Source organism: Canis lupus, chromosome 22 (genome assembly GCF_011100685.1).
Source record: "Canis lupus familiaris isolate Mischka breed German Shepherd chromosome 22, alternate assembly UU_Cfam_GSD_1.0, whole genome shotgun sequence".
Lineage (NCBI taxonomy): Eukaryota > Metazoa > Chordata > Mammalia > Carnivora > Canidae > Canis > Canis lupus.
Window position 1 is genome coordinate 37,694,456 of NC_049243.1, and position 144,179 is coordinate 37,838,634.

Genomic DNA, 144,179 nt, shown 5'->3' on the forward strand with positions numbered 1-144,179 from the left:
TTTTCTTTGTGTAAATTTGGCAAATTCCCTTAACCTCTAGAAGCCATCTATAAAATGGGTGGAATTTTTTGTACCTATCTTTAGAACACTGTTTTTAATTATTAAATGGGATACAGTAAATAATGGACTCGCTACAGTATTATGCATATAGTATTATTTTATTAATCGATAGTAAAAGTGAGCACAGTTAGTACTATAGCACCTAGTAATATAAATTTATCCTATGGACTATATTTAATTAGCTATTTTAAATTGATTTTTATAATTGTTTTTCTCTTGGGGAAAGAAGAATGAGTAAGTTGGGATGAAATGGCTGGAGATGGGAAATTAGAGCCTCAGTGGAAAATGCTCTTTTAAAGCTTGGGGAAAAGAGCTAATGAAAATAATGACTTGACGGGATGAGCACTGGGTGTTATTCTGTATGTTGGTAAATTGAACACCAATAAAAATTATTTTATTAAAAAAAAAGGAAATAATGTCTACAGTTGATACATAATCATGTCATTTAGAAAACCAAAAATCTTCACATACAGTTTGAAGATTCCTCATGAAGTGGTTTTCTTATTTAAAATTACACAGTTTTTGATATTTCAGCTTCATTAGTTTTGTGTTACTAGTACAGCTTATAAACTTGAATTTCATAACCACTGAAAGAATAATCTACATGGAAAGAACAACATAACTACTTTCAGTTCATGTACATGCATAAACTCAGAGTATAATTTCTCTGTGCTATAATCTAAAATGATTTTTTATAGGGGCAACTGGGTGGCTCAGTGGTTGAATGCCTGCCTTTGGCTCAGGTCATGATCCTGGGGTCCTAGGACTGAGTTCCACATCAGGATCCTTGCAAGGAGCCTGCTTCTCCCTCTGCCTATGTCTCTGCCTCTCTCTCTCTCTGTCTTTCATGACAAAATAAATAAAATCTTTAAAAAAATAATTAAAATGATGTTTTCTAGTTCAAAATATGTTTTCTAGTTCAAAAGAAGCGCTTTACTTTTTCCTAATGATTTCTAAGCCATTAGTTTGGGAATCTTTCCTTGGACTCATTTTTGTCTTTTCCACATGAATCTCAGATACAACCCATTCATCCAGGATCTATTTTACCATGTAAAAGTTTGCCTTGTGCTGAATGGTGGTGAGAGATTGTGAGTTATCAAGTAAACTATATATTCCCTAACAATGGCTAATGACTAATGCTGTGTCTTTGAAACAACACAAAATGTTTTCTAGTCATGCCCAGCTAATTAAAAGTTTTGTTAGTGGGATGCCTGGGTGGCTCAGCAGTTGACCGTCTGCCTTCGGTTAAGGGTGTGATCCTGGAATACAGGGATTGAGTCCACATCGGGCTCCCTCCATGGAGCCTGCTTCTCCTTCTGCCTGTGTCTCTGCCTCTCTCTCTCTGTGTCTCTCATGAATAAATAAATAAATCTTTAAAAAAATAAAACTGTTCTTAGAATGAGCTTGCCCGGTAACTTTGTTGGGGATGAGTGAGGTGGTTCTTATGCAGCTACTGCTTCTTCACATGCCTTGTCTACTACACTTAACTGTCATAGGGCCCACCTACTCCATGTTTGCACCTGGCTGATGCCCAGCCCTATATGTATCTAACTGGGGAGAGCGTTCTCTCCTCTCCATTATTGCCCAGATACACGGTTCTCAATGCTTCCTTTGCCTGCAAGCCCTTTGTACACAGTTCACTTCCATCAGCAACATTTCACCTTTCATTGATGGCATTACTGTTCCCCCTGGGGGGGGCGGGAAGGAGAAAGGAGAAGGGAACACATGTGTAATTTGAAACAGACCTTCTAGAGATTCTTAAGATCTGGATGGCAAGTCAGGCCCTCATGAGAATTAGTGCTACTATTTCTAACGTAACAACCATTGACATTTTGGCACAAGAAAACCTTCAAAATATTTACTCTGAAAAGAAACTTTTCAGAGAAATGGAAATAATAAATGGTGTGAAATGTTTAGAAATATGACCATTAATGGTATTAAAGAAATTGTGAAATAAACCTACCTAAAAAGAAGAACACTGGGAAAATAAGACTCTTTGACTTCCTCCCCTTTCCCCCTTATTTCATGTTTAAATTAAGGAGACTAACATTTCTAAATCATATACTCCCAGAGGATGGATGATGGAGCCTGACAGAGTTTAGGAAATCATCTCTATAGCACCCTGCCTTTACGCAGCTCATGGCTACTATCTGGCATAGCTCAGTGTAAGTGCTTCTCTGAGTATCTCAGCATGCAGACACTAGAACCAACACAAAACTTTCACACCCTAACTACCCAGGCCTTTCAGTCACCCTACAGAAGTCTGTTATGCATTAACAGAATTTTCATTCTTTTTTTTTTTTCTGTCTTGATTATTTAGGGCTGCAAAAGAACACATCCATACACACAATTAGTTGTTCAGTGTGATTCATTAGAAAATATTAAACATTTCCCAAAGAGAATTAATTATTCAATTAACTAGGATACTTCTAGACAACTGAATGCTCAAATTTGGGGTTTTTATCTATATGCTTAATATGTCTTAAAATCACCTTGCTTGAATAATTTACTGTATTTGAATAGTATAGTCTTAAAATATCTTTAATAATTTCAATTTTTCTTTAGCATCTTATTAGAAACAAAACATCTTTGAACACTGTTGAGAAAATAGAATGGCAATCCTATAGAAGAATATAATTTTTTGCATATATACTATTCTTTCATAAAGTTCCATGAGATTAGTTGGAATCCTTTGGTTTTTCTATCAATTTACTGAACCAAAACAATAGCTTCTGTCTCTGAAATAAGCAATATATTCTCAGTAAGGTTATTTTTATGATGAAAATGCAATGGTAAACAAGAGATCCACTGTTCAGCTGTTACCTTGCTTTGGCAATCTGGGTACTTTGTTTCTAATCTGTGAAAGTGTTTTGAATTGTTCATCCCACAGCATAGTTGCTATGCTAAAATGGGATAATAGTAGCCTGAAATATATTTTTTGTTTTCCACTCTGCTGTTTACTTTCCACTTTTTAGAGATCAGCCACTGCTATGATAATCATGTATGGCTGGAACTAAAGGCAACTGTTATAACAGCAGCTGTTGTTTAGATAAATTGATTTCAGAGAATGACAATAGCTTTGTATCAGCCTTGCAAATAACTACCAAAAATTTACCAGTTTCCTAAAGGTTCTCTCTAATAGAGAGAAAGAAGTTGTAAAATAAAAAGCATGTACATTTTCAAACTAATAAGTCAGTATCAATTCTTTTGTGGATAGAGTTCCAAGAAAATGTCAAAATGAATTTGATTACAGAATTCTTAAAAAAATTGGAAATTAATAATCTGAGTAACAATATAATAAAGGCTTTTTTGAAGTGAGTGTTTTGTACACACCCACAGTGAACAGCAGGCTTCTATCTTCTATGGTTATAAAATCAGAGAAAAAAAAAATCAGTTTCAATGTGATAAGTTTAGGTTAAAAATGAGGTTAAATTTCCTGACATCAGTTGTTAAAATAATATGGTCCTCAGGACATCTGTTAAATTGCTTTTGAAGGTATTTTAAGCTAAGATTTCTGGTGCATGTGATTTTGCACATGTGTTCCTCTATTCTATGAAAGTTCTCCTACTTTTTTTTTCTTTCTGTAATAAATGCTTAAGGCCTATTAACAAAACTACATTTTCATAAGCTCTTTCCATCTTTGTTACTGTTTGGGGGCTAAATAGAGATATACAAAGTAAAACAGTGTAGTACTGCTTTCTGCATAGTGCAATTTTCTAGAACAACAACAAACACAATAGCAACAAAGACAAGCTACAGAAATGTTTATCCTGTTACGGAGCAAGCACCCTAAACTTTTAATTCTCTCAATGCCATACAACGTTGTGTATGTTTCTTTCTTTCTTTCTTTCTTTCTTTCTTTCTTTCTTTCTTTCTTTCTTTCTTTTTTTTTTTTATGTACTTTCATATGTACTTGGTGTTTAGTTTGCCTATGTAGGCTACCAAGGCATCGGAGACACCCCAGTTTAAAGGCCTCCTCATTTAATTATTTTAACAGACAATAGACTTGGAAACTTATTTGAGTATAGCTGTGGTAGTTCAAGTGAGAGATGATGAGATCACAGGCTGAAAGGATAGAAATTAAAGAATGGGATTTAAACATAGGAAAGTCATATAACACTGGAACTTTAGAATTACCAGAATGTGGGCAGCCCGGATGGCTCAGTGGTTTAGCGCCGCTTTCAGCCCAGGTGTGATCCTGGAGACCCGGGCTTCTCTCTCTCATGAATAAATAAATAAACTCTAAAAAAAAAAAAAAAAAAAATTACCAGAATGTGTAGGATGAAGGGAAGGCAGAAATTTGGTATAGCTTACGAGTTGAAACATACATCAACCAATTGATAATATGGTATGTTTAATTTCCATCTCTGCCATGGATACTGGTCTATTATTCTTAGAACAAATAATTACAAATCTCTGCATTTTATTATTAGGAAATTACCTCCAAAAACACATATGTGTACATAACAAATTATAGGAAACTGTTCAGATCCCAAAATATATAACATTAATACTATTTGTTTTTCTTCTCTTTTCTCTGGAACAGTGTAAAGGGCACTTTAAAAGACTAGGACCAATGGAATGGGAATTACCGTGCAAACTTCTAGCTGTAGTCTTCAACTTCTCTCACATCAAGGATGACCAGAATTTCAAATGCCTTCAGGGTGCATGCTTCACAACACAGATGAAAGCTATAAGACCATGAATATCATCATCCTTGCTAGAGTTAATGATCTCTCAACCATTTTGGTAATGTGTCTTAGAAAAATCTGTAATGAGAGAATATTGGCTTGCAAAATATTTCTTTGTATTAAAAATAAAACTTGTGAAATTCTCAGGGAAATTTTTATGTGATTATTTCAAAATATTACACTTCCTATGAGTGTGAAGATACAAGATTTGATCACTAGGGAATTCTGTAGATATTTTGAATTGTGAATATTCATATAGCACATGGAATTTTATAAATGAATACATATATTAACCATAGAAGTTTTAAGTGGCAATGATTTTAATAAAATCATAGATGGCTCACTGATATATTCACAGCAATAAAAATGTTGCCACACTACCAAAAATACGTTAATGATTGAAAAAATTAATCTATAATCCCCTTTGTCTGCAATTTTATATTCCTCAGGCAGTAACTCAAGAGTGAAGATAGATCTATACTTGCTGCACTCAGAAGTTTCTAGTCGGGTAGTGCAGCCAGAGAAGAACTGTTCAGACCACTTTTCAAAAAATAAGTAGTGAATCAGCTGTAAGGAGTGTAGCTGTCATCCCCCATCTGTTAGTATCATTAGCATCCATCTCAGATTTTGCTCTGAATCACATTCTTTCTGCTGTTTCCAGGCAGGCCCTAATCAATGAGTGAGCACTCTTTGGCCAATAGTAGGCAGAGAAAAACATTCCCACAAGGAAACTGATGGTGAGCCAAAATTTAATAGAATAAACAGGAGATATTAATATTAAAATGTGTCTATAATTTACTAAATATATTTTGGGCTTATTCTGTAAAAGCTTCGTATGTAGTATCTGGAAATGAGGGATCAAATTGCTTTGATTGAAAATCAACACTCCAGGTGATCAGCTAGCAATATATCATAAAGTCCAAGAGCTCTATTAGCAACATTGTAAGCCATGTATTTATTTATATCTCAATCAAAACATAAGATCTTATTATTTAGCATATAAAGTGGAAAAAATCTACAGTTTCATTGGTAAATTAGAAATTTATTTAGTAAGATAAATAGGCTTTTCTTTGGAATGATTAATTCTATCAAGAATATAGAGTGGATAAAATAGAGACACTGCCCACTATACCACTATATATATATATATATATATATATATATATATATATATATATATATATATAGACAGTGAGGCCCAAAGAGCCCTATTTTTTAAAGGTTGGGTCTAAAATCATGATTCCTATGATGACTATTATAGGAATTACTATAATATAAATTGGCTTATAATGACCTATTTTTTGTAGCATTTCTGATTGCTGATGCTTAATAAAGAGGGCTAGACTTTTGACTCTAGATTATGGTTTCTGCCAAATGTGGAATTTTCATGAAATATGATGAGTGCCTCTAAAGAACAGAGTTGGTACTTCATGGTAACTACAGAATAGATTATTTGAGTGTTTTCATGCTTTCTGCTAGAAAACATCTGACTAATAAGTGCCTGTGTGTATGGAAGAATTTGCTCCAAGATTTAGTATGATATGCCTTTGAGAAAGAAAAAAAAATAGCCCTGATCAAAGGAATAGCCTGGAATGTACTGTTTGTATCCTTCCAAATTTCATATGTTGAAATATTAATCCACAATACCATGATAATATAAGATGGAACCTTTGGGTCCCATCTTTGGGATGGGATTAGAACATGGATGTGGAGCCCTCATGAATAGCAGTATTGCTCCTATAAAAGGGACCTCATAAAGTTCTTTTGCCGTTCTGCCTTATAAGGATAGGGTGAAAAAAGAGCCATCTGCTATCCAGAAGAGGGTTCTTTCTGGACTCTGACCATGCTGACACCTAATTCTTAGACTTCCAGCCTCCAGAGTTGTGAGAAATAAATTTCTGTTGTTTATAACCACTCAGTTTATAAAAGTTTGTTATAGCAGCTCAAACAGACTGAGCATCCAATCCAGATAACACCCCACATTCTTACACAGTCTCCAAAATCTTCTTACACAAGTCCAAATCTCATAACATGTTCTGTTTATCTTCATACTGAGACATCTTGGTTACATATGATATGTGTCCTCCTTCCTTACAACGTTTTTTTTTAATTTTTCAAAAAGATTTATTTGAGAGAGAGAGAAAGAGTGTGGGAAAGGAGCAGAGAGGGAAGAAGATAGAAAACCTCAAGCCGACTTCCCGCTGAGTGTAGAGCCCAATGCAGGGCTTAATCTCACAACCCAGAGATCATGACCTGAGCTGAAACCAAGAGTTGGACACTCAACCGATTAAGCCACCCAGATACTCCTGAAAGTTTGTTCTTGATGGTCTTTTCCATAGACCAATCAATGTAAGACAGAATCTTCTAGTAAAGAAAGTTAAAAATGCACATAAAACATATTATGACTTCAGAAAGTTATTGTGTAACGAAGAATACTGAGTCCAATAGAGTAAGAGCTTAGAAGTAATGGTGTTGTGAGCAAGAGGACATTTTCTATTTATTAGTCCAGTAAGGTTTCTCTGAGAGGATGGCACTTGTGGAAAGACCTGAATGAAATGAGAAACATTTATAGACTTAACCAAGATAATTTCTGACAAAAAATGATCTGTAAGGGACCCTATATAGGAAAATTGTGGTATGGTAGTAGAGTCCCCAAAAGAAAGGTGTAAATGGAATAAACCTATGGCATCTATTAAGACATATTTAAAGATAATCCGGGGACAACTGGGTGGTGCAGTGGTTAAGCCTCTGCCTTCAGCCCAGGGAGTGATCCTGGGGTCCTGGGAACGAGTCCCACATTGGGCTCCCTACAAGGAGCCTGCTTCTCCCTCTGCCTCTCTAGCAATTAGATTTTGTTGGGGTTTGGAGAGTAAATATCAACACTCACTCCCCAATTCCCTTTCTACCCTCGATCTGGATTTGGAAACGATGAATAAAGAAAGAGTGAAACAGACCTAAGAATGCCAACTTAATTATTCACAAAGCTTTGAGCTGGAGATTATAACTCACCTTTGGACAAGTGAGTCTTATGACACCTGTGAAATAGGCAATTTCTCCATGTATTCATCAGCAAAGACAAAAAAAAATTCAAGTAGCTTATATTAAGGTGCAGAGGGCAGGCCAATTTATAAATGCTCTCTACAGATTTGCCTATAAGCAAATTAGGACTAGGAAGAGTTTTACCTCCAGAAAAATCTCACTCACATTCATTTCCCTTCCACTGAAAACCAAGACTGTTATCTAGGAAAGTCCTCCAAAAAGAAAACATGATGAGTGGAATAAAGTGAAAGTGACTTTATATCTTAGCTGGCTGAAAATACAGCCAGTTAGCAGTGTCTGTTCCAGCAAAATTATTAATAGTGTTCACTTCCACTATATAAAATTCCCTGGTGACCATGGGAACATGTGTCACCTCTTAATACATTAATTCCTTTTCTCTTTGCCTTTGGGAAGATTTTTCTCACATATATAAAAAAATAGAAAATTGCGTATTTTCAGCATACACTTGATTCTTATGCAGGAGGCGGATTTCAGTGTCAGTTTAAAATATGAGTAGTGTGATCTTTTAAAAACATTTTCAATTACAGTATTGTAAAAGAATATAGACCAATTAAAATTCTGGAGTAAAAATCCCTAATACAGAGGAAAATTTGTAAGAGGCTAGGCAGTATTGACAGTCCCATTATTCACTGTTATTTTAATTAGGTGGTTTCCCCTCTTGTCCATATTTTTCACTGCCTGCTCAGCTCTACTCTCTAAATTCTCTTTTCTGATCTCATTTATATCATGAGATATTATCCTTAATAGCTTGTGTTCTAGATTTTGTAAAACCGCCTGACTCCCACAAATCAGCGTTATATTTTATCCACTTTAATGATGTATATTAAAGAAGTTTAGTACGGTAAAACTCAAATTGTGAGAAATTATAATGTTGTTCATAAAATTGGTTGCATTAAATTCAAATTGACTATTTGATTTCCTCACTTCAGCAGAATGTTATTAGGTATTTTGTGTGAGTTATTTGGGTTGATTCATTTAAATTTAATAGAGTCAGTTGTTAAATCATTTATGTAGAAATATGTTTTTATTTTTTATAATTGAAAAAAATATGCTTTTTTAACACAAGAAAATGTTGTTTCCAGTGCATGCATAATTATAAGCTCCTACAAAGAACATGTTTTTCTACATTGCAGAAAAGCTTTGAATTACAGGCCTTAATTTTCTTTCAGACTAACTTTAGTTTTTACATATTGTCATGAATACTTCATTCTTTAATGATACATTTTATATTCACTGTTTCCCCCTTTTAATCATTTATATTGCATGCGATTTGCTCAGGTTCCCTCGAACTGTGGATTATATGAGATGTTTCTTTGAGGAAAAAAAAAAAACACAATAAGCTTAAGGTTTTTAGTGTTTAAAAGATATTCATCATCTAAAAACACACATTTTCAAGAATATAAATTTTCTGCAGACACAATACGATGATCAAAGAAAGACATAATTATTCTTTAGTGTTCAAAATAATACATTGTATTTCCTAGAAAAAATATTACATCTCTGAATTATAACAAAAAGAAACTGAAAAATAACTAGTCATTATAATTACATTTACTTAATTGAATATTTTACCATTAAGTATAAATGATGTTTTTTTAAACACATAACACATAAAATAATCATGCCAAGGTCTATTAGTGACAATGCCATAAGAAATATAGTATTAATATTTGGTTTTATAGCTCAGTTTTGAAGTGCAAAATCATTGTGGCATGGATTGTTAACTGTTTTCCCATACTGATTTTTATTTTCTCCAAAATTCTTAAAATTTTAGCTGATATCAGTCTCCAGAATAAATAATACACTTTACTTCACACTCTCCCAGAAGAATAACAATGTGACCAAGCTCTGACCAATGAGAGTAGCTGAAGAGATATTGTGCTTCCAGAGTCTTGTCTTTGAAGGGAATAGACTCTCTATTTTCCGTTACTTTGAACATAGATGTCATGGGGGAGCTAAACAGGTATCTTAAATCAAAATGTAGAGCCAGTCTTTAAGATATTCATATTCAGTGTCAATTATGTGTCAAACACTGTTCTAGGTAGAGGTGATAGAGTTGTGAACAAAGCAAACATTTCAGGACCTACATAGCTTTCATTCAAGTGGATATATTCAAAAAAAAAAAAAAACTACTATAGGAAACATCAATTTTCACATTCTCATTCATCTCTCTTAAAAAGTGTACTGTTTATCAAAGGGAAAGAACTCTTCACCATGAGGGCCAACCTTGGATAGTCACATCTCAATTCCCTTTTTTCTCCTTCTTCTCTAGAGTCAAGTTTCTTCCTTCTCAGCTTGTGGACTAAACTAGGGAGAACAGTTATGTGGATGATAACTAACTCTCACTATAAAGTTCAAGTCATATATCTGCATTGCCATCTTCCCAGGACACAGGCATATCCTCTGACGATCCAGATACCAATTACTACATGCAAACTGAGAATTGATGAATAATGTTTGGAGTCTAAGAAATCAACAACAGAATCAAAGAGTTCTGCTCTGATACCTATCTAGCTTCTACCGTAACAGAATGGCACTGTGAATGCTGACAGCATTATGAGAGATAGAAATGAACTTGTTCAACTCATTGTTTTGGCCTGTATTATAGTAGCCAAATAACAACAAAGCAATACAGTAAGTGTAAATATCAAATACATTTGCAGTCTTGCAATTATTATTCATGACAATATTATACATTCACTTATATCTAAACACTTTATTTACATATGTGTTTATCCTTATATTTCAATGTTACAGAATCATAATTTCCCTATTGGAAGTTGTTTTACATAAAAACTAGCAATAAAAATAATTTGAATATGCACGTTCTGAGGTAAATTTCTGGTTTACAGCATAGTTGCAACATAGTTCTCTATGAATATGTCATTCATCTTAAATGAAACCTTCACTAATGAATACATACCATTTGTTATAACTAAGTACTATTGTGGATGTTGTGTTGTATTTATCCAGCATGGGATATGTAAATATTTCCCCAAATTATGAAAACTGAGAGTTTATGGTGGATACCTGCTGTTATTAGTCTAATTCTATATTATGTGTATATATTTTTAAAGTAAAAAATTACATTAAATATGTAAAACATGAGATCATGGTTTAGTCTGAATAACATTTTATTTATCTTTTTTCATTCACTTTGAACATCCTATGTTTCACATTTGTGAAAGCCACAAATAAGAAAAACATGGCCAAAACTAAGAGAATGAGGCGAATAGGCAAAGAAAAAATGTTCCATGTCTCTTTTCAAGTACTACCTTGTTTTCTTAGTTCTCCTTCGAACTTTATGCTGGATAAAACATACAGGCCTTTGAGATATAGAACTCTGTATATTCCCTGCAGAAAAAGCAATTCTTAAACATTCAAAATGTTGGGGAATGGAAGTGATAAACTGGAAACTATCTGCTTGAAGTCTACTTTGAAGTACAACATATCTATTCTTCAATTAAATAATAAACACAATAACAATAATATTTATTATCTAAGTGCTTTCCTTGGAATACCTCATTTAATTTAGCTACCAACACCATGAAAGAAGAGCTGTCATTATTTCTCTGGTTTTCACAAATATTTACATAATTTTCCCAAAGCCATTCATGATTTCAAACCTCAAGCAGTAAGACCCTAGGAACATCATTTTAAAATAATAAATTGTACTAACATCTAAAACGAGCATTTGGTTTTGCAAAATAAGTAAACTAAGGAGTTGTTATTTACATAATGATTACTTTGTATTTTTTTTAAAACCATGGCATCAAATTTCAATTAAATAAAGTTGTATTTAAGCTAATGAAATGTTGAAACACTTTCCAAAATAACTCTGCTGTCTTTCAGCCTTCGAACAATAACATACATTGTCACTGATTTCATGTCAACAGTATATGGCTAATCTTGCTATTCTCTTCATATTAAAATATATTTAGTCTTACTGATCACACTGTATTCTACTCTGCTTCTCTAAATAAATTATATACCAGAGGATGACAAACTCTTTTCTATAAAGGACCATGTATCAAATATCTGTGGCTTTGTAGGTCAAATGGGTGGTGCTAAAGTAGCCATAGGCAATAAGTAAACAAAAAGCAAATGAATAGGTGTGGCTGTGTTCCCATACACCTGTATCTCCATATACCTGTATACAAAAACAAACAGCAATCAGATTTGGTCATCAGGCCAGTGTTTGTCTATTTCTGTTTATATATTTTGTGGCATAAATGCCATTCACATTCAAATATTCTTACCAGGAAGCCCTGGTTATTTTTAACTTCCAAAATGAATGCATTTCTGCATGCGGCCTCCTCAGCAGCCCTTCATGTCTATAGTGCCATATCAATCCCTCTCCTATGTGGTTGTCTTAGGTAAATGTGTTTTTTTTTAGTATTATAAATCATAGTAGGCCAATAACTTTAGTTACTTTGTGCATGTGTGTGATTACTTTTTGTTTTCAACTATGGTTATATAGCATGATATCCTCCACAATACTAAATATAGTGCATTTGTCAAGTGAAGAGTTTAATACACACACATATATGTTAGATTTAAGTGAATTATTTTTTAAAAAGTTTATTTATCATTGTGCAGATCTAGGAATTTTGCACGGGAAGTGAAGTTACACGCTGAGGTTGTATCTACACAATGCCAAAACATCTAGATTAAAAGCAAAACATTCAGTCAACCATGACATTATTTCCAAGTCTCTACATGCTTGGCATTGGGAAAGGAAAATGTTTAGATGATGGATGTTACTTCTCATTTTCCATCTGGTTGTTTTGGCCTCATGTAGACAGAACCTCTGACAGTCTACATTGATGACAAAACAATTTCAGGTTTTAGATTTGGTTCTAAGCCCACCCACATGGAGGTAAACAGATTAGTTTGAAGAAGAGAAACTGTTGAATATCTAATCACATCTAAGCTTTCAGCCAAGAGAAATCTCAGAAGAATGATAATCTGCATTTACATCTCCCCAGACTGTAATTCAACCCTGTTTCATAGAAGAGAGTTTGCCTGGAAAAATTTCCAGCTCAATTGCCCAGACATATCAGGAATCTCCAATAAGTCTCATGTCAGTCTGGGGCCCCACATCCAGTGGACAGGAAAAAAATAATTCTCCCTGCTATGATCAAACTGAGAAGTAACTGGATGGAATTCTTAGCGATTTTTTTTTTTTTTTAATGAAGGATTCAGGATTTAATTGGGAGGAACATGGTAGTGATTGAATATAAAGAGATATGTTTTCTGGATCATTTTAAAAGGGCTTTGAATTTTGTTTTGTGTAGAAGCCAATAGAGATAAGAAGTAGAATATCAGGGGTACTACATACTAATTATAAAAACATCGGCTTAAAATATCTATAAAACTTTGGAAAAAATTGAATTGGCTTCAGAGTGATTCTCTGGAGCAGAGAATTACCAAAATGCACATCACTGTGAACTGTCACTCAACTATAGGGCATTTTTTAAAAGTTTAATGAAGTACTCAATGAAACAATTAATGAAATACCCCTGCCTCACTCACCATGAATGTACACACAAACACACACACACACAGAGGGTAAAAGTCACATATATTAGAATATTTGTATATACACACACTAAATGTTTATACACGTATAGATCTAATAAAATAATTGGGTTATCCTAAATGAGAAAAAGTTTAATCCTCTCTGCTAATATTTATTTGTATATAGTCTTTTATCAAATAGCAGAAACATCTTTGATACTAATCATGATGCTAATATTTTTTAAAAGATTTTATTTATTCATGAGAGACAGAGAGACAGAGACATAGGCAAAGAGAGAAGCAGACTCCCTGTGGGGAGCCCAATGCAGGACCCTGGAATCAGGACCTGAGCTCAACCACTGAGCCACCCAGGTGCCCATGATGCTAATCTTAAAACCATATATTTTAACTGATAGTTTAACAGTAAAATACTTTGAATTAGTGATTTGCTAATCTGTTTAGGATATTAAAAATATACAATTTTTATTCTGCTAATAGAATACAGGACTTAGCTATTTTCATTTTTATTTTTATTTTTTTCCTTTTTTTTAAATAATAAATTTATTTTTTATTGGTGTTCAATTTGCCAACATACAGAATAACACCCAGTGCTCATCCCGTCAAGTGCCCCCCAAGTGCCCGCCACCCAGTCACCCCCACCCCCCGCCCTCCTCCCCTTCCACCACCCCTAGTTCGTTTCCCAGAGTTAGGAGTCTCTCATGTTCTGTCTCCCTTTCTGATATTTCCTACCCATTTCTTCTCCCTTCCCCTCTATTCCCTTTCACTATTATTTATATTCCCCAAATGAATGAGACCGTATAATGTTTGTCCTTCTCTGATTTAGCCTTCTTAACCAGTCTTACCTCCAGAGAGTCTTAAACAAGAAGCTCCTATCTTGATTTATATAGTCAAGCGTATTATCTTATGAAAGAATGGATGTAGTCGAACTGATATTTTAACAGTGCCAATAATATCTCACAAGTTAGTAAGTGTAATTGAAACTAAGAATAATAATAAATTTGTTCATTCTTTAGTAAGCAGTTGTGGAATTTGGAGTATTCAAAGACCCGTGAATGCTATATAAAGTCATTTTTTTTATGAAACTTAGCTAATATACTATCCTATTTGCAACATGTTATTTCAGATAGATAGATATGAGATTATGCTTCATATTTGTATATTACAAATAATAAGGCTACTCAAAAATAACATGAATGCTTGGAACAATTTTAAAAATCGGGGTTTGTTCTAAATTCTATTGTAGTTCTGATGCATATATTTAGGATAATATTAAACTGCTTGGTTTTGAAATTAACTTATAATTCAGAAGTTTTACTGTTCTTAATTCATGCAATAGTATAAATATACTCAGTTATCAGTTTTTGCATGAGATAACACTGTATGTCATATTTTTCTTCATGTTAGTGTACTTGGGGTAGCAAATAACATACAACACAACTATTAGTGACTTAAGTTCTATAGAGATTTATTATATCATATAACAAATATATTGAGATAAGGCAATGGGTCAATCCAGCTGCTTGAAGATACATTCAGAGACCTAAGTTTTTTATAGACTACTCCTATCTTTCTGGTACCCATTCTCTCAGTTTCCTAGCTCCTTTCATGAGCTACAGACTCTAGATATCACTTCCTCACATATTAATACCCAGAGATTATGAAGATTATGCAGTGTTAGACAGCAACATGCCCTCCTATGTTGGACTGTGATCTGTGAAGCATAATTACCTCATCTACTGTGCTTATATCCCTGTCTGTGGAGGCAATGTACCATGAAAGATGATGATGAGATCATGGGATCCTTGAAACTTCTAGTAGGTGACTTGAAAAGATGAGTCTCTCTACAGTTCAGTCCCTTTGTCTGAAAAAGAAACAAAATAAATGTCTACTTCATCGAGTTCTCTTGTCCTGATTTGTTCAGTAGGTAGATATTGGGACATGAAGGAGATTCTAAAAATACTGACAGGAAGAACCTAAGTACCACAATTCAAAATTGGGAGAAAAATCTGGGACCATCAAGTCAAATGTTAGATTATTTTCATGTACTGACATAAAATTTTTTAGTACTCCTAAAATCCATTACTCCATATTTTTTGAGGTTTGGATTTCATAGCCTTGGATCCCAAAGAGCTTTTTCCCTTTATTTTACCTTACAAATATAACTTTACAAAGTATGCTTGAAATATCTTCAAAGTTAATCTCATTTATTAGTTTTAATAAGAAACATAACATGTTTAAGGGACAAAGAAGATATTTATGCTTACATACGTTACTGCAATGTTTATCCTACCCTGAGATAGTGCTTGGTTCAGTTTTGTTTTATTTTAGTCTTTATCAGATTACTCTGAAAAATGTGTAATAGGAAAGTGTAATACAAAGCATGCATACATTAAAGCATTCAAATTATGCTGACATATAATCTGTCTGAATTGATAAAAAGGTACTTTCTGGAAAAAGATTATACAGTTGGTAACCTTTAAATCTTTCTTCCTATTAGCAGGCGATTTACATTTCTCCTAAAGAAATCCCTGTAGGATCCTCTGTTCTCTTTCTGAGGAGTGAAATGTACATACAATAATCACAAAGCACGTATCTAAAATTGAATATCTACCAGTACATTCAACTAACCCTAATGAGTTAAATATATCAAGTGAGGATTGTGTGAATCAGAAACAAAACAAAAAAAACACATGCTTTCACTAAAAGAGGGATATAGTATTGGTTCCAGGTGAGTTTTGGCTTTTTATTTTTTTAAGATTTTATTTATTTATTTGAGAGACCAAGTGAGCGAGAGAGAGAAAGTACACAAAGAGGGGCAAGGCACACAGGGCTCCATGCCCGGGGCCCTGGGATCATGACTTGAACTGAAGGTAGACACTTAACTTACAGAGCCATCCAGGTGCCCCCAGAGTTTTTGGCTTTTTAAATGCAAAGAGGATAAGATAAAGAATACCAAAAATGTCAGTGTTTTCCAAGAGAAGCCAGAAATCTATCATGACCTTCAAGTTCGATTAAACTGCTTCAAATTGACCAAGGAACTCACATGAAAAAAAAAAAAAAAAAAAAGTGTCTGTGGCACTCCTTTCTCTCTAGAGTTTACATGCTTTATATTTAATATAAATAAATAGCGTTAAAGAGTCACATGTTCCAAGACAGTACAGAGAGCACTCTTACCTATTCCACTTAGTTTCTGTGGAGCCTGACTACAAATCTCATGAATATAATATCTTTATAAACTGAGGTGTACTCAAAGACACATGCCATATGCAATGTATACACTTCATTCTGATGTTCTCCAAATATGTTTGATCATGACAATCTACCTGTGTTGCTTATTAAAAATTTTATTCAGGGACACCTGGGTGGCTCAGCGGTTGGGCAGCTGCCTTGGCTCAGGTTGTGATCCCTGAAGGTCATGCATGGAGCCTGCTTCTCTCTCTCTACCCCTCTGTGTGACTCTCATAAATGAATAAATAAATTTATTTTTAAAAATAAATAAAATATTCTGGAATCCCTAAATTTACTCATATCATTCATTTTATCTAGTTGTTATTCATTTTCTATTAATATCCAGTTTCTATTGTATGAAGGACAATAGTGGAACAAGAGCAATTACCCCATGCACCTAAATGCAAAAAAAAAAGCACAATAGAAAATTTACATACATAGCTCAAAGTTTCAATTATAGGCTTTAAAATCACTTGTCTTTAACCAATCTTACATTAAACTTTTTAAAACATTTTATTTATTTATTCATGAGAGACTGAGAGAGAGGTAGAGACATAGGCAGTGAGAGAAGCAGGCTCCCTGTAGGGAGCCTGATGAGGGACTTGAATACAGGACCCAAGGATCACTACCTGAGCTGAAGGCAGATGCTCAACCACTAAGCCACCCTGGTACCCCTACATTTAATGTTTAAGAGTATTTTCCTTTTTCATAAGTAAAGTTTCAATTCCTTATATACTTCTATGTGCTTATTTTTAATTCTCCTATGAGGCACTAGTATTCTAATTACAGCGTTATCAAATTAAACTCCTAAGCCCATCCTGAACAAATAGATTGAAAGGAATAACTGAGATCAATCAGTATAATAATTTCACCTGAACATTACTTTGGTAGAGATTCTTTCATCATGACTCATGTCAATCAGTTTGAAAACCAGTGAAGAGCTTACTTGGCAAGTAACAATTTGAGAATTATTTATGAACCATCAGTACTATTATATGAAATAGTAAACCCTAAAAAGTTAATGAAAATGCAGGAAAACTTACCACCCACAGCCTTGGTGGAAATTTCCTTTACTTCTCTCAGACCCACCAGAGAATGGGACCAATTGTACATATCTTTGAAGTATAATCTATGCAGTGATCACACTTTTATATCAATATATGTACCATAGAAGATTCAGCTATAATGAAATTAAACATCTTTGAACCGTATATTCACTTAATATCTGCAGTTTTTTCTTTAATTCTGACATTCAAAAACAATTTAATATATTTTCCTCACAAATTTTAATGCATAAATCCATGAGTTTTATCATCATTCAAATAGTCTGAATCATTATTCAGTAATTATTTCTAATGAGTCAATTAAAAAATCAATGCTACGAATCAACAAATAAAAAATCAATTGTACAAAAGGTGCTAATAATATTAAATGTCTCCATATTTCTATTGACATCTGTTAGCTCACCTACTCAAAATTGTGTGCATGTCTCTGTTAAAAACAATATGCTCAAAGGGTACCTAGGTGGCTCAGTTAAACATCTGACTTTATTTCGGTTCAGGTCATGATCTCAAAATTGTGAGGTAGAGCCCTTCCTCGGACTCTGAGCTGGGCATGGATCCTTCTCCTGCTTAAAATTCTCTCTCCCTCTCCCTCTCTTCTTACATCATATTTCAGAGATTAAATACACCTCTACATAAAATGGTGCTCCTGTACATACTCCTTCCTCTGTTACTTTACTTTATGCTTCAGCCAACTACTAAAAACATATATATCCACTTTTGTTTATTATCTGTTTCATCATGTTACTCACTTGAATAGAAGTACCAAGAAAGATAGGATGTGACTTGCTATCCTCTCCTAAATGCTTAACCAAGAGGAGAAACTTGAGACATATTAAGCATTTTTAAATAATATTGCATGAATAAATTAACATTTCTTTGAGGTGATCTTGGTTGTGTAGCCATTGTACAGATTAGGGAATTGTTCTGTAGAAAAAAGTTTATTTTTTTCACATTCATGTAGTGAGTAAGTGGAAGAACTAAGAAATTAGAGCCCAGGTATGACATCAACTTTGCTATTATAATTACTCCTTATTCTTGGATGTAGGTTAACCTATTATCTAAGGCAATCACCAGAGATTGAATAGGCCAGGAAGATGTTTTTTATAGTTACATAGTAAGGTGTGAGTGAAGGACAGTACTTACTCTGAAGCTATCATCATATTTTACCTAGGATCACAATTTATTCAATTCTGTCTTTAATATATCTTCCCCAGATCTCAGAATATTAATTTACTTTAAAATATTTCAGAATGTTTAATGTTCAATTCTGTGTGTGAAATATTAGGTTAAACTATAACCTAGGTGCTGATGTCAGTCTAATCAAGGGTGTAGTAATTGTGGACTTTAGTTCACATTGTGTTAGAATGTTCACACTCCAGGGGCAGTCACTCTAAGAAGCTCTCCTACTATCATTTCGTTCAATCTCTATTTACTAAGTTTCTTAATAAATGTCAAAAATATTTTTATAAAGTAAAATAGTAGTCTGTATCTAGTATGATGAATACTAGTTGTTGATATTATTAGGAACTTTCTCTGATAAAAAATAGTGCCATTGTTTTCTCAAAAGCAAAATGCATGAAGAATTTTGGAAATTGAACACATTTGATGCCAGATTAATTTAATTTGGGACTTTATTCTTTATTTTTGAAAAATTAATCTTTTGCTTATTGAAACTTATTGCAAAATTTGTATGTGACTATATAGGCCCATATATCTGACTACTTGGGTTTATTTCTTTCCTTCCTTCTTCCTTTCTTTTTTTCTCTTTCTCTCTTTTTTTTTGACAAATTCCAAAATGTCAGGATCTCCTGACCACATGGTTGAGATAATGTAGCCAAAACTGTTTTGTAAATTTTAAAATGTAGGCAACATTCATATACTATGTATCGAGTACAAAGCTCTTTCTTTTTTCAGTCCCAAAATAAACAGTGTCAGACAAGACATTAAGAATACAAAAACTAATACAGCTGGATTCCTCTTCTCAAGAACTAAAAATAAACGGCATATTATACCACCATACAATGATTCCTATCATAGAGTTAAGCCCAAGATAGAATAGAAACACATACAAAGGCTCTTGTAGTCTAAACTTTGATTGGAAAACTTTTAAAAAGAGAAAAAAAAAAAAACTAACAACAAATCTCACAAACCTTTTAAAATAGAACACAGACAAACCTAAATTTACTTGCCAAACATCATTTATAAATTGTGTATTTATATGCAAAATTATCTTCTTGATTCCTACAAATTTTTTTTAAAGAGAATAAAGATGATAGGAGTGGTAACACATTAAAAGTTTATTTTATTTCTGTCTTTTCCAACTTAACTATTCAGCAAAAGATTTTACTCAGGACATCCAGGGATATTACCTAGGGAAATCAATTTCTCAAATGTGTTTGCTTAGTCTCTTTAGGGTATGCCAGTTAATAAAAGTTGTGATTGCCAGAGCTCAGTGTTTTATTATATAAAAGCCTTTTTACCCATTCCTTTGGGTCAGCTTTATAATCATGAACTGAGCTTTTTCTGAGAAGCTTGACTGTCAAGTGGAGTTGGGTTAATTTAGGTTGTATGAAAAGAAGAAGGTACTAGTAAATGGGATATAAAATGTTTAATGGATTCCAGAAATGGAATCAGGCTCTAGAAGGAGAAGAAATGAAATTGAGAAGAACAAGAATTAAAGTAGACTGACAGGTAATGTATCCTGCGTTTTGGGGCAAGGTGTCCTGCATTCAGGTAAATTACTCCGATGCATAGCATAAGATGTTCCTTTGATATGTGTTTCTTTTTAATACATTCATACCATAAAGATTATTTTAGATTATACTTTAAGGATGACCCAAAGAAAACCACAAACATGACATTCTTAAATTATTGTTAAATCTTAAATATTATTAAATAGCAATTTGGCTATATTTCAAAATATACTGGGTCATTTGTGCTCAAGTAGTTATTTTTTCTTCATTCCTTTCTTTTTCTCAGAAATAATGAATTTGAAGGTGACACTAACATTTGCACACCTTTGATAGAATTAGACTCCACTTAATTTGAGCCTGAATTAAAAGATATGCCCATTTATACATTCAAGTCAAGAGATAAAGTAAAGCAACATTTAGACTGTCAGAGACAGAAGTTTAAATTATGCAAATGACCACAAAAGCATACTGGCAGTTGACAGTAAAGCGGAGATAGTGAAACGTCTGGACACAAACTTGCCGCTGAGAATAAACCTATGCAGTTGATGTTAATGGACTCCAGGATCTGCATCCACATGTTTCTTGCCAGCTCTTGAGCACTCCTGCAGTGTTGATGTAAATATGAAGAGCCATAAAGAAAACAATAGTTCTTCTGCTTAGAAAATATAAAAGTGCAGGATCGGTTGAATTATTTACAATCTTTAAACTATCCTAGGGACCATCTGATTCTAAGTCCTTCTTTTAGAAAAAAAGTTGGCAAGACTAAATGCCCTAACTAAAGTTATAATCTAGTTGATTGCTGAGTATGAATAAGAAGAGTGTCCTCATTCTTTTCTCTTTGTCATGATGCCAATAGGTATTGTGAGCATATATGCCATATTTATTATCAACTGAAAGATGTAGCCATAATTTAGCCATCCATAAACTGACAGAGAAAAGAGGGGCATAATGCAATGTATATGTCTTTTTCTGCAACACAGACATTGAAAAACTGAAATAATGCTGATTCTATGTATATATTAATTTGTTTACAGATTCTAAGCACACTCTCTATCACCTTTCCTTCTCTAATTTTTTCTTTCTCCCCTCACAGATACATTCTAAGTATATATTGTAGGGTTCAGGGAACATTTATAAACAAAAAAGATAATTAAGTTTGCCCATAAATAAAGTTAAGATTGCAAAAATATATTTTATAAATGGGAAATTAATTCATGGAATTGATGAGATTACTCAATAAAGAAAGGTATGTAAAAAGTATCCAAGATGAACATGAATTTTAAAATAAATGAGGAAATATAACAAAAGTGAAATAAATTATGCATGTGGACAGAAAGGCAGGAAATTAAAGAGGAGTGCAAAGGAATGGAAGCTAAAATGATGGTATTTCAAGGTGGAGAGAGTAGTCAATACTTTCAGATGAGGTACAGAAGTGCAATGAAAATCAAAAAGTGTACTTTGCAAATAGTAGCAAAACAGTAGTGCTGTTATTTTTTCTCATGGTGTTGGAGAAGTTTTAGTGAAGTTTTCTGAAGATTACTGAAGAAATAAAGGTGATTGAAACCATATTTGATATGTTGAGGAATGCAGTGGGCATAGGAATTATTGATAGCAGAGTAAACCTATTTTCAAGAGAGTCTCTTATGACATGGAGGGGGAGGGGTGATGAGCAGCATAGCTGAAGAAGAGCGTGGATCTGAACAGATGCATGGTTTCTGAATGGTTTTTTCTTATTTAATTCCAAAATGGGTAAACTTAAACATAGTTAAATACTGCAGGAAAGAACACAGTAGAAAGAGAGTGGTTAGAGATATTATATTGTACAGGTAATTGATAAATCATTTCTGGGGAGGAAAAAACTCAATATTTTTGAGAAAATGATACCTGTCTATGTCAGGAATTGGTCTGGACATACAAAAATTAACTCCCATGTGTAGTGGGTACAATTAAGGAAATTATTTGTGTATACTGAGAAAGATACAGTGATATAAAGGGGGGGAATGCCAAGCAATTAAGGTCTATTAGTTTCTATTTTTGTCTGTGGAGTGGAGTAGAAAAGTATGATTGAGAGTGGTGGGATGATCCCCAAGGAAGTTTAAAAATAAAGTGGAAGGGCTTTAAATATCCACTGCAAAGGAAGCAGAACCATTGACTATTGATATATTGAAGGACTGACCAAAGGCTGAGTAACGAGAATTAATGGTGTTACTGAGGGGCAGAGCTAGAGTGTTCTTAGAGTAACTGGATGAATGAGTTAAAGAGGCAAATATTTCAACTAATTCTAGGTGTGTTTTTCCCCTGTGTATGTCCAACAGAAGAAAAATGGCACCAAGCATTGAAAATCTTGATAAGAAATTAGATAAATATTGTGGCTCACAAAATATAAACTGGATAGATAAATAAATGAGAATGGACCAGGATACCTAATATACTTTAATGCTCTCATAATGAGATAATTAAATATATAAATGCCAATCACAATGACAGTAGCACTCCCTCAGAAAAACTGGTTTGCTCTGTATGGGTTCACTTCATTAGTGTTGGCTTAATTTGAGCCGCAAGCACTTCCACTTTTAGCCTTTCGATATTTAGTTCTGAAAGCTCTTATATCTGTATTAACCTAGCTAAATTTTACTCCTTCATATAATTCACACCTTTAATAATTACTCAGGGACAGTTTCCACCACCAGACTAACCAGATAGAAACCCTTTTGTTATGGTACACTCTATTTCCTTTGTTCAAACTTTATTCTTTAAATGTTTTTAGGAATATTGGAATCCTTTTATCAACCCTTTGATATTTTACCTTATTGGTAAATCAATAAATGTCTTGTTGCTCACTAAAGCCTTGTAGATCTGAGTAAGATTTATATGTTGTAGTAGTTCATTTTTACTGGAAAGTTTTTCAGTTGATAGTAGAAAGCTTAACTCAATTAAAGAAAATCACTAACAATGTTTTCTAATATTTACTTCAATAGCTATAGTATAATTTATTGACCCTCATTATATTTATAATATTTTTCAACATTTTTATATAAATTATAATTCTGTGAAGACAGAGATCTCATCTATCTTATATACAATCTCTCTGGCATGTAATATAGTGCCTATAAGCTGGTCAGCATTTGATACTTATTGAAAATTAAACCTTTTCACAAGTATCTGGATTCCCATTATATTCAGCCTTTGCCAATACCCTAATGATTTCAACTTACTACAAAATTTTAATTCCTTGAGCCAGAGACAAATTCTCAAATGTGATTTTTCCCTAAATTACCAAGTTAAAGGCACAGACTATAACAACACTGAAAAATTTCTTAGTGAAAAACTTCACAACAGAAAGTGTCAAACAAGAGTGCTATGCAGGCAGGCAGATAGCTGAAGACATATCAAGATTGTCTGTAGAATAGGCAAGAAAGATGAGAACATTCATTAGTATGGTTCAGAAAAGAAAAGTTACAAAATACTCTAGCAACTCAAAAAAGTAAAACAAATATGTACTAAATCATAATCTCATTATTTATTTCTAAGGTGGGGACAGCCATATCTTACCTTTGTTTCAGAAATGAGTAACATAAAATCTATATTCAAATAGAAATACTCTTTACTTATGAATTACTGCAGTAGTAAAGATTTTGTCAGTTAATCAATTAAATCACATATTATAACTGCCTAATATAGGACCTGGAGATGGTGGAAGATGATCTCCAAGCCACAGTCCTTTTTGTCTCTGAAGAATTGCTTTCTCAGAGAAAAGGAGGTGGGAGTGTGTGAACTGATTGCCAGTTGTGAATTTTGCCAAATAAAGTAGAAACTCAGAAGAAGCAGAAAACAAAACACATTATTTTTATGTTACCAAAGGACATTATTCATTTTTTATTCTCTGACTTTGAAGCAGATACATTTATTGCAGAGTATCATGTGGAACAGGGAGTTTAAAAGTTTATTATCGTTTGTCTCATTTCTGCTGTGCTGTCACAATTAAGCATATCTAGAACATTTTTATGTCATTTCTGATCTCAGACAATGTAATTCATGATTTGTACCATTTCTAGTCCAGATTTAATAACAAAAATAAGTTATAACCATAAATAAGAATTATAACTTTTAGAAATGTGATGGAAGAGAACCACACTATTTTTTAATATCTTTTTCATTTTTTTTGGCTCCAGGGTCAAAATATTTCTTACTGAACTTTTAGATCTACTGAAAAAGCTTTTTTGCCAACCCATTATACATTTATGAAAAATAAAATTTAAACAGATTTATCCAAGACTTGGAGTTACAACATTTGCAATTTTAGTAAATATGTAAATTTATCGACTCTGATAAATACTATTTTTAATTAGCACAGATATGGCCCCAAATTTGCCCCTAGATAATTTTTTCTTATTACTAAGCCAGTAACTACCATCTTTCCAGGCTAGTGTTATTATCAATTTCAATATCAGAATGAGATTTATGTATCATGATAGCTCATTTTAACCTGACAAAGTTCTTTGATTAAGAGTAGAGAGCTTAAATCAGTTTAATAAAATCACTTATTAGCATCACGTATTCTTATATTTGAAAGAGAAAAATAGTGCTGAAATAAAGCATTATATAAAACATAAAACCTGGGGCACCTAGGTGACTCAGTGGTTGAGTGTCTGCCTTTGGCTCAGGTTGTGATCCTGGAGTCTGGGTATTGAGTCCTGCATCAGGCTCCCCACAGGGAGCCTGCTTCTCTGCCTATGTCTCTGCCTCTCTCTGTATGTCTCTCATGTAAATAAATAATTAAAAAAAAAACACACATAAAACCTGATGACTAGAAAAAAATAGCTTAAAATAAATTTCAGCAATTGCAAATGTATACACTTTTTGATAGAGATCTGATATGAAGTCTATGGGATATAAATGTTTCTAAGCTCCATCATCCTTAGTAGTTTCTCCCAAGCTTTTAGTAGTACTTACTATTATTAAAATTATCGCTCTGACTGGCATACAGCTTTTTCCAGGGAAGATATGACTTACTGGAAACTAATTTTCCTACCTAACTTTCTAGTAGATACTAATAAGCTTTTAGCTCTCATTAAACTGTTACTATAGCTTCCGATGAGAGCTAAAGATTAATGGTTTTTATTTTGGGGGAAAAAGGAGACCAGTTTTGCATTTACAACATCAAAAATTCAGTCCATCAGTCTATTTGTGTCCTGTGGTCTGGCTTTAGCCACTCTGAATTTTCTTTTTCCCTCTGAGTTGTCAAGACCTTGGAAGTTTCCGTAGAATCACTCCTAACTTCTGTCTTGCCTGAGATCTACTTCACTTCCAACCTTCTTTGAATTAAAGCAGCCTTACAACATATGTTAGTGGTTTTAACTCCATCTGTGTATTATTTCCCACTCACTGCTCTTGTCAGGCTTCACTGGGCCCATCTCTAATCTTATTTACTTTGTCACCGACAGCATATCTGTAGGCCACCCTCTTCCTCCTCATATCAATCTCTTAGAATCATCTCTAAGAATCATCCTAAAGAGATTTCCTCTAATAAATCCTCCTCAGATAACAACAACAACAATAGTATATACTCTGATTCTGAGGAGCTGAAAAATGAAACGGGAATACTCAAAATTACTAAACTTCCATTTAATAATGATTTCTAGAAATAATGTGGCATATAATTCTAATTAGATAGTCATATAAAACTCATTGAAACTAGAAATAGAAAAAATAATGTGTGCAATGACTAATTAGCTAAAAATATCACTTTTTTCCCTTTGGAAAATGTCATTTGTTTCCCTTTGGAAATGTTAGTAATGATCTTTCTTATCCGATAACATATGTTTGAAACAAAGACAATATTAAGTGAATAATAATTCATTTTAATACGGGAAAGTTTTGAACTTTCATTTGGGATATGGCTTTTCTATAATTAGGCACCTTCCCAAACAACAGTGTTCAGTTCTGGTTTACCCAGGAGAGATTCTTGATGGTTGTGAAATGTAACCACCTTCCCAAAAAAATTGCCTGATATTTTGCCTGCAGAGCACTGAAGAATGTAATTACTAATGAAGTCTCTCTCTTTCTTTCACTTGTCATCTCATTCATCATCCAACTGCCCATCTCCATTCATGAGGAACTAATCATATACATCCATACATGTATAGCACTATATTTATATATCACTGAAAACATATTTTATTTATATATATATATATATAAATATTAGCTTTCTCCCATGAGATAAAATGTTAGCTTTCTCCCATGAGAAAATATTTAAAATCAAATTCAAAATCTTCTTTGTTTTGAGAAAATTAATAACTAAATTTATATCATTGCATTAAAGAATATGTTTTCTTAGAGCCTGGGTCACATAATGGTACATTGGAGATTTTAAAAGTTTTGTTTTTAAGATAGATTACAGCATTTTTTTTCTGTGGGACTAAACCAGCTTTTGTTTTTTCAAAAACAAAAGCTAAATTGCAACTCAGGACTAACAAATCTAAATATATTTAATACCTACTGTGGGTTCAGCACTTTATTAACACCATTGGTATTTCTGAAGAACTGAAATTTTCCTTAGAAAAGATTGACATGTATAAAATTAGGAAACAGAGTAAATGGGGGAGGGGGAAGCAAACTAAATGTGATGTCTTGTTGTGACTTTGTCACATCAACTCGTTGCCAATTACCCATGTGATTCTGTGCAAGATGATTTACATGCCTGAGACTCAATTTCCCCAATTCCAACACTGAAGATATCATTTATGCTAAAATACATTTAATGCTAAGATTCTGATTCTGAAGAAAGGACAGTACAATACAGTGTAAAATCAACAATTGGGTCAAATGGGCATGACTTATAAGATCTTTTAAAATTTAGAGAAGATAAAGTTTGACATGAATTGCAGAGATGGATTCAGTAGCAGATATGAAAACAGAAAAGGAATAATTTACTTAAGAGTTCTAATATCTCCTAAAACCTAGACAATAAATATAATAGGTGCACAAATTATTATAGAATCTATTTCAGCCAGAGAAGTTTTCTTCTCTTTTTAATCTAATAAGAAATAATATTTTTAATCACAAGAACAGAAGCAATTGACACAGACAGGCTTCTCAGTATATGTTCTACTTGTGACATATTTAAACAATTCTATATAAAAATTGTTTTAAATAATTTAAGAAAAGATATTTATATTTAACACTTAGATTCATGTATATGGATATATATTTATATATAAATGGATATTATAAGTAATATATGGATATATGTGTATGCATATATACATATATGTGTATATATACATGTGCAAGAGAAAAAATAATCTCTATTGACAATAAAATCAGAATATAAACATTATTTTAATGGTCATTTCACCTGATTGGTAAAAATTCACAGAGCTCATTGCATTTTTAAATACTTGGACAGAATTTTTTTAATTGATATCATTTCCTTTTTAATCCTTAATTCTTTTGGCATTTCTTCCTATTGTGAATTTCCTGCATTCATTATTCAGGTCAAATGCCTTTGAATGTTTTGCAGTTAACCAATAGCCCTCTTGCATAGAATGTCCATAATTAACCACAGTATTATTTCTCAATCTGTTTTTATTGAAACATGATGTAAAATTATATTCAGTTTATACAATATTCCATCTACCTGGATTTATAATGATGTTTTGGCCAACCAAAAGAAGTATACATTTAGTATGTGAACTATTGGATGGCCTCATTTCCAATAACCTGCTTCTGTTTGATTGAAATTTTGAATTTAGAACTTAGAAACAATATTTTATATACATTTACTGTTATAGAAGTTTACTGTTTTTTTCAGACTTCTAGCCTATTGTGATTACATTGAATTAAAAAAAAATAAGATTTATTGCTTCATGTTTTGTGCTTGCTCTATTATACTTGTGTCTTCAAATATATTATTTAGATCCTTATTTAATCATTCATTTAAAATAACATGACTGGTAATAGGGAAAGTCTCAGAGAAAGTCCAGACTGACTCAGACCATCAAACTTATTTGCATTTACTGGCCAGATAACTGTCAATCCATTTTTTAAAATATTTTATTTATTTATTCATGAGAGACACAGGGAGAGAGAGGCAGAGACATAGTCAAGGGAGAGGAAGAATCAGGCTTCCCCGAGGAGCTTGATGTGGGACTCGATCCCTAAACTCCAGGATCACACTCTGAGCTGAAAGCAGAGCTTAACCGCTGAGTCATCCAGGTGTCCCTCAATCCATTTTGTAACCCTGCCACTGAGTCCCCACTTAAAAATTGCTGTTATTTATCAAATGTTTTATAGAAATAAAACTAAATTATGTCTACAGCATGACCTTTATTTTGAACTTAGCAACTCAAAGAAAAAAAAATTCAAGGTGAATAAAAGAAAGAAACTAATAACATTTGGCACGACTTGAATTATTTTGGCTTTGAATCATTACTCTAATTACCGATGCAATATTTATTCTGAATACTGCTAAAAATTATGTCTAAGGTTACTTGTAACAGAACATAAAATCAACCTTTTTCAACTTTTGAAAAAGAAATTAGTCTGTTATTTGTGTTTTCGACTCTCTTTTAGTCCTCTGCTTCTCATTAATGAAAAACAGGCTCCACAATCATTTAGGGATGTATTTCATCTGGGCCTTGATATTAAACTTGTGTTAAATGCCTAGAAAAGTTTGAATTATAGTACTAATTCTTCCATTACTGGCATCCACCCTTGTTAGCTTACTCTTCCAACCTCAGTTAAAATTCTACTTCATAATTTAAGTGTTTTTGAATCTGAACCTCATCTTAAAGTGATCATCTAATCCTTTGCCTACTTCACCTAAAATAGTTTTATAGCATTCCTCTATGAAAATTTATTTTTATTTATTGCATACATATTTTCTATGTTGAATATTTTTAAAATGTTTTTTCTTTAGTCTTTTCAGCCACTTCCAATCCCTCCTATTGTTATCAATCTGTTTCTATTGTCTATTTTTCTCTTGCTTTTTGAAACTTTGGTCCTTTCTGCTGTATGCCAAATAATTTGTATGATATTCTTGAAGTGTGTGCCAATCAGGAATTGTGCTGAGCCAAGGCTGGTTTGCAAACCTCATAATGTTAGGGCACTCTCCCTTTCATGCCTCTCACCTCAGGACTTTCCACAGAAAAAGAGAAGTCCTGAAATCCTGAAATATTCATTGCATCAGAACGTCCAGACCTTCTAACCTTTGTCTCTTCTCAAGACTCCCAAATGTTCCTGAGTTTCTCTCTTCAGATTCTTAGTTCTCATTGTCTCAACACTCTCTGATGTCTTCAAGCATATGGTTCCTGTATTTTATGCATTTTTAAATGGGATTTTTAGTGTGGTAAAAGCTAAACTACCCTATCCAACTCAGAAGCAGAAGTTTCTGAAGTAATTAACATTTTTATGTATTTCTTTCCGCCATATTTATATTATCTCTCTCCCTCTATCTCTGTGAATGTCTATTTATCTAGATCTATATACATGACATATATGCTCTGTCAGATATTGACATTTGAGATACATATATCTAATTAAGGGCAGAGAGTTATACTGGTTAGATATCAGCAAAGTTTTCTACTCATTTGATGCTCAAAAATGAATAAATTAGAGGCATAGGGTAATTTTTTTTTTTTTTTTTTGGTGAGATATCTGAAAATGCCTTCCATAAATTAATTTCTTTCAGTTGGGCTAACCGGTGTGATATCTTCTTTTCATCACTTATCATGTTCTTCCACTTATTCATATTTTTAGAATCTTATAATTCTTTTAATTTACTCATGTATTCTGAATTATTTCTTCCAACTCTGATCTGCCAACTCTTTCTATTTTTTAAAGATTTTATTTATTTGTGAAAGTGAGCAAGAAAGAGTGTGCATGTGTGGGAGAGGAGACAGGAGGGAGTCTGATGTGGGCTGGATCCCAGGATCCTAGGATTCCAGGGATCATGATCTGAGGCCAAGGCAGATGCTTAACTGACTGAGACACCCAGGGGCCCCTACCAACTCTTTTAAAAAATAGGTATTCCTTATACTACTTAACTCTTTGACTTTCAAAAAAAGTAGTCAAGATTTTACTTGCAGAATAAAGACTTCACACTCATAAAAGGAAAGACTATATTACCACATATTCTACAGATTATTTCAATGGTTCAACTAGGTCTAATTTTTCAGGTTTCTTTCTTTTTTTTTTTTAATTTTTATTTATTTATGATAGTCACAGAGAGAGAGAGAGAGAGAGAGAGAGAGGCAGAGACACAGGCATAGGGAAAAGCAGGCTCCATGCACCGGGAGCCCGATGTGGGATTTGATCCCGGGTCTCCAGGATCGCGCCCTGGGCCAAAGGCAGGCGCCAAACCACTGCGCCACCCAGGGATCCCTAATTTTTCAGGTTTCTAAGAGAAGAAACTGTTCTCATAAATTCTTCCTGGTAACTGTCAAATGAAATACCTATTTAAGTTTGGTCTGGAGATCTGGGCAACTAACTGCCAGGCATTCGTTTATACCAGTACTTGGAAAACAGCCTGTACCATTTCCAATCACAACATTCACAAAATCTAACTGAATTTTTGTCAAGAACATCTTTTACCAAAATTTTACTAGAGTAAAAATAAAAATGAGATGTTTTAATATTTTACTTACCTCTTTAATTTTATTTTGGTGTTTCCTAAGCACAAAAGGACAAATGTCCTTGATTTTTTCTTCAAAAATTCACAATTCATGAATTTTCCATTATTTAAATGCCTACTTAATGGAGCGCCTGGGTGGATCAATGGTTGAATGTCTGCTTTTGCCTCAGGTTGTGATCCCAGGGTCCTGGGGTTGAGTCCCACATCAGTCCCCTGTGGGGAGCCTGCTTCTCCCTTTGCCTATGTCTCTGCCTCTGTGTGTTTCTCATCAATAAATAAATAAAATAAAATAAAAATGTCTGCTTACGCTCCAACCATCACATCTATAATAATAACCAGCAGAATTTTTTAAGTGAAAAAAAAAAACACTTTTTAAAGGACATTTCCATTGTAAGTCACATATTTTTTTTTATTTTTTTTATTTCTTTTATTCTAAATTTTGCATGTATAAATTGCTAAGAAACAAATGGTAGTCTAGGCCATTAACTATCAGCTAGAAATCACTGGTATTATTTCAAAGAGAAAAAGGAAGAAGATATGATGGGTTAAGCAGCAGGGGATCTTTGTCATAATTATCCATTTGAAGTGGGTCTCATAATCTTTTTTGAATTATTTATTTCAATGCCAATTTAGCTTTTTTGTCACTGACCATATCCAGAAGTAACAGAATGGCTATTTTTTGTATATATTTTTTATTAGAATTCAATATGCCTTTTTAGAAAGCATTACATTTTAGAGACGTCTGGGTGGCTCAGTAGTTGAGCATCTGCCTTTGGCTCAAGCAGTGATCTCAAAGTCCCGGGATCCAGTCCCACATCCAGTCCCACATCAGGCTCCCTGCATGAAGCCTGCTTCTCTCTCTGCCTGTGTCTCTGCCTCTCTTTCTCTGTGTGTCACTCATGAATACATAAATAACATCTTTTTAAAAAATTACCCTTTATAACTTTTTAAACAAAGCAAGTTGATGGTTTCAGTGGTCAAATGCTATGGACTTATTTTATGATAGCATTGTTTTGTAAATTGCTCCATCAGTTTGCTTTATTAAGTAGAATCCTGCTACTCTAGGACAACCCGGTTTCACTTTATATGAGATAATCTGACTCAAGAAAATAACCTTTTATCACATTCTTGGCTTGTCTGCCATTAAGAAACTGTATGATGAATGAAAATATCAATTTGTCAAGTGCAATCTTAAAAAGAAGATGAGTAGATTTTAGAGACTTATCATTATAGCAGGTTGTCCATTTAACTGTAATGGAGTATTTTAGCAAATTATCCTAGAAATTAAACTTAAAAGTCTTGTTAGCATTAGTTCAGACATTACTACCATTAAAATCTGTTTTAATTAAATGACTTTGTTGAGAATGTCACTTACATGAATTATTTTACAAAGGAACTACTTAAAATTATTTTAAAAAATGCTTAGAATTACTGTTTGTTAAAATGTTCCTTATTTTAAAAAGAATCAGACAATTACCTTAATGGACTCATTACATGACCAAGTGAACAAATATATATATGTGTGTGTGTGTATATATATATATATATATATATATATATATATATATATATCCTAATTCTTCAGAATTTTACTGAATTGTCGTCCCAGAAATGGCTCTTTATGATGTTTACAGTCTCTGCTTTATATATATTGCTAAAAATGCTATTTTTAGTGCAGTAAAGGTATATTACATTACATGTATTACAGACAGAAATAAGTAATGAATTGTCACATTGCTGCAGTACAAACATTGTGATAGTAAATTTTTTTACTATCATGATTAGTATATATAGCAGTATAATGGTTTAAAGTCATTCTTAGGAAAAAGAATACCACTGCATGATGAAATAGAAAAAGTCTTGTAAATTCAAGTACATACAAACTCCTCACCCTACCACATAATCAAAAACCTGTAGAATGAGTTCATAGGTTGAGATTCCAGTATATAGCACAGAATAAAAGTAGTTTTTTATACACAATGTGTAGAATTGATATGTATGTGTGACTTCTCATAGTTCTTAATGCTTCCAAATATTTGTTATCAAACAAAAAAGATACAAGTTCATTATAAAAGAAATATTTTTTTATGATTATACTAATTAGTGGAGAGGTAGTGAAAATTTTCAGCCCAATCTTTTCTCTTTCTCTGGTATTATACAAGAAAACTAAAAATTGGCAATGTCATTCTGAATTTATATATCCAAGAATCTATAGCCCTGTTCTTTAGGTTTTTGACAGTGCTGTACTTAACTAGACTTATGAAGCATTTTGAAATAACAAGTCACTTTATCTTTAGAATTTGGATGAGTTCTGTATGAAATTGACCTGTGAAAACATCAAAATCAGTCATTGTGATTAATTAAAAAAACATTTGACCTGAGCGTAAAATTTTAAAATGAAATTCATTTCAGAATATATAAATAAAACAATTATTCTACCTTTTTATTGCTATTTTATATTATTTATTTCCAAATGGATACATAGTCTCATGTGTATATATCATCAGAATTAAAAACTTGCACTTATATATTTATAATAACTTAAATATATGTAGCAGTCATAGTGCCAGCAAGAAATAGGCATACAAAAGAGGTAACTGAAGACTTTTTAATAAAGAGAATATTTACAAAAGTATAGGGAAGATTAATAGAAATCAGTTGAGAGTAGTGATGTACCCTGATGTAACAAAAGAAAAAAGCCATTATCAACTGTATGCCTGAAGAGTTAAGATAGGTCAGTGGTTACCACATATAGGGGAGCTCATGGCTTCCTTCCAAGAGAAGATTGTGTGACAAGAAATGTTATTTCCTGAAGATGGATAGATGGTGGGGAAAAATCTAGGATGTCTTTCCCTTTAACAATGTCTGTTTCTAAACAGAAGCTTGATTGTGGTCTACCTCCCAAGGCAGAGCAGGATAGGTAAGGTTAGGGAGTGGATCTGAGGATGTAAACAGAATTAATTTTCTGTAATAGCATTAGGGCCTTTTCAGAAACAAGTGAAAGAAACATTGAGACTAGCTTAAGTAAAAAAATAAAATAATAAAATAAAATAAAGTAAGTAAAATAAATTGCGTTCTTGGCATAACTGGGAATTTTAATTACATTGGGATAAATTTAAGGAATAAATGCTGAGTTCTAGAAAAAAAGGTGTTGGGTTATTGAAATTGGGGATAGTGCCACTAAATCTCTCCATCCATCCATCCATTCATCATCCATCCTTGTACCCTTTGTTCATCTCTATTTGACATTTTTTGTCATTTCTACAGACAGAATTTCTTCATGTGGCTAAGATGACAGTGACAGGTTGCACCCTTCTGTCAATTTAATGATCCAAATGGGAAAACACTATTTTCTCAATTTCTTCAGATTTATTTAAAAGAAACAGATAGGCAGGCCCTATTTAACAAATGTATTCAGAAGAATATGTTCGGAGAGAGGTGCATCCTTTAAATCACAATAACCAAACACATTTTGCACATTCAGGTACAACAAAGGAGGTACCTGAATTCTAGCTTCCTTGATCTCCTTTCCTCTGCTCTACCTCAGTTACCTATGTCCAAGCTATAATCAGAGGTCATGTTACCTCTGAAGCAAGCAAACAAACAAACAAATTAAAACTAACATTCTAATCTCCAACTACTAATTCTTACCCTTTTGGTTCCTTTAATTAAAGTAATTAAAGTCTCTCAATATGGTAGTTCTTTAACCTCTATGAGATCTAAAATACATGTAATTTTCCATTTTTAAAGTATTCCTCAGAGTGGTGCCTGGGTGGCTCAGTTGGTTAAGTGTCTAACTCTTGGTTTCCACTCAGGTCATGATCTTAGGGTCTGAGCTCAGCACAGAGTTTGTTTGGCATCTGTTTCGCCCTCTCCCACTGCCTCTCCTCCCCTCACTCATGCTCACCCTCTCTCTCAAATAAATAAACAAATCTGTAAAAAAACACTTTGCTCAGATATATATATATATATATTTTTAAATTTTTATTTATTTATGATAGTCACATCATAGAGAGAGAGAGGCAGAGGGAGAAGCAGGCTCCATGCACCAGGAGCCCGATGTGGGATTCAATCCCGGGTCTCCAGGATCAAGCCCTGGGCCAAAGGCAGGCGGTAAACCGCTGCGCCACCCAGGGTTCCCAGCTCAGGTATATTCTGACTTCTGCTTTGGATTGTCTGATTTAGTCATCACACATTCATTCCTTTGTATGCTTTCTCTTTCTTTCCTATACTATTACCTAAGCATTTTCTCTGTCATTGGTATCTTATATCCATGATCCCTTGAACTTTTACAGTAATATTTAGAAGACAAATACTATTATCCTCACTCTAGAGATGAGAAAACTGAGACTCATAAATAAATTTGTACAAGACCTAATAGCTGAAATCAATAGCAAGTCTGCACAGCTCCAGACTCCATGGTTTCCACATTAAATATAATTATTAATTCTACACAAAAACACAGAAAAAGATAAAACAGTGAATGATGAGAATTTACGTACAATTTTAAAGTTTTAAAAATGTACCTGTAAACTCCCTGAAGGGAATATTCATTCTGTAAGAGGGTACAAACCATTTTATAATATTTTTAAATAAGTGGTTTAAAATATATTATTGTTGTTTCTCAGATTCAAATCATAGGATCAACTTTAAAAATAGCTGTGACTGTGCTGTGAATTTAGGGAATCAGAAACAGGAGACTATAACATTTTGCATACGCACCACAAATGTACATATTATTACACAGTTAAAATGTAGTTAAAATGTATTACTGCCTGAAGAATGCCATTTGTATATTCCCATTTCTAGGATTGGTCACTTCAGAATAATTACATTTTTATTTAATTTTTAGAACTCTACATGGAATTACAATATATATTTAGAAGGATAAGTGAGTTAGAGACAAAGTACTTATGTAACAATGTGGCATAAAGTAATGTTCATGGGTTTGTTCGTGGGTTTGTTCATAAAGTAATGTTCATGGGTTTGTTCATGGGTTTGTTCATAAAGTAATGTTCATGGGTTTGTTCATGGGTTTTAGATAATCTGAGAGTCACTCATCCTGCTGTTTCCTAACAGTGAGAAAATTATTTAACCTCTCTAATTATGAGTCACTTTATCTGCAAAATAATAATGATATATATCTAGGCATTCAATAAGTAACCTTGGAAATGATGAATTAATAATTAAGAATACACATAGGATGAAACTGACAAAGATCGATAAACAGCGAAGTGTAATATTAAAGCATGAAAGATAAATAACATTGAAACAATTTTTCATATTTAAAAAAAAATTCAGAGAACTCTTTCCTACTAAAAAAAAAAAAAAAAAAAAATACTGTGATTTGCTTGACCTGTCTTGCTGATTTAAGAAACTTTCCTGTCAAACCAATTTTGTTTCTTATGCCTGCATTTATGTTCCAAGACAATTAGGATTTGAAAATGCTTTTAAATCCTGGAAGTTAGTCCATCTTCTTTCAGACTTTCTTCTAGCCAAGAGTAGTTGGCTTACTTAGGGATAATGGGTTCCAACTACCAAGAATGAGTTTCTTTTTTATTTTTAAACATTATCTGAATCCTGATGCTTTCTACATACTTCTATAAATTAATCATTGCTTTTACAAATGCAAATTGATACCACAAAAAGAAAAACCCTGCAAAATGTATTAGTAAGTTTTCTGGAGTTTTATAAGTGCTTTTTTAAAAGATTTTATTTATTTATTCACGAGAGACACAGAGAGAGAGGCAGAGACAGGCAGAGGGAGAAGCAGGCTCCATGCAGGGAGCCTGATATGGGACTGCATCCCAGGACTCCAGGATCACGCCCTGGTCTGAAGGCAGGCACTAAACCGCCTTATAAGTGCTTTAAGATTAATAGTAGATGAAAAAAAAAAAAAAAAAAAAAAAAAGATTAATAGTAGATGTATGTACCAAAGTAAAATTCCTTCAATTATCACATTAAACTGAAGAAAACTTAAAAAAAGGAAGGTCATATGTTATATTAAAATAGTAAAATATCAAGTATTTTTCTGCCATATTTGATGAAATTTCTAACTCCCTTGGTATGTAATGCTTTACAGAATAGTTAAAAAGAGAAAAAAAATTGAGATTAATTACAGTCATGTTCATTTGGGCCCAGTGATAATGCAATTCAACTTAAAAAAAAAAAAATAAAGAGATACAGAAAGCTCTTGGCTTAACAAAGTTAGATGGTAGTTAGTTCAAATTTATAGCAAAGCCTCCAGGTAGCCAGAAGACTTCATTTTCAATTTCTTTGAGTAGATTAAGAACGCATCATTTTAGCAGCCATTTGGAAAAATACGCAACACAAAGGAAACTTCTATTTATTAAGAAAAGAGGTCCTCATTTTTTAAAATGCAAATGACAACAAACTTACCATCAACAACTCTCAACAAAATAAAATAATAGAATTCTAAAAACAAACTGAAAAAACTAATTTTATCTGCTTTTATAATACCTATTACTCTTGTGATATTGATCAGTTCAAATAAAAAGAAAGAAATGTTTAAATATCTTTTTAAATTATGTATTTCAATTTAACTGTTTAGCCCTCATGGGTTAAATAAGAGTTTAACAATTTTTCAGAAAACAGAACGTATCACAACATGATCTGCTTTGGTGAAAGTTTCCCCAGAGGCGGAGAGGAAAAGTAGTGGTGGAAATTTCTTTTCTCACTTGACTAATATTCCTATAGCTGATGTCCCGAGGGCTTTTCTGTGTTTTTGTGTTGTTTAGGGTTACCAGATTTGCAATTAAAAATGCGGAATGAAAAAAAAAAAATGTGGAAGGCCCGATTGTATTTGAAGTTAATTGATGAGTTAATATTTAGCATAAGTATGTATGATGTACTTTTTGGGACATTTATATGTTTGTAGCTTTCCCACATAACATTAGAAGCATTAACATCCTTTGACATCCCATCCTGTAGACTTCCAGGCACAAAGTAGCTTGTATATTTCTGCACAGGGCCATTTTCTCCTGTCTTTTTATTTAAGGAAGATGCATAGAGAGGAAAGTTGTCTCTACAACCAAACTCTCCCATGCCCAAAGAAATCCTGACCTGAAACATACTTCCATAAAATAATGGGGATCTTGGGGACCTAGATGAATTTTTACACTGATGAGCTTCCTCTTCCTTTCTCTCCAATAAAATCCATGTCTTAATCTATTCTGATTTTGTGAAATCTGTTTAAACCAACATGAGCCAGTGTCAGTCATGAAAATATTTCCCTTTTATGAGAAGTTTTTGGAGACATATTCTTATTTCATTTGTATGAACATTTAGTATATAATTAAACTTCTTTTAGATTGTAAGTATGCTACTTAAGTCTATTTTTGGCTTTTGATTTGATTTTTTACATTGATTTTTATACAGGGTAATAAAACCTGTATCTCTCTAGAGAAATAAAAGGTAAAATAATGTAAAACAGAGAGTGTAGCAATGTATTTTTAACACGCATGAACTGAAAAACTTGCAGAAACTAAAAGTTTACTTTATCACAACAACATATTTCATTATTCTACATAGTTTTTTATAACTTTTTATTGAAGTATATTGCACAAACAAAAGTGTGCAAATCATAAGTGTATGGCTCAAAATATTATAAACTTAGTTTATTTGATAAAATGGTTTGTTAATGCTTTTTAAAATGATGGCTATTGAATTTTCTCAAATGTTTTATATGTTAAATATGAATGTATGATTTTAAAATTCTGTTAATATAATAAATTAAATTTATTGAAGCTTGAAGCTTAAACTATCATCACATTCCCTTTCAATGAGTTCTGTTTAATTACATTATAAAAACTTGTATAACACTGATGTCAGTTGTTTAAATATTTGGTAGGATTCACTAGTGAAACCATTTGATCCTGAATTTTAATATATGGAAAGGGTTTTGTTGAATTTAAGGTTTCTTTATATATTATACATACACATCTCTTATCAGATATTCAACTTACAAATTTTTTTTTTTCATTTTGTGGGTTTATTTTCACCTTCTCAGTGGAGTCTTTGAAGCCCAAAGATTTCTGAATTTCAGAAGTTAACATAGAAATAATAATAAATATAAGAGCAAAAATAATATAATAAAATATTTTTTAAAACCTCTATTTAAGGAGATCACCAAAGTTAAAAGTGGTTCTTTGAAGAGAGAAGCAGACAGAAAGAGTGAGAACAACCAATATCAATAGTGAAAAAGCAGACATTTCTACAGATCCCACAAATTTAAAAAAAGGTAAGAAGATATTTAAAAAAAATATTAAGGACATCTGGGTGGCTCGGTCAATTCAGCTTCCAACTCTTGGTTTAGGCTCAGTTCATGATATCATGGGTCTTGGGATCCAGCCCAATGTTGGGCTTTGCACTCAGCAGGGAGTCAGCTTGAAGATTCTCTCCCTCTGCTCCTCCCCCACTTGCAAGCCCTCTCTCTCTTTTTTCTCTCTCTCAGGTAAATAAATGTATCTTTAAGAAGAAAGAAAACACCTTTAAATAATTTGATTTGGGATTAGTTTATTTGAAATAAATTATTAAACTTGACATCAGGCACGAGTCACCTGTTTTCTTTTGGTTAGCTTATAATTGGTTAATTTTTATTATTCTACTTGCCCTTGTGTTATCTCAGTAGCTATATATTATTTGTATTTATTTACTGAAATTCTTTTAGAAAATAAGTAAGATTTTACAAATTTCCTTGGCATGTCAAAATCTAACAGTAAGTACAGTAAATTACTTTTACTTCTCTTCAGATAATACAGAAACATTTTAGAGTTTAGAACACTTGGATTTCTTTTACCTTCTCCAATCCCACTCTTTTATGTAATTCAATTATACACACACACACACAAATATATATACACATGTATACATGTATACATGTGTATAATATATATATATAACACAAGATATTAAAATATTGTTTTGTAGAACTCCATTCATTATACATAGCTAAGCTACATTTATACCTATCATGTGATTTATTATTTTGGAACTCTGAGTGTTCCATTGAAATCATCTTTTCCTTGTATAAAGAAAATCCCTTAGTATTTATTTTATCATAGGTTTGCAGGTTACAAGTTCTATCAGATTTTCATTTCTTAAAATTTGTTCATTAAATAATCATTTTTGAAGGATATCTTCATTTGGCATTAAATTCTAGATTTGCAGTTATTTTCTTTCAGCTTGTCAAAGATGTCTCATTTTGGGGCATTTTTTCTTTGTTTTTCATTTGTTTTTGTTTGCTTGATAAGTCAGCTATCTGTCTTTGGATTTTCCTTAGACACAAGTGCTTCATTTTCTTAACTCCTGCCTTAACTGATTTTAAAAAGATTTTCTTTTCTTTTTTAATCTGTTACCTAGGTGTATCTGCTGTATTCTGTTTGGGGTTCAGAAAGGCTTTTGGCATTATAGCTTGGTGTCTTTTTGTTTTATTATTTTATATTTTTGTCATAAGAGTGTCAGGGTTGCTTTTCAAAGTTTCTCTATGTTGTAATTTCCAACTTATATTCTATTGTTAAAATTCCTTTCCAATTATCTCATTTTTGCTGGGTGCCTTAGGAACAGGATATGACCATGATCCAACCAATTATTATGCATGCCAAGTATTTTGGAAAAGTCTTAGATAGGCTGTAAGAACATGAAGTTGAAAAGCTTCTCTCATCTTCCGTTTACACCAAAAACTTTGAAGAACGGCAATGTACAATTGGTTTATCTAGTTGGATTAAGGAAACTTTTCTTAAGATTTTTCTCCTAAGAAATGTGTACTTTAACTTGCCCTAGATCTGAATATCTGAATGATCTGAACTATCTCCCTAGTGAACAGTATATTACAAATAATATGTGGGCCTCCATGTTGGAAAATAAATTGAATTTTATCTTTCTTCTTTTTAATATTTATTTATTTATTTTAGAAATAAGCAGGGGGAGGGGCAAAGGGGGAGGTAAGTGTTGAGGAAAAGAATCCCAAGCAGACTCAATGCTGAGCTCAGATCCCAGAGTGGAGCTCAGTTCCACAATTCTGAGATCATGACCTGAGCTGAAACCAGGAGTCGGACCCTTAACCAACTGAGCCACCAAGATGCCCCTTGAATTATGTCTTTAAAATTTTATTTTATTTTGTTTTATTTATTTATTTATTTATTTTATTTTATTTTATTTTATTTTATTTTATTTTATTATTTTATTTATTGTCATGTTTATTTTATTGTCATGGTAAGTTTACTCTTTAATCACTATCTCCTATTTCCTTCATCCTCTCACCTACCTCTTTCTGGTAATTTCAAAACTAGTTTGTTCTTAATAGTTAAGAGTCAATTTCTTGGTTTGTCTCTCTTTACTTTTTTCTTTCCTTTGTCTATCTGTTTTGTTTCTTAAATTCCACATATGAGTGAGATCATATGATATTTGTCTTTCTACAATTGACTTATTTCGCTTAGCATTATACCGTGTAGTTTCATGTATGTTGTAACAAATGGGAAGATTTCATTCTTTTTTAAGACTGAATAATATTCTATTATATATATATAGCACCTTTTCTTTATCTATTCATTTATTGATGGACATTTGGACTGTTTCCATAGTTTGGCTACCGGAAGCAATGCTGCAATAAACATAAGGTATATGTATACATGTATATGTATCCCTTTGAATTAGTGTTTTTGTAGTTTGGGTGCAAATACCCAGTAGTATAATTTAATTACTGGATCATAGGTAGTTATACTTTTAATTTTTTGAGAAATCTCAACCGTTTTCCATAATGGCTGCACCAATTTTGTATTCCTAACAACAGCGCAAGAGGGATCCTTTTCTCTCCACATCTTTGTACTGATGTTTCTTGTTTTTTTTTTTTTTAAACATTCTGATCAGTATGAGGTGATATCTCATTGCAGTTTTGATTTACATTTCCCTAATATCTATATACATTTTGAGTAAAGTTATATAATTCAGCTCCAAAAATCTGTGACTCCTTAAAAATAGGAACTATATTCATCTATTTTGTTTCCATTTACCCTGGCTCAGTATCTGGAAGAATTTTGTAACATTTAACTGTCCTCTCTGTCTCTGACTTTAAATGATTCTATTCCATTCTATATTTAATTCAATCAAAACTACCTTTAAAATATTTTTTCTGGCAATCATTTTGTTGCTTTTGTTTTGTATTGATTATATATTTTTTGCATACTGAGCATAATAGCCTACAATTATTAAATCTCCTCCATGCTAATCAATTGAAAATATATATGTAATTATCTATACACCCCTGAAATTTATTATTTTCCCTATTTTACAGCTGAAGAGTTATTTAGCTATGAATGGTTTTTAGCTGCATCCAGCTACTCAATGACTGTACTAATATCACTGCATTGTGTCAGTGTATCTGAGCCTAAATTTAATGCTTCTCATTTGATTTTTAGCCACAGTATATTGTGATGGGCACTTAGGAAATTTTGGCTTTTTAGTTTATTTTAAAGTTTTATGCAGGAGAGAGAACTTCAAAGTCAAGCTGACCTAAAGAACCTAGATAGGGTCAACCTTTTAGTGCTACTATGATGAAAAAAATGGCTATAAAATAAGTATTCAAAAGAAATTCTGGTCTTCATTACCTCTGCCTCATCCCTGAGGAAAATGACCATCATGTTTTTATAAATGCGTTGTGGCTGTAGTGGCTTTTCTCTGATGTATTTTAAAAGTCACTATAAAGATTCTTTATGCTTTAAAAATCTTGGCAAATGTTTGTTGCTTTTTACTGCTTCCTAATGTAATAATGTATCCCAGGATATTGATTTATCTCATTATCTGTTTGACAGACACCCATTTATTTCCTTGTGTTTCTTATATTATGCATATTAACTTGTATTTACTGATTTCAATATTCATGCATCTGTATCAAAACTATTAGATTAGATGTTATATCAGGGAACACACATTCAATTGTGTTTCTTGTAAAAGAGCTGTTTCTGAAACAACAATTCAAGGCATTATTTATAAGAGGGGAATATTTACTTTTATTTTTCTGTTCACCAAAATATTAAAAAGTTTAAACTTTAAGAATTCAGATAATAATGTAACAAGCAAAATTATATTGTTTACAAACTTTAATCTGAAAGAAAATTATTTTACAGATCAGTTTCCTTAATTTATTGCAAAGACTTAGTTCCAGATTCAACTGAATGCGTATGACCATGAAATGAGCAACTACCCTTGAGAATACAGATATAAGTTTTAGCATCCATATAAAATGAGTAAACACCAGAAAATTTGTCATCATTTCTGCACCTTAGAATTACTAACCTCAATGTTGTTTTAAAAAAAGAAATCTAATATAGATTTTACTTTTAATTTTGTAGGAATTATATTAACTTTTTTTTTATTACAAAGATCTATAAACAGTGGTGTCTGGGTTTCTCAGTTGGTTAGGTGTCTGCCTTCAGCTCAGGTAGTAATCCCAGGGTCCTGGAATCAAGCCCCTCACTGGGCTCCCTGCTCAGCAGGGAGTCTACTTCTCTATCTTCCTCCTGCCTCTCCCCCCTGCTCATGCTCTCTCACTTTCTCTGTCAAATAAATAAACAAAATCTTTAAAAAATAAGGCAACTGGGTGGCTCAGTAAGTTGAGCCATCTGCCTTTGGCTCAGGTCATGATCTCAAGGTCCTGGGATCAAGCCTTGTATTGACTCCCTGCTTGGCTGGAAGCCTCCTTCTCCATCTCCCTCTGCCACTCCTCCTGTTTGGACTTTGTCTCTACCAAATAAATAAATAAATAAATAAATAAAATCTTAACAAAACAAAACAAAGATCTATAAACAGAAAATTTATCAAAATGGATACTCAATTTTAAAAGTCAAAACTAAAATGATATGAAGAAAAATCTTCAAACTGAGTGAAACTACATATATGCATATATAGTTGATGTGGCAGTATCATAAATTAGAAATCATTTGAAAATCATTGGTAAAACCATGAGTGATATTTTCCTTCTCTTGTGATTTCAGAATAACTTCAAATCAGTGACATCTGTGTCTTTCATCTGTCCTGTCTCCAAATGAGAAGGGAAAATTTGATCCTATACCACTTTTGCACACTAGGTGTATGTTTGGAGAGGAGGGCAGGAAACATAATTTTAGTCTATACATCTATGTACCAAGGGAAGCTCCAACGCCTGATAGAGGAAATTTTATATCATACAGAGATCCTAGACTTTGAGTTGGGTAAATTGACAGGGGGGGAACTTCATTGTACCTCTGACATAGGGTTATATATGTTATATTTGGGAAGGATATAATTATATTAGATGAAGAGAAAGCAATCTATGACAAAGGAAGCAAGGATATAAAAATTCACATGTTCTGCAACAATTTATAAGTATCTTTTCCCCAAAATCCCTACCAGGAATTCAAACTCTGAACCACCTGAGTATACAACGTTCTAATTAAGGAAGGGTAGTATTCCTAAAATCTAAGAACTCTGAAGTTGAGACTTTCCCTGAGTAACTGACATCCTGGGGATGCCAAGTAAGTAAGATAAGTCAGGACCATTATAGGGAATAGGCAACATGTTCAAAGAACAACAAAGAGATAATAAAACACTACTAGCAACCAAAAATAATGGCAGGCACTGTATTATGACCAATATAAACATAAATGAACTAAATGCAAAGAAGTCTTTTGTAGTCAATTCCTTAGGCCAGGCATAAAACTAAAAGAGAAAAGGGTATAGTGAAAGACATCTAACAAGCTCTATCAATTCAGATGAAGAATAATTTACTAAGTGCACAGGGAGGATAGGTATTTAAATGAGTAAAGCTCTTTTACCATCTTTTAATTAGTAATATGTGGAAGTTTACCATCAAAGAAGGGGATATAAGTGGTCTGGTATTTCATGGATATGTTGTGAAACACAAACAGTTGTTCTCATGAATTCAAAGGAAGGAGACATCTTTATAGGTTGGCTCCAAAGAAGACTCAGGTTTTATTTTTTTTTTTTAAGGAATCATTTCGATACATAGATATATGAACAAAAAGAAGGGTACTATAAAATAGGGCATTATAAGCGTAAAACACTTTTAGGAAATAATTATTATATTTTTCTTAACAGCTATCAAGATTTAATATGACTATGCAAAAGTCTTTCTTTTGATTTATCTCCAGCATACAAAGAGTCTAGTATGGGATTGTTTGGTCCTCAGAATCAAAAAGACTGGATACAGACTGTTGGAAGTCTTAATAGAGTTGACATTGGATACCTGGGTCTAATCAAGGCATCCTGTTTCCAAAGGGATAGAATAGGGCTGGAACAGTGTTTCGGTGTCAGCAATTTGCTAGTCTTGCAGGCTAAACTACAGAGGGAGTGGTTAAAGAATAAAGGATCTTATATAAAGATCTTTATATAAGATCCTTTATTCTGGCTATTTAGGGGGTAAACAATTTCTGGCTTTATAAAGCTTTTGTGGACTCTTCCTGGCAGAGTAAAAATTAATCATTCAGCCTTGAACATTTAATGTCAACTTCTACCTGGAAAGCACCATTTGCTACTCGGAGTGCCCACTCAGCTAAAAACTCTTGACCTAAAAATTGGCTGATAAATAAAAGTTAGCTAATAAGTAAGTCACTATAAAGCTACTATGGGAAATTTCGGTGCAGCCTTAGGAAATTCATAATGTGTTTCATATCAAGCTGCCACCCTCACCCAAAGATGGAGATAATCTACCCATTTTTTATTTTTCCAGAAACAATGGAAATACTGTGAGGCTTAGCATAAGATAAATCTGGTTTGATTCAGAATTCCTCTGCTCAGCCACTGTATGATATTCATTTATTCAGTGTCATAATAATAATATATTGCTACTAGAAAACATAATTAGTGATTTACTGTGTGTCAAACATTGAAATGGCTGAAGATTCAGTGATCCCTTCTAGCATTATTTATTAAGTGTGTGGTGTCAGGTCAGAATTGTTCAAGACCATTTACTGACAAAATACCCCTTCCTTATACAGCTTATATTCTCTCTTTATCAGGGAATTAGTGGCATATTAAAGAAAAGAGACCAATAAAAATTAATACAAAGTAAAAGAGCCATAAAAAGTAGTATTTTCCAAAACATAAATATCAGATTATGAGACTGTTCTCTATTTTCTACATAATAAAAGGCCACAAGAATATTTTGGTTTATCCTGAATGAAAATAACTAGATAAATGTATACTTCTAATATATAGCTAATCTACTTATACAAGATGATTAAAATAGCACTATATAAAGTTCAATATTAATATAAAGTTATGGTTTATTTCTACTCATATTATGTGAAGCAATTGTCTTAAACTTTTCATGTGAGTCTTAAACATCACTGTCTAGTCATCAGGACATTGACTTTATGAGTCACCTAATATAGTTTTTAAAGTGCATTGTTTTCACTTCTGCCTGTTTTCTGAAATACAACATTTTAAAAATCCTGTATAATGCCATTACTGGAAGTTTTATTGCATGCTATCACACTAGGAGGACTGTTTTCTCTCATGTGCTTTTTTCAGTTATTCTTGAGGTTTATATTTTATCTGTATAATACTTTTATCTGTGACTTTTCAAAAGTGATCTTTACATGGACCATTTTTGTTAGTATCAACACTGGTAGTTAAGAAGTGCTAAACTTATGAGTAACAATGAACTATTCCAAAATGTCATATATTTTTTAAAGACAAATCCTATTAGGTTACCTAATGAAGCATCCAAAGTCAGAAATAATTAAAGCATCAACACTGGTAGTTAAGAAGTGCTAAACTTATGAGTAACAATGAACTATTCCAAAATGTCATATATTTTTTAAAGACAAATCCTATTAGGTTACCTAATGAAGCATCCAAAGTCAGAAATAATTAAAGCTGATTCAGAGAATTGTTTCTTCCTTGATTTTTTTTTTTTTATCCAAAATCGTAATTCAGTAGTTTGGAAACTGGAAAGAGTCCAGTAATATAAGAAATTGGAGTCTAAGATAATTCCTTTTTCTTGAGGCATTATTTTGGGGAAAAATATTACCATACTTTTGGGGAATGTATGGTACATGATATTCACCATCTCAGGAATAATTGTTTCATTAGTCTAACATGCTTTATAGAGGAGGTAATACTTGAGTTGGTATTTCAAAAATGAATGTAAAAATCCAAACTGAGGAAAAATGTGCTCAGAGACATGAGACATGATTGTGCAAAATCAGATAAAGAACTACAACCCACTTTGTCAGAAGGGAGCATCAGGTTCCAGGGGAGGAGCTGCAAGGGAGAAGTAGAGTGGAACAGGAGAAGGCAGCTCAAAGAAGGTCACTGTATCATGCAAAGAACATTCACTTCATGCTCACACAATAGGGAATCCCTGAAGGATTTTATACTGAGAAGTAACATGAGCAGACTTTACTGATATGTGGAAAGGAGAGGGGAGGTATTTAAACCTGGAGGCATAGAATTAACTAGGAGTAGTCCAGGTGAAAGATTATAAAGAACTGATGTCAGATTTTGACAGTAGGCCTGGGGGAGGGAGATGAGAGGCTAGATTTTTTAGGGTACTCTATGGATATAAGTAATTTTATATATATCATCATGTAATATATACTATCTATATATGTCTTATAGATAGATATAGATACAGAGAGAATAAGTTATATTGAAGTAGAACTCTAAGAAATATGTTAGCCTCTACTAACTTCAGGATTTTTTTTTCTGTCATTTTAAAATAATAATATCAATATTGACTTCACAATGTTTAGGGAAAATCAAATAATTCTGAAGCTGTGTACGTTAAAAATCAAGCGGAAAAAAAAAAGCCTCACATATGGTAGTTATTCAGTATTAGTTTCCAGAAAGATTTAACCTTTATTAAGGCCCTTATTGCATTCTACTCTGTATCACTGTCATTTTTCCCTACTTTGTTGTGTACATGTTTAGAGTCCCACAGTGACTTCATGGTTTACTGAGTAAATGCACATACACTGGATGGGTAAATAAGTGTATAATGGATTGATGTGCAAGGAAATGTTTGGAGAAGGACAATTCATGGAATGGAATTTACAACTGATGAACTGCAGCAATCATTTCCCAATTCACTTTGATCAAACTTTGTTCAAATAACACAAACTTTATTAAAAAGAATATTCATTGGGCCATAGCTCATTATGTTCTACATCTGCTTGGAGGCTGAAAATTGCATTAGGTACTCTTCCAAAATAGAAAAAAAACTTTCCAGGGTCAAAAATATCTCAAAACCATATTAAAATATTGTCTATAAAGTAGTTTCTCATTAGAAATCTTGTGCCATGTATAGTTCAAAATATAGATGCACATAGTCAAGGCTTGGGGGCAATGTACAATATTATGTTTTCTTGAGTACCAGAAAATATTGCTTCTGTTTTACCCTCTCTTAAGTCTTTACTATAAGTCTAATGACTGTACTTTGTCTTAGTCTATTAGTGAATGTTTGAATTACCAAAATATCCCCACTTCAGAATCTTGAAAGATAATGCTTTAGTCAGTATCACACTAAAAGTGTGCCCTCTTTCATTTAAAAAAAAAAAATAGTACATTTATTTCTTCTCCAGTAAACATTTATTAAACATATATATTTATGCCAATTGTATTTCGTTATATTTTTATACTTTATATTCATAAATAAAATATATAAATATTATTTCATCTGACTCCACATCAATCTCATAAAGTTCAGTGTCTCTGCTTACACAAAAAGAAGCTAAAAGACAGTGGTTAAAAAACATGAGTAAAAGGGACACCTGGGCAGCAGTGAGTTAAGGTCAACCATGTGACTCTTCTTTTTGGCTCAGTTCTTGATCTCACGATTGTGAGATGGAGCCCCTCACTGAGTCCGTTGATTGGCTCCACGCAGGGTGGGGAGTCCGCTTAGAGAAAATCTTCTCTCTCTTTCTCTCTCTCCCTCGTCCCTCTGCCCCTGGCTCCCCAGCCTCCTGCCGGCTCGAGTGGGCATGTACTACCTCTTTCTCTCAAAACAAAGTCTTATTTCTCTTTTAAAAAATGAATAAAAGTCACAAAACTGCTGAGTGAAGAAGCCTTGCTAAGGCAGCCCCTTTGTCCCAGGCCCTGAATGGATCTAACCAATCTACCTAAATCTAAAGTCTACATTCTTAAAGATCAATAAATGTATTCATTCAGACAAAAATTTAGTAGTAATTGTTGTTTACTTAACAATGACTAATATAGAATTAATTTTGTAATCTCTTCTACTTTAAGAAAAATTATAAGTACCATACGTGTTTGCATATTAACTAATAAATTCTTTTTCCCAGTTTTTATTAAACCATACTATTTCATTTGAAACCACGTGAAATTCTAAATATAAGTAATTTCATTATGATTCAACTATCTATAAACTTTCCATTTTTTCTCATTTAAAAGTTGATATATTTACACCAAGGGTTTCCTTGTTTTATCAACTTAACTGTTTTAACAGATTAAGTTATTGTCTGTGATCATATGCTGACTTTTAAAAATTGTTGTTTCAAAACCTCAGGAACACTGATTGTCACAATTAATATTTGTCCTACACTTTATTTTTGCATCTGTCCCCACTTTCCATACCACAGGAAGCAGATGTCATAAACAAAGAAAATTGGTGGCAATCAAAGTTCTACCAATGTTCTATGCTGGACATCAAATGCCTGACATCTCTGAATATGACCTTGTTGTCTATTCAGACACTTTATTTTTACCTCTCCTGAAATTATAAGTTATAGTAGGAGTGATTTAACTGAACCAAGATTACTTTGTCTTTCTTTGACTAGATCAGATGTGGTATTAAACATAGCTGAATAATATAAGAATGATATTTAACTATCTTCACCTCATCCACTTTAAAATGAGCTTCCTAAGAGGCCATTTATTCTAAGATAACTAAGGTATTTTTTAAAGTGCATTATGATAGTTGATGATTTTGTTATATTTTGCTTCCCAAAATACATTGGCATTTCCAAAGAAGTATAATTTGCAATTTGGAGAACATTATTAGACATAAGTGATACACTCAAAAACATTCAGTAATTGCCTGCAGTTTATAAAACTCTAGTAAAAGATACAATGTCAGGCTTAACACTATTTTTGTTTACCTATTTTTCTCTTTCTTTATCTGTATCCTCCACTTTATTACACACTCCTCAAAATCAGGGACACTTTGATTTATTATTATATCCTCAAAGCCAAGAACTTGACATTAAATGTCATTCATTTTTAAAATTTTTTGAAGAATAGGTTTGAAAACTGCCCTGTTGTCATAGCTTATCCTTCTTCACTATAATATCATAACTTAAATCTCTATATTATAAGAACTTAAATCTTTGCATCAAAATCAAAATATTTATACACTGTAACACAGCTGTACACACTAATAGAAAATGGATTAATTGTCAGCCTTCAGGCCTTACATGCCTATTATACTTACTATATAAGTAATTACTATTTCAATTAGTAACAGTGAGTGGCAATGGAGAGGAATGAAAGTGTTGGAAAAAATTTTAAAAAGGACTTCTTGAAACACTGAACCTAAATTAAAATGAACTAGGCTCTGAGATAATGTAACAAACTATGACAACTGTAAAATCAAAATTGAATCAATAACTATTTTGGTCTTTAAAGAAGGTTGATGTTTGCTTTGAAGTAAGTACATTTCTGAAGTAATGTAACAGTAGTGTGATATAATGAATACAAATAGCCATGGGGTGCCTGAAATTTAAGGAAAAAAATAAAAACAAAGCTCAGCTTTCATAAAGATAACACACAAAAGCAAATAAAACAACCAAAAAACAGCTATTCCAGTTTTGGTGTAATGATTATATTTGTGCATCCCATTTAGTAGAGAAATTTATTAGCATCATACTGAAATCAGCACATTTGATTTCCAGCTTCTTGTCAAATATATGAAGGTCGTTTGTAAATTCATAACACCAAATAAGTGAAATTACTCTCAGAGGGGTATTGGAGCATTTCTTTAATGACTCTTTGTTTCCAAACCTATGATTTACCCAAATATAACAGGTACTTCCTAAATTTAAATATCTTATGTGAATTTTGAAGAGATATTATTGATAAGTAAATTTGATCATCATCCTCTGATTATAGTTCTCAAAATTTCACTGTACTCTGCAAATGAATGTGGACTACTTATCAATCTGCAATTCCCACTAAATGATTGCTTATATTCTTCACGTAGATTCCAGAAATAGTATTAAACTCGCTATTTTCAAGTCATATCACACTATCATAGCATTTGCAATGTTTTAACCTTATTTTTGAAATTTCATTAACTACTTTGGATATCTTTTTTTTTTTCAAATTTAAATCCTGTGAGATTTATAATTAAAAAAAAAACACTTTTATTATAGTATAGTTGAGGGGCAGCTGGATGGTTCAGTTGGTTGAGCATCTGACTCTTGATTGCAGCTCAGATCATAATCTGAGGGTACTGGGATCAAGCCCCATGTTGAGCTCTGCACTCAGTGGGAAGTCTGCTTGAGATTTCCTCCCTCTTCTTCTCCCTCTGCCCTTCCACCTACTCTCACTCTATCTCTCTTTCTCAAATAAATAAACAAATAAACAAACAAATAAATAAATAAATCTTTAAAAGATATGGTTGACACAACATTGCATTAGTTTCAGGTGTACAACATAGTGACTAGACAACTCTATGTTTTGTGCTATGCTCAACACAAGTGTAGCTACCATCTGGCATTATATAACACTATTAGAATACCATTGACTATGTTTCCTATTCTGTGCCTTTATTCTGTGTGATTAATTCATCCTCAAACTAAAAGTTTGTATCTACCATTCCCCCTTCACTCATTTTGCCTAACCCCCTCACTCTCTTTCCCTCGACAACATCAGTTTGTTATCTGTATTTATGGGTCATTTCTGCTTTTCTTTCCCTTTGTTTTGTTTTTTAGATTCTACATACAAGTGAAATCATATGGTATTTGTCTTTTTCTGTCTGATTTCAGTTAACATAATACACTTAGCATGAGCATAATACTCTCTATTCATGTTGTCACTAATGACAAGGAATTATTCTTTTTTATGGCTGAGTAATATATATGCCACTTCCTTATTCATTTGTTTATTGATGAGCACTTAGGTTGCTTCCATATTTTGACTATAGTAAATAATTCTGCAGTAAACACAAATCCTATGTATAAGAATTACTCTAGTGTGGTCCAGCAGGTGAAGCTTATTTCATATTCTAAGTTAATTGAGCCCCAACCCTTTTCATATTTCACATTACAGATAGCTCCATTCTGCAAGCTCTTGTGATATATGTGTGCTACTAATGCCTTTAATTAGCCCATCATCACATCTCAAGAGAATTGTCCACAACCATACCTTTTGAGGATTATGATTTTACTATAGAATGAGCCTAGTGGATCAGTGAACTCCATAGACCATTGACATATAATTTTACCTCTATCAGGACTATAGATTTAGTTACTTGATTGTGAAGAGCTGAATATTAACATCATGCATGATTGAAACTAAGCCCAACCAATTGTAATTAAAAGTTGTAAGAGAGCAAGGATGCCATGACTAAGTGGAGAAGTCAACCTGCAAAGATTTGAAAAGAGGGGGCATAGTTTTGGAGAGCAAAATTAAAATTATTTGTAGAATGACATGTGTTCCATTAAACTGGTAAATTCCTTCAGACTGCCTTGTCCTATATTTTCATTTTTACAACTAAATATTATGTCTGGATGAATATTAAGTTCCTATTACAAAAAAAATTCCTATTACATTTTAAATCATATCTGTGCCAAAATTCAGTGATAAAGTTTTAATACAATTAATATTGATTCCCATTTACATTTGTAAAAATTCATTTTGTAAAATTCAAAATTATATGGATCCTATTAACCTAATCTTCATCAGATCACACACAAAAGATCCATTTAAAGGAATGTCAAGAAATAAGTAAACTTACTTTAGATGAAATTGTAGTGTCACTGTAAGAAAAAATGTTAGTCTGAGTGCCACTGGAAATTCTCTCTTAAGACATTCAAACTGATAGCCTTTGTTTGAATTTTTATGTGCTTTGCTTTCTAATGCAGAAAAGGAAATCTGCCAATTTTCCTCAGAGAGAAAGCATCAGTGATCCTTTACAATAATTTTCATATTTTGGTTTCAGGAAGATTGTCAGAAAACATTACAAAAACAAAAGCAAGCAAACAAAACGCTTGGCATTCAAATAATTCTTAAACATCATAGCAGAAGAATAATTAAAGTTATAAATTTTTTTTTAATTTTTATTTATTTATGATAGTCACAGAGAGAGAGAGAGAGGCAGAGACACAGGCAGAGGAAGAAGCAGGCTCCATGCACTGGGAGCCCGATGTGGGATTCGATCCTGGGTCTCCAGGATCGCGCCCTGGGCCAAAGGCAGGCGCCAAACCGCTGCGCCACCCAGGGATCCCTAAAGTTATAAAAGTTATTAAGGTTATAAAACCATGAAGGAAAAGGAATGCAATTAAAGGTATCAGAAACATGCTGAAGATGAAAAGGCATTTACTGAATCATAACTGACATAACACCTTAAACATATCTACCTATTGGGGGGTGGATGTCACTGAGAATGAGTCAGTTTAAATTACAGAAGTCCAGAAAGACTCAGTAACTTTGGCACTTATTATCCTGAAATCAAGGATATGAGACAGACTGAAAATACCTGTATTTTTCAATAGTTTATATAAGAATACTTTTCTTCCTAAGACTTCACAGTCAGATGTTTACTTTCATTGCCTTTAAAAAAGATAGGAGGACCACATTTTGAGAAACAAAGGCTTTGTACCCAGCGGTACCAGATGAGAGATGGTGGTGCAAGTAAATGTCATAGCAAAAAACAGTAGAAATAGATAAAAATCAGCATATTTATTATAATATCCAAGCTGTGTTCTCCTGCTCAAATCACAGATTAATTGTCACAGTCATTGTGAACTTACAGTAATAGAGAGAAAATCTCTCTAAAATGGTGCTGCCCAAGAAGTGAGAAGCCATGGGCTCATGAAAGCAAGTCATGTTACCTAAAAGACACTTTCCTGTTTATACTCGGGTCTGACTCTCTGGGTGTATAATTAGTACAATTGCAAAAAGCCTTGCACTTGCTGTAATGTGTTACTGTGTTGTCTTGAAATTCTTAGTTTTATTTTTGATCTTGTGATTTGTAGGTGAAATCCAATGGGCTAATAACCCAAGTGCATGGACAGTGGTGATATATATATTTGCACCCTATGTTCTTTGCCAGTCTTTTTATATATAGCTTTTGTGATGCTCCAGGAACACCAAATTACCAAAGGACTCACAATGCAAAATAATTCAGCAAAACTCCAAGTGTGTACAAAGTAAGTGTGTTGAGATGCCTGGGTGGCTCAGTGGTTGAAAATCTTTCTTTGACTCAGGTCATGACCCTGGGGTCCTGGGATCAAGTCCCACATCAAGCTCCCCACAGGAGGCCTGCTTCTCACTCTGCCTCTCTCTCTGCATCTCTCATGAATAAATAAATAAAATCTTTAAAAAAAACACAAAGTAAGTGTGTTATATCTATCTATGGCAGAGTAAATGGAACACCAACAGTTCTCCAAGAGACATGTTTTCTGTTAGAACTAAAACTTACTTCAAATGCAGAAAGAAGGCAATTGCATTCTAGGAAACATGAATCTTCCAAGAGACTCTTATCATCTTCTCTTACTCATGTTACTTCCCACATCAACCACTTAAACTGAAAATGTCATAGAAGGAGAGGGAAAGATAGGGCAACTCATTTTCTTTCTCCTCTCAGTCTTTCCCTCATCAGTAAGCCAAAGTTACAGTGTGTTGGTAGAATGTATGTATATCAGTAAATGAAATAAAAACTATTGCCTTCATTTCTGTGCTGTATTTCTATTGTTCAGATAAGAAAAATGCATGCACAAGCTATGAAATACAAGTAACATAATACAGTTATTGCAGATGAGTTAAATGCTCTTATATTCATATTAAAAAAAACTGGCATGATATAAAGATGAACAGTAAGGATATGCTAATAACATAGAATTTTGTCTTTCTTTACTTAGAAGGCCTTTAAATAGCAAATAAAAAAACACCATGACAACTTGAGAGAGATTTTAGAAGAACATAAAAGCTTTATATTAATCATGCCAGTTTAAAATACTTTATGGTGAAGGGGCCCAACATTTTCATTTTGTTTTACTTCGACCTGCAAATTATGTAGCTGACACTTGCTGGAGAGTATGATTGGATAAAGCAATGGTAAATTATTAGTGTTTCCAAATTACTCTCTGAGCCAGCAGTCCTTTCCTTTAGTAGTTTCCCTTTAATTCTAAGACTATGCATTGGCTTGAAATATTAAGACAGAAACAATAAAAGAATACCTTGTGAGAAAGAGATGTTCAGTGCATCCTCTGTAAAAAATCACATGGTTTTATTGGCATTTTATATCATTTTAGTTTTGATTTTATGGATATAGATGACTTCATAAAAATTCAAAAGTGCTTGCTAAAGACAAATGTGTAATTCTATGCAAGCAATATAAAGGTCAACAGAAGGAGAAGCAATTAACTAGACAACCAGGAATGCCAATAAAGGTTGTTTGGAAATGTTATATATACTATATTTAAAATAAATGCTTAAGATTCATAATTTTTGGAATTAATGCTTTTTTTTTTCTATGCCATTCTTCTTTTCCCACATAACTTCACATTTAGAGAAAGATGAGTAGTAGAATAATTTGCCTATGTATACACAAAATCACATATGCTTGGACACTCTTCCTTCGTGTGTGGAAAATTACTCAGGGTTTTGCATAACTCTTAAAAACTAGGTGTTTACTCATGAACAAGTCATGTCTAGTTAGTTGAATTCCTTTAGAAATGAATTAAATGAATTGGAAAAAATGACTGTAGGGAAGAATGTGAATATATTGTAAAAAATAAAACAGGCATGTCTCCATCTTGAAGAAAAACAAAAGAGAAAAAGCAGTATCTTTTTTTCAAGTATCCTTGTGATCTAGGCAGAAAAAAAAATAAATTGATTTCATTAAAAAATCCCATTGGGGATGAGCTATCCCATTAGGGGAGGAATGTGAACGTGTCTTTTCTCAGGGCTCTCCTGGAGGATCTTAGCAACTGCTTATACTTGACAACTAGAGCATCTTTAATTTTAAAGGGGCTTGGTTTAGAATAAAGTGGTGACCTAATAGCATAATTCAGATTGCTGATAATATTTAATAAAAGAGAGAAATATTAAAACATGTAAAATGTTCCACGGAGGTTATAAATATACAAGGATGTATATAAACTTCCTAAAAATATTTTTTTCTTCATTTCCAAGTTTCTAATATTTTATTCAAAGCCAAAGTAAAATATTGACTACCTTATTGGAACAAGAAAAATGTGACTAGCCAAGATACTGAAGGAAATATTGCTAGTAAGTTTATGCTGCATAAAGCTAGTCATATGCATATGCTTATAACATAAATTGTGTCTCCTTTCGGCAAAATATTCAGGAAATTCAAAGAAAGAAAAAATGTATATTTGTGTGTGCGTGTTAAATGTCTACTTCTTTATACATCTGTATTTAAAGTTTAAAAAAGAAATAATTTCTGAAATATTTTTAAATAGTCCGAATTTAAAGACAGTAAGTAATTTGTTTTTGTCAAACTGACATATGGGAGACCTTTCTAAGCAAAGTCAAGTAAACTAATATCAACGTGCTGTTCTAGTAAAGTTAATAAAGTTTGACTCTCTCAATTTGTTAAATTAGATTTAGGATTTTCTAACAACAAATAAATAACCCTAAAAATATGGTTATAGATACCTGATGAAATTTATCTCCTGTAAGAAGAAAAGAAACACATACTGTTGACAAAACACTTAGCAAACTTAATAGTGGACCCATCTCTTACAAAATGCATAAATACAGATTCTGCCTTCACAAACTTTTCATATGATTACTGTATATTCTGGACCTTTTAGTATCATTTACAATTTTTTCATTTATATTCATTTATAATGGTTTCATTATTGTACTTTTACATATTGGCTCTTTTATATTAAAACCTATAACCTTTCTAAAGCAGTGGATATGTGAGATACAAATGGCAAAAGATTATATATTTAAGGTTACTGCAGTCTTGTTTTCCTAATTTATGGTCTGAGCAGAGGTCTGGCTTCTTGTCAACATTAAGGCATCCAGAATAGGGAAAGAAAAGTGCTAGCTAGGGAGATCTGAGGCATGTTTCTAACTTTGACATAGTTATTTTTTTAAGATTTTATTTATTTATCATGAGAGACACAGAGAGAGGCAGAGACATAGGCAGAGGGAGAAGCAGGCTCCCTGCAGGGTGAATGATGTAAGATTTGATCCCAGGACCCCAGGATTATGACTTGAGCCAAAGGCAGACACTCAACCACTGAGCCACACAGGTGCCCCAACATAGTCACTTCTTTGCATTTACTTTTAAAATAACTGAAACTTTACTATTAGACATTTCAATACTAACTGCAAAAAGTGCTTCAGCACCACCTTGACAAATCCATATCATCCTGGGTAACTAAGAATTAGTTCTGACTTACAGGAGATTCAGAAATGTAAGAGTTTTAGATAAATAAAATCAATGTTCAAACACAAGTCTATATTAAGACATCCTAGTAATAAAAAACTGACGAGTGTCTAATAGTTTAGTATATTTAGGAGATAACCTGAGTAATAAAGATTATTTAGAAAATAACCAAAGAATTAATACCTCTTGAACATTCTTAGGATTGCAATCAGTATTTAATTAATATTAAAGTTAAAGTAAAATTAAAGGGAAAACAATTTGCATCTACATAGATATATCAAATCAAAATTGCATACTCTTTGAGAGTTACAAGAGAAAGATGTACAAACAGCTAAGCTGACTAGAGTGAAAATAGAAGTCACTACAATTTTAGGCATCTATTTAAGGCAATAATGTAAATTCTGAAAATAATCTTAACCGTGTGTACCTTTACTGGGAAATAACCAAATGTGCTAAGAAAATGAGAAAACATTAATGAAAATATAATTTAAGTGCTGGGACCTGAAAACCTTATTTTCATACCACTTCCTTCATACTTTATGCAAAATAAGAGAACCTAGTTTGCTTTTCAAAAGCGTATATAAGGAGAGATATGAAAATGAGGTTTTCCAGGTGTCTTGCAAAAAACAAAAAGACTAGCAAATGCAATATCACTAGCTAGGGAGAAATAAGGACATTTACTAAACCATGAGTATGTAACCCATTTTCTAATATGCCAGTGTATTATATATATAATGCATGAGTATAATATATATATTATAAAATACTACTTGCTTTATATATATATATATATATATATATATATATATATATATATAATGCATGCCATATATATAATTCCTTACATTAAATACATATAGATGGGGAGACTGATAAAATATAAAACTTGATAAATTGTGGTAAAGCATACATATAAGTCTGGCATTATACTGTTACACTGTTCTACTTAATTATTTTTCTATTTTATTTTAATTTTTAGTAAAAGAAAGAGTGGGGGGGGAGGCAGAGGGAGATAGTGACAATCTCAAGCAGGCTCCACCCCCAACACAGAGCTGGACATGAGGCTTGGTCTTATGGCCCTGAGATCATGGCCTGATCCAAAATCAAGTGTTGGCTGCTCAACTGACTGATTCACCCATGTGCCCCCTCCCGCCCTTTTTTTTTTTTTTTTTTTAACATTTCTGTGAGGGAAATGGGGAAGGTGTTATACCTCAAGCAAAATAATTCAACTAACGAGAAAGCAAAAAAATTCAGTTTGGCCTGGACTGGAAATTTGGAACTCCAAGTTCTTTGGTCTCCTGAACTTCCAGTGACTTGATTTGTTATCAGACAAAGCCTTTCAAAACTGTTCTGAATGGAGTTTGCTATAGGATTCCAAAATCTTTGTTCAATTTAGTTTATTAAAATTGTTTTTAATCACCCCTTAAAACCTATGATAATGACATTACTGCTTTTGCTGATACAGTTCAGCAACATCACTACAACATTAGGATAGGCAGCGTGGATTAAGGTTTCAGAAAGGGGTCCCTGGGTGGCTCAGTGGTTTAGCACTGCCTTCAGCCCAGGGCATGATCCTGGAGTCTCGGGATGGAGTCCTGCGTCGGGCTCCCTGCTGGAGCCTGCTTCTCCCTCTGCCTGTGTCTCTGCCTGTCTCTCTCTCATGAATAAATAAATTAAATTAAATATTTGAAAAAAAAAAGATTTCAGAAAATATCTGGAGCAGGTTAAATATACACTTAAGTTGAATGTCCCTGAAATACTAAGTTCCTTCTTGAAAATTCTCCTGACAGAGTTATTATACTGCAATATTACAGACTTGTCCAAATAAAATGTGACAATCAATAATAAAATCAATGTCCATCGTCTCAGGTAACTCCTCTATTTTTTAATTGAAGCTAAATGAATATTGGAAATGTTCTTCATCCAGAGATGTATGAAATAGCTCCAGTTATGCTCTGAGCGAGGTTTTTTGAAGAAGCTACTACTGATCAAAATTGAGATTTAATATATTAAAAAGTAATGACCTTAATTAATTATAACACACTGACATAAAAAATATGAGTACATACTAACTTTTAAGGGCAAGAGAAGGGGAGGAGACAAAAACAAAAACAAACGCCTTAGAGAAAATTGTTAGGGAATAAATGTAGAAAATGCTGAATTAAAAAAGCACTATTTTGCAATCCCAGGAAATAAAGTTGAATCTAGCCAGAATCATCAGTGGATGCTAAAACCATTGGAGAAAATGCTGTAAGGGCATAGTTATTTTCATGTTTTTTTTTTCTTTTTAAGATTTTATTTATTTATTCATGAGAGACACAGAGAGAGAGAGAGGCAGAGACACAGGCACAGGCAGGCTCCATGCAGGCTCCATGCAGGGAGTGTGACGTGGGACTCCATCCTGGGTCTCCAGGATCACACCCTGGGCCAAAGGCAGCGCTAAACCACTGAGCCACCCAGGCTGCCCAATATTTTCATGGTTTTAAGGGTATGATGTGAGTGATTACTTGTTAATATATGGAGGGTGGTGGTAGGAGAATGCACCTTCAGAATGACAAGAGATTTGTTATTCACCCTCTCATCTAAGTGCTCAAATTTATTGTCACCAATAATGGTAAAGCCTGGCCTTGTGTGCCTCATAAAATTTTCTTGCCACACAAAACTCTTCAACCTGGATCTTGTCATGAAGAAACAGTCTGACAAATTCTGAATATGGGATATACTTCAAGATACCTTGTCTGGCTGTTTCGAATACTTTAAAAAAATATGTATTTATTTATTTGAGAGAGAGAAAGCATGAACAGGGGGAGGGGTAGAAGGAGAAGCAGGGAAGGAGAAGCAGGCTCCCTGCTGAGTATGGACCACTACCCAAGTACCCCAGGATCAGGGCCTGAGCAGAAGGCAGATGCTTAACTCACCAAGCCACCCAGGTGCCTCTGTTCCAGCCTTTTTAAATAAATTAATACTATTTATCAATAGAAGGTTTAGAAACTAATCTAGATCAAAAGACATTAAAGATGATTAACAGTCAATGCAATGAACATATCTTGATTGGTTCATGCATTAAAAAAGTGAGGGAAAGGAGGATAAGGAAGAGGAGGAGCAGCAGCTGCTATAAAAGGCATTTTAAAGCCAATGGTCAGAGGTGCTGATTTGAGTACATAATCTGTACTTTAGTATCATTAAGTTTTTATAGAATTATAGATTATTTTCTTACATATTGTAATGCTGCTATGGCTATGTAAGAAAATAATCTTATGGTTAAAAAACTCATACTGAGGTATTTATGGTTTAAGTGTCATAAGTTCTCAAAAAAAGTCATATAAATTCTACAACTTTCTTTTAAATTATCTATGCACATAAATTGCATATATATGCATATAATTACATAAATAGGTATCGTTTCTGAATCATTAAAATGTTACGTGCGTGTCTGTGTTTATGTGTGTGTGTGTGTGTTTGTATAGAGACTATGAAAAAAACTTAAAATTTGGTATATTTTGGTGAAATACATGTAAGGATGTTATTATACTACTGCTCAATAATTTGTAAGTTTGAAATATATTCAAATTAAAGTTGATAAAATTGGGACACTTGGGTGGCTCAGTGGTTGAGGCCTGCCTTTGGCTCAGGGCATGATCCTGGAGTCCCACCTCGGGCTCTCTGCATGGAACCTGTTTCTCCCTCTGCCTGTGTCTCTGCCTCTCTCTCTCTCTCTCTCTCTATCTCTCTCTCTTTGTCTCTCATGAATAAATAAATAAAATCTTAAAAAAATAAAGCTGATAAAATTTTAATAGAATATAATTATGTAATATTATAAAATAAACTATAAAATAAATTAAAATAAAATAGTTATTTCAGTATATGTATTTGAAATTGAAAAAAAAAGTTTTTTTAATCCTTTCAACATTATTACATATCTGCAACTTTGCTACCAAAATATTATTTCCTTTTGCCTCTATATTTTGTGATTTACTCATAAGTTAAGTCCAATAATTGAGCATTTACTTATATGCTTTTTAAAAAAGATTTTACTTATTTATTCATGAGAGACACAGAGAAAGAGGCAGAGACATAGGCAGAGGGAGAAGCAAGCTCCCTGCAGGGTGCCCAATATGGGACTCCATCCCAGGACCCCCGGATCATGACCTGAGCCAAAGGCAGTTGCTCAACCACTGAGCGACCCAGGTGCCCTGCTTATATGCCTTTTAAAGTACATTTGCTGTGCAAAATTTCTGTAGACTTCCTAAGAAGAGAGATTTATAACAGTTGAAATACTATATGCTAATCAAAAGTTGTACATTTTTATGGTACTCAATTAAACAAGTAGCAATTTAATATTGTAGGTAGTTGGTTTGACTTTCTTTTTTAATGATCATGCTTCTTTCTCTTTATTATTGGGAAGTAAAGAAAAAGGCTATTAAGAAACTGGAAAAAGCAGTAGCAAATGAAAATCAAAGAACATAGAAAGGAATCTACAAATACTTGATTTTGTAAGGTAATGTACACATTTTATGTGTTATCATAATTGAATAGTGATCTAATCAAACCTCCAAAGAATGTCTAACCCTAAGGTATGAGTAGGCTTCCAAGTTAATGGAACTAGCTATCAGTCAGGAATGACATATATATGTAGATATTTTATCATTTATATGCCGTATCAGTGCCAAGGAGACAAACATGTTTTGTCTTTTGGGGATTATAAATTTCTTATATATTTTCACAACTCTCCTAGAAAAAATTCCCCTGAAGCAATGTCTATTCCTTTTAAAAGTTCTGAAACTATTTCCTTTGTGACAGCCTCCCAGTATATAATTTTCAAGCCCATGCATGAAATAGCTAGTAGGCTTTCTCAGTGTTGATTTCCAACTTTAGTTCACTCACTATATTTTCACTCATTAATCTTTTCTATTTCTCACACTGTCCATTGTTTACAGTTGTAATTCTTTTTGTTGTTACCGTAAATAGAAATATAATTTATTTCCTCAGCCACCACTGGATTAATGTTTCTAAAACTCTTCCATATCAAGTCACATTTCTGATTTCAATCAGCACCAGCACCTTATTACCTACTTACTGTATAAAGGCAATACGTTTCTTAAGCTGGTATTCCAGGGCCCACACAACTGATCTCTATTTAGATACACTTCGTCATGTTCTTTTAAATTTTTTATTCCATTCAAATATCTTTATTCCACTCTCCACACTATGGCATATTTCTACTTATATTTAGAAATAGAGGCACATTTCTGACATGTTGCCTGTTTGTTTCCAAACCACTGCAATAAAACAAATATCACAATAAAGTGAGTCAAATGAATTTTTTGGTTTCCCAGTGCATATAAAAGTGATGCTTACATTATACTGTAGCTTGTTATGTGCAATATCATTATGTCTAAAAAATATACACACTTTAACTAAAAAATACTTCATTACTAAAAAGTACTAACCATCATCTGAGCTTTCAGTGAGTCGCAATCACTGATCATAGAAAACCATAAAAAAGAGTACTAATAAAAAAGTTTAATATACTATGAAATTTATGAAAATGTAGCACAGAAACACAAAGTGAACAAATGATGTTGTAAAAATAGTGCCAATAGACTCTCTCAATGCCTGGCTGCCACAAACTTTCATTTTCTAAAAAATGTCATCTCTGTGAAATTCAATAAAGTGAAGAGCAATGAAATGAGGTATGTCTGAAACTATGTCCTCTTGATCTCATTTCTTACTAGAAAGACCAGCCAATTTTCCCAATTGTGTTAAAGTTTCTCTGAACATCCAAAGCCTAAATTACATACATTTTCATCAACATTAATCATTTAGAACATGATTTAATTTATTAATACTGGTCTTATTCATATGCTTATCAGGATGTTCATAATATGATCAGGAAAATATTGTTTAGTTTAATCACAAAAAAAAAAATCCTCCAGTTTTAAACTAAATTCTCCATTGCTTATGAATTTAGGTATATTCACTCTCCCAAATTTCTCACTCCACTTTATAAATATTTAAATTACTGTTTAAATGATAATGTATTGAACAAATGATAATGTATTAAACATATTCCTTCTAGATTACACCTTCCAGGAACAGCGACTATTTCTTTCATTAAACATATTCTTTGTTATTTGCATGCTACTTGGTACAAAATACATGGTAAAAAAACTTGGAAGACTGATCTGTTTCCATCCTTGATAATACAATATGTTAAAATTAGAGGAAAAAATCAGTTATGTAATAGTAGTATATATAGTATTATAGCACTTCAAATAAGTTGATTTTTTTTTAAGATTTTATTTTTATCCATGAGTGACACAGAGAGAGACGCAGAGACATACACAGCAGAAGCAAGCTCCACGCAGGGAGCCTGATGTGGGACTTGATCCCAGGACTCTGGGATCAGCCCTGAAACGAAAGCAGACGCTCAAACGCTGAGTCACCCATGGACAGTAAAATTATCATTACTTTGGAAAGCGATATATGTTTAATTGTGGTGAAATTTAACCTTTCTATTCATGTTCAGAAGGGACACAAACAAAATTTCCATATGAACATGTCACAAATAAAGTGAACGGTATCCTGTCCAATAGGAATACATAAACAGCTATAATCATTCTATAACAAATAGATGCATTCTTATCGAATGGTCTTAGAATCAAATAATTATCTACTTCTACAAATAGAAAAGATGGATAGTAACTCCATTTCAGGTATGGTCTAGTTATGGTTTTATGTAAAATATTAGTCTCATATAAATATGTGGAAAGTTGTGGTTATAATGCAATCATTATTTAACTCTCCATATTTGTGTCATTATAGTCCTCTCACTGGGGTAATTTGGAGTGATAGTCTCAATTATGCTAAAATCTATATTCTTTCCTAGTTCTAAGTAAACATTATTTCCTAGATAGAGCAGGGGATCTTTGTTTTAATGTAACTACCTTTAGTTTGTCTGTAAGAATTAATGGCCTGTCTCAAAGATATAATTAAGTTTTAAAATTATTTGACTTAATTCACATCCACATATTTAATCACTTTGCAGACTCTTGTAGGTAATTATACCAGTATTAATTAGAGCATGTCTATGAAAATTTTTTCTTGTTATAGATAGTACTGAGTATCAAATATTTCACTTAAATGAATTAGTCAATGACTTGACTTTTATAATTTTGGATGGTACAATTCCATTCTGTTTTAATACTTAGTGACATCAGTGTCGTATTTAGAATAAAAATAGTAATCATGAATATAGCCACATAAATGATCCTAACTGTTAAAATCAAATTTTGTAAACCAATTTACAATAATTATTTTAAAATTTATTAATAATATTTATTAATATTTTAAATATTAAGGTTTAATATTTCAACATTTGAAAAGTATGCTTTTATCACTGTGGCCTTCATTATATTAATACTTTATTTTTGTCATTTAAAATTTCATTTTCCTTGTTTTTTTTTAATAGGAAAGATAATTCTGGAGTTGATTGTGTGGAAATATTAGGTGTGAGAATCTTTATCCTAGCTCATTTATCCTGTATCTACTACAACATGTGTGTGTATATATGTGTGTGTGTGCATATATATTTTTTCATTTTAATTTAAAAATATCTGAACCACTTCATAGATTCAGAGAGGCTGACCAGAGAAATAGTCTAAACATTGTTTTTCTTATTGTGACATCATACATCCCTCAGTCTCCTCTAATTTTTTCTTCTACCCCATCCAAATTCTGTTACTCCAACTAAACATGATGTAGTTGTGACTTCGAGATTGCCAAAACACTACCTTTCATATTATTTGATTTTCAGCAGTATTCAGATATTTAAGAATTTTCTCCTTCTCTAAACTCTTTAACTTCTCTACCTTTATCCTGGCTTCCAAGGTATAATACAAGTATTTTTTTAATGTTTTTGTTTTGTTTTGTTTTGTCTTGTCTGTCTTGGCTACCTCTCTAACTTCTTTTTCCCTGTTGTGTTGACTTCTCTTCCTGACTGGCAAATGTCTCCCAGTTTGTAGATCTAGCTTCTCTTCTTATCTAATAAACTTTTTTTTTGAGGATTTCATGCGTTCCTAGGGCTTAACTGATAACTTTTTGCTGACAAATCTAATTATTTATTTCATTGTGGATCTTACTTCTGAGTCTGTAACTGCATATTCAAATGTTTAGAGCATTTGAAATTTTTGCATGGTTGTTACATTATGTTACAAAGAGAGCACCTAAACAAATACCATTTTCCACATTTCTGAATGTATTTCTTCTTCTAACTTCCCTCCTGTGGTAACTGACACATCTATTCACTTAGTGGCCCATGACAGAAACTTTCCTTTTTAAGAACTCCAAGTAGAATCCATGATCAGGTCCTGTCTCATTTACCACTAAAATCTTTCTTAAATGCATCTAACCTTCTACTACTCTCGTAGAACTAGTAGGTAGTTCAAAGTGCATTACTAATCCCCTGGAAGAGGGGTTTGAGCTCTGTGGAAATGTTTTATTTATCGCTATATATTGGTAGAGTAAGATAATTACTTTGTAAGGATAACAAAACACTAAACATCTGCAGAGCATAGGCCAATTCCACCCAGTGAAGTTTTTGTTGTTGTTGTTGTTGTTTGTTTGTTTTTTGTTTTTTTTTCCTGCCACTGGATTTTAACGAAAGGAATTTAATATAGAAAAATGGTTAACCAGAGGTAGTAGGGCTTAGAACACTATAAAAGCAAAAAGGAGACACTTTAAGTATGACACAAATCATGACTGCAGAGTGACTCTTATCCCTTGGACTAGGGAAACAAAGCTAAACAGATGTAGTTACCAGAATCTAACGCTTAGAGGTAGAGCCGAACAGACATTGGACTTGGGAGGAGACACTGCCCAGCTTGGAGATGGTACCTTAGGAGGTCAGAGCAGGAGCCTGCAGGAACTCAAAGAGCTGAGAATGGGGAATAATCTGGTGAGAGCTGGTGCCTTCAAGGATGTCATGGAAGCTGGTTCTGTGAGCATAGAAATAACCTGTAATTGGAACCAACCACTTCTAGAACCAACTGCAGCTGCCTAGGGGAGCGTTCATTATCCTGGTGAAGCAGATGGGAAGATTTCCCTCGTACCTAGATTCTTGGCACCCCAGGCACCTTCTCTCGATAGAAGCATATGAGGGAGAATACATGTAGGTTGCAGGGTCCCAGTTTTAGAATCATATAGCATTAGTTGGGAGGGCAAATTTGGAACTTAGAGATAATAATTTTGTAACCATTATTTCTCAGTGTGGAATGGCATCGGATAGCTAATTAGTCATGATATTTTCTAGTCACTTCATTTTCTATCATATCAATTATCTAGTCTATAGATTCCTCATCATTTTTAATGTTATTTTAAAAAATCACTAGTCATGTAGACAATATTTCCAGTCTATCTAGAGTTATTTTCTATTAAAAAAATCATTTACAAAAAGAAAAAGTAAAAAAAAAAAAAAAGGAAAATTTTAAAAAGCAAAAATACATGGTTAACAATAAAAGGGCTACTGTGAAAAATGTAAAAATTTTCAAATATCACATTTAAAGTAATTATTGCACACTGGTTTTAATATTCTATTTTCATAGTTAGGGTCATTTGTGTGACTATATTCATAATCACTATTTTTACTCTAAATATAACACTGGTACCACTAAGTATTACAATAAAGTCCATTGTGTCTGGTCCAAGAGGTACATATCTTCTGCCAGAATCAATGAAACTATGACAAACAAGTTTATTAACCTATAAATTAGTTTAAATCTCAACCTTTCCTAGCTCTTGAGAAAAGTGAGGAACATTTTACATATACACATGCATACACACATCTTTTAGCTAAAAGATCAAGATACAAGGTCTAATTCTTAAATACAAATTATACATTTTTCTTCCTTGTATAAATATATTTCTTCCTTTTTTATTCAAATATCACTTAATAATGTTCCCTTGTTTACATTCAATTTTAAGTATTATTATTTTTTTATATCAGCTCTTTCGAATTGTGTTCTGGAACCTGCTCTTCATGTTTGCGAAAATCAATTCTACATTTACTTCCCAATTCTACATTTACTGACAAAGGCAGCTTGAAATCAGCCATGATGATGGTACTTATAATATAATGGAGGTATTAACTAACACTATGGTAGTAATAATTTTTCAATATATGAGTGTATCAAATCAACACATTAAACTTACACAATATTATAATTTCAATTTATCTCAATAAACCCGCAAAAATGAATTCTGGCAATGGCCCAGGCCCAAATATATCTACATCCAAACTACTAGGAGGAGAAACAAAAACTATTATAACAATGGTCATATAAAAAGAGAGAGAGAGAGAAAATAATTTACTTGGCTTCACATTTGATATAGATGGGAAATCTTACTGTATTTTGTTTGTAACTTTCCTATATGTAACAAAAGCTTCTTGCATTGCATTTCTTTCCTTTAATACAATAAAATATAAAAATTGTTTAAATGCCATTAGTTAACAGATTATTCTTACTTTAAAAAGATCCTTTCCCTACATCTCATTCTAGTAAAAAAACTTGATGGGGTGATTGGGTGATGAGCATTAAGGAGGGCACGTGATGTGATAAACACTGGGTGTTATATGCAACTGATAAATTGTTGAACACTACACCTGAAACTAATGATGTGCTATATGTTGGCTGATTTAATTTAAAGAAAAAAAGAAAAGAAAGAAAAAATACATAAAAAGAATGAAATATATAACAGAATAAGTTTTAATATTTGCCAATTAGTTTTTCATAGATACATTTTAAGTAAAGATATTTAACATATTTAATGCAAATATATAAAATATACAATCTTTTATATTCCAAGAATGGATGTATATTTTCCAAAATAATATCAGTACCAGTAGGGAGCTATCTATTTAAGAAAGAATGCATTATTGTGCTTCAGATAAAGGAATCTTCTTTCATGAAGTCAGTGCCTTTAGAAGGATCTCAAGAGTATGACAAATCTAGAAATGAATATTTGAACCTCTGACACCATTGTGTCTCCATTAACCATATAAAATTTCCTGCCCAGAAATATGTAGATTATGAGAAAATGATCCACAAAGACAGAGTGTAGTTAGATGTGTTCTTTTTAAAATTTAAAGTAACTGACAGATGGAAGAGATTATTTGTTCAATAGACTACAGGTACTTTTTGAAAACAGATTTCTTTATTTTAAAGAGTGTGTGCAAGCAAGAAATGGGGCAGAAGGAGAGGGAAAGGACAGCAGACTACATGCTGAGTGGAGAGACTGATGTGAGGCTCAGTCTCATGACCCTGATATCACGACCTGAGCCAAAATCAAGAGTCCGATGCTTAATTTACTGAGACACCTCAATGCTCCAAATGCAGGGACTTAAAATTAGGCACAATGAATGACTGTAGTTCTAAATCTGAACCCCAATATAAGATTGACCAATATTTGAATATCCTTTGACTTGTTAAAGGAAAGGTATCTTTGTTTAAATTAAAGATAAATGGGGATCCCTGGGTGGCGCAGCGGTTTAGCGCCTGCCTTTGGCCCAGGGCGCGATCCTGGAGACCCGGGATCGAATCCCACGTCGGGCTCCTGGTGCATGGAGCCTGCTTCTCCCTCTGCCTATGTCTCTGCCTCTCTCTCTCTCTGTCTGTGTGTGTGACTATCATAAATAAATAAACATTGAAAAAAAAAAGAAAAAAAAATAAATTAATTAAAGATAAATGAAAGCCCCACCTAGATTAGTGGATACTGCTTTAAAAAACTCGCTACTAAGAGTGATTTTCAAACCTCCTGTTTATTATGGTATTATAAAAGAGTATTATGTCAATCAATATCAAATGATCTTATTTTTTTTTTTTAATTATCTTATTAGGTCCTATGAAAGAAATTATCCATTGAGTCATTTTAAGCATTTTCTTACTGAATACATTTCCTTATTTGGAAGTATGTTAACTTAGAAGATTCTTTTCAGAAAGAGGAATATATTCCAGCTAGTTCCAAGCTTCATCACATGTGTATTTTCTTACTGTGAAGACTTTATAGAGTATGGTTTCAGTAAAACTTCCATAGGTCATTACTATAAAATATCCGAACAAAAGTGGCTAATATCTCATTGAAACTGACTCCTTGTATTATCTAAAAGTTTGAGGGTGAGAATAAATGATTACTGTGAAAGACTTCTTTGTTCTGTTATCTGGAAAATGCAGATTAGTAAGCCACAGAGGTTTAATTAACAAAAAGGAAGATCACTGATTCATTTTTACTCCTTGTACATTTGCTTTTGGATCTAATACAGTCTTCTCAATAAATTATAGAGTTGATAATTTAATAAGAACCTGCTATTTGTACCAGGGAGCATATGATTCAATTCATTCCAGGATGAAGCCACACTTAAAGTGTGCTCAGCAGACAGGTTTAGCATTTTCCTTATTCCATGGTTCCTGTACTGAATCAGTTTGTTGTAGTCAAAGCAATTTGAAAAATGACCCTGGGCTCCAGCTTTCCTTAATACCTTTCTACTGTTCTACTACATTTCACTTTACATCTATATTCTGATATATGCTATCATTGGTGCATTTCTCTTTCTCCTTTGGGAGTTGTAACCATAGGAATTGTTTGAATGTAAGTAACATGTCATAGATACATTTACCTAGTCTACTTACATATTCCTGACATTTTAAAAAATACATATATAATTATTTTAAAATTTACTATAGATATAATATGATGTAATAGTTGATATTTCTTTAGTTGCAAATAACAAAAAACTACTTCAAATGAGCTAATGTATTTTATAGAAAATAATAAGACTTTCTAGAAATAGAAACGGCATGCATCAGGGATTGGACAATCAGAATGGAGAGTCAGTCAGAATATTCTGACTCTTTCAGTTTTTCTTTCCTTATTTCCTCCCATTTTTTTCTTTTTCTTCTCCTTATCAAAACTGATATTTTAAGCATAAGATTCTGATGTATTAAGAATAAGAATTAAGGACAAGATTTTACTGGAATAGTATGGAATTTGACACAAATTTAAGCCAGAAACCTATGGGAATATATAGTTGATTGATATAAACCTTAATGTATAAAACAAGGTAGTTTATTAATCACAATAAAATTTTCCTTAGAAAATACTTATAAGTATTTATTTCCACATTTGCAGAAGTCACATTTTTGGCTATTTTATGTAATGTAAAAAAAAAAAAAAAAAAAGACATCTAAAAGGTTTCCTTTTTTCTACTTGATCATCTCTCTTAATGTTCAAAAGTGAGAAATTGCCTAGTGTAAATTGACTGGATGAATGACAGAATTTGTGCTTCTTCTTCTTCTTTTTTTTTTTTTTTTTGAATAAGACATTAACATGATTTCAATACTATTATGGACCTTTCAGCTCTAAATACAACACCCCCAAAAAATGATGTATATCTTTATCATGGAGGAAAGTAAAAAAGTTTGCATGTGGCCACACTACAACGTAAAAATCAAAAGTAAAACACATTTATATATTAAAACTAGCATTCTTTTTATAATATAAACATATTAGAAAAACTGTTTTATATTAGCCGTGTTACATATTATAGAAAACAAATTATCCAATTGTGAGCAATTAATGCTTTCATTTGGATACAGCTTGAAAAATGCATAATCTTCTTTTCTTATAATGAGAGCTAAATCAATGATTTGAAGTGTCAATTCTCAAAAAATATAACTGAAACAAAATAACACATTAGCCATTCATAGATTAATGTAAATCATTTTAGGAGAGGAAGCAAGTACATCACAGTTAAATGCTAAATTAGCAAAAATGTTCTTTCCTGATTTATATACTTTTTAACTGTAGTTGTTTTTCATATAGAATTGCTGCCTTCATTGCATTTACTGAGAAGTCCCAAGGCTTAAAACTAAAGTTGCAAAAATTAAAAACCAATTAATTTTCTGATTAAAATACTAGAAATACTACTTTGTGCTTCTTTTTTTTTTTAATTTTTTTTATTTATTTCTGATAGTCACACAGAGAGACAGAGAGAGAGGAAGAAGCAGGCTCCATGCACCAGGAACCCGACGTGGGATTCGATCCCGAGTCTCCAGGATCGCGCCCTGGGCCAAAGGCAGGCGTTAAACCGCTGCGCCACCCAGGGATTCCCTCCTTCGTGCTTCTATGAGAGTATTTCTTAATAGAAATAAAGGAACTGATAGTGTATTTTTTTAAATATTTTATTTATTTATTCATAGAGACGCAGAGAGAGAGAGAGAGAGAGAGAGAGAGGCAGATACATAGGCAGAGGGAGAAGCAGGCACCATGCAGGGAGCCTGACGTGGGACTCGATCCAGGGTCTCCAGGATCACATCCTGGGCTGCAGGCAGCACTAAACCGCTGCGCCACCGGGGCTGCCCCTGATAGTGTATTATTTATAGTGGAAGGTGTTCCTGATAAGTCATTGAAAATTAGAAAACCAAAAGCCAAGTGAAATCCACACGTTTTTAATAGAAGCGGTGTTTGTATGCAAAATCTATCATTCAAGATCTCATTCATATACTTACTGATATGTGCAAATAGGCAACAGGTAAATGACAAACACTAAGCTTTATTATTGGGCCAGGCAATATATAAAGATTTTATTTATTTATTCATAAGAGACACAGAAAGAGAGAGAGGGACAGAGACACAGGAGAGGGAGAAGCAGGCTCCATGCAAGGAGTCTGACACGGGGCTCGATCCCTGGTGACTAGGATCAGGCCCTGGCCAAAGGCAGTGTTAAACCGCTGAGCAACCCGGGCTGCCCCAACCCATTATAGTCTTGAGACATGGGTAAAATATAAGATTCAAGTCACATGAATTAGTATTGTTATTTTTGACATTATTATCTCCATTATATACCAGAGCCATAAAATATTAAACATTGTTCAACTCTTGTTTCTAATTTTCAAGACTAGAAGCTTAGTCCTAATTCAAATGCCTGTTTTAAAGGATCTGTAAATCTTACATTTTATAATTTGCATTTATATTTCTTATTTCTATAATTCCCTTAAAATTGTATTATCAACAATTATTGTAGAGAATATGGTTTGTATGTATGAATGAAATATGCCTTACTATGCTATTGGAATGCTAAAATCAACATTTACAGAAACTTTAAAAGCTACTGAATTCTAAATATGATTTAAATTCCCTCAGATGAATTCAAGCTGCATTTAGAAGGTAACAGTGAGACAAAAGACATACTTATTATGATTCTGATGTGTCCACTGGAAAGCATGATCAAAAAGGGTCACCTTTTGTTAGAACTGTTTTTAGTAGGTGAGGTATACTTCTGCTTCCTTCAATGAACATGTCCTCACCACAGTATCTTTCTTTTGATAGCAGTTGCTAACTATAGTAGTAGCCCTCTTCATAAGTTGGTTCTGCAATGCTGTGTTTATTTTGTTTCATATTTTGAAGTCAATGCTGAAAGGGCAAAGTAACATTTATTTTCAACCTTCTAGATTATTCTGAAAGTCATTTAATTCATAGAATGCAAATGTTTTATAGTCTGATTAGTTAAAATAAATCAATAAAAAATGAGCACTCAGAAAATTACAAGTAATAAGTATCAATAAAATAGGAATCTAATATTGATTTTCTGATCTGCTTGAATGTGAAGGTATTAATTATCTACTCAGGATTAGAAAATGGGACGTTAGGATCCCACGGAGTGTGATGATGTACTTTTAGATGTACTGCTGGAACCTATCACTGACTAACACATAAGACTGCTAACAACCTCCTCACTTTCCACCACCAAAAGATGATATTATCTAGATAAGTCTATGCTGGAGGGCAAGGAGCTTTGCAAACTTGTGTTTATGATCTCCTAGTATTATCTTTCCTCAGATCAGGATAATATATAGGGAATGAGTCAAACATCAATAGGAAAAACAACAGTACAGGCCCTAGATTTTTGGAGCAAATCCATATACATTTCAGGAAATAATTCTCATGGAAATAGATCTTGGCTTGCTACTGAGATCTAACAGAGGTTTAATATTTGAATTGGGACATCAAATGACTATGATTACTAAAACATTGTCATAAATTGAGGTTGTCTGATCCACCTGGTCTAATTTCTGTCAGACCGTAGCACTCATCAAGTGGAATTAGAAAAACTAGATCCTTCAAGGAGGTTATAAAGGTACAGTTGATTGTTTGACCTGGTGTCTCATTTCCCAGTATTCCTCCTTGTCACAGAACTGTCACCTTTGACTCCACTCACATTAATGGCCTGTGGGTTATTCTCAAGATCTAGATCATTGAATAACAAAACATTGAACTTGATTCAAAGATAATTCTGCATCATTTGTTGACACCAGGTGATAATGGACTCCTGTATATCTTAACTCAGTGCAGGGTGGTCAAGGCCCTGAGAATAATGTTCTACACCTGATATGACATCTATATAGTAATAGTAGGTAGTAATTTTCATTGGACTATATATACATCATGGTGGCTATGACAATATGTCTTCACTGAAATCAGTGCTTATAGTGGGGATGGATTTACTATCTCTGTCCACCATACTTTTGACAGCACCACTGTGGAATCCCAGAATATCTTAATTACCACTACATACCATACAAGTTTGTGTCGTGGGGTCGTTCTGGGGGGAGGGAGTGAGCGGAGGGGGGGAGGGCGGGATGGGGGGGGAGTGAGGTCGGCGGGAGGGTATCTAGTGGTTGATGAGTCGGGAGTAGGGCTTGCGATTTCTGCTTCGCTCTCTCTCTCTCTCTCTCTTTCTTTCTTTCTTTCTTTCTTTCTTTTCTTTCTTCTTTCTTCTTCTTTTTCTTTTTAGAGGGGAAGAGGCAGAGGGAGAGGGAAAGAATCTTAAGTAGGCTTCACATCCAGCACATAGTCTGATGTGCAGCTCGATCTCACAACCCTGAGATCACAACCTGTGCCAAAATCAAGAGTCAAACATTTAACCAACTTAGCCACCCAAGTGTATACAATTTTGTTTCTGAACAATAAACTCATTTTACAGAAAAGGACATCAGACAATGGGATGATTCATGGGAAGATTAACTGATTTTGTCTTGTTTCTTATGGAGAAGTAATAACAGGTCTCAGAGAGAAATGGAATAGATTCTAGAAGACTCAGGGAGCCAGCAGGGAGACAAACCTTACAACTTTAAGTTGCTGTATCATAGGATTTGTTATATGGTTTCATGTAATAAACATTTCTTAGTGCTGTTTCTCCCATTGCTAGAATATGTGGATCCAGAAACTACAGAGTAGAGGGTAGAAGTGGGAGCATTACTTCTCATAACCACAAATATGCAAAATCTTTACTTCCAACCTTTATACTTTGAGCCTCTGTTGTTTAGAATCTTAATTCCTAAAGGAAAAAATTCTACTGGGGCTCAAAAAATTTCCAATAAACTGGACATTTCAAACTGCCACCTAGCCATTTGGGGCTTCTTATGACCCAGGAAAAACAAGAAAGAAAAAAAAATGGAATAATTGGGTGAACTAGATCACAATATTATTTTTTAAGAACTTTTTTAAAAGATTATTTATTTATTTATTTGACAGAGAGAGAGCATACAAGCAGGGGGAGTGGCAGGCAGAGGCAGCAGGGAAGCAGACACCCTGCTGAGCAAGGAGCCCAACACGGGGCTCCATCCCAGGTCCCTGGGATCATGACCTGAGCTAAAGGCAGATGCTTAACTGACTGAGCCACCCAGGAATCCAAGTCCCTATTTTTAATTCAAATCTCTTCCTCTTATAATCATTCGAAGAGATGTGCTTGCTCACAACATTTAAGCAAAACTAAAGGTTGGATCATTTAAATATAAAAAACTCTAAAATTATTTTTAAAGAAAAAAAGAGTATATCCTCTGGCCATGGTAACATTAATATTAAATAATAAATGCTAACAATTTGAAATGAACTAATGCACATCTAAATAACCCAAGGTCAAATACAAGATCATACTAGAAATAAGTGCATGGTCTGACTGAGAGATAAGAAAGATATGACACATCAAATCTTGTGAAATACAGTTAAAACAATGTTTAAAAGAAAATATTTAGCCCTAAATGAACATACTAATAGGAAGACCAGCCAAAATTCAAGAATTTAAGCTGCCATTATTATTTTTAAAAAAAGCAAATCAAACCAAAGGATATGTGTAAATAAAAATATGTATAAATAAAACTTATTTATATATTTATTCATATATGTATAAATAAAAATAACATGGAGAACAAAAGGAAACTAAAGAAAGAAAAATTTAAATGCTGGTTTTTTGAAAGATGAATAAAATTCATAAACCACTAGCTAGAACTAATGCAGAAAAAAATATAAGGAAAACAGAAATTACTAATATTAGAAATAAAGAAGAATATGTCAATATAGGCCATGGAGATATCAAAAATGTTAATAATACTATAAAACTTTATTAAATCAGTAATTTTGATATGTTGGGTAAAATAAACCAACACCTAAAAACAGCACCAATTAACACAGCTTATCAAAAAAGAAGGCAAAAACAAAGGATTGCAGAAGAGAAGAAGGGCAGGGGGATGTGGTAACTGGGTGATGGAGACTAAAGAGGGCACTTGATGGGATGAGCACTGGGTGTTATACCATATATTGGCAAATTGAATTTAAATAAAATATTTTTTTTAAAGAAGAAGGCAAAGAAACTCATTTATTGTCCTAGATGTCAAGATAGTACTTATTTTTGTAGGGGAGAGTACCTAGAAGGGATTCCCAAAGAAACTACTGGAATGTTGGCTATGTCTGTCTCTTCATATTTTGGGTTTCTGGACCCAGTTCCAACATGTGTGTGGTTGGGGGGCATGCCACCCAACACCAAACAATTCTTGGATGGAACCCCACGGTGTTCAATAATTCAACTCAGTTCTGGCACCACCTACAGAAGGACTGAAACATATTCCACAGGTTGAGGGCTGAGTCCTACAAGACTGCCCTCCACCAAACTTCATATCCCAGTCTCAAGCTCAGGCTGTTCCCTGTCTTTCTGTTCCTACAACCTCCTCCTAGAGTAGACTAATTTGCTGGAGTGGCTCACAGAACTGAGAGAAATGTTTTACTTATTAGATTTCCAGTTTAGTATAAAAGGACCAGCCAGGAATAGCCAGATAGAAAAGATGCACAGGTTAAAGTGTGGGGAAGGAGTGGAGAGCTTCTGGACACTCTCCATGGAACCATCTTTCTGACACCTCCACGTGTTCACCAACCAAGGAGCTGTCCAAACTCATTCTTTAGGTGTTTATGGAGGCATCATTATATAGGCTTGCCTGATTAAATTGAGCAATGATGAGTAATTCAACCTTCAGCTTTTTCCCTCCCTAGAAGTCAGGAGAAGAACTAAAAGTTCCAGGCCTCTAATCACTGAGTGGGATCTGCCTTACAACTCAGGTATAATTCTTGTTATTATACTGGAGCCCTCGTATTGTGGTAAAATCAGGGGCAAGGGGAGTATTCTGTAATCCTCTGATGAAATTTATAACTGATAATATATTACAATAAATAAGCCACAGCATATTGTTGTTTTGTTGGGAAAATGCATTAAAGTTAACTTTTAAAATATGGCAGTTTGCAAATCTTATATTTCTCTAGGCTAAATAAGCACTATTAAATTTTTGAAAAAGAAGAGCTTAGTGTATGTTCCTTGGAATAATCAGGGAAAACTTATCAGTGTTACAGAATCTGAAGGATGAATGGAAATAAAACAAGCAAAGAGGAGGGAATTTTGCATGATCTGGAAAGGAAATGTATAAGGAATGTTGGTTGAAGCTGCATCTAGTGAGTTCAGCTTGGTTTAAAGAGCTCATAAAAAATGTAAATGCTCTTTAAAAATATAACATTGGGCCATTTATTAAGGAGTTCAAACACATGTTAGAAAAATTTTACTCTATCTTTCAGGAAGCACTAATCTTTGAAGATATTTGAGCAAGTGAGTGCCAACATGAAAGCTGCATGTAAAGCTAAATAAACACATGTTCCCCTCCAAAGATAATTTTCTTTGAGAGTTTCAGAAAAGAATACTGGCTCCAAGAGGTTTCAGAGTCCTTAATACAATAACAATTAATCTGAAAACTTTATTAACACATGAAATCTCCCTTGGAAATTTTTAGATTGCTGTTTCTCACGAAGTCTGTTCTCCCTTTCCATGAGATTTATCTTTTAATATTTTATTTAAAAATACATGACCAGCTGTTCCACATTTTCTTTCACAGACCTTTACTTCAAATACCAAATACCTGCTAGATCTAGTGCAGACTCCACATTTTATTCTCCTCATTAATTTTATCACTTGGGCCTCTTAAAACTTTCCCATTCTCCCACAGAAAAACTGCCATGGTGTTATTCCTCCCTCTGTTATATTGCTCTTGACTTCTATAGCTAACATGGATTTCCTTCTCTACGTTCATTAGAGACCACCTCCACTAGATCTTTTCTGTAATTATTGGGCATCTCTTGGACATTTTTTTTTTCATCTCCAAGACGGTATCCTATTGTTTATTTAGTTTTTTTTCCAGAACTGCACTGTGATTATCACATCTTTACACTGGTAATTTCACAAATTTTCTCCAGTAAGTTTTATATTCTCTTTGGTTACCTAACACAGGGTTGGTAGATGGAAAATACAGTTGGCTAGACGTTTTCAATTTGAAAAAATATGTGTGACTTCTAATTGAAGAAATAAATCATTTCAATTATCTGTTGTTATTATTATTACTCATTCACCAATGTAAAAGCACATAATAAAAGTCTTTTGTGATATACTGTTCAGTATTTTATTTTTGACTACTAAGACAATGGAACAAATCCTAAAACTTTTCCTGTTTGTGAGGACTTATATACAGCATAAAATTGGTATTTGAAGAGATAAATTGACTGTAAAATAGTAAGTTTTAATTAAATCTGCATAATAAATAATGTTACAACATAGTACAAAAATTTGTCTTCCAAGATTAAATTGTTAAATTGTTTTATAAACCTTATATGCTTTATATATACTAATTAAAGCGTAATGAAGTAGTATCAAAATATGACCAATGCCTTCATGTCAAAAACAACTTTTAGAGGTTACATTTCATAAAATGGTATAAGTAAATTATTTGTCTGTTGTACTCACACAGTGTATGCACATTAGGATTTAGTGAGAAATATTTACATGGGATTTAAATGTTGCATTTATTAAAATCATATTTAAACTGAATCAATTTGGACTGTAGCTCTTATCTTTTTTCCCTATAAATATCTTTAATAAGATAAGTGATTTTTGATCTTCTAGAGAATCACTTTACATTCACACATATAAAACACTGTATTCTTTGTGAAGATGCAATCATTAGTGATCTACTATGCATGGGGGGAAGGATTCTGTATTAAGCTAGTTGACATGAGATTCCAGAACATTAAGCCAAAACTTCAAAAGTGAAAAAAAAGGGGGGGCAAATGACCAATGGCTGAGGAATCAAATATAAAGCATCTAATACTTTCAAGTATTAGTAGTAGAGTCTGTTTCCTTTTTCATTGTTTTTGTCCACCAAATATTAGCTTTGATTACCTAATGCTTAAAAAAAAAAAAACCCTCCCAGATTCAGTAAATGTTGCAATTATTATCTCCTTTAGAAATATTTATAAGCTTTCCTAAAATATTCATTAAATTATATCCATCTTTTATAAAACAAAACAAATAAGCAGGTATTGGCTTTTAGTTGTGATGAGTTTTAATATAATTCACTTTTCTTAGATTCTTTGAAAGAATTTAATCTGGGAGAGATCAAAATTATAAACAACATGTAAGTTTAATTAATTTTTTTAAAAAATTACACACATCTCATTTAGATTTCCTGTATAATTTGGAATGAATCTTTCTGTTCCATATGTGTGCTAATTAGCTAAAGAAAACAGGAATTAGGGGCTACCTGGGTGGCTCAGGCTGAGTGTCTGCCTTCGGCTCAGTGTGTGATCTCAGCGTCCTGGAATCAAGTCCCACATCAGGCTCCACGCAAGAAGCCTGCTTCTCACTCTGCCTCTCTCTTTGTGTTTCTTATGAATAAATACATAAAATCTTAAAAAAAAGGGGGGGATTAGAAACATCATTTCCTAATCTGTGTCTTGCAGATCAATCACTTTGAGAAAAATTTTATGCTTTATCATCTTCTATGAATCAGAATCACTTTAGAACAACAACAAAAAAGACTTTAGAAAATGTTAACTTTTTAACTCTGAATTCTGCATACATTTTTCACCATGAAATAAATTTCCGTGAAACAATCTAAATATTTTCAGCATCACTGCTCCCCTGGAAAAGGAATAGTTTGTGGCCATATGTCAAAAATGCATAGAAATATCAGTGATAACATACTCTAATCCCTTTATCATATGTGAGAGAAAAAGTAATTGCAAAAAAATAAAGTGACTTGCTTGATTAGAAGTACAATCAAGAAAAAAATATATTGCTCCTTGTTCCCTCTCCAGTGCTGGGGGAGAAAAGTGGGTATTATAGCTCTGGCTTAAAATGATACTGAAAGTTACTATATGTATTTTCCATTCATTTGATCATTTGCTATCTTGTAGGTGTGTGCTATTAATGAGTAGTTACTCAGACATCATCTTTATCCATTCTGTAGATGTTGAAAATATTTTTAAACAACCAAAAAGTAAAAAAGAATATGCTAATAAAATAGTAAATAATGAAGATAACTTTATACAAACTTTTAAAAATCTTTAGCTTAGAGCAAACATGATGGGTTCCTCATACTAAGTATTTAATACATGTTGACTGGGTTACTACATGGATTTTAACCCCATTCTATCTTTATCATTTTTGACTCAGTATTACATACCTCAAAACCCACAAATTCTTAAAATAAGGCTCATTGCTTTAAAGTCTGATTTTGTTTGGATTCTTGCTCTCATCTGGAGACATAACTTTCTGAAATTTAATTTTATGTTTTTTATTATACAGAAAAACTCCTTTAGAGTTTGTAATGAAGCTTAAATGTAGTCATGTTTGTGAAACACTTGGTTTATGCTCCTGAAATGGTGTCTATTATCATAGTAATGAAATTTTAGGACTAAAATACTCTTACTACCATCTAACTCAGTCCTTTCATTTTACAGTTGTAGAAACTATTTTAAGGAGCTAGGGGTGATCAAGAGTGCAAAGCAAATGCATAATTCACTTTCCTGATTTGTTTTTTTTGTGATTTCCTAACTGTTGTGCCATTTGTTTGCTTCTAATATTCTTAAACATTGTTTATTTCGTAATTTTCTTGTTTGAAGTTCATTAACTTTTAAAATTATGTTTTATGTCTCATCTGAGGAATTTCAACTGCTATTATTATTAAGTGTATCCTTTTATAGTTTTACTCCCTTATCTTCTTTCACTTGTAAATTTAGTAAAGTTGAAAAAATTGATTAAAATTACAAAATTGGACATCAACATGCAGATTGAAACTAGACCACTCTCGGGGATCCCTGGGTGGCGCAGCAGTTTGGCACCTGCCTTTGGCCCGGGCGCGATCCTGGAGACCCGGGATCGAATCCCACATCGGGCTCCCGGTGCATGGAGCCTGCTTCTCCCTCTGCCTGTGTCTCTGCCTCTCTCTCTCTCTCTCTGTGACTATAATAAATAAATAAATAAATAAATAAATAAATAAATATTAAAAAAAAAAAAAACTAGACAACTCTCTTTTACCAAACACAAAGATAAACTCAAAATGGATGAAAGATCTAAGTGTGAGACAAGATTCCATCAAAATCCTAGAGGAGAACACAGGCAACACCCTTTTTGAACTCAGCCACAGTAACTTCTTGCAAGATACATCCAAGAAGGCAAAAGAAACAAAAGCAAAAATGAACTATTGGGACTTCATCAAGATAAGAAGCTTTTGCACAGCAAAGGATACAGTCAACAAAACTCAAAGACAATCCACAGAATGGAAGAAGATATTTGCAAATGACGTATCAGATAAAGGGCTAGTTTCCAAGATCTATAAAGAACTTATTAAAGTCACCAGCAAAGAAACAAACAATCCAATCATGAAATGGGCAAAAGACATGAAGAGAAATCTCACAGAGGAAGACATAGACATGGCCAACATGCATATGAGAAAATGCTCTGCATCACTTGCCATCAGGGAAATACAAATCAAAACCACAATGAGATACCACCTCACACCAGTGAGAACGGGGAAAATTAACAAGGCAGGAAACCACAAATGTTGGAGAGGATGTGGAGAAAAGGGAACCCTCTTACACTGTTGGTGGGAATGTGAACTGGTGCAGCCACTCTGGAAAACTCTGTGGAGGTTCCTCAAAGGGTTAAAAATAGACCTGCCCCACGACCCAGCAATTGCACTGTTGGGGATTTACCTCAAAGATATAGGTGCAATGAAACACTGGGACACCTGCACCCCAATGTTTCTAGCAGCAATGTCCACAATAGCCAAACTGTGGAAGGAGCCTCGGTGTCCATCGAAAGATGAATGGCTAAAGAAGATGTGGTTTATGTATACAATGGAATATTACTCAGCCATTAGAAACGACAAATGCCCACCATTTGCTTTGACGTGGATGGAACTGGAGGGTATTAGGCTGAGTGAAATGAGTCAATCGGAGAAAGACAAACATTATATGTTCTCATTCATTTTGGGGAATATAAATAATAGTGAAAGGGAATAGAAGGGAAGGGAGAAGAAATGTGTGGGAAATATCAGAAAGGGAGACAGAACATAAAGACTCCTAACTCTGGGAAACGAACTAGGGGTGGTGGAAGGGGAGGAGAGCGGGGGTGGGGGTGAATGGGTGACGGGCACTGAGGGGGGCACTCGACGGGATGAGCACTGGGTGTTATTCTGTATGTTGGCAAATTGAACACCAATAAAAATAAATTAAAAAAAAATAAAATTACAAAATCTAAAAAAAATAAAAAAATAAAATAAAATGACAAAATCTAGACTGTCTCTCTTTACTAAGTGTACCATGAACATGAAATGATTGTTATTAAAGTGGCCTCATGGCAACTATACCAAAACAGCATTTTAATTTGTTGAATATGATTTCAAAACCATGAGTATATAGATGACATGCATGGCAACATTTTAAAAACAATGTTTTTTCCCCTTTTTGTCTAAATTTTTATCTTTCTTCATCTAATGCCTATGGTATACATAACTTTCAATAACCAATTATTGCATACACAATTAAACTCTGTGTGGAAATGGCTCACATAAGAATTTTCTAATATTTAATTTTAGTCTTTTCTTCTTTTAAATGTTTTCCTTAAAATGTAGTTTTAATCAAAGTACACAAATGACTTTGTGTCTTATAAAGAAATTGTTTTTGAGCTAATGATTATAGTTAAACTTCAGCAATATATCAGAGCAAAATGAAGTATAAGTAAAATTAAAAATCCATCCAAATTGGTTTCTCTGCCTCTTCTTACTAACTCAAATAATTTCAGGGACAATTGGTCATCCAAACTTGTAATTCTGAAAGTAACTCTTAAATTTTCCATTTTCTTTGCTCCCCGTAGTAAGTCCTATGATTCTACTTCACAATGTAGATCATATTTAAATGGGAAGTATATTAACGAATTATTGTGATAGATTATCTTAAGTACTATAATTGAAATATATATTAAACATATATATGAACATATATGCTCAACATATAAATATGTTAAATATATGTAAAAAGTATATGTATATATAAAATGTGTATAATACATATGTAATATATATAATATACGTATATAAAATATATATCATATGATATATATAAAATATATATTCACATATACTCAAATATATTTTTAAATATGGGTAACATGTGGATATATAGCACCAAAACACTGCTTGGCATAAAGATGCAATGATAAACAAAGGTGAAAATGATCAATTATAATTGGAATTATGATCAAGGATGGCAGAACAGAGAGATTAGTAGATGCACCCTAGGTATAGGAGTTCATTCCAGGGGCACCTGGGCTGCTCAGTCAATTGAACATCTGACTCTTGATTTTGACTCGGGTGGTGATCTCAGGGTCCTGGAACGGAACTGCAAGTTGCTGAGCACGGAGTTTTCTTAACCCTGTCCCTCTGCTTCTCCCCTCTGCTCATGCTCTCTCTCTCTCTCTCTCTCTTATGTAAATAAATAAAATATTAAAAAAAAAAAAAGTTCATTCCAGTTGGAGGGACACCAGCATGTGCAAAAGACTGGAGTCATGGATTAAGATATTTCATTTAGTTAAGTCTGTATAAGTTGTTATGATAAGCAGAAGAGTTAAAAATAGACTATGTGTTTGAAATGATAGGAAGGAGAAAGTCATATCGTCCTATAAAATAATGTGAGATGAAAAGTTACTAAAATATTAGAATACTTCAGTAATATGCTTCTATAAGACTTTTTAAGTGTTTTGATTCAGAGAGTATGGAGCAGTTTAGAAAGGGTTTCTAATAATGGCAACAAGACAATTTAGAAGAGATTATTGCTTTAGTCCCAGTGTGAAAAGATGGATTTAAGCAGTAGCAGTGCTGACTCAAAGAAAGCAACAAAAGTGGAAACTATTAAGAGAATATTGGCAGAATATATCAAAAATTAAATGCTACATATAAGACAGAGGTAAGCCATGCATATGTTAGAATTATTTCCATGGTGTTAGAATAAAAATTTTAAATATAGGATAAAAAGATGGTGGTGAGGAAAATATGAAGGTATATTTTATTAGATTGAATTGAGGGCCTGTGCGGGTCAGTATAGTGTAAGTATAAGGTACAGCGTTTGTAATAAAACAACTATCAGATTGATTAACAAAAGTAGCAAGCCTTCCACTGTGTCACTTTTAACAAATAACTCAATTTCTCTATGCTAAAGTTACAACCAATGTAAAAATGGGATAATAACGTTACCTACTAGATACAATGATTGTGAAGATTAAATGATATAAGAAAGGTGATAGTTAAAATAGCACCAGGGCTATGAGAAATATTGAATAATATTATTATCTGCCAAAAGCAAATTCCAATAGCTGCTTCATTGTGTGGTTGGGTAAATACACAGGATTATGTTTTGAAGCTGTCATACATCACAAATGTTTCCTACAAATAGTATCTGTAATCACTATACATGGGAAACTATTTAGATGGAGATGTAGTTGTCTATATAAGTTTGTAAAAATATCCATGTTAGAAGTATATTTTTAATGTTCTATAGGTAGTTGTTAGAGAAACATATGCCTAGATTAAATCTCTCAGTAAGAGAAGATGTTGATCGAAGGCCAAATCTTGATTAAATACCAAACTTTTAAGGGAACCAAAGCAAATGTATCTGGTGAAAAAAAATAAAAAATAAAAACTGGCCATTAGAAAGTTAGCATAGTGTATACCTGGATAAAAAGAAAATATTAAGTACAGTGTTTTTAGAAGAAAAGTAAGAAAGGGTATCAGAGAAAAGTATTTGGCTTTGAATTGATTACTTTTCTCTCTTCTTTATTGTAAATCACATAATCCTAACAATGGTGTAGTAAATTTTGAAAGACAACTTTTTTTTTTGAAGTTACTATCAATAGGAAATGTCAAGGTGAAAACGTAAAACTTTTATAACCTTTGGTTTTGTAACAGTTTTAAAATAGTTCAATGTCTGTTTACTTTCAGGAAAAGAAGGGGAGGTGTAACCAGAATTTTACTTCATTTAATCCTTGGTTCCAAATACTCATTTGATTGCCAAGAAAATTAGTTCATTTTTCTTCCTTTTGACTTTGTGCCTCTTTTTTTCTGGGAACATTTTAAAAGTAGAAAGATTTTTGCTATTAAGAACTTTTGGTCATATTTTTCCTGAATCTAATGAAGTGAACATTAAGGGAAAAAACTTGGAGACTAATAAAACTAGAAAATAATTTCTAAAACTTTCTAGAAGTTATCTTTGGACTACAGAAAGTATTTTGTGGGAATGTGACAGTTTATCTAGGCCAGATTTTTTAAAAATTTATTTAATATGAAAGGATTATTTTACACAATTGTAGTTGAAAAACAAAAGACAAATCACTCCTTTGAACATGCAAGTAAGATAGGTAACATGAATAATTCACAGAATTTCACTCTAAAAATGAGGGCCATTATAGACAAAGACTGTAGAAATTACATTTGCTATTATTTGGGGAAAATATTTGGGATGTGGGTTAGAGTAAAATATGTGTGCCAAAGATTTAGATCCATGCTATATCTCAGGGTACACGACAATAATAAAGTCATTTATTTATTATTCCAGATGAATGTATACAAATACTTTACTGATAATCTTAAAGATTATTTTACAATGCACAACATTTACTATATTTGACTTGAATGTTCAGTATGTCTTGCATTTGTCTCTTCTTAAGTTTAACAAAGTGATAATAATTGTTAATAAATGGATTGAGAGAATTGTTTTTACTTTTTATTTGCTTTAAAGTTTGAAACTAAAAAAAAAAATAAATAAAAAAAAATAAAGTTTGAAACTATGCACATTTATAACATGGAAGATCCCACTAAAGGCTTTTTTGAAGGAAGTAGCATTGCAACAGAAATTAGGTCCCAAGATTATATGTTCTGAAAAATTTCTGCTGACTCTATACCTGGATTGATTGTCATGAGAAATGTTTGAAATTAAGTCACCACACTAATGGAAGTTTTTATTTTCAAAATTCTTCAGTTTCTTGAATGGAGCTTTATGTTCTCAAAATATGACCATCACTAGAATTAATTTTATGGAACAACAAACGTTATGAAAAGCCTAACCGTCACACCATTTATAAAGCAAACATGAAAGTGAAGTGAGATATGTCAGTGCACAAAGCACAGATGGTGACTGAGTGCCAAAATTTGAACTGATCCTTTTCAGTTGATCATGCATAATTTAATGTGTCAGTCAATTGAGGTCTTCAATAGAAAAAAAAAAAAAACTTGCAGGAGGTAATTAGAAATGAACTTTTTTGAGCTGATATTAATAATAAGTAGCCTACAACACAGCAATTAAAAAATACTATGGAATGATTTTTCTGTATTTGGATTTAGATTTTGAAATTCTGGATATTTTTCCACCCCAAATGCCACAGAATTCAAAGAATATTAGGTTATTTTTATTCCTTTAGATGAAAGATACTTTTTGAAATTAAAGTATCTTTGTAATTATCAAATACATAGATATAAAATTTTTAAAGTGATAAAACATAACAGGTTTTTAAAAAGGATATAAAACCTTTACTGATGAAATACTGATGGATATGAATGAAGTGAAAATTTAGGAAATCTGTAAACCTAGATAAGCATTCTTTTATGAATAACTATTATGATTTTTTGTTTCAAGTAATGCAATTTAAATAATTTTAAAATTAAGCAAATGAGATAAGGACATTATAGTAAAGATGGTGGTTCTGTAAAATTCTAATTTTCAAAGATGCTTTAGATTTTTAAAAATTAAATTCACCTACACTACTTATTGCTTTGCCAAACTGGAAAGATATCTGCTAACATAGCTTTATTCCTCTACCTAGGTTAATCCTACCATAAAGAGAGTGTAATAAACTAGAGGTATGTAAGTTCACATTTGTGTAATTGCTTTTGAAAGTTTTGAAACAGGAAAAAACAAGAGAGTGCAGTGAGAACAACTTCACTTAGTAAACCAATAAGGCAATTATTCTATAAATACTTACAAATATTAACTTAAAATTTAAAAACTATAGATAAATGCTTTATTAGTTCTGTTAGATGAAGCAATTAGCTAAAAGTAGCATGAAGTTGCAGTTTAAGAAGTGTGTATTGTAGATAGAAAAATCCACAAAGAAGAGACTATTGAAAGTAGAAAATACTTAAATTCTCCCTGACTCTATTCTGTGCAAATTTCTGGAAGCATGTGTGATTTGGTGGCCTAGATTGGGATAGCTCTTGTTGTTGATCATAAGTAACTGTAAATCTTGACTAACATAAAAGTGTTGTCAATAACAAGTGGAAAACAATGCTAAATTCCCTTGGCTTTAGCCCATATAGTCTTAGCGCCTTTTCTGTATTTACTACATTAATTTTAAGTATAGACCTCCAATTAATTAATGCCCATAAGATGTAAATAAAATAATTAGCCTCTCCTTTTCCCACAGATCCATTTGGATGCTTAATATAAAGATTAACCATAAGAATGAAAGAGTATGATTTCACATAGGCAAGCTTTAGATGTGAGAAATAATGAAATTTGCGGATTTGTAGTAGAACATGATTTGAACAATTAGAACATGAGTTGAACACCAATTCAGTTGCAAACACATCACATAATTGCTAAGGTTTAACTGTCACTTTAACAGAAACATAAAATAAAAATATGGCATTTCATATTTACTATAAACAAACAATTACTAGAGGTATGAAAGATTCAAGAGTAATAAAGTCAAATCACAGATTGAAACCTGGAGACAAAGAGTATGGGACTTCCACAATATTATGTGTCTTTTTCACTTTTCTGTAGCTTCAGAACTGCCCTTGAAAAATAGAACAAATGCCAGCTAAGCAGAGAGAAAGGCTGAGGGAAGCAAAGCAGCAGCCAGCCTTCGTCTTCTTTCCTTATTTCATTTTTCCCTTATTCTGTCAGAAAGCCACAAGAAGGAAAGACAAAATTGAAGGCTCAGTGTGGGTGGCACTTTGGAAATTTTGACGACAAACATATAAAGTACATGTTTTTATGAGTTGTCAGAAATATTAATCTTTATTACAGTCATCTCTAACATAAATGGGTGACACAAATAGTTAAACTGACAATACTGAGTCTTTTAGTGTGTATTTGAAATCATGAAGAGTAAATGTCAACATTTTAAAAAGTCCTTAATCTCCTTGGAATGGTATAGGACATATATTCTTATCCAGAATTAAATATACACTATAATAAAAAGTAACTTAATGGTGATATATGTTTAAATATATACTGATATATACATATATATTAATAAATACATCTTAAAAACTCAAAACCAGCATATTAAAAAATTAAAACTAAGAAAATTGCTTAAATTTTTTTATTCATTGATTCACATATATCTCTATTTTTTCTCTTTTTCATTCAGACAGCTATTGTAATCTCAGGAAGGTTCAGTTGTGAAGTCAAAGTAAAAATATTTATAATTAGTTTACTTTTGTAGATGCTTATTTGGTTGTGACATATTGTTGTACTTACAGTGTATCTGTGTAGACCCCTGGCCCTAGAATGCTAAAAGTTACTATAAGAAAGCTCTGCATTCTCAATATTATTTTCTGCTCTCCAATATTAAGGATAGTTGAGATTTGAATATAATTATTTCTGCTGAATAATAAGTACCATATAATACTAATTGGGACTATTTTCTCTATAACTTTGATTCTCTTTGGTAAGTATTCAAGCTATATATCCTTTTAATATTACAGAGTATTTATATTACAAGTGCCACGATTATATATATTTTCTCAAACTAAGAATGCCTGATTAAAGGCAGCTTGCAATTACAAGCATCACATCCATATAAAAATCCGACTTTTCTTTCATGTGCAGCTACTTAGTATTGATATCAAAATTTCCATGGCTGCCTTGCTTGTCCATTCTGTGATGCACAATAAGGAAAAGCATGTTTTAAACCATAGATCACATTGTATGTGTGACATATTATCACAGGCTCCCTAAAAGCTCCAAAAATCTACTCTACAAACTGCCAACTTTGCATGCCTCTGTGCTTCATTTTAAAAAAGAAAATTTAATGTTATTAGTAGTAGTGCTACATATGCATTACCCACCTAGTATTGTGCATAGCACCTGAATATTTAATCCACCTTTAAGAAGTTACTAACACTATTGCCACTTTTTAGATGGGGAAACCGAGGCTAAGAAGTTAAATAATTTGTCAGATGACACACCACTGGCAAGCGGTTGACAGGGAATTTGAACCAGGTTTCTAAATTCAGAGGCTTTTATTCATATATTGTACCATTACATCATATCTTATTAAACCATATTGTCAGTCAGAAAGTGTTACCAAGTCTCAATTAAATGAGAAAAACCTAATAGAAAGTAGAATTTCTACTTTAGTAAGTGAAAAAAAAAGCTGTTAGAAATGATAAAGCATGAGGACAGCTGAGAATTTTTGTAGCTGAAAGAATTTTGAGATAATAAGATCCAAGTTCTTTGTTTAAAAAAGATACTTTAGCAAGAGATTATAGCTCTCTCTTATCATCACACAATAGCATATATATTAGAACTGATATATAAATTGGAACTGATAGAAAATGACCTGTATCGGCTGTGGAATAAACAGGAACGATTCTCTGTTCTTAGATTTATAGTCACTCAGTATTTTACTTTCTCTATTGGAGCAGAGGTAGCTCTTATGGTGAAATGCTGTTTAAGCATTGCTTTGCATTTGGCTTCTAATACATGCCATGAGGATATTTAATAGAAGTGAAAGGGTAGAAAAGGATTAGAATGAAGAGTGAAAAATTGTATGCAGAAGGAGGACAACCAAAGATCGTATTCTTTTCATATGTAATTTTATGGCAAAGTGGCTGGTTTGTTGACAAAAGCATAATATATAATAGAATATGGTTGGGATCCTGGGTGAATTGTGCCCCACATCAGGCTCCCGGCTCAGCGGAGAGCCTGCTTCTCCTCCCTCTGCTCCTACCCTCTGCTTGTGCTTTCTCACACTCTCTCTCCAATAAATAAATAGAATCTTAGAAAAAAGAAAGAGAAAGAAAGAAAGAAAGAAAGAAAGAAAGAAAGAAAGAAAGAAAGAGAGAAAGAAAGAGAGAAAGAAAGAAAAAGAAAGAAAGAAAGAAAGAAAGAAAGAAAGAAAGAAAGAAAGAAAGAAAGAAAGAAAGAAAGAAAGAAAGAGAGAGTCACACTGCCTGATGGTTTTGTAGATTTGTTTATATGTAATTCTAATTGTGACTGGTTTCCCGGCTGGAAACTGAAAGTATAGATGATGCTCCTTCCTAATAAAGCCCTTTCCGTATGGATTGTGCATATTTCACGATTGGACATGGCAAATGATCAAATGAAAAATAAATCATGGGGGATCCCTGGGCGGCCCAGCGGTTTAGCACCTGCCTTCAGCCCAGGGCGTGATCCTGGAGGCCCGGGATAGAGTCCCACGTCAGGCTCCCTGCATGGAACCTGCTTCTCCCTCTGCCTGTGTCTCTGCCTCTCTCTTTTCTCTCTGTCTCTCATGAATAAATAAATAAATATGTAAATCCCTGCAAATGTGAGAAAATCATTTAGGACAGATACTACTGTTACCAACAGAAATGAACGACTGTTAAGAGCTTGTAGAGGAAGGGGTACACAGACTATGACTGAGCACCAATCGAAAAAGAATATACATGAAAACATGCTTAGCTAGTGCATAGATTTACATTAAACTTACATTTTCTCTGTTTTCACCCAGGAGGACTGAAGAACAGAAGAGGCAGTGTAAATATCCACTACATTCCTTATGCATTCTCTTCCCCCTCTGTAACCAACATTGAGGCCTCATGGTGGCATGGTAGAACCATGTGGAATCACTGATTTGCCACATGGATTAAATAGCTCTTAAATCTTGCAGAGTTCATTGTTAGATACATAGAAACAGGAAACAGACTTCTGTGGTGTTATTTGAGTAAGAGTAGGATTGTATATTACTACATCATTGCTTACCACAAGTGAATATGGTGAACTCACTACAACCTCTTAATTGCCTAACAGAAGTAAATAAAAATCAATAAGTTATCCTAAATATGGACAAACAATCTCTCTCAGAGGGGGTTTGCTTCTATGGTTGAAAGTAGGAATAAACTCAAAGACTGAATAGGATTATAGCAGCTCTTCCTGGTATTAGATGATAGCTCTCTTGTAGGCCAACTTACTGGAAACATTTTGCTCTGAATAAAGAAACAAAAAAGAGAATTCTAAGTCCTACTCTCAATACTCAGAAGGAGCTAATTTTAAGCTGATCCTGTATCTTCCAAAGAAAATTATAATCATTACCTAGATTAAGAAGGAGACCCAGAGGATCTACAGTTAATTACTTAGGGCAGGATTTTATAAAAACATTCCAAAGAAAAAGTATTCTGCAAGATAACTCCAATAAGACATCTATGAGCAAATACATTTGGGAAATCCTGCATACTATCATAGAAATTCAGAAATCATATTAGCACATTAAAGTCTCTTAGAAGTCCCAAGTTAAAGAAATATGTGTAACTTTGCTGAATGAGTTCTTTTTTTTTTTTTTAATGCATTCATTAAATTATTTGTTCCTGTAACCTTAGTTAATATCATGAGTTTCTGGCATTTTCAGAACACTTTTTAAGAACAAAACTAATATAGAGAACTCAGAATAATGCCACTGTAACCATGTCTGGAGAAAAACATTGTGGAAAAGGGAAATATGTTACGTCAAAAAGAACAGAAGCCAGAACGGCAGAGCCATTTCATATTAATTATCAGGTTGTGAAAAAAAAAATTATCAGGTTGTGTGAGTCCCACCACACTGAAGGAGAAATCAAGCTATTAACCTAACCTTGGGAGCAGTGGTCAGTGTTTGATCCCATCTATCATGTCCTGAATACCAGTATTCTACCTTCAGATACAGCAAATAATATGAAATCTCTGGACCTTGGGTCACTTTTAGAGTTTAAGTTATTAATTTTGTTTTTAATAAACATATCATGTTGATTTCTTTGTCTTTTGTTAAAACTTCCATTTGATTATTGAGGTCTACTTATTTCCAAGTAGAAATTGGGATGAATCATTTTGATGATATATACTTATATTTGTGGGGTCTCAAGACAATAGCAAAGTACACCTCCTGAATGATAATATTGATACTTGGTGATACAAATATCCTTTTAAAAAGATTAAAGTATGCCAAGAAAAGGAGAAAAACAATGTAGTGGAGAACTAATGCCAAGTACAATTACCTTACTGATTTTGTATCCAAAGTGTTATTCTTTCTAAGAAGATGACATGAATCTAACTTTCAAGTTTTTTTTTTTTTTTTAGCTATTTATAAACAATAAGATGCTTTCTCAAAAAGGAGGAATGACTTACCACTTTAACAATATATTTAGGAAGGCTCACAGGAAAATGATGATATGGTCTTTCTGCCAATAATAATAGCAATGCTTCTTTTCTATTTTAATGACATAAGTAGATAGTAATAAAGAGTCTGGAATAAGATGCCAAAATATAAATAATGCTTGTCTTTGTGTGAAGAAAATTTTGAGTAACTTATTTTCTCTATATTTGCACTTTTTATTATCCTTTTTTGTCAAGGTATTTGTTATTTTACCATTGTACAAAATAGAAAACATATTTTTATAAAATTAATTAAATTTAAAAAAAGACCTTACAATAGGACTACAAAAATACAGAGTGTATTAACATCATTAGATACCAATAATATCAGACCAGATGGATCTAGACAGTTAATGTCATCATGTTATTTATTGTTTGGGAATAAACACATGTTATTTATCATTAGAATAAACAGTGAGAGATCCAGCTATGCCTGTGGATTCAGACCTTGACAATCTGCACTCATTTACCTTCCCAAACATAAGTCTGTTCTTTCTCAAGTTACCACATAATCAATTTTAAACTTAGTCACCTCTAATGACTGAGCCACCTGCTATTTCCTTGACTGGTTTATAATGTTTTCAGTCCTTTATAAATAAACTTCTTTTCCTTTAGCAGCCTGTGCTATTGCCAAATTCCTTAAGGCATTTCCTCAAGAATTAATTGTGTAGTGACATGCACTAGTAAATGCACAAGTTGAGGAATGTTTTAGGTTAACGATTTGCCTTGAAGACCTCCTAGGTCATGTATTACCCACTATCAGGAAGATTCAATACCAGTCAAGATAGAGAGCAAAACATTCTCAGTTAAAATTGATTCTGAGAGTGTATCAGTTGAGCAAAATGCCAATCAAATGATGCACTCTGAGATGATCTAGAGAAGTTCATGAGGACAAGTGAGCACATCTTTGGCCCACTAACAGATAGCATATTGTCCTGTGGCTTTCAGCTCATACTTTCTATTTAAAATCAAATTCTTAAACAATTCCTCCATTGTGATACACTGTAAGCCCAGTGGCGATGGAGTCACACTCATTACAATTCAGCCTGATGGGGCAAGTCTGCAAGATTGGGTGAATGACAGACGGCAAAACCACATACTGACTGATGATTTGAAGCAGGATGATCACAAACAAGTCAGGCAGAGAAAACATCACAAAACCCCATTATTTGGCAAGTTGAAGCACTGTGAAACATTGCTGATGGCTGAGAAGTGACAGCAGGGAAAGAGAAAAAAGAAAGCCATGGTAGCATGTAAGCTACTGCATAGGGAAAGCTCCATTTGTGCAAAAATGTCATGTAGTCCTTGGGGGAGAGGCAAAAATCCTGCACAATGACAGGTCCTGTAAGCACTGGTCATAGCTGGAGACTAACAATCAGTTTACAGATATTCTCTACGGACTGCATTGCAAATAAGAAGTTTGTTTTCAACCAAACTCATAGAAAAACATTGACATTGAATATTTTGAAAGATAGCTCTCCAAAAATCTTATTATCTTTTGCTGAGTCACATAGCTTAGTAATGAATTACAGAGTAATCACTTAAATTGTAAATTATAGTTTGCTTAGTATAATCACTAAGTTGCAATTATGCACGATTAGTGAGATTTATCACCTTTAATTGTTGAAATATGCAAATGAAATTCATTCATTTTCCATCCAGGTGTACTGCTATGAGACATTTCAGAACAGCAATCAAAATTACAGAGAGTGAAATGAAAGAAGGGAGAAAAAAGCCTAGGCTCAAGTTACTCCTCTGTTTTTTCTTTCACTGAGATCCATACATAGAAACAGAGATATCTCTGTCTCTGAAAACATTTTTAATACCTTCCCAGAATTGACCTTTGCTGAAATTTGTCTCCAAGAATTTTCTTCTCTAGGACTGTGATAATGACCAGGGAGACACCCTTGAGCCATTGACACATTTAGAAAGTAGAATGGACAGGGCTTACTAAGTAATGGGAACAGGGCAGAGGAAAAAGAAAAAAGAAAAGAAAAACTCCAAGATTTGGTGCTTAGGCAAAAATGTTTAGATGGTGAATCCAAATATAGATGCAGGATGACTATAATACATCAATTATTGTGAAAACCCAGATTATACAAATTTAAGTACTTTATATAAGATATCTTAAAGGCTTCTATATTAATATGTATTATGTATCTCTCAGGAATGGATAGGGAATGCACTGTCTTGATATGAATAAAATTTACTTGATTGCAGAACGTTTCTACGGTCTTTTTTACGAACTAAACTTTAAGTGAAACAGGCTTTAATCAGTTGTTTTCTGTTTTATACTTTGGAAGTCTCACTTATCTGAATGTATAGATATCTGTTTTTCTAGACTACAGGTCATTTTAAGGGATGAGTGGAATCTTGCTCATCTTTGTGTTGCTGGAGGAAAGCAATTATTCCTTATAGTGGCAACCCCATCAATGGTTATAAAATTAACAGGCAAATGATGATGATTGTGTCACAGTAATTCTAAAGTTATTGGCAAATCTCTCACAATAGATGTGATGCTAATTTTTACCAATATTTGTTGAGTTGGGTATAATTTGATCAACTGTGGAAATGACAGCAACATAGAGGTTGTTGGTAGGAAGCTCTAAACTATATTATCCCCCTAAAATCCTTCATTCTTGTGTTATCTCCTATATGTAGCACTTAAAAAATAATTTGTCTGTATTTGTCATCTTTAGATGTGGTTGATCATGTATTAACAAATCATATGTTCTCTTGGATAGGGTTGTTAAATAAATATAGAGTGCTCAATATAGTAAATATCCTTAGGTTGATCTCAAATGAGACACAATCTTGTGTAATCTCCTCACCTTGAATGTGGGGAGAACCTGCAACTTATTTCTACCTAATAGAATGCTGTGAAGATGATGGGATGTTCTAGTAGATTTATGACAAAGGTGAAGAGATTTTTCTAATGTAATTAAGATTCCTAATCAGTTGACACTGAGTTAATCAAAAGAGAGAATATGGTAGGCAGGCCAGATCAAATGATGAGTCTTTTTTTTTAAGATTGATGTATTTATTTATTTATCTATTTATTTATTTGTTTGTTTATTTATTCATTTATTTCAAGGGGAGGTGGCAGATGAGCAGAGGAAAAGGGAAACTTAAGTAGACTCTCTGCTGAGTGCAGAGCCTGATGCAAGTAGTAGATCTCAAGACCCTGAGATCATAACCTGAACTGAAATTAAGAGTTGAAAACTCAACTGACTGAGCCACCCACCTGACCTTCATTTGAACTTCTTAAAAAAGCAACTCTGTCTTCTCTGAAGGCAATGAATCAAATCAAGAGATACTTTATATTCATTTCTGATTTTGAAGAAGCAAGCTACCACAAATTATATGATCAAATGAAATTTGATATAATGTATTTAGCAACCTTCAGGAATTTAGAGGTGGATCCTTCTCTAATTGAGCTTCTAGATGAGCATACAACCCAGCTGTCCCCTTGATTTCAGGCTTATGTGACTCTGAGCAAAGAACCCAGCTGTAGGTCAGAAGTACCCTGACATGTGACCAATAGAAATTGTAAGACAATAAGTGGATAATTTGTTAAGATGCTAAGTGTGTAGTAATGTATGCAGCATAAAGAACATATACACCCATTTAAATTTGTTTCAGAAAAAAATTAATATGTTTTCTAAATAAGTATGTCTCACAGAATACTTGGGGGAGAATATATTAAAATAATTACCTATTTCTTATGTGAAATTTGAATTTACTAGGTATATTGAATCTATGTATGCATGTACATATTTATTGCTAAATCTAGCAATCCTACTCTCAGGAAATGCTTTTCAAAGCCTTTACCTGTGCTCTAACCCTTTAGGTAAGTTACTAGTACTTTCTGTATAGACGTTTAGTCTCACAAAAATGCTACTGGGACAAAAACTGGGACCACCAAATAAGGAATGTTTAAATTTGTGTAGTGGAGAAAACCTGTTTTGCATTATGATTTTGTATCATAGCCATACTCCCCCACACAAATTATTCAGAGTATCTTGTCACCTTTAGACACACACACATTGCACAAATACTCATTATCAGTAAAACGTATTCCTAAAACCACATGCTATTCTATAACTTCGTTTTACTTAAACGAATAAAACCTAAGAATGTTTTATTGGATTTTCTTTTTTATCAAAACCAGAACAATAAAAAAATTAAAAGTTTATTTATGGTTACTTTCCAGATTTCTCTTTATATCACAAGAAGTCAGGTGAAGTCATTGTAAAGAAATCAATACCAGATTTTTGTGTTCTAATCATAACTTCCTTAAACATGGTATCTGCTATTAAATTCGTTAGAAGTTGTGGGAATTTCCCTATAATGAGGCTATTGTGTTAGAATTTAAATGGCTTTGAATAAAAAAAAAGCCGTTTTAAGTAAAAAGAGCTCAGATTTTGATGTGAGCAATTCTGATTTTCTTTTTTTTTTTAATTTTTATTTATGATAGTCACAGAGAGAGAGAGAGAGGGGCGCAGAGACACAGGCAGAGGGAGAAGCAGGCTCCATGCACTGGGAGCCCGACGTGGGATTCGATCCCGGGTCTCCAGGATCGCGCCCTGGGCCAAAGGCAGGCGCCAAACTGCTGCGCCACCCAGGGATCTCTATCTGAACAGTTATTAACTCTTTACCTCTGGATAAGACACCTAACAAATTCGAGGTCTTGAATTTTTCATCTGTGTAATAGGCAATGTGACATGTGCCTGGCAGTGTTGAAGGGACACTTCAGTGATAATTATAATTTAATGACGAGAATTTTAAATATAGTACTCTATCTACTTCTCATATCAACTGGTTTTTACAAATGAATAAATTGAGTCTCCAGGATATTAATTATAATTTGTCGAAAATCATGCAATAAAATGTGCCTCAATCAGGGGTCAAATCAAGACTTTCTCTTTAATCTCATGTTCTACAGATTCTTCTAAATAAAACTACCTGGGTGGCTCAGGGGTTGAGAATCTGCCTTGAGCTGGGGTTGTGATCCTGGGGTCCTGGGATTGAGGTCTGCATCAGCTCACTGCAGGGAGCCTGCTTCTCCCTCTAACTATGCCTCTGCCTCTTTCAGTGTCTCTTGTAAATAAATAAATAAACAAAATCTTTAAAATCAATCAATCAATCAATCTCACTTTGTATATATTCACTTGAGCTTTTTATATCACTAATCTTCTAGTAGAACTCTTACTATTAGAAAAAGAGGCACAAGAGTATGGTGGCCATGAAAAGTGTGTATGCTTTCCCAAAATGCCATGACGAAAGTAGGAAAGATGTTATTATCTTTATTTTCAGAAGAAGAAATTGAAACTTGGAAAAGTTAAGTAACTTTTTAGTTCAATAAACTAAACTTCAAGTAAATAAACTTACTTGAACCTACAGCTTCATATAAGCTCTTTTTATTCTGCTTTATTTCATCTCAATTACATATGCTGAAACCATCTCCATTGAAATTATAAAGTCCCTTTCTTTGCATGAAGCAACTTGAAAGGAAGAAAGTAGAAGGCAAAGATGACACATTTACAAATTCTGGTCCATAAAGTTTCACTGATGTATAGGAATTGACGGTTAGGGTGGAAAGGGCTAGTTTTGCTCCTTTGTATTCTTACCCCAAATAACATAGCAACTATCCATTTTCCTCTTCTCCTCTGCAGTCAAGTGTTGAGAAGGGAAGAAACAAACAAACAAACAAACAAAATCTAATCTCCTGTACTTCACCAGGGAATGAGCTCTGATCTTGGTTTGTTTTGTTCATTCTTTCTTTGTAGCATGGCTGGGAGATCTTAGATATTTGGCTGTCACAGAGGAAGTGAAAAGGGAGCCAGGGAAGGACTTTTCATTCTGAATATCAAATCATCTTTTCCACGTGAAGTTTTGATAAATACCAAGTGAGCTTCACTTGTTTTTGTTCAGGTACGTGAGAATAGATCATTATACATATTCCTACTCATATGCATTCCCATTCAAATCCCACTCTTAAAGTTTTCCAAAAATATGATAAAATTGGTTTATCCTTATGGACAGATCTTGATCATTTTCAAAAATCAGACTAGAGTTCACATTGGTTTAGAGGATTAGATCATGTCTTCTTTAATAAGGGTTTATTGAAAAGCTCTAATCTCTTTGGGCAACTCACTCTTTGATGTGTAAATTGCTTCTTAGTAACTAAGACTGCAAAGAGGTTTGTTTTACCAAATGTAACCTTTCCATTCAAATACAGTAATGAATGCACAAGAACTCTCATTTAAATGTCATTGTCACCCGGATGTTCACATGAGATAGGCAAAAGTAGTTCACAATAAGTGAAACCACTTCAGACTCTAAATAACTAATGCCTTGTAATTTTGGAAAGTAAGGTTTTTGTTCCTTTTCTTATTTATTTATTTATTTTTTCATTTTGGAATTTGTTTGAAAAAATGTGGTATGGATTACAAATGCATTACAAAATAATTTTAAATGAAAAGCAATAAAACTTCTGCCCACATCATCATTGTGATTAATTTAAACTTAGAAATTACTTCATTTAAATTCTGGTTAATTCTGTACACTAGTTTAGCAGATGTGTCTTAATTTTGGACCTACCCGGAGATAATTTTAAAAAGATTTTTAAAAACTTTAATATACTTAATATACATTTATAAACATATTTTCATTATAAGCCATTGCATTCCAAAATTCAGTTTTTTAAAATGTCACTAATAATCATTAGTCTCTTGAAGATTAGATTTCTTGAGAGATGACCTAATTTGGACAATGTGAAATACACTGGCTTTTCACATGAGTTTCAATGACTTTTTTACTTTTATTATTCACCTGAATTAAGCATTAAAGTTATATTTCCTTTAGTTCTTCAGATTTTGCTCAAACTTTAAGTATAAATAAATTATCTCCTTGCAAAGCGTTATGATAATACATTCCCACAGGGGAATAAAAATATGTTTAAATATTATTTATACTTTTACATAAAGCTAGGATACTATAGAATGAGAGTTTATTGTTACTATCATTGCCTGAGTAAAATATTCCTGATGATCAAGGTATCCTGTTTTACATAAAGAATGTACATTTTCATGATGACAATGTGTTTTACCAATGTGGGAGTCAGAATCATTTTCTGATAAATGGCCATGAAGTTTTCTTTTTCTTTTTTTTCTAATATTGTGAAGATATGTTTATATAGATAGTTTAAGTCTTTTACTTCTGACCTTACTAAAAATATGGTTTAAACAAGTCTACCAGAATTTTAAATCAGGCATAATTCAGATCATTTACCTGGGAAATGAACAAGTGAGTCTAAATCTTCTGAGAAAAGCTTTCTATGCAATTTCTTCTTGTCTTAGGTGTTTTTTTTCCCCCTTAAGAGTTATATAGTGTTTACTATGAGATAGCCACGTTAGAGATACTAAGAGGTGGAATCTATATAACAAGTCTATGATTAAGTCCTATTAATAACCTATTTTGCAACTAAGGAGATTGTATCACAAAGAGATTAGATAGCTTGTCCTTAAGAGATGTACATACAACTTTAAGATAGAGTTCAATGAGGTGTTACTGGGGAAGAGAGATTAAAGAATTTATTTCTCCAAAATTCTCTATACCAGGTTTTCTGATATTTCATTCTAGATTTATTGTTAAGAATCTTGAACATGCACATGTATGCACGCAAGTACATTCACACCCACACCCACACTCACACACAGAGATACACATAATCATTTGAAAAACATTATATACAGTACATCCTTTTATTTGACTAAGGCCATATTTCATTCATTCAGCAGCAAGTAATGCTTAATGAGACACTGATACTCATTTCAATGAAGCCTGGCTGAGGAAGTGCCACTCAGCACCATAGCTCGTGCATCTCTGTACCAAACAATAGTCTTGGCACAGAGATTGACATCCAGTTTGTAAACTGGTGCACATATTTCAGGTTCCCTCTCAACAAACAGAAAGAAAGATTACACTTAGGGAAATTAAAATGGTTCTCTCCCTGCCTCTAAAACAACCTGTTAGCACTCTTATGAGCAGGGAATTAAACTAATATCACTCAAAATATTCTCTCAACATTTTCAATAGCTGTACCATCAGATTTTCATTGTCCAAATCAACAGAATCAAAAGATGTCTTTTTGAAATTTAATTTGTTTTAAATCAGCAAAGATACAGAAATGTCAAAAAAAGTCATTGAAGTATTTTAAAATGTTCATTTTGGAATACTTCTGCAGAACACAAATCCCACGTCATGAGGGTTGGGAGAGCCTCCACTGTATACCGGCAATTGGTTCATATGACACGTAAATGAGTGTTCTGACCTGAAGTCTATCTATAAATAATCAGGCTACCTTACTTCATCATATTTGAAATGTGCCAAAATTCTCTTAATTAAGTTAAGGATCCATATATTCTGTATGTATAAAATACTCTATACCTTTCAAGAGCAAATTAAGTTTTAATATTTTTTCCTGTATTAGAAATGAGTTTGATTTAGAATTTATTATGTGATATTCACATATAAGAGATGACTTTGCAGGACTGACAATATATGTAGTAAAACCATCACAACCGTCAAAACAACAATAGTGCAGAATTGCATTTTTGTATCTCACAAGCCAGAATGTGGGTAGCACCATACATTTTATTAGTAATGACTCTCCTTAATAGTCATTTATCTAATGAGATCATCTACCAGTTTCTTACTAAGCACTCACTACTGCTCTAAGTGTTAAAGAAATAATACTTAAAATGTCATTTCCTTTCTGCTGTGCACAGCTTATTCCATAAAGCTAGGCAATTTCAGAGGTTTGACCTATTTCAGAAAATTATTCTTGATCTTAAGCTCCTTGACTATATCCCTCTTTAGATTTACATCAAACTAATTCTGGATAGAGTTTAGTGATCTTTGACATCAACAGAATAATCTTTGGTGTGATGAAATATAGCCCTATTGACTAAATTGCAGCCAATTATATTTGGACCTTTGACCTAAATAGTGACCTTGAGATCAAGCAAGGCAATCTGGACAAGAGAATTTCCTCTTATTCATGGCATGTATTTCTCTAAGAATTGAAACTTTTACAGTGGGCAAACTGGTGATAGATTGACTTATTCACTAAATTGAGAAATAAAAATACGTTAAAATAGTTTATAAAAAATCATTTAGAAAATATAGAATTTTAAAAGTACAAGATATATATTGTGCAATATAAAGTTAATAAAATAGCCACATATCCTTGTTATGAGGAGAAAATAGATTATTAAAATATTAAGAGATTAGAATATGTTAGGAGATAAGATTAGGATAAAATTTAATTTGTTTTCATATTTGTTAAGTTTCAAACTCTTTATCTCCTAATTTATTCCCTATTACTGGACAAAAAATTTAGATGTATATCATAGAGATCATACTTTCTTTAATGTATCCTTATTTTAGAATACATTTTATATTATTTGCAAAAGGTTTGGAGTAAAACATGTTTTTTACTCAATGCTATTCTCTTTTTTTACCAATTCAAAAAAAGAGGACAAAATTAGAGTTTATAGCCAAGTAACAGATTGCCAAATGAAAAAAGAAAAAGCATTTTCTTTATGCACTATATATATAAAAAAAAAAAGCTAAGACAAAAACAGAGCAATCATTTGATATAGAGGGCTCATTTTGGCTGTAAAGATATTAGCACCATCATAATTTTTAAATGTTTAATTTTTGGTGCAAAATCTTTCTATACCAGAATAGAAATTTTGTCCAACTCTTTATGGAACTCATTGTTCCATTCATGGTAATTACTACTGAGAAGTATTTCATTCATTCAAGCAACTATATCTGTAAGCAGTGAGCAATAAAGGTTGCCAAGGATTTTAGGCTAACATCCAATATATATTTAGCTGGAATTTTGAGAAACTCCTGGAAACTAGGTCATTCTCATGTTATCTATACTAACAATTAGTTCCCATAGAGGATTTTAGAATAAGATCATTCCCATGAGTTACACTTAAAAATGTTTCCCACATGCAAGGTTTTCATTACTTGTTAAACAAAAAAAAAAAAAAAAAAAGAAAAAAGACAATAAACACAAATGCCATCATTCTGGAAGTCATTTTAATAAATCTGTGGATGTGTTGATGATGATACTAATTTTATTAAGTTTAATTATAAGTTAATTTTCAAAGAAGAGCAGCTTATATAAAATTTAGGAATATTAGCAATAAGATTTTGGAATCAGATATTGGTAATTTTTTCACCATAATAACTTGTGCAAAAAATCACAATTGTATATTTAATACACTGCCTGTGCAGTGCTTCAGAAATGGTCTTTGCTTATTTAGCTTCACTATAGATTTATCTAAATCATTTTTTACTATCGTCCAACATAAAATTGGTTGGTATAACTCTAGTGTTATACTATTTTTTATTTATCTATATTTTTGTTTGTATTTATGTACAGTTATTTTTTTATTATTCTTACAATTTTATTTTTATAGCCTCTGCACTTTTGTGCAATTTAGATCTCCTTCTTAAAATGTTCTTTCTTTCTTGTGTGTGTGTATGATTCTGCCTTCCAAGGTAGAGCTCTAGTTTGACTCCTCTAACTTCTGTATCACCTAGATCTATATCAGTATCTATATTTTCTGGAGACTATCATTCAATTTATTTATGTTACTAGTTAAGTGAAGCACTGTATTTTTATCTTTCATAAATAGAGGGATCTTTTTAATGCAAAATATTAACATCTCAAGCATAAAGTCAATTAATAAATCAGTAAGGGGCACCTGGATGGATCATTTGGTAAAGCAGCTGACTCTTGATTTTTGCTCAGGGCATCGTTTCAGGGTCCTGGGATCAAGCCCTGTGTCAGACTCAGCTCAGCAAGGAGTCTATGGATTCTCTTTCCTTCTCCTTCCGCCACTCTCCCCTTTCTCTTTCTCTCCTTTTTTTCTGTTTTTCTTTCTAAAATAAATAAATGAATCATTATAAAGATATAAAGATCTTTATAAAGATAAAAAATGAAACAAATAAATAAGATCCCAGATTTGTGGGAAAGAGAATTTGTGAAATCACTAATGTTTATAAATACTTAATCATGTGCTGGCCACTACATAAGTAATATTACTTATTGTAAATTAATTTTTCAAAAATAATTAAGTACACACATTTCTTATTAAGTATAATTAACAGTGGACAAATATACAAAACCTATGGGCTTATAGGATTGACATTCAACTGGGGAATCAAGAAAAAATCACTTAAGTTCACTAAACTTGAGTTTCCTCATCTTTATAATAACAATGTAAATCAGTTCACTGGGTTGTACTATCAAGACTACGTAAAATATATAAGTACAATTTTTACTAATGTTGAGGTTTTTTCAACAATTATCTATTGAACAAATACAATGCTTCTAGCACTCCTGTAGGTGCTAGGGATAGAAAAATAAGGGAGACACAGTGATGGGTGCTATGATAAAAGGAATAATTAATGAGGTCAAAGAGCAGATGCAACCACTTCTATCTGTGGAAGGAAGAGAGGAAGGCAATGCCATAGGAGTTTTTCCACACGACTTGATTTTTGAAGGTTCCAGGGAGTTATATCATTTGCCGTGAAAAATAGTGTCATGATCTTTATTTTTTTATTTTTATTTTTTAAAGATATTATTTATTTATTCACAAGAGACACAGAGAGAGAGAGGCAGAGACACAGGCAGAGGGAGAAGCAGACTCCCCGCAGGGAGCCCAATGTGGGACTTGATTCCCCAACTCCCTGATTACGCCCTGAGCCAAAGGCAAACGCTCAACCACTGAGCCACCCAGGCATCCCAGTGTCATGACTTTAAGGTTTATTTCTCTGTTAACTATCAGAACTACATTTTATCACATGAGATATCAGAAGCTTACATAATTTAAAATCTGGATTGGCTTAGATTTATCTAGCTGCATTGAGCCTGTTTTATCTGACTCTAGAGTAGAAAATATTCTTTCCAATATGCTACATGAGAGAACATATAATAGAGACCAAATCGATATTTGATGTTTTACTTGAAAAACCTAGAATAAATACGTAACTCTAGAAAATTGGAGATTTTTTATAAATATTTAATCTAAAATGTTGCAGATGTCAATCAAATTAATATCTCTATATATGAAGTGATAGACATGACTTATTAAAGCCTTATGTATTTTACAAATATTCTCCTAGAAATAACACATTTCTTAACTCTGATCAACACAATTCCAGAAACATGAGATTCATGCAAACATACAGCTGGCCATCTAACTAAACAATTTCATATATATTTCCCTAAAATCAGATAATTTTTGTTACTATTCCTTCTGCCCTAGAGGAACCCTTGAGTTTCTTATCTCTGAAAAGTTAACACTCATAGAAAACTTTCAATATGAGCACAGGTCCTGATTGCCTCCAATATCCACAGAAATATGTCAATGCAAATAATATACCAGTGTAATTCTCAAGGAAGAATGTTTTGTTTTGCCTTAAGCTGCCATTCTCTGATAATAGAAAAAGTAATAAAAATGTTGATAAAATGTCACGTAATAGAACCTTATTCAGCATACAGTAATGTTGAACTTTTTTATTGGAAGTTCAGCGGCAGTCTTTCAAAATATCAGAAGGCACTTAATTATTTTTTAAATGTTTGTCATTAAAATGTTGATTATAATCTATAATATATTAAGCTTTAAGATTATGTGGGACATTTTTCTTTTTTTGACATTTTTCATATAAATAAATTAATGACTAAATTAAATATTGCCTGAGGCCTGAAATAAACTTTTCATTGAACCACATACAAAAAAAAAAAAAAAAGAGAGAGAGAGAGAGAGAGAGAGACGGATGCCTGGATGATTCAATGGTTGAGCATCTGCCTTCGGCTCAGGTGGTGATCCCAGGGCCCAGGATCGAGTCCCTCATCGGGCTCCCCACCTCTCCCTCTGCCTAGGTCTCTGCTTCTCTCTCTGTGTCTCTAATGAAAAAACACATAAAATCTTTTTTAGAAAAGATAAAAAACATCATTCTCATTTTCTAAGAGCATTTGCTTATGAGTTCTTTGCCATAAAAGAAAATAGTTTTCTTATCAGTATGATAAATTTTAGTCTCCTCTATTTCCTCTGCAGCATCAAAATCACTAATTTTCTATTATTTTACGATTGTAATACCTAGCACAGAATGTCTGCTTTATTCCAAAAAATATGGCTATCCAGAATAAAAGCATAAAAGACTTTACAGACTTTATAGTCTTTATAACTCCAATTCTAATTAAAATTAAAACCATACATACATTTTTCATGAAATTATTTGTATGTAGGTTGGAGTATATTATTCTATTGGGAAGATTGTTTTCATTAAGTAGTTATTGACTAATATCTTGGGGGGAAAAGAGGTAATTTGCAGACATTAGGCTTATAAAATGTCCCGAATTTCTGAATAACCTAAACTGCATTGTTAGGGGCAGAATTCTAAAGTGGCCCTGAGGATTCCTGCTCCTTGGTGTATTACTTCCGTGTGTAATCCCCACCCCTTGAATGTGAGCAGAACATGTGGATATGATAGAAAGCCACTCTCACATCAACATTACATAGCAAACATGAAGGAATTTTGCAGCTATAATTCATGTCCCCAATCAACTCGCTTGGAAGTAGTAAAAAGGGATATTAACTAGAGTAAGCTCAGTCTAACCAGGTGAGCAGTTAAAAGAAGTCAGAGAGGTTTCCTGCGACAGAATTCTGTTACTCTTGAATAAGCAAACACTTCACAAGCTGCCTATGAGAAGGCAGCATGACAAGGACATGAAGGTGGACCTAGGATTTAAGAGTGAACTCCTGCTGGCAACCAGCAAGGAAATAGGCTCCTACAATCATAGTGAACTGAAGTCTGTCAAGAGGTGGTGAGATTGGAAGAGGAGCTGGGGCCTCAGGTCACACTGCAACCCAAACTACCATCTCAGTTGTAGACTAGCCATCCTCAAACTAGTGGAAGCAGTTACCCTGGGCCTAGGCTCTTTACCTAGGGAAAATGGGAGGTAAGAAATTTGTGTTATTTTAAGCAGCCACACCATATTTGTGGTAACTTGTTATGCAGCAGTAGTAGGAAATTGATACATTCATTAGGGGATATCAGCTGTATTACAACGTGTTTTCTGTCAAACATGCTAAACTTAAAAGCAATTGCTTAAAAATTTAATTATGAAGATTAGCTTTTTATAGGGATAAATCTGAAATTTTATAAGAAAAATTTTGCTTGATTTTAATCATATGATAATATAATTAAATATGCCTAGGTTGAATTCCTTGTTCTGCCCAAACACACTTACTTACTTTTTAAGAAGTCTTCTGTGTCAGTCAGAGTATAATGTAAAAACCCCAGAGACCTTTCTAGGCTTTTCGAGCAGACAGGTATTTATTTATTTGAGAGAGTGAGGGAGAGACCATGGAGGGGAGAGGCAGAGGGAAAGGAAGAAGTAGTCTTAGGCAGATTCCATGCTCAGCCTGGGGCTCCATCTCTCAACCCTGAGATCACCACCTGACCTGAAACCAAGAGTCTGAGACTCAACACCCTGCACGACTCTGGCACTCTATCAAGCAGAAAGGTATTTACTGCAGGAGTTTGGTGCTTACAAAATCACTAAGATACCTAAGGGAAGAAAGTGAGGAGGCTTCTCTATGCTTCAAAATTAGGCTGCCAGAATCTGTTGGCAATGAGGTCTGTTTATGTGTGTTTCTGTAAACAGAAAAAGGAGGTGTAGAAGAAGAAAATAGCCAGATCAGTTTTTCTGATGCTTTCAAGCCTAAGTTTGTATTTCTACTACATGCAGCTATACTTCTCCCTGTTTTCCCTAACATAATATTTTTAATACAATATTGTAATCTCATTATAGTCTAAAATTCTTTATCTATCTTTATCTTAGCATTTCCATGCATATATTTTTTCTTAATAAAATTGGTAAATATGCATATAATTTCAGTAATAAGCAATTAAATATCTTCAGATTATTCATACATATTCACATATATGAATAATATATACATATATTTCGTGTATATGCGTATATACATATATACACATATACATGTATATTATATATGTATATATGTATATGCATATATAATAATATATATTAATAATACATACATGCAAATATACATATATATATAATTTTTTTTCCTTCCTAGATTTTCTACTAAGGACTTGATAAGTACAGGACTATTTCTACAGGAATGTCAAATGTGTTAAAACCCAAAGTATTGAGTGTTTTTAGTATGGCTCATGATTTAAATATATTTGTATATGTATGGGCTCACAGAACTCAGGTTGTATGTTTTATTTCTTGATTTTAGTAAGTGTATGTACCACAATTTAAACACAGTGCAACTTCAAAACATGTCCCCCTACTATGATGCATTATTTCTTACCCATGTATAAATGATAGAAAAGAAAATAGGCATTACACTTCACAAGCTGTCAGACTAATGACCTAAGAAATTGTCATAAGTTTAATCAACAGAATTTATTTTGGGATGTTATCTATGTGCATCTTATTTCAGTTACTGCAATTTCTTTAGGAATATTATTTGTGGCTGTGTCTCCATCATCTCATATTCTTAGAAGAAAGGTTCTTTTATAATCTGTTCTAATCAACTGGTTAAAGTCTAAATGTGCTGTAGAACACTAGAGACCTCTTTGGGGATAGCAAAATCCCCCAGTATTTGTTTTCTAATGTATCTTTCAGGTTCTAAGATCGAATAGTAATATTTTGGGCATATGGATCTAAAATAGGTTTTTTTGAGAATGTATATGCTTAGTGCTATCCAAAGCATTTTCTTATTAACTTACCCTATGTTCACAAAAAAAGGCCAATATTTAGTCAGTATACTTCAGTGTCCTCACATCTGATGATAAAGTCTCAAAATAGTTTTACGCTGATATCTCTCCCTTTCACTCTGGCCATATCAACCTCTTAGAAACTATCGTTCCATGTTCTAGCAACTAAAAAGTCCGTAGCTGCCCCACAGGAAGCCACCAAAATCCTGCTAGAAATGATACAGATACAAACTACTTGCCAGACTGGCTGTTAAGTGCCTCTGAGTGTGTTCTTTTTGTAGTTGTGAAAACTGAGGTACAAAATGATGAAGGAACCTTGCCCGATGACAGCTGGAATTTATAAGCAAACAATCTGACTCAGAAGTCAGCTCTATAAGCAATTCTGTATAGTCCCAGGTATGGTCAAAGATTTTAAAAGGAAGACATTACATCTATACTCATATTTTGATAAAATTTTAGAGAACCATAAAGGAATGATCAGACCAATTTTACTCTTAGGCAGACATATCTATATACGTATACATATTATCTATGTATAAGTTTAGGTTAGATCTTGAAATTAGTTCTCTTTTTATCTTATATGTTTTTATTGATTAATTGAAGTGACAAAATGTACATAGTTAAATATTGTAAATAAAAAAGACATCTAGAAAATATTTAATTTTCACATGTCTAACGAAGGCAGTTTCACCTGCTATGGTGCTTTGAATTTTTTTTTTTTTTTTATTTTTCTTTTCAGAAGAAAACTAAGGTGGGTTTAAGACACCAGCCTGCTGCCTCAGCAGGCATGGTCACTTGTGTGTTCCAGGCCCGAGATTCTTTGTGTGGCTGCAGGTTAGTGATTGTGAAGCTCATTTAAGTAGGATTGTTGTAAAGGTGACCTTTTCAGTCTCCTACAATTTATATCATTTACTGGCAATTGGGAAAGCAGCTACAATAACATCAGCTACTGGAGAGGCTAGTCCTTCTGCTGGACCTCCTGGCCAGACAGCAGACATCTCAGTATATCTTGTGCCAAAAAAAAGCATGCAAGTAGATATGTAAAAACAGAATGTCCTGTAAAAATTCTTACCTGTATAATCAAAAGTAAAAAAAGACTCTTTAAATCTGTTGGCATAAGGCATTACATAAGGCAATATATTTACATGAAGCTCAGCCAAAAGCAGGGAACTAGAAAAAAAAGAAAAAACACATTGGAATAGGGAATCTCTTTTTTTTCCCCCTTTATTTCAAACTTGTGTAAATAACACTAAAAAGCTTTTGTTTCTGGGCCAGAAAAAAAAGGGCACGAATGACTCAGTTGGTCTGTATCACCTTGTATGAAATTGGGTGCTTTCCTCCTAACACAATCAAAACCTGTTCTAAATAGGCATTGGTTTTGTGATTGGACTCTTTCTTCTGAGAGTAAAATTGAAAAGCTTATCTTATCCACTTTAATCAAATGGTTCTTTATAAAGTTCTCTTTAACATAGTGAGGTCTTTGTCATTTCATTTAGTGATTTTGTATTAGGCTCAAAGATAATGTTAGACGCAGAAATTTTAACATGTATATATCATGAAATAAATAAGGCAACTGCGAATATAAGATGACCTCTCGCATCTCTAAGGAGACAAACTTGAAGTATGTGGTTAAATCACGACTTGCATTTAATTTATTTGTTCAATAAAACAATGGAACAATATGTTTTATTTTTAGAAATAGCGCTGTTTTCTATTGTTACATTTTATGAAAAAGACATTCAAATTAGTGAAATATATATTGTTTCAGAATCTTCATGGTGAATGAGGCCACTTTTTGAATTATTAACAATTTTCCAAAGTATAATATCATGTTGATCTAAATTGTCTGAAGTAAAACAGCTCTTTATAATCCAAGTATGGTGCTGTCACTGGATATTTTATCCAACGTTACAAGTATCTATTTGCATAACTAGAACTATCTATTGTGCATATATGCAGACCACTTAATAAAATGCTTTATAAATTGATCTCTATGAGTTTTGTTTACAGTGGCATCTAACACAACCATGAAGCCATACTATCAGGAATTACTAACATTGTGTCAAATATCTTTGCTTCCAGTTTACTGTTTGTTAAGTGACTTCTATTAGTGTCCAAAACTAGATTTGACTGAGATTCATTCTTGTTCTCCAGAGACAATGTTGTGTGGCTCAAAATAAAATAATGGAATCGGTGCCACATTGTAGGACAGCAATAGGCTCACCTAATTAGGATATCTAACTTAATCCTGGCTAAACTGTATATTGTTGAAAGCCTATTTTATAAATGTATCATTCACATAAATAATAAGAATTAGTATCTCTGTGTGTGCACATATATGCATGGGTATACATGATTACACATTACTAATTGTATTATTTAATAATATAATTTCACACTTTTCACACAGTCACTAAATTAGGATGAAGGCCTAAACACAGAAAAGTGATTAAGATCAATAGTCTGAAATCAATTGTTGGCCTCCAAACTTTGGTTCTGCTTTTGCATTGTGTTGTCTTAGACAAGTTATTTGCAGATCCTAGGTCTTAACCTCACTCTTCCCTAAATTAGGGCTAATAATGATACTGATATGATGGGACTGATATAAAGCATTTGAGAATTTGGTGGTATGCTTCTTAGTGGTATGACAGAAAGACTTTTAACAACCAATTTTCAAAGCAAGTGGCCATAATATTTTTGTTTGTAAAATTCTGTCTGTAAAAAAAAAAAAAAACTCAGGATGTGGATTTTACACAGTGAAAAATGAACTAAATAAACTGGTAGGAGAATTTAAATAATAATTTAAATTTCTGAAACAGAATATATGTATGCATGTATATACATAATATTTCCTATTTATATACTTGCACGTATTCCCTACTTATGTACAAACATATGTTTATAAACTTGTGCATCATGTATCAGTATAAATATGTACATATGATGTTCCATTATCTTTTCCCTTCCTTTATAATGATAAATAAGAAATCTTTACATTTTTAGTTACTTCCTATATAAAGGATTCCTTTTTCTATAAATGAAAGAAAAGGGCAACACTATATGTATAGATATAGGATGGGCTGACTTTTGCTACTATTATCTGGAAATCTGGTTGTAATTTCCCATACAGTGGAGTTGAAGATGTCAGGTAAATTACTCCGTCTTCATGCACTTAATGCCATGTCACGTATAGTGTGGTCCACATCCTTAAGGATCTTACAGTTTAATTTGTATGTTTTAGAAATGCTTATACAGATTACTATCACCTATAACTTACATCTAATAATATGCTTTTCACATAGACAACTGCTAAGATGCCCAAGGAATTCTCTGCCTTTTTCTTCAATAGAAAATTATTAGTGATGCATGAATAATAAAGGACTTCAATATTTTAAGAGTAGCAAACACTAGCAACACTTCCTACCGAGCCCTCTTCTCTAGCCACAGAGGCATCTTTTAACAACATGAATAACTCTGCAAGTCTGTGTTTTATTTTTGACAGTGAATTGCACTGGGGAGGAGTTGGGCTCCAGGCCGAAATCCTGTGTTTGACCTCTCAGGCCGGACCATAGGCAATTACAAAGATTCTACCTGGCAAGTCTCACACCGAGCCTGGTGCATGGCCAGGATACTGCACTCTGCACAGGAGCTCAAGGACGCAGACCCTGCTGACTAGCTTGCTTTTCCACATACGTAGACCTGCAATCTAGGCCTACGCAGCTCTACCCATTGGCCTCGCTCTGCCAAGACCCCTCCTTATAGGAGGGCCTTAAACCTACTGTTCTCTACTCTGACTCACACTCAGTACTTTTCCACTCCTAACCCCTTCTGCCTCCCTTCCTTGGCTCCTGAGTCAATAAAATGACAGGAGCCTTTTGTCTAGGGCTCCCTCAACATTGAGGGAATATGTATGTCCACACTGATCCACCAGACTCCAACTCAGTGCTGTTCCATGGGGGAAAATAGAACACTGAGGGAGCTCGTGCCTTCTCCTGTTTATGTTGCTTATTCTATCACAATAAGTAATTAAAGGCTTGACTGTTACTTTCATTTTGACTTAACTTAATTGACCACTTGACATCTGGCAGCTCAGCACTCTCCAGCTCAGTTCAGCTGTTGACAGTCAGTAGGGAGAGAGGATGATAAAGCTATACTATTGAGGGGTGACAAGTCAGAGAATGAGAGACACAGTGGATGAAATTCATTAAAACAAGTAAGTCACTAGTAATAAAATAGAAAGTATTTCTGACACCCAGTAATATTTTCTTAATTTAACTCCATATATACAAGAAAGAATCGTAAGCCAGGAACTTCAGAGATATTTCCTATATTCACTTACCACGGAACAGTGCAAAGAGATGGGTTTGGTTCTGAGATGTATGTGTTTTAATTAAACAGGATGCAGTGCAAAGCAAAGACTGTTTCTGCCGTCTGTGCCATTCCAGGAAAATATTCATGGGGAAAATAACAACAAAGAAAATCAAAGAGTCGGGCAGTAGTAGGATTAGTGCTTATTTTTCTGTAACTGACTTTATGTCACAAGCATTTAAACATAGCACACTCTATATGTGACAGTTTCGAAATTTGTAGCACTTTATAAAATAACATCTCCAGTGAGTGGAGACATGATTTTGGCACAATCCTGCAGAGCAGGTGAAGTAGATGATGGTAAGCAGAAGATAGGCATTATTAGTGTTTTAATTCCTTGGGTACATTCTTGGAAGTTGATGGCATTAGACGTTGTAAATAGGGAGTAAGAGCTTTGACCCCTCAAGGTTCTTTTAAATCCTGAAGGCATTCCACACTTTTGATGGGCTTGGATTCACAGCAATTTGACATGTTCCCTCTCTGATTAAAACTGCTGTAGTTAGCTTGGGAGCAGCAGAGAAAGCTGTCAAATTAATAAGCAAGAAAATGCTGCTTAAAGCAAGAATTTAGAGGATGTTTCTCACCTCATTTGCCAGCTGTACCTTAGAGACCACTTATTTAAACAGTTCTTACATTGAAATACTGTACATTCCTGTGTTCATTTTAATTATGAACAGCCCTTACACTAGACTGAATTGCCAGTATTCATCATGATATCTACCACAGATTCCAGTTGTTTCTGCTACCTCAAATACAGGACAAACCTTCTTCTTGTATGATAGACTAAGATATTTTGAAACCAAAACATTCTTCCCCACCCCATCCTTTCCCCCACGAAATAATAGCTATACACTCACCATTGCAGGACTTGTGACTTTTTGGAAATGAATGCATCTTGATTCCACTCTGAAGTATTAAACTAGATAGACCCACCCAATACTGTAGCCAAGAAAACCAAAAAAGCCTGATATCTTTATCCAAATGGAATTATTACATTATTGATATAAGAAACATTAATTAAATTATGGTGAGGTTAAATGGTCAGATAATGTGTTCGAAGCCCAATAACAAATTCTTGAAGTAAATGATTTGGAGGTATGAATTAGTATTTCTTTGTTGAGTGGTTCCTGAATGCCAGCCACCACCTTCAATGATAGATGATATGTTACCTCAAAACCAACTAAGATAATTTAATGAATGCAGATGCATGAACTAAAGTCCTTAGGTGTTCAATGACTTTATGCAGTCCACACATTTTCCCATGTTCCTTTTCCTCTATTGGAACTTGGCTTGCCTCCATAGGCCACACTCTGTAACCCACATGTACAGTCTCCTAAAGTGTGCTGAGCATGTGTGTGATTACACTCAGTACTGGCGGGGTGAAAAATAAGTCAAGATAGGTTTCCATACTTGTGAAAATTGCCAAATCCAGTTAGATTCAGACAAAACTACACAGCATTACGTTAAAAAGGAAAGAAGGAAGAAAGGAAGGGGTAAGGGTGGGGGGGAAGAAGAAATAGCAAGATGAGAGTATTTTTTATTGTGAATGGCTCTTGGTGAACTACTTAAACTTTCTGCCCTCAATTTATTTATCTGAAAATGAGATTATGAATAAACTTACTTTGTACACTGTTATAAAACTTCAGAAAAAATGATTCTTATAATTCATATAGTGCAGAAATTCAGAGTATAAACTTAATATATACTATTATCATTACTAGGTAAGGAAGCATAACTCTTACATGCTAAGAAGGCAGGTAACAACCCTAGCAACAATAGACATAGCAATAACAGTAGAACCAATCACTCTAGGTTACATGAATTAATGTAATTAATCATCTCAAGTATCTTGACATATAATTATCCCCATTTAACAGTGAAAGCAATTGCAGTGCAACAGCAGGAAGCACTTGTTTAGCAGCTCCCCACTACTAAGTGACAGAGAACAGAGGACTCTAGACTGGCTCTTCAGGGTCATTTGACACCCTGCATGTACTACTGTGCACATTCTGACCGTGGTCATGCAGTTGTCATGTGAGTAGTCAAGTGCCGCTTAGTCACTGTGCATTTCCTGCACATAGTATGACATGATGATTCTACTGTGGCAATAAAAACTGTAACCAGAACACAAATGTTAAATCCAGGTGAAGTGATTTGCTTAGAAACTATCTTCATATTGATATAAATTCATTATGTTGGAATGTCACCATCATAGGTTTGGGAGTTTTTCAGGATTATGCTAGATGCTCCTGCAGCCTGTCAGGATCTTCCCTGGACCAAATGGAAGGCCTAAAGGCATCAGTACCTAACACCACTGCATCCAGCATGAGAGCTGGAGCATGCTGACCAGCCTCCCTCAGCCAGGCACATCCTGCCCTGACATTGCTTCCTTTATGTTTATTGCAAAATTTTTCCCACCAAGAGTGCTCAGTTTTTTACAAGCATCCAACCCTGTGTTCTACATTTTGGGGCACAAAATACATGCTTTAGTAAAAATAGTTTAAGTCTTAAAATGATAGTGAGGGTATAGATTCTTCTCTATAGGGATGGCCAGCAATCCATTGTACCTGTTGCTTGGTATGGGGGCCTGTGAAAGATTCCCCTGCAGGCTGACAGGAAGGAAGACCCAGCGGCTACACTGTACCACTCAAGAAGCACAAAACATAGGAATGGACAAGGCTTCTTGGAAGACATATGCTACCTTTTCTCTGAATTCAGTGGACAGGTGGGGGCAGAGATAATTTAATTGAAAGCAGAAGGGGAGAAACTGTTTCAGGCAGCTTGCACATTCTGAAAGCACTTGGAATCATAGCAGAGGAAGACTTTGATTGATTTAATTACTACTCAAGTGTAGAGAGGCTGGAGCCCACAGGCATACTCCGAGCATGCACAAGTTTCTCCTGTTAGTTAAATTTATGCTACTGAGATAGAATTAAGCTGGATGGATCAAAGAGAATATGGTGAGGAGTGTCCCCTGAAGAAAAAATCCCTGTTTTCCTAGTCTTATCTATCTATGAAAAAACGGAGTGATCTGGTGATCCAGCTTTATTTTCTGCCTTTTCATCATCAGAAGATGGGACAAGGCATTTCCTCAGGCAGGAGATGCCTGCTGACTGTGTCTGCCCAGTTAATTTTAATTAATGGGGTACTAACTTTGTGCCAGACACTGTTTTAAAATGCATGTTGCATTTATTCACTTCTAATTCTTTCTACAATCATGGGTTTAAGATGGGTACTGTTTGATCCATATTTGTGAGGATTCCGTACATCTCAAAAACAGTAGAGCCAGGACTGGCACCCAGGTAGCCTGGTTTTAGATTCCATGTTCCTAGGTACACGGGTATACTGCCCCTAAATTGCAGCATGGCTAATAATGGGCAAAGAGATAAGTTAAGTAATAATGACCACAAGGTAGTACATCTTCAGAAACCTCTATTTTATCATATGTATCCCTAGAATGATGTGTAGCAACTAAGGGCAAATTTTCAAACCTAGGGGGCAGTGGGTCAAAACTGGTTTGACGAAATAAAGTTGAATTCCTCTAGATTGTATCTCTAGCAGGGTAAAGACTCATCCTGACAGTATTCAGATGGGGAAATCAATACAAAGAAAATTTAGGGCTTCCCCATGATAGAAAAAAGTTATTAATAAGGTTTACTTAGAGCTGTTAAAATCACCCCATCCAGTATGAAGCAAGAGGATCAACATTTCTTCAGCCCATAGCAGAGCCAATATTCTTCATATTGAGAACCTTCTGGTACACTTTTATGAAGTCATTTTAAATGTAACAAAGGAACATTAAGCCCAGATCCTAGAGTGAATTAAATCTTGAGGTGTAGAATAGTCAAGAATATATAATATAGTATTATTATAATCTTAGTCCCATCTAAATTGAATAGAACCTGTGTAGATTCTAATTAGCTTCTTTTTGTTACAATCTATATTCTATTCTCTTATACTCAGCAATGATACATGAGGGAAAAATCCCAAACTGTTTACATGCTATTGCTTCCTGGAGGCCACTGAAATACATATGATGGAACGTGCTGTCATCTAGAATCCAAAAATACACATACCAGGATTGACACCGTAGGATAACTCATCTAACAGAGTCAATCTAGCAAAATATATCAATCATCAGACCTCATATGAAAGTGGCTTATCCGGAAATATGTCTAGCTGCCCTACTGGGTTGGTACACTACCTGAAAAGATAGAAGATTTGCCATAATGAGAGAAGCTGTGAAAGAGTCTGGGTCTCCGATTCAAAGGCTCTTGTCTCCTGGACACCTAAGTTGAATGTATCTTTCATATATGTTTAACCTTGGCTTATGGACTCAGATAGTTGATATCATTTGTTTAGAAATTGGAGGACAGGGATGCCTAGGTGGCTCAGCAGTTGAGCATCTACCTTTGGCTCAGGGTGTGATCCTGGAATCCCGGGATCGAGTCCCACATCGGGCTCCCTGCGTGGAGCCTGCTTCTCCCTCTGCCTATGTCTCTGCACCCCCTCTCTTGTGTGTGTGTGTGTGTGTGTGTGTGTGTGTGTTTCTCATGAACAAATAAGTAAAGTCTTAAAAAAATAGAAATTGGAGGACAGATGCTTTAACACCACTGGTAGCCTACTTGGTCCATCTGTTCAATGTAAGCAGAACTGGACTCATCCTGGATGATGTTCAACAAGGTTTACCATAGCCACGTACCTTGGGCAAATATAGACAAAAGCTTATGAAATTGTAATGGGCTTGACAGAATAGTCCATCAAAAACTGATTCATTTGTGGATCTATATTGTGAAGCCAGAGGCTTTGAGTGAAATAGAACAAATCTTTCTTTCTTTTTTTTTTTTCTGTTAGGTAATTTTTTTAATTTATTTTTTATTGGTGTTAATTTACTAACATACAGAATAACCCCCAGTGCCCTCACCCATTCACTCCCACCCCCCACCCTTCTCCCCTTCTATCACCCCTAGTTAGAACAAATCTTTCAACATGCCAAATAGAAATACTTACCGAAGAAGCATTTCCCCACATGCTTTTTTAGATTTCCAAAATAGACTTTCTTATGCAGATGGCTGAGTCTGCACCTGGGCTCACAGTTAACATGCTCAGGGGGGCTGGGTGCTCTATTGTGGGCTGGAAAACATTTGGTGCTACTAAACAAAAATGAAGCAGGCACTCAGACAACCTGCACAGCCAGCAAGGAAACTCCATAACAATAGCATCAGAAAATGTTTCCCATGGGACATAGGAAGCACACATTTGGTGAGTGGACTAACCTGGTCTTTACTGTCTTTACCATGTTCAAGTTAAATAATATGTCTAACCTCACTACACTACGTTACTTCTCTGGATATGAGGAGACTATGACTATAGCAACCATAACTCTTACCATCCTCATTAATTACATTGAAAAGTGATAACCAGTAACCAAGAAAATAATTTTACAACCACAGTTATGAGGGACCAGGCAGAAATTAGCAGTAAGCCTTGGACTTACCATTTATCTAACCAGAACTGAAATGTGGAATGATGCCCATACCAATCGTAACTGTATATCTAGCTAAAGGAGTCATCATAGCTAACCAATTTAAATAACCTTGAATGAGAAAAAAAGTATATTTAAGTTTTCTGTAATGATGGCTGAGGATGCAAGAGTAAGCATGATGTTAATTATGCAAAAGTTCCCTGGAGTACAAGCAGTATATCCTCATTCCAAGAGCCATCACAATGGGGAGAATGGATTGCACAAGTTGTCTCAACTTACAGATGGCCACAATTCATGCTAATACTACAATAAAACTTAGATACCAGTAATTTCTCCTACTAAAATGATATTACTGACTGGATGACCCATAAAATAGTCCCTTTTATTGGAGAAAAGGATGCCAGAAATAAGAGAATGGAATTTGACAAGTATGATTTCTAATATTTTCATTGCTGTAAGAATTATTGGTAACATCATTATAGGAAGTCAAGTAGATTTTCTATAGAAAGTTAGTTGACAGATTTTATGAAATTGTAGTACTAAATCACTTGCTCTTCAGTTTCCTGTTTGAAGTTTAAAGGATTTATGCACTCTGGGAAATATATTATGTTCTGTGTACACAAATCAGTCAGGGATTTTGGAAAAAAATACTTTAAAAGTGCAAGGCTTTTTTTTTAGTCTCTGTCTCTTAAAACAAGGCAACTGGAATTGAAATTGGCTCAAAAATAGTTTCAACGGTGTCTGAGGATGAGAGCAGTACACTATTTATTGAATATAGGATAATGTACCTTGCAATATTTATTAAGTTAGCAATAACATGTTTCATAACAAAGTAGAAAGAACTACTATCTCCACCATGTAGTTCTTGGTTATTAAATTTGATCAGAGAACAAGAGATCACCACTGAAGTCCACAATCAGCAGCTGGAATGTGGCAAGCTTTGGACAGCCTTGCTAGGCTATGTTTGTCCCAGTTCTTGTAACCTCATACCCACAAGCAGATTATAATTTTACAGTGGAATTGTATCTATGAATGCATGATACTGAGTTATCATCATAAAACATGAGAACAATGCAGCAAATTGACCCTGATAAGACAAAAAAGGTATTTTACTCCAGCCTGGATTGAGAAGGTGAAGCTTGCTAAAGGTAGATGCTTTTGTGATATAAATGGGGTGGAAGAGATTATTTAATACCCCACTCAGGGCTTGGCTGCAGAATACCAATGCCACCCACTTGAGGATCTCCTGAGATAATATGGGGATACTCAGGGTAATCCTTTCACTGAATAGCCATGGCCAGGTATATTCTGAATCCCTTTAATAAATAATATATCTTTTTGGCTATTGAAATAAAATTTTACTTTTCCAAAGATTTATGTGTCAAGGCACTCTTTTTGTTTCCAAGCCTGCAGAGAGATTTGTGTTTCTACTTTGAGAAGTTAAAAATCTGTCACATATATATTGTAAACTCCAATAGTATTGTAATGTGTATATTTATTTCTTTCCTTAAAGACTGGATTTTCAGCCACTATACTTTATTGCCACAGGCACCTCAAATTAAATATGTCACAATTATATTATTTAAATTGCCGCAAAATTATTTCTTCTATTGCATTTCTTGTAATTTTAAATGATACCACTTTTCTCCAAAGCCAATAATAACCTGAATTCATGTCAGTGTTGATCATCTCCTCCATGTCCCTACCATATTCCATTGGGGATTATAGTTCATTAATTATACCTCCTAAATAATTATTGATTCTGTCCTTTTCAGACTCTACCTGTAGTACTAATTTAATCATATCCTACTTCAACTAGGGACCTTATATAAATAATTTTCCTGGCTCTAGCATTCCAAAAAATTAATCTTTAACATTGTGATATAAATTATTCCTATCACATTACCATGGTCATGTTAACCTCTGTTTGGAGTGGTTTCCCGTATCTTAAATAGTAACTGACAAGTCCTTTTGACTAGTACGCCAGATCCTTTATGGATTCTTTCTACTTTTCAAATTAATGTCTATTGACTATCCATTTCAGCCTCTTTCCCAGGTAGTACCAACTATTTACAATTGCCAACATTTGGCATGCCATTTCATCTGTCCATGACTTTGCTATTATTCCCTCAACCTGGACTTTTCCAGCTTGTTAACATATACTCATCTTTCAAAATATTTTATGCTTTATGCCTTTATTGGCTTCCAGTCATTCTTTTTTGGTTAAGTATTACAACCTCAGCAGCAAGCATAAAGACTGGTTTTTAGTAGCAGCTCAATAAATATCTATGGGGAAAATAACAAAAGGATGATGATAAAATTTAATTGTCCAACTTTTTCTTAAGCACCATGTATAGCTGAGTGTGGTAGGCAGAATCAGAGATGGCTCCAAAGACTTGCATCTCTCAGTTTTCACAAGTAGAATATAGCAGAAATTATTGAATGTCACCTCTAAGTTTATGTTACAAAATGACTATGGCTTCTGCCTAGGGTGATATCTTTTGCTCTTTTGTGGATCACTTGACCTGAAAGAAACCAGTTGGCATGGCCTACAGCAGTCCTACCAAGAGGTAGCTCACATGGCAAGCCATGTCAATGACCACACAATCTAAGCCTTTCTTTAGATGAGCCCATAGGTCTAGCTGATATTGTGATACAACTTAATAAGATACCTTGAGCTAAAGCCATCCAGCTAAACTGCAAGTGGATCTCTGATCCACAGAAATTAAGAAATAATTTCATTGTTTCAAGTTATTTAAGATTGGGATAATTTATTAGGCAGTCATTCAATAACTACCTTTCATACTTTACATATTTGTAATAAATATACTTTAGATATTAAAACAAATGGGTAAACAAACTCATTTATGAATGTGTGTGAAATATTTTTTGTTGCTAGTTTTTTAAACTTAAATTATTCACAAATTAAAACCATGTAGATTTGTGGTTTTATTTTTTAACCTAAAAAAGAGTTTAAATACTAGAAAAGAATGGGAAAATAACATAAGTTAATAACCTAGGTAAGGGTAGAGTTGTCAAGAAGCAGATAATCTATGCAAAATAGTACTGCTTTTTCATTGTCTTGGTATTTTCAGTCTCAAGAAGTGATGGTGCACTTGAAACTTATTATTCGAATTTGAATCTCACATTTACTTTATATGACTGCCATGATCTTTAAAAAATAGGATTCTTCAATTTATGTCTTTTAATTCTGTGTATACTATCTAGTTTTCAACAAACTATTTATTTAACATATTCCTTTGTTTCCAGTATGGACATTTTGTCACGTTATGTGGTTTCTAAAATTGGGTGGGTCTTAAGATTGATGCCATTATTCAAATGCTGTTGAGTAGCAGCTATTTTGAAATGGCTGCATAGTCTGATTGGAATCCTAAGTAGCCTGACAGGACAACAGCAAATTCTTGATGTTTCAGCCAACAGAACTGTTTTAGCATACTTAAGCGAAAGAATGGAAGTCTGGTTGTTAAATAAAAACTTGCTTACAATTTCTAGAAATCAAGGATATAATATGTCAAGGTTTGCAGAATAGGAGGCAGTGGCTTGGATGAAAATCACAGAGACCAGTGTAGAGCATCATTTTAAGATAAGCTCAGTTACCATTATTCTTTTTTTTTTTAATTTATGATAGTCACAGAGAGAGAGAGAGAGAGAGAGAGAGAGAGGCAGAGACACAGGCAGAGGGAGAAGCAGGCTCCATGCACCGGGAGCCCGATGTGGGATTCGATCCCAGGTCTCCAGGATCGCGCCCTGGGCCAAAGGCAGGAGCTAAACCGCTGCGCCACCCCAGGGATCCCCACCATTATTCTTAATATACAATTGATGTTATTGTTCAATAAACTATGGATGTGGGTGTCTCCAAGCCAAGAAAAGATTGAGACTCTAAACAGGAAGGTGTTGTAGGAATCTGTACCTACTAGTTATTTATTAATATTTTATTTTTATGTATGAACAAGGTATTTGATAGAAATATATTTAAATTTCGCTTAATCATTTTAAAAAAAATAAGTATGAGGTAAGTATTCTAAATAATGTGTAAGTATTTTATCATACTTTAATCAGCAGTGTGTAATATAAATGTAATATAAATAATATAATATAAATAATGTAATATAAATAATGATTGTCTTACAGACGGGACACCTTAGAAATGGTGAAGTACAGTATATAAATGGCTACTTCACAGACTGATATTTATCTTGCATGGGTCTTGAAGGCATTTGAGTTTGGTCTAAACTCTATATTAACGAAACAATATAACAAATCATGTGTTATATAAATGTATTTATAAACTACTTAACTAAAATTATAAATGCATCTTTAACAAAGGTGTATGACAAAAATAAATATTAAAAATTTCCTTTTAAGATTATCTCCTGAATCTTTTTCTGACTTCTGTGGTAGATCAGCCATCTTTTATGGAGAGCAGAGGGGCTGGAATTTTAAAATTTTGTTCCTTTGGGTTTCAAGGTCACCTAAGGAGCTAATTAAGCCTCTGTAATGTAGGTAGCATGGATAAGCTCTTTGGCTGGCAAAGAAAACATTTAGAATATTTCTTGAGTTTAACTAATGGAAAATAATTCACTTCATGTTTACTTAAGAACAAACCACTCTGTTGAAAACCTTGGGAACAGTGAAATTAGACTAGGATATAAATAAATGCTTACTGAATAAAATGAAATTAAAAAAGAAAAAAAGATGAGGTCAGGTAGTTGCAATGAGGCTGGTAAATGAAGGAAATTGAATATCAGTGTTTGGTGTTTGGATTTGAACAAGAAGCTGTGGTTGTATTTCAGGGTTGCGGTCTTTCCTGAACTTCTGACTTATAAATTTCCCAGAAGACACATGATCCCAGTCAACAACAAGAAAACACAAATAAATTATAACTTGCCGTTTGATACATTCATTTTCTGAGGTTTTCCACATTGAGGAAGATTTTTAAAAGTTCTTGTAAATTACTTTCTTTCGTGCGATCCCTAGTACATCTATTTTGCTATAAAAACCCTAAGTTCTGCTGGAAACTACTGAAAAAAGTAAAATACAGCTTAGGAATCTGCTTGGGAAAATAGAAAACCCAGAACAAACAAACAGATAAAATATTACCATAACTTTCTTTAGGACAGCAGGAAGTTTTGTTGCCATTATTATTTCTGCTACTGTTTTGACTTTCAAGAGTTGAAGATTCAAATGCAAATTGGCAGTGGACTCTGTCAGTTCTGGAAGAAACTTTGGAAAAAGAAGGAGTTTCGCATCCATGAGAGGAGTTAGAAAGAAAGGATGAAGCAAGGTGAAGGGTGTGTGTGTGTGTGTGTATTTGCTGCCTGTAGAGGCTTGACTACTAACTCAGGAAAGTAGCTAATACTACAAGCTTCCACTAATGACTGGACAGGAAAAAATAATTAGAACTGTGTAAAGCAATCTGGCTGGTTATGATATAAATGTGACAGAGAAATGGTCATCCATGTAAATATGTATTTAATACCGAGTTAAGTTTTGTGTCTTATTAATCTTTAAGAGTTCAGTCTTGATCCTTGATTATTCGATTTCTGTAGTATTTTTGTTTGTTTAACAGCTAAAATCTCTTCACAAATTTCTCTAGGCATATTAATTACAGGGATTTTTAAGAATCTTGTGTTGTTTTAGTTACATTCTAGTTTGGCCTGGTATTATATAATTAGCTTGGTACTCTCCTGGTTATTTTTGCTTGTTTGTTTTATTTATTTTTTTCTTATGTTTCTGATTCCCTATAAATTCTTGGTGATTCTTCATCAGCTTTGGACACATAATATTGATTAGGACACATAATGCTTATACCCTAGATGGATTTCATCTGCTAATAAGTAAGATTGTCTTATCACTGGTAAATTTGACTGCAGAGCAAGACTGGGATCTGGCCTCTGACAGAGGCTTCTATTTTAATGTGTGGCACAGTCATCTAGAATAAAATTAGTTTTCTCTGAAAACTGCATGCTCTCTAGAGAAAACTACTCTTAAATATGTCTTGAGAATAAATAATAAGTGACAGTTCTTTAGCACGTGTGGTCTAGAAAGGACCAATCTAGGCTTTATTTTGTTTTAGCTTTTTGCCTTGTTTTGTTTTTAACAGCTTTATTGAAGTATAACTGACACATCATATTTAAAGTTAATATATGTGATTTGGTAAGCTTTTACACATGCATACACCTGTGAAGTCACCCCAATCAAGAAAATGAAAACCTTTCTCATTTCTAAAAGTTCTATGCAAAAGTTGCCTTATGACAGTCTGTGTAAACACTCCTTTCCTCCCTATAGAAGCAACTATTGATTGTTTTCTATCACTTTATAATTAAATCAAATTTTGTAGAAATTTACATATATTGGAATTACAGGATATGTTCTTTCCTTCTCTCTCTCTCTCTCTCTTTCTCTAGTCTGCTTCTTTCACTGAACATAACTATTTTAAGAGGTCTTTATATATTCTGCATGAGATATAAGTCCTTATCAAATACATGATTTGCCAAAATATTCTCTAAATTGGTAGCTTAAGAAGTCTTTGATGAAATCCAATTATATATATATATATTTTTTTTTTCATTTATGATCATGCCTTTGAAAGATTGTTTTTAAACAAACTCCTCACTTTTTGAACTTCAGGATTTACACTTGTCCTTGGCAATACCTGCTGTCATGGAGGCCAGGGTATCTCCAATCACAACCAATAGGTCGCTTTCTATCTTTGTGCAGTTTCCTCCAAATATACCCAGGGCAATGCCTTATCCATAATCAAGCTACTTCTATACTTTTCAATTATCTGAATTTTTTAAAAATATCCTATCTACTGGCTTAAGCTCCCATGTTGTTTTTCATCCTTATCCCTTATATTTGGTTTTAGGAAGGCATTTTTTTGTTTGTTTGCCTACAACTTATGTTCCCTTTGTATTCCTTTGCATATGTGATCCATTTATACTTTTAAATAACTATCTCAGAAGTATAAAAGGATGCATTTAAGATTACTCTGAATTTTTAAGTAAAATTGAAAATACTTGTATGTGTTCAAGTGTGCTGTGAATTTCTTCCTCACACCTCGAGTATCCTATCTGCTGAGGACCATTCACACTAAGAGCAATTTTGAGAATGTTGACATTTTCACATCATCAATGTCCAGTCCTAATAAAAATTGGGTAAATTGATACCATATGTTGACAAGAGATATCTGTGACAAACATTATTTGCAATTCCTCTAAAACTGAGAAACAATGAGGATTTAAATAAATAATTAATGAATGATACTACACACAGCATACCACCAACCCTTGGCCTTATGTAATTAATATTTTTTACTGCTCCTTAATTCTTCATAACTAATATTAAATATGACATTTTGTTATGTCTTATAGCAACAATTCTCTCTAAATTCAACACATATTCAGTGAAACCTTCCTAGATGTTGGGGATCAGGCTATAACCAAGAGTATTTAAAGGACAAATAATTCCCCATTCTTCTAAAGTTTATATTCTATTGAATGTAGGGGGAGAGGGAGGAATTTTTAAATAGATAATAGATGTTACTTAAAATAGCTTTAGTGTTAGGAAAGCATAAAACACATAGAAAGCAACTGGGTCTGAAGTTGTCAGAACTTTCTTTTTGTTGTTAAAGATTTTGTTTTTTTATTTATGAGAGACAGAGACATGGGCAGAGGAAGAAGCAGGCTTCCCACTGGGAACCCAATGTAGGACTCCATACCAGGACTCTGGGATCGCGCCCTGACCTGAAGGCAGATGCTCGACCACTGAGCCTCCCAGGCATCCCCGAAGTTGTCAGACTTTACAAAGAGACAGGGGTTGAGGTCTCAGCATAGGGCTGAGTTTGGTGTTTGGGAAGTTAAAATAAGGCCAGGATGACTGTGGTATAAGAGACAAGTGTCGAGGAGATAGTGATGAAGGTCAGCAAGAGTCAGATTATGTAAAAGTTTGTCAACTACTCAGGAATTTAGATTATAAATAGAAAGTAACCGTAGGGTATCAAGCAGCAAGTGCTATGACACGAATCACATTTGGGAGAAAAAAAAATTAACTACTTTCCAGATTTGATTCTATAGGCACAAGTATAACCTGAGACACCAATTGAAGAAGCTATTGAAGTAGTCCAGAAGAAAAATGATATGGAAATAAGGTGGTAGATGGTAGAGGTAAAGATGGGGAGAAGTAGATTGATCAAGATACATTTTAAGTAAGAATTGAAGGGCACCTGGGTAACCCAGTCGGTTAAGCACCAGAGTCTTGGTTTCTGATCAGGTTGTTGTCTCAGAGTCATGAAATTCAGCCCTGGCTGAGGCTCTGCACTCAATGTGAAGTCTGCTTAAGACTTTCTTCCCCTCTCTCTTGGCCCCTTCCCCACTCAAATAAATAAAACTTCTTTAAAAAGTAAAGTTGGAAGTGAAATCTGAGAATGGTTTGGATGTGAGTGGTAAAATAAAGACAGAAATAAAAGATGATTCTTAGTTTTTGGCTAGAACAATTTGATGCATGTGATTTTTCTTTTGTGAGAGAGAATAGGATTAGAAGCAAGTTTGGGGTTTTACTAATATATAGTCAAGAGGTCTGTTTTTCACATGTGGGTCATGAAGTCTACAACTCAGTACAGAGCTGCAGCATTTTCAGTTACTTGTTTCTGGCTTTTAGATGACAAGAAATAAATTGTCACTAATTGCTAAGTTTCATGTCTACATAAACACAGATTTAGACTCAGATTTAGAGATGCAGATACTTGCACACAAATACAAGAACACACACGTATACTGCTGGATTTTTCACTCATAGCACATGCCAGAGCATATTGACTGTATCAGAAAAGGAAAATTAGGGAGCTACATTTATAATATCAATAAGATCTAATTTGGTTGGTTATTGCCCAGTTTTAATTTAGAAAGGCACACAAAGAATTTTCTTTTCCATATTTCCATATGGTCTTCAGATGCATGGGTGGTATTTTCTAAGTTGTTGACTCATTTCATCCTCCTGAGGACCACAGTGTGATTTTCCTTGTTTGTAAACTGATGTAAGCATAAACTATGTTTTCATCCTTTTAAAATAATTGTGTCTATTCCTGTATTTCTCTCCTGGCTCGCAGCCTTTTTCTCATGAACTTACCTAATTCTATAACAATGGAGTAGCTCAATTCTCTTCTGTACTGGCCTAATGGAATACAGTTTCTTCCATTTTTCATGGAAGTAATTTTATGTGGTCTTTTAGAACTGCAGGACAACTGTCTTTGTCTATTTTTAATGTTATCATTTTATTGATTTTACTACTTTTTTAATTTTATTTTTTAGTGAAATTAGACAAGAAAGGAATGATGTTGGGAAGAGATAATAAACTCAGGAAAAGTTTTTGTAAAGTGAAAAGTGATCTCAGCATCACAAATCTTGATAATTTAAGTCAAGAGAGATTTTAAGACCCTAATATATTTCTCTGAACTGTCTAATATATGAATTACACTGCACTTTATCTTTTGTAAATAATTTCATATATGCGTGTGCGATACATGCGTGTATATCAATAGACAATCATAGTTATTGTCATTATTCATGAATTCTATATTTGCAGATTTGCCTACTCACTAAATGTATTTTTAATCTGAAAACCAATACTTGTGGCATTTTTATGGACACGAACATTCATAGATTAGTGAAAAATTTGAGTTGGCCTGGCACACACGTTGCTAGCTGAGGTCTAACAAGTCCTGGCTCTGCCCTTTTGTTTTAACTCTCATATTGTAAACAGGTGTCTCTTTATTTACTGCCACATTTTTCACTTTTTGTGCTTATTGTTAATGTCACTGTTTAAAGAAATACCTAAGCATAGACGTAAAGTGCTTTTTCTTGTTCTTAAGAGCAAAAAGGCCGTGATGTGCTTTACATAGAAAATATTTGTGTTAGATAAGCTTTGTTCAAATATGAGTTATAGTGCTGTTGGTTATGAGTTTGATATTAATGAATCAACAATATATATTAAACAAGTTTTTTGGGGGGTTGGTAGAGAGTGCACCCGAGTGGGGTGGAGAGGAGCAGAGAGAGAGAGAGGGAAAGAGAGAGAGAAAGAGAGAGTCTCAAGCAGGCTCCAAGCCCGAGCACAGAGCCCAACTCTGGGCTTGATCCCACAGTTCTGAGATCATGATCTGAGCCAAAATCAAGAGTTGGACAATTAATTGACTGAGCCATCCAGGCGCTCCAAACAAGGTATCTTTAAATAAATACACATAAAACAAGGTTATTTATTGATCAGTCAACCCAAACATATGACCAGTGGCTCACAGGAACCTAAGTCTGTATTTCTCTAAACAGCAATGGTCTTGGGATCCCTGGGTGGCGCAGCGGTTTGGCGCCTGCCTTTGGCCCAGGGCGCGATCCTGGAGACTCGGGATCGAATCCCACGTCGGGCTCCCGGTGCATGGAGCCCGCTTCTCCCTCTGCCTGTGTCTCTGCCTCTCTCTCTCTCTCTGTGACTATCATGAATAAATAAATAAAATCTTTAAAAAAAAAATAAATAAACAGCAATGGTCTTGTATTCTCTAATTCAGAATTCTCAGTGACTTTATAGAACCTAAGTACCACAAATAATATGAATCGTGTGTGTGCACACACATACACATACACAGACACACACAAACCTTGGGTGATTGTAAGGGTGTGGTAAGCAGAATAAAAATGATGCTTACCCCCCCCAAGATGTCTCTGTTCTAATAACTGGAAGCAGTAAATGTTAAAAGATACTTTGTTGGCTCAATTGAGTTAACAACACTGAGAGGGAGAGATTATCCTCAATTAACTGGATAAATTCACTATAAGCACAAGGATCCTTAAAATGGAAGAGAGAGGCAGATTGAGATGGAAGTCATAAACCAAGGAATGGGAACAGTTTCTAGAAGTTGGAAAGGGCAATGAAACAGACTTCCCCCCAAAATCTCCAGAATGAGTGCAGCTTTACCAACATTTTGGTGTTAGCTCAGTGAGAGCTATGTGGGACTTCTAACTCATAGAACTGCAAGACACTAAATCTGTGTTGTTATAAATCCCTTTGTTTGTGGAAATTTGTTATAGCAGCAGTGGAAAATGAATGTATTTCCCTAAAGCCACAGCTCTATTATTTCATTATTTCAACTCCAGATTTATATTTCATGTCTACCTAAAACTTATGTGGATAACCTTAGCTTGAGAGGAAAAAAATAAAAGTAACCTGTACTTTCCAGGGTATGGATTCTCTACTATTTGACATAGAAACAATAAATGCAGCCATGAACAAGGAGACATGAGCTGCATTTATAGTTCTATTTCCTACGAGATTTTCCTGCCAGGAGACTTCTTCCTAGACCCACTTGACCAATAACACAGACTGTCCTGTATTTGACACCTGAAGAATGCATAGTTCTTTAAATTCTCTATTCTGTTAATTTTTCTATCATTAGATCTCTTAACTTCCTGAAAATGTCCCTCTAGTTTTTGTACCTGATTTGTTTTCTTTCCTCTCACTTAATAAAACCCTGGGATTTTTTTTTAAATTTTTATTTATTTATGATAGTCCCAGAGAGAGAGGAGAGAGAGAGAGAGAGGCAGAGACACAGGCAGAGGGAAAAGCAGGCTCCATGCACTGGGAGCCCGACGTGGGATTCGATCCCGGGTCTCCAGGATCACGCCCTGGGCCAAAGGCAGGCGCCAAACCGCTGCGCCACCCAGGGATCCCAAACCCTGGGATTTATTGTTGGTTCTATGAACTTCTTCTTCATTAGTCCTCTCTTTGAGTGACCTAATCTCTTTCTTTTATTACAGATATGCTGAAGAAACTCTAAGCTGCATTTCTAGCACAGATGTCTCTCCCAAACTCCATATTCAATAATCAGGTATTTATTCAACATCTTTACTTGTATATAACAGACACTTCAAAATCTATATGACATTCTTAAATGTTACCTAGCTACTTACCAGCTATTACTGCTATCATGTAGGCAAATAAAAGCTGAGAGTCCTTCCTGGTCTTATCTGCATTACCTAGGCAAATCTTACTGTTAACTCTTCTGAAATAATTCTCAAACATTAATCTTCTCTCCCATTTTTATGACCTCTATGGTTATCATGTTTCTAATTCAGAAAATTTCCAGAGGGTCCTAGTTTTGTTTTGGTCCCATTTAAATCCATCTTTCACTGGGTTTCCAGAATAGTCTGCTTAATATTCAACTTTCACATATACAATACCTTGCTTCAAACTCTGCAGTAGCACCAAACTACCAATTCAATAGAAGGAAAGCTTTTTAATAGGACATGAAAAGTTTTCTCTGATCTGGCTCCTGCGTACCTCTGTCTCTGTTTACCCCTTAACTCACGCTTTATATGCTATAACTCTACACGCTTACATTTTCCCATATTCACTGTGGACTCAGGGAGTCTTCTTAAATTATTGATTTTGCTTATGATGTCCCTTAGTTTGCAATATTTTTTTACCAATATTATTATGGAAAATGCCAACCCCTTTGAACTTTAAAAAAAATTGTTTCCTTTATCTACAAACCTTTTATTTATGTCTTCCCATTTCCTCTTCTGTACTCTCATCTGCCTGTAAAAATTGCTATCGTTATATGTGCCAGAACACCATATCATTTTCTGTCCTGTATCTGTCTCACTGATTAAATCATTAGCTTTCTAAAAGTAAGGACCCTAAATGATTCATCCTAGCACAGCAGGATCTCATTGTGTGAGGGAATGAATACTTGATGATCTTTTGGGAACATATTCCCTGTCTGTTTGATCTAGTGTGTTTGGTATGCCCTGTGTGTTTTAATACAGAGGTTTTACATGTATTTTCTGGCTGCTGCTTACTTTACCTTTGCAACAATCAAACCAATCAAAGGCAATGGAATGCAATGAAATAAATAAGACATTCCTTTATTGGACATTTGTTAAAATTTGGAAACAAGTAGTTCAGAATCAGTAATTCTTGTATATCAAGAAATATAAATACACATGACTAAATATGATAGAAACTTCTGGTCTGCATCTTCATTTTTAAATTCATGGAGGATTGACTTATCTGTGATGCAACCTTATCATTATGAATTTCCTCAGAAGTGTGACTACAATGAATACTGGCAAAAGTCTCAGGAAAGTAGGTCCCTGCAACTATAAACATGTGTTTTAATGTTAAAAAAAAATAAAAACTTGTGAAAGCAGTAAAACTAATTAGATTAAAAATATGTTACAAAATTTATAAAGAAAATGAGAAAGAATTGATATTGAAATAAAGACATTGTTCCTCAAATCTAGACATAGCAGTTTATTTCACACCAACAGAAAATTAGTTTATAACCTGTAAGTATAATCTAAGTCATCTTTTAAAAGTTAAATATATGATGATAACCTTTCCATTTGCTGAGTAAAAGTTCTCATGAGGTTCGCTCTTTCTGTCCATATTATTTATATTGTCATTGTTAAATATAAAAAAGTGAGATATCTTCTTCCTATAGGAAAATAAGATTCTTCTCATTTTTCTGTGTATAAGCTCTCAACTTTTTTGCATGCTATTTTTACCCACTTAATCTTTCTGAAACAGTTGTAAGCTTTCCAGCCAATGAAAATTCCTGAAAATCACAAATTTGATTGTTGACTTTTAGTCACATCCCTTCACAGAGTAAGAGCATTTGACAAGACTCATCAGCTTACATATATTTTTCAGTTACCATGTCTATAGTGTGCTGAATTTTGTTAATATTTGCGAATATTACTATTATGATAAATCTATGCATCTGAATAAGTTATATTCACATATATAATATATGGAAAGTGAACTTTCCTGTTAATGATTTCAAAGGCAAATCAAAACATATTTTAATATGTCAACAAGGGTTAAGTGATTTAATATGCAAAATTTTAAAGATGATGTACTTTCTAGAATTATTCTTACTGGAAAACCTTCGTTCACCTATTCACATTGTGAATTTTATAATAAAAGAATTCAGAGCATCTTTAGAACATCTTCACACTTGTACAGATACAATCATATTTTATTTAAACATATTTCATCAGGCTTTTTTTACTCCTCTATAATATAAGCTTATATAATAAGAAAAATGTCACTAATTTAAGACTAATCTAGATATTCAAATGGCAATTTTTGAAGAAAAAATATTTAGCGTGGGAAAATCTTGTTCAAGTTTATGCAGAGTAATTGAAGAGTTTTAAATATCTTTGCAAAAATAGTGGGAAGGGAATAATAGATATGCATGACAAAAGAAAGAAAAGTGGTACAATGTATGAAAATTAATTATATAGACACTGGAGAAGTAGTTCAAAGAAGTGTGTAATCTACAATAGCGGGAGGATTTTGGCAGCCAAAACAGAAATAGAGGGAGAAAAAAATTAAAATTATTAAATGATGTTTAATTTTATGTATATTAGCTTTAATGTACCTAGTTAATATCTAAACAGTATTAACCTAGAGAATCTATGAGATAGAATTAACTCCATTTTACTGATGCAGAAAATGCCCCCCAGAGTGGTCAGGTGACTTTCCTCAAAGTTACAGAAGTATTAACTATTGAAGCTTGGAATTCAAACCAAGTTAGTGTGATGCCAAGGGCTGTGCTTTCAACCACTCTGCAATGAAGTTAATAACATTAACATTAAAAATTAATGAGAAAGAAAATGAGAACAAGGAGCAGAGCTTGTTCCCACTGAAACCTAAAAAGAAGAAGAGAAATTAATGACACCCATGGGGAAGAAGCCCAGGGATATGAGAAAAATCAGAAAAGAACAATGTGACAAGAAAGAAGAGAGAATTACTACAATGAGAGGATAGTCAACTATATGAAATGTAGTGGTGTTTAATTTAAAAAAGTGGTTTAACCAAAGAAACTAAATTTGGGACTTTAGTTTTAGAATAGGTAATTACAAATTGCAATAGACTATATTGTAGCAAGTATAGAATTCCATAGCAATTTGTAATTACCTACTCCAAAGCTAATAATTAAATTGGGAGAGAAGCAAGAAGATAGATGGCGAGAAAATAGGGTAGATAACTATAGACCTCACCCTCATCTGTGCTGTTGAGCAGCCACTTCAGTTAAAGTTTGCTCTATTAATAGAAATTTCCTTCTGACTTGACTCTTTCCTTTCTTCCTCCCTTCCGTCCTTCCAATTTATTTGTCTTCTACTTACATATATATCTGTGGGATAATTTGTCTTAAATAATTAAATACCTACCAAAATGGGATTTTAAAATTTCCCTTTTTCTTTTAGGTTATTACTACAACTTGAATGCTGAAGCCTGGTCTTTATTCATTGACTGTATATAAAATAGAGAGTAGGGTTTGATGTTTAGCATATTTATATTTATATTTATATTTATATTTATATTTATATTTATATTGCCAAACTGTGCCCTAGGAAATATATTAGGAAGAAGGCATCATCAAAGCAAATACTATCTTACTAAGTAAGAAATTTTAAAAAAATTCAAAATTGAAGAAAGGAGTGAGGGGGAGTGAGAGAGAAAGAAAGAAGAGTTTTTTGAGCTCAAATAAAATTTTAATTAACTAGGAAATACTGATGCTGAGAGGCATCAGTATGCAGCAGAGAATAAGATTCTGTCTCCTAGCCTACAGGTATATGGAAACAAAAGGACTTCATTCAGCTGAAAGAGGAATTGTGTGTGAAGGGTTGAAGAAACAAGATTGTTTGGTTCTCAGTGCTGGAGCAAACCAAACTGTTTGTGAGAATTGAAATCATCTATAATTAAGAGTCACAATTTGTATATGTGTGTGTGTGTGTGTGTGTGTGTGTATAAAAGACCAGATTATAAATATTTTATAATTTGGAGGTCAAAGAGTCCCTTTTACAGCTACTCAAGTCTACTTTGTAGTGTAAAAACAGGCAAAGACAGGAGTAAATCAATGGGTGTGGCTGTGTTCTAATAAAGTTTTATTTACAAAAAACAGGAGGAGGCCATTTTGCCAAAGACCCATGAAATCTTAAATGGAAACTACTAAAGCACAGATTACATCCCAACACTCCATGGACCCTTATATCAAAGCAGACCCTCACTGCATCTCTCAATCTCAAACTATTTTTTTAAAAGATTTTATTATTCATGAGAGACACACACACACAGAGAGACAGAGACAGAGAGAGAGAGAGAGAGAGAGAGAGAGGCAGAGACACAGGCAGAGGGATAAGCAGGCCCCATATAGGAAGCCTAGCGTGGGACTTGATCCCAGGTCTCCAGGATCACACCCTGGGCTGAAGGCGGCCTTAAACAGCTGAGCCACCCGGGCTGCCCAATCTCAAACTTTTATATCACAATCTTTCCCCAGTCCTAACTAAGCATTGAAAACCACACACCAAACCTGACATCCAGATTTCATAAATATCCTAATTTTGACCTGGGACAGTAATAACACAAGCCAGTGCTTTCCTTACTGCTGAAAGCAATAAAATCAGCTGGTCTTCTGAAAAGAAAGTGTTGATATTTTGAAAAGAGCTAGTTTTTGATACTTGCCTTGTGCCAACTTATCCCTTACGTTGCTCATTCTCTCTTCCTTCTCTGCTCTATCTCTTCATGATACTGAGTAGGCCCTTCAAGATGGCATTCAACTGATCTCTTCACCATGACTCTGTCCCTTATATTACCTGATGAAGAGTCATTTCCTCAATGAGATATTTATTCTCAGAACATTGCCGTGTGGGAAAAAAGATACATGGAATTTGGAATAAGGGAGATCTGGGTTTGAATCTTAGGCTTGTCATCCATGAATGGGATAGTGTTAGACTTGACTCTTATCATTTCTCATCTACTTTTCCTCTTATGAAATCATTAGAATCCACTTCACATCACTGCTTTAAGGGCCAAATGATATAGTGAAGTTAAATAAATTTTGTTCTTTACCTACTGTGCTTCAACAGTTGTGGTAGAAAATTTCAATATAATTTGTTTGTATTTCTAAAGTTTCACTTACCTATAGATAGCAAACACATTTTGGATTTTTCTCAACAAACTTTATCATTTTTAATCCTTTCCAATTCATTAGATTATTTTATATAATTTTGGATTCTCTACTTGTCATTATGCTTTAGATACTACTGTTATTGAATCTAACACAATAATCACTGATCAAAACTTTAGTAAATATTTTTGAATAAATACTGTGAAGAGGAATGGAGAGGTAAAATCTAAGCTGATAAATTTTGTTCCTAATTGTTGAGGAGAATGTCTTTAGAATCAACATATTTAACTTCTCTGAATGAATTAAATTTGCTTATCCTCTGAGCCAAATGTACATTTGTACATTTGTGTTAAACTCACCTTTCATTCTATACAATACCTCAAAATATGAACAAAATTTAATTAACAATCATATGACTGTATTTTCCTGAGTCACCTAATAGCAAAATTATGTTAAATCAATTTTTCTAAATTTAGAAGGTACCCAATGACAAAATACAATCATGTGAATAGCACAAATGTTCATCTTTGAAACTCTGCTATGTATTATACATTTGCAGACCTAAACTCTTAATGTCTGTCAAATGAGTAGAAACAAGGTATCTTCTGAACAACAGTAATAAAGACCTTCAAAATCTTATTTTGGGTAAGATTGTCTGAAAACCAACTAGATATATGAAAGCAGATATCCAGGAAAGGACTAATAACAAGTGTATTTAGATTTGCCATGTTCTTCTGCTATAGACCTTAGTGTTAATAATAAATAGCAGTTTGGAGTGGGTACAGCAACTTGCTTTGATGTCTTTGGGTTTGCAATGTATGTGCTTCACCTGAACTAGTTGACTTCATCATTTTGCAACCCTTGAATCAAATATTAACACGGCATAAACATCTAAAGAGTGATAATGTTTAACTGAAGAGAATAAACCTTTCAATGTAGTTCTTCTGAATTTCCAGAAGTTAATAGACAGACTCTCAGGAGGTAAACAGAAAAATAGACTAGATTATAAAGGATAAAGGTGTAACTTTTGTGTACTTTCTTATGGAAACTTAATTTCTCTAAGAACAGATTGGAAATTTCTTTCAAATTACTTCTCTTGTAAAAAAATAGCATTTTAACCAGGGAAAAGGAATGTTTAGTTCTGATGACTATGGAAACAACACATGTCTACTTTCAAGTTTAGATAGGAGATTTAAAGAGTGAGAGATTCCAGTAGAGAAATCAAGCCTTCTATTTCTTGCTTAAATTGTAACAGTTCTCAGGAGATAGCATTCCAAAGATAAACAACCCTTTCCTTTACAGCAATGAAGAGACTTGGTTTGTTTTACAAGTTAGATTTTATATTTAAACAAGTATTTCAGAATAACTATTTTTCTGTACAATTGTTTCCCATGTTTACTTCCTCTTGAGGCTCATGGTGTTACAGAATATAGGCTTATTTAAAATTATAATGGGCAGAGACCAATAGAATCTTAATGCTCCTGCCTCGTGGAGATGGGCAGCACGCTTTGGAAGGGAGTGCAGGATGAAGGAGAGGAGGACAGAGTGGGAGAGAGAGCTGTTTTTTCAAATGAAATCATTGAAAACACATTATGAATTATATAAATTTTAAACTTGTTTTCTTTACCTGTGGTGAATGTCTTATATCTCTCAGGCATGCATCCAATAAACCATCTTGATTTAAATACATATTTTTGAGTGGATAAAGAGAGAAGCACAAATTACTGAACCAGGAAACCCAATTAGAGAGACAAGATTGGCAGGGAAATGAGGAAAGGGGAAATATTTTTTAGCTTGGGAAATATTTAGCTCTATAAAATGCCTTAGTAAAATCTTTGTTGTTAGTAAAATATCAACATTCACTTAAATGCTTTTGCAACTTGACTTATGTCTTTTAGTTGTCCCTTAAACACCATAGGTAAAAAACAAACAAAAAAACCATCATCATCATATCAGATTTTTTCATTCCAGCCTTAAAAAAAAAAAAAAGAAAAAAGAAAAAAACTGCCTTAAAAATGCAAATTAAAGGGAACCTGGGTGGCTCCGTGGTTAGGCATCTGCCTTTGGCTCAGATCATGATCATGGGGGTCCTGGGATCCAGTCCCTCATCAGGTTCCCCACAGGGAGCCTGCTTCTCCCTCTGCCTATGTCTCTGCCTCTCTCTGTAAGTCTCTCATGAATAAATAAAAACTTTTTTAAAATGCAAATTAAAACTGTAAAGAAGTTTAAAGTTCAACCATTTTTTTAATGTACATTTGTACAGTAATATTTTAAGACAGGAGATTCATGGGCAGCCCGAGTGGCTCAGCGGTTTAGCGTCACCTACAGCCCAGGGTGTGATCCTGGAGACCCCAGGATCCAGTCCCAGCTCGGGCTTCCTGCATGGAGCCTCTTCTCCCTCTGCCTGTGTCTCTGCCTCTCTTTCTCTCTGTTTCTCATGAATAAATAAATAAAAATCTTTAAAAAAAAAAAAGACATGAGATTCAAAACTCATCTTTCTTTCCTGTTGAGTCAGAAGATTATAAAACAGGAAGTTGGGTTAATCCAACCCTCAAACACAAAATGATACACCAAAACAAGACTGGGCAAGAGACAAAGTGCCTTACTCAACAGCAAACCAAAACTAGCAGAAGCTTGATCTTTAAGAAAACAATTGGAGAAAAGCTTCCCTGAGGGTTGGATATAACTTTCAAAAGTTTTGAAAACTGGAAAGCTCTTTTTAATGACTACAATGGTTTGAATTGTTTTATTTGGGGAAAAAAAGTAAAAATTGAGTGAGCGTTGGTGGAATTTTCTTTTTGCTGTATAATAATGTCTAAAAATTAACTTTTGAGATTTTAATTTATGATACCTGAATACAACACACATTTATAGATCTATGTATTTCACGTCCATTGAAATTCAAGAACTAAGCAGGGAGTCCTGTCTCATGTTGCGGAACTCAGGGCACATGATCTAACTTTCTGCCATTATTTATACATAGAATGATGTTTTTCCTTTATTATAAGATTATACAAGATGGGGAAATGTTATGTGTATATTAAACATTACATTTTCTCCCATCTTAAAAGACTGCTAGCAAAACAATTCTGTAGAGATGAACAGGTAGTTATTGAATACTGAACAACTAATGACATTGTTCTTGCATTTAATTCTTGGACTACTCTTTTTTTTTTAGCAACAAGAAATAAGTAGTATAGAACTTTGTATTTCCAAATTTGAACTTTTAAAACATTATTCCCAACAGATCTCGCTAATAAAAACATCTGAGATTTTGGGAAAAGACAGTACATTTAAAATAAAATACTGGGCACCTGGACGGCTCAGTAGTTGAGCATTGCCTTTGACTCAGTTCATGATCCCAGGCTCCTGGGATAGAGTCCTGCATTGGGCTCTCTCTCCATGGGAAGCCTGTCTCTCCCTCTGCCTATGTCTCTGCCTCCTCCGTGTCTCTCATGGAGAGAAAAATAAAATCTTTAAAAAAAGTAAAATACTTCAATATTAATTAACAAATGACCCTAAATGAAAGTTCAGGTGAACCACTGTTACACTTAAAGGTATTTTTTTCATGGTAAGAATTGCTTAATTTCAAAAACAAAACAAAACAAAACAAAACAACCCTCCAACAACGAATTATGTGCTCCTGTATGAAAATTTGTTTTTATCCCTATATTTATTTATCCCTATGACACTTTATTTTTGTTAATATAATTAGCTGAAATAATATGCTTCAGTCTAATAAGAAACTAAAAAAAATGGGGGTGGATTTGGGAATTTCATTTTGCTTTGTGACTTTCTCTTTGTATTTATTTAAAATACTTATTAGTGAAGTATAGTTGAAGTACAATGTTATATTACTTTCAGAAATACATGATTTGACAATTCTTTACATTATACAATGCTTACCACAGTAAATGTATTCCTCATCTGTCACTACCCAATATTGTTGCAATATTATTGACTATATCCCTATCCTATAATTATCATCTCTCTAACTTATTTATTTTATAACTAGAAGTTTGTACCTCTTAATCCCCTTCATCTATTTCACTGGAGCCACCAACTCCTTACCCTCTGGCAACTACTATTTTGTTCTCGGCATTTATGAGTCTGTTTCTTTTCTTTTTTTTAATATTATATTTATTTATTCATGAGAGACATAGAGAGAGAGAGGTAGAGACATAGGCAGAGGGAGAAGCAGGCTACATGCAGGGAGCCGGATATGGGACTCAATCCCAGGACTCCGAGACCACACCCTAAGAGAAAAGGCAGACGCTCAACTGCTGGGCCACCCTGGTGTACCTATGAGTCTGATTCTGTCTTTTGTTTATTCATTCATTTGTTTTTTTACGTTCCACATATAAGTGAAATCATATGGCATTTGTATTTCTCTCTCTGACTTAATTGCCATAGTGTAATACCTACTAGGTCCATCCATGTTGTCAAAAATGGCTTGTCAAAAAAGATCTTATTATTTTTATGGCTAATATTCCATCATGTGTATAATCAACTTCTTTATTCTTCGCTCAGTGGACACTTAGCTTGCTTCCATATCTAAATTATTGTAAATAATGCTGCAATAAACATAGCTGTGAATTTATCTTTTCAAATTTGTGTTTTTGTTTAAGCAAATACCCAATAGTGGAATTACTGGTTTGCATTATATTTCTTTCTAAATTTTCTTTTTTTAAAAGATTCTATTCATTTATTCATGAGAGACAGAAGGAGAGAGAGAGAGAGGCAGGCAGTGATATAGGCAGAGGGAGAAGCAGGCTCCGTGCAGGGAGCCCAATGTGGGACTCAGTCCCGGGACTTCAGGATGATGTCCTGAGCCAAAGGCAGATGCTCAACCACTGAGCCACCCAGGCAACCCTCTTTTTAAATTTTCTTTGAGGAAACTCAATACTGTTTTTTTTATAGTAGTTGGACCAATTTACATTTCCACCAACAGTGCAGGGGAGCTCCCTTATCTCCATATTCTCACCCACACTCATAATTAAGAATCTTTTTTTTTTTTTAATCATATTTTGCTCATGTGTTGAGTTGACTCAATTCCCACTTGCCAAGACTGGGATATCAAAACTATTTGCTTGATATCTTGAGAAACATTGCACTGTTGGGAATATCATATTGATCAAGTAAAATAGACACTCTTTCCCTTCTTATAGAATTTTAATTAGCAAATTAACTACTGATTGGTCTTCCCTTGAAAGATGGTATTTGTCTTTTATTTACCTATAAAAATGTGCAGTGACATATTCTGTAAACCTCCGCAGAAGTACAAAAAAATTTCCTTTTCATAGTTCTGATGTTTTTGTTTTGTTTTGTTTTGTTTCCGGTACAAAATGAACTCAGCTTTAATTTTCTGATTTGCATATCTCCACAAGTATCCTCTAGTGAATGTTTTTTTTTTTTTTTTAATTTTTATTTATGATAGTCACAGACAGAGAGAGGGAGAGAGAGAGAGAGAGAGAGAGAGGCAGAGGGAGAAGCAGGCTCCATGCACTGGGAGCCTGATGTGGGATTCCATCCCGGGTCTCCAGGATCGCGCCCTGGGCCAAAGGCAGGCACTAAACCGCTGCGCCCCCCAGGGATCCCCCTCTAGTGAATGTTTCAAAGTCAGTTAAGAACGTCTGGTAAGGGATACCTGGGTGGCTTGGTGGGTTAAGCATCTGCTTGTGGTTCAGGCCATGATCCCAGGATCCTGGGAATGAGCCTCAAGAGGGCCCCTGCTCAGTAGGGAAATCTTCTCCCTCTCCCTCTTCCCCCTCCCTTTGCCCCCCCTCCACTCATGTTCTCTCCCCCCTGCTCCCCACACAAATAAGTAAACAAAATCTTGAAAAACAAAAGAATGATTCTTAAAAAAATAAAATTCATAAAAAAATGTGGCAGCAAGGATCCCTGGGTGCCTCGGCGGTTTGGCTCCTGCCTTTGGCCGGGGGCGCAGTCCTACAGTCGTGGGATAGAGTCCCACATTGGGCTCCCAGCATGGAGACTGCCTCTCCCTCTGCCTGTGTCTCTGCCTCTCTCTCTCTCTCTGTGTGTCTATCATGAATAAATAAATAAACAAACAAACAAATAAATAAATAATAAATCTTTAAAAAAAAGTCTTAAAAAAATGTGGCAGCAGCTACCATACTTGGAGAAAATAGTTTTTGATTATTTGAATCAATCACTTTATTTGTTTAAAAGTATAACCTAAAGAATGTGGAAATAAAGGTACTTATTAAGATAGAGTATAATAGTGAACAATACAATACTGTTTATACTAGTGTTCATTTATATGATATAAAGATGTTGGTGTGCTTATAAGTTACCTGGATCTTGTTAAAATGTAGTTTTTGATTCAGAAGTATTGGGGTAAAGCCTGAAATTGTGTGTTTATAACAATCTTCCAAATGATTCTGCTACCACTGGCCTTGGAATACCCTTGAGATGCTAAGGGATCAACCATAACTGTTGAAAATGTTGCAGAGTTTTGAAAAGAAGGGAAGAGTGTCAAATGTAAGTGCTCAGTGCTGGGGAAAATTGTAAAAGATTTTTAAAATGGGCATTTACAGAAATCCACTATTGGGTATTCTATTTAGCACAGTAATCTGGGTTATAGGATTTTGTATGGTATGCAGATGTTCACTGTCATTGAGAATTGAGATAGTTTAAAAGACTCTAAGTCAAAAAGAGTTGAAAACAATGCAAATAATTCCTGAATGAGAAGTTAACTGTCTTGTGTATTTACAATATTTCTGATTGCATGTGTGTCTGCTCTTTGAATTCTCCTTTAAACTAGTAGTACATCTTTTTGATTCTCTCAGTAAATAATAAGTATATAAAATCTTTGTTTTGTAGTCATTTTATATTTGAAAGACAGTCATGATATAATCCTTAAAAATATATTTTTCAACTAATGAAAGGCTTTATTTAGGAGTTAGGATTTGAATTGATATTGGATTTTTGATTACCAATTCAATCTTTGTTCTTATGAGTCTGTTAAATTTTCTATTTCTTTCTGTTTCCCTTCTTCTACTGGTTTTAGGCTTTATTTGCTATTCTTTTTCCAGCTCCTTTTGGTGTAAGGTTGTGTATTTGAGATTTTTCTTAACTCTTGAGGAAGGTCTGTATCGTTATCTACTTCTCTCTAATGAACACCTTTGCTGCATCCTAAAAGTTTTAGACTGTTGTGCTTTCAATTAATTCGCTTCCATGTAGTTTTTAAATTTATTTCTTCTTTAATTTCCTGGTTAATGTATTCATTCTTTAGTAGGATCTCCTTTAACCTCCATGTATTTATGGTCTTTCCAATTTTTTTTTTTTTTTGGTCGACTTCGAGTTTCATAGTGTTTTGGTCAGAAAATATGTATGGCATGATCTCAATCTTTTTGTAATGATTGAGCCCTGATTTGTGACCCAGTATGTAATCTATTCTGCAGAATGTTCCATGTGCACTCAAAAACAATATGTATTATGCTGCTTTCAGATGAAATGCTCTAAATATACCAGTTAAGTCCATCTGGTCCAGTGTGTAACTCAAAGCCATTGTTTCCCTGTTGATTTTCTGCTTAGATAATCTGTCCATTGCTGTGAATGGGATGTTAAGGTCTTCTATTATTATTATATTGTTATCAATGAGTTCCTTTATGTTTGTTATTCATTGATTCGTCTATTTGGCTGTTTCCAAGTTGGGGGCATAAAATTTTACAATTGTCAGATATTCTTTTTGGATAGACCTCTTTATTATGATATAGTACACTTCTTAACCTTTTGTTACAGTCTTTACTTTTAAATCTAGTTTGTCTGATATAAGAATGGCTCCTTCAGGTTTCTTTGGATGTCCATTAGCATGACAAATGATTCTCCATCCACTCACTTTCAATCTGGAGGTGTCTTTTTTTTTGTTAAGATTTTATTTATGTATTCATACAAGAAACAGAGAGAGAGAGAGAGAGGGAGAGAGAGAGAGAGGCAGAACACAGGCAGAGAAAGAAGCAGGCTCCATGCAGGGAGCCCAATGTGGGACTCGATCCCAGTACTCCAGAATCACGGCCTGGGCTGAAGGCAGGTGCTAAACTGCTGAGCCACCCAGGGATCCCCTTGGAGGTGTCTCTGGGTCTAAAATGAGTCTCTTGTAAGCAAGATATCAAAGAGTCTTGTGATTTTTTCCTAAAGATTTTATTTATTTATTCATGAGAGAAACAGAGAGAGAGAGCGAGAGAGAGGCAGAGAGGCATAGGCAAAAAGAGAAGCAGGCTCCATGCAGGAAGCCCAGTGAGGACCCCGGGATGATGTCCTGAGCCAAAGGCAGATGTTCAACTGCATAGCACATAGGTGTCCCTGTTTTTTGTTTTTCTTTTTTTTTTTTTTTTTAATCCATTCTGACATCCTGTGTCTTTTAATTGGAGCAGTTAGTCCATTTACACTCAGAGTAATTATTTATAGATTTGAATTTAGTGCCATTGTGTTACTTCTAAAGTCGCTATTCCTGTAAATTGTCTCTGCTCCTTTCTATTCTTTATTAGTTTTGGTCTCTCTTTCCCGCCCAAATAATCCTCTTTAATATTTAAAGACCTGATTTAGTGCTCACAAACTCCTTTAGTTTTTGCTTGTCTTAGAAACTCTTTATCTCTCCTATTCTGACAGCCATGCTGGATAAAGTAGTCTTGGCTACATATTTTTCCCATTTCACACACTGAATATATCATGTCCCTGTCTTCTGACCTGCCACATTTCTGTGGATAGGTCTGCTGCTAAC

At 33.6% G+C, this 144,179-nt stretch overlaps 2 long non-coding RNA genes across 2 annotated transcripts in view; one reads left to right on the forward strand and one right to left on the reverse strand.

Annotated features, from left to right (window-relative positions):
* Nucleotides 1-4,257: 4,257 nt before the first annotated feature.
* On the reverse strand, nt 4,258-91,181 carry LOC119865145. Its single transcript, XR_005376060.1, has 3 exons — nt 91,051-91,181; nt 15,081-15,213; nt 4,258-4,302 (listed from the first exon to the last, which is right to left on the reverse strand). It is a non-coding gene; the product is annotated as an uncharacterized LOC119865145 (long non-coding RNA).
* A 32,204-nt stretch (nt 91,182-123,385) lies between these two features.
* The window catches only part of LOC119865146, a 21,805-nt gene continuing 1,011 nt past the window's right edge, over nt 123,386-144,179 (forward strand). Inside the window, exons 1-2 of the long non-coding RNA XR_005376061.1 lie at nt 123,386-123,754; nt 130,272-130,342. This is a non-coding gene — a long non-coding RNA (uncharacterized LOC119865146). The remainder of the gene's footprint in view (nt 123,755-130,271; nt 130,343-144,179) is intronic.